The sequence below is a fragment of the Strongylocentrotus purpuratus genome, unplaced genomic scaffold (assembly GCF_000002235.5).
Source record: "Strongylocentrotus purpuratus isolate Spur 01 unplaced genomic scaffold, Spur_5.0 spur5_scaffold_17, whole genome shotgun sequence".
NCBI classification, from domain to species: Eukaryota; Metazoa; Echinodermata; class Echinoidea; order Camarodonta; family Strongylocentrotidae; genus Strongylocentrotus; species Strongylocentrotus purpuratus.
Genome location: NW_022145602.1, coordinates 365,412 through 509,590, shown reverse-complemented (window position 1 = coordinate 509,590; position 144,179 = coordinate 365,412). Strand labels below are relative to the sequence as shown.

At 37.9% G+C, this 144,179-nt stretch overlaps 6 protein-coding genes across 31 annotated transcripts; 4 read left to right on the top strand and 2 right to left on the bottom strand.

Annotated features, from left to right (window-relative positions):
* Positions 1-3,821: 3,821 nt before the first annotated feature.
* Positions 3,822-11,550, top strand: LOC105444708. Of its 2 annotated transcripts, none has more exons than XR_004064553.1 (2): positions 3,822-10,713; positions 11,413-11,550. XR_004064553.1 is itself a non-coding variant. In XM_030988398.1 (2 exons), exon 2 carries the CDS (start codon positions 4,854-4,856, stop codon positions 10,281-10,283), a length of 5,430 nt encoding a protein of 1,809 aa, XP_030844258.1. In that variant the 5' UTR covers positions 3,822-3,953; positions 4,653-4,853; the 3' UTR covers positions 10,284-11,550. The 2 variants fall into 2 exon arrangements, 1 of the variants encoding a protein (XP_030844258.1); XM_030988398.1 differs by having other exon boundaries at positions 3,822-3,953; positions 4,653-11,550.
* A 2,191-nt stretch (positions 11,551-13,741) lies between these two features.
* LOC105444709 lies at positions 13,742-18,728 on the bottom strand. The gene is made up of 3 exons (XM_011679320.2): positions 18,584-18,728; positions 15,481-15,554; positions 13,742-14,245 (listed from the first exon to the last, which is right to left on the bottom strand). The coding sequence occupies exons 2-3, from the start codon at positions 15,519-15,521 to the stop codon at positions 13,906-13,908; spliced, it is 381 nt and encodes a 126-aa protein (XP_011677622.1). The 5' UTR covers positions 15,522-15,554; positions 18,584-18,728; the 3' UTR covers positions 13,742-13,905.
* Positions 18,729-21,613: 2,885 nt separating this feature from the next.
* LOC581125 (trans-1,2-dihydrobenzene-1,2-diol dehydrogenase) lies at positions 21,614-25,218 on the top strand. Its single transcript, XM_030988088.1, has 5 exons — positions 21,614-22,021; positions 23,504-23,666; positions 24,051-24,093; positions 24,357-24,492; positions 25,094-25,218. The coding sequence occupies exons 1-5, from the start codon at positions 21,817-21,819 to the stop codon at positions 25,216-25,218; spliced, it is 672 nt and encodes a 223-aa protein (XP_030843948.1). The 5' UTR covers positions 21,614-21,816.
* Positions 25,219-32,006: 6,788 nt separating this feature from the next.
* LOC581189 (trans-1,2-dihydrobenzene-1,2-diol dehydrogenase) lies at positions 32,007-38,776 on the top strand. The gene is made up of 7 exons (XM_011679324.2): positions 32,007-33,252; positions 33,736-33,899; positions 34,771-34,906; positions 35,668-35,781; positions 36,832-36,956; positions 37,407-37,575; positions 38,388-38,776. Exons 1-7 carry the CDS (start codon positions 32,943-32,945, stop codon positions 38,498-38,500), a joined length of 1,131 nt encoding a protein of 376 aa, XP_011677626.2. The 5' UTR covers positions 32,007-32,942; the 3' UTR covers positions 38,501-38,776.
* Positions 38,777-40,761: 1,985 nt separating this feature from the next.
* Positions 40,762-49,847, top strand: LOC764064. The gene is made up of 2 exons (XM_001200252.4): positions 40,762-40,952; positions 47,863-49,847. Exon 2 carries the CDS (start codon positions 47,872-47,874, stop codon positions 49,774-49,776), a length of 1,905 nt encoding a protein of 634 aa, XP_001200252.2. The 5' UTR covers positions 40,762-40,952; positions 47,863-47,871; the 3' UTR covers positions 49,777-49,847.
* A 4,603-nt stretch (positions 49,848-54,450) lies between these two features.
* Positions 54,451-127,230, bottom strand: LOC576912 (CUGBP Elav-like family member 1). Of its 25 annotated transcripts, XM_030988375.1 has the most exons (21): positions 127,225-127,230; positions 120,732-120,735; positions 118,450-118,675; positions 117,909-117,991; positions 92,101-92,152; positions 91,526-91,558; positions 89,616-89,765; positions 88,415-88,494; positions 86,455-86,652; positions 85,576-85,620; positions 84,787-84,892; positions 83,240-83,431; positions 80,251-80,364; positions 77,149-77,205; positions 75,243-75,272; positions 73,472-73,534; positions 70,310-70,456; positions 65,541-65,639; positions 64,863-65,006; positions 64,140-64,269; positions 54,451-60,358 (listed from the first exon to the last, which is right to left on the bottom strand). In XM_030988375.1, exons 1-20 carry the CDS (start codon positions 127,227-127,229, stop codon positions 64,142-64,144), a joined length of 1,956 nt encoding a protein of 651 aa, XP_030844235.1. In that variant the 5' UTR covers position 127,230; the 3' UTR covers positions 54,451-60,358; positions 64,140-64,141. The 25 variants fall into 25 exon arrangements, with proteins under 25 accessions (XP_030844235.1, XP_030844238.1, XP_030844232.1 ...); XM_030988378.1 differs by lacking the exons at positions 120,732-120,735; positions 127,225-127,230 and adding an exon at positions 123,125-123,267 and having other exon boundaries at positions 83,240-83,404; XM_030988372.1 differs by lacking the exons at positions 120,732-120,735; positions 127,225-127,230 and adding an exon at positions 123,125-123,266.
* Positions 127,231-144,179: the final 16,949 nt, after the last annotated feature.

Sequence of the window (144,179 nt, the reverse complement as noted above, 5' to 3'; positions counted from 1 at the left end):
ACTTTGACCATTTTCTTTCGTAGATACTAAGATTCATGATATGATTCTGTATTTGTTTTAATCACTGGATAGGAAGCAAGTTTATCCTTACGTCTGAGCGTTTTTAAAGCGTTTCTTGGGATATTTTCTACACCATACCATTGCTTATTTTAGAAGTGACCTCCTCCCTGTTTCCTCCATCCGCACCAGGACTATAAACTCGCGTTATATTTCTGTCACAAAGATCTTTGCAGTCGATTATAAAATAAATAGGTGAAAAGAGGATTATTTTATTCCACAAAGTTGCCTTTATACGTATATTAAACAGCAAAAACAAAACTACGACACTGATAAGTTATTGCTGGTCATATGATTATAGATTGTGAAAGGACTGTTTCTAACAGTAACTGATTATGTAATATAAAAGAATAATTGAAAATGTTGGTATCATCAAAACGAAAAGAATTGACTCAATTTTCGGACAATTATATCCATTGCACACAGATAGATATAAGTATGGGTCTATGGACATTTGGGATGAAATTTGGGCCAATTTCCCCAACTATTTCTCATCATTTTTCGAGTATGAGGGCAGTCGAGGAGCAATCATTTTTAGGGGACATTTCTATTTGGGTTTTTTTTCTCTAAAAAATTACCTAGACCGATTGATAAAACTTACTAAATATTGTTCATCTTTACCAGAGTTCAACTTTCTCTTTATTTTGTTAAAAATTACTAATCTGATAGTGTATCTATTACAATATTGTCACGAAATTGGTTTCATTTCGTAGATAGCTATTTCGGCGTAGATGGCGTAATTCAAGTTAAATATACGACGCTATAGTCACGTGTCAATTTCAAGAATGTTTGATCGTGCATGTTTTCGACAGTTTTAGTCTAATTACTTTTCTACCATGAATAATTACTTGTTCTCTTTTGTTTAGTTTTATAAATTAAAACTAGTGCTTTCATTTGATATATGGTTTGTTTCAATCTGATATTGGAAAGTGAAGTTATATCAATGTTTATGTAAAGTTCTTGGAAACCTAACGAGAATAACAAATGTCTAAAAAATGTATATATAAATCAAGTGTCTCACCTTTCAAAGAGTTTCCTGACTAGGTCTACATAATTGCCGTCGCCCACTGGACACATTTACACTGCAAAGCAATCAGACTATGTTTGGATATTTGCCCAATAAAGTATTGCGTGCAACGAAATGATTGATATGATCGTTTGCATGTCTTTCCATGAGGAAGCCTAAGATTGATTTCTGATCTTAGGTGACGACCATGGTTAGGATCTAGGTTGTGCTTGTTGGGTCTTTTGCGTTCTAGCATTAGACAATACCAGGGGTTGCTCTTTCGTTGGTCCAGTGATCGTGGTCTGGAGTAGACGGATGGTAGGGACTACTGCGTAGCAGAGCCAGTGGCATGGTCGAGTAAGCTGACTGTACAAAGACAGACGGTCTGGTTGTTTGAAGGTGCATGCATGAAGCAAACTGGTGCGGCCAATTGAAGTTGCATGCACAAGCAGACTGGTATAGACGTCTGAAAGGTGCATGAAGCAAACTGGTGCGGCCAATTGGAGTTACATGCACAAGCAGGCTGGTATAGACGTTTGACAGGTGCAGAAGCGGAATGGTTTAGTCGGCTGGTGGTACACGACGGTACAACGGTTGGTAGTAGACGGTGGTGAAGTACAGACCTGTGACGGTCTGGTAGTGTCGACTGGACGGTGGTCAGAGAGGTGGTGTCAACGTCAACGGGGCAGTATATCTCTGCCAAACGGATCCACGGCGAAATTTATACCGGACTAGGAAAACCTGCCAGCAGGAGGCATCCTGACAAGATAAACTGCTGGGAAGAACATCGACAGGAACCGGTTTCGTTACAATATGTAGAGCATAATGGGTGAAAAACTGAATAGATCCGAATCAATACATATGAAGGTTAAGAAATAGGCAAATCAATAATTCAAAGAATATACGTTAAAGGTAATACAAAGTTTCGGGAAATTTTGAAAATTTGGCGGATAGTGATTCTTTACAATTTTGATATATTTGGATGCCCCTGTGGATGTATTATAAGCACTAGAAAATTTAGCCCCTAAAACACATTTTGATAAATTTCAAAACGAGTAGCCTACCTCATCAATGGCTAAACCCAACTTATTGTTCAACCTGGCCATCCCTTGTAACGGTTTCGTTACAATATGTAGAGCATAACGGGTGAAAAACTGAATAGATCCGAATCAATACATATGAAGGTTAAGAAATAGGCAAATCAATAATTCAAAGAATATACGTTAAAGGTAATACAAAGTTTCGGGAAATTTTGAAAATTTGGCGGATAGTGATTCTTTACAATTTTGATATATTTGGATGCCCCTGTGGATGTTTTAAAAGCACTAGAAACTTTAGCCCCTAAAACACATTTTGATAAATTTCAAATAGCGCCTATGGCCGTACAATGGTAGCTGTGACCATGAAATTCTCAGAATATGTAGTTGGGATATATAATTTCTAAACGGGAATAGCTAATTGGTCGATTTTAGTCAAGAAAAATTGTTTTATAGCTTAATTAATATCTTGACCTTGAGAGGGAGCTATACATCATAACGAGTTTATTATTTACAATTTTATAACTTTAGACTCGATTTCAACCGTGACAACGATCACTGCGGAATATCGCATATGCTTCCAATATGTTCATTTGAACCAAATTCATGACCCCATACCAAAACTTTGTATTAACTTTAAGATTGCTCTATATTCAGAACCAGTAACATAATGGCTCTGTTCTCCCTCGAGGTCTTAGACGTATAGGTCTACAATGTATATTGGTTGTTGGTTCACTAGAAGCAGTGGGTGCTGAAAACGTATTTAAGTTGAACGAAGACGTTTAGATTTCGAGCGATAAAAAAATCTAAATTTAAATTTCTACTCGTGAACATTATATTTTAGAGAGAATCAGATAAAACGAAACACATACGTTGTGCAAAACGAGTAGCCTACCTCATCAATGGCTAAACCCAACTTATTGTTCAACCTGGCCATCCCTTATCTGTCGATTTCTCTCTCTCTCTCTCTCTCTTTAATTCACTCATCCGCCTCTCCCTTCCTTCCCCCTTTCGTTCTCTAATGTGTTGTGTCCGCCCATGCCCCTCTCTCTTCCTCCTCCCCGCTCCATCTCTCCTTTTAAATCACTCATCGTCCACCCATCCCATCCTCTCTCTCTCTCTCTCTCTTATCTCTCTCTCTCTCTCTCTCTCGCCCTCTCTCCTTTTAAATCACTCGTCCACCCATGCCCCCTCTCCCTCTCTCCCTTTAAATCACTCATCGTCCACCCATCCTCTCTCTCTCTCTCTCTCTCTCTCTCCCTCTCTCCTTTTAAATCACTCGTCCACCCATGCCCCTCTCCCTCTCTCCTTTTCATCGTCCACCCATCCCATCCTCTCGATCTCTCTCTTCCTCCTCCTTCCCTTTCCCCTCTCTTTATTCGCTCGTCTACCCCTACCCCCTGTCTCTCTCCTTGAGTCAATCTCCGATCTTTTCCCCCTCTCTTTCTCTCTCTTTGCTAGAATCAAATGAATAGGATGATATTGTAAGGAGTATAATAATAATGATAATAATAATAATGAAATTAATAATAATAATAATAATAATAATAGCAATAATAATAATGATGATTCTATGACGACGACGACTACTACTACTACTATTACTACGTATAATACTAATAATAACGAAATACCGTCTCTAAGCACATAACAGTATTACCCCGGTCATTGGATTTATTCACGCACAATGTGCACCATCTCCACTCCCTTTGGGAGTGTAGCGGCGCGAAACTTGTATAGCGCCATCTGTGGCGTTAAGAAAATTTGTGCAACAGAAAGCCTAGTCAAAGGCATCAGACTTGATGTTTGTTACCATAGAATTCATGACTTTGCTCCGGATGAACAAATAGTTGGTAAGCTACGATACATGATTACTGTAGATAACTGATTTACTGTCAAATATATGAAACTAGTAGTTTCATATGATTGTTCATTTCCTGTGAATTATGTGCAAATAGTGAGTTGATTTTGGATGATTAACGCAACGTTATGTACAGAAGCCTATGTGTTGCTATGGGGCTATGAAACGCATTGCACCCAGGTATGTGTCGTGCATAAAGGGGTTTATTCATATAAACAAGCTCTAAGATGGTGCATGATTTAATTCGTATGATATGTTATAGTGACTTGCACAGCTTGTAAGAGTTAAAAGAGGTTAATTACCATTATAAGGAGTGTGTAGAACCGTTTCTGAGGGAATATTATTGATGTCAGTTGTATAGGGTCTGGAATCACATAGACTACTTTGTAATTGCTTAATTAAGGGGGCATTATGAAGCCGTATCTGTAGAACACCGTGCATTACAGGCACATTCTAAGCACAGGAATTTATGAAGATATATATATCAAGCAGAGACATAAATGAATACACTGTATAGCTGGATAGTTACATTCTTTTTGGAGTTTATTTCGTATATAAACATCACGTTTTACGTTTATATGTCAAGAGTATTTACAAGATTCACTGTAATGTAGACAGGGTTACATGCATTTAATTCTGTTTATATGATGCATATGTTTATAATGCTTTGTTACTTTGTTGTTGTTTACAGTGAACCGCTAATTGGATTGCTGATGATGATTCGCTAATTGGATTGCTGAAGATGATGATTCGCTAATTGGATTGCTGAATCGCTAAATGAAGATGACTTGTTACAAAAGAACCGAAATAAAGAGAAATAAGAACTCAACAAGTCGTTTGCAACGTTTCCTTTATTGGCGCGTTCACACAAAAGTTCACAACTTCGTTCTAGATGTCGGAGAAGGTCCAAGCAAGCAACCAGCATGAGGGGTCGGAAGCTGGAGAGCCAAAGAACGGCGTTGACGGGGATGCAACGGCAAGGAGTGAAACCAGAGCATCCAGGGACGCTGAAGTGAAATCGATGGCCTTCAGGGCGAGCATCTCCTCAAGCGTGAAGATGAGAGAAGCCGAGGTGAAGCGGCAGCTTGCTAGGATGAAGGTAGTACAGCTACAGAGAGAACATAAACTAAAACGAGAACAGTTTGAACTCAACGAAAAACTTGATAGACTCAAGATTGAAAATGAACTTGAGAACGCCGAAGCTGAAGCAAAATTGTGGCAAGAACATGAAACAAAGCCACAAGAACTGTTACAAATTCCAGAAGGTCAAACTCAGCAAAGAACTGCTGAATGGTGTACAGGGAATGTTGTACCGGTAGATATTTGTAATGAGAATCAGGATGTTACTTCCCAAAGAGTGTTGGGTGAACATACAATGCCAAATGCATATACATGTAATAAGAATGTAAATTCTGTAGAACATAATTTGTCTGAGATGATGATGGCAATGCACCTGCCCAAACCTGATATGACTTGTTTTTCCGGTAACCCTATTGATTATTGGAGCTTTTGTAATTGTTTTGATGTTAACATTGAGCACAAGGTGCAAGATAACAGGATGCGACTAACCTATTTAATACAATTTTGTACAGGCAAGGCAAGGGAGGCTATAGAGAATTGTATTTTGTTACATCCCGATACTGGATATTCAAGAGCTCGCAGCATCCTACAAGATCAATTCGGACAGAACTACATAGTAGCGAAGGCACACGTCGACAGGGTGATCTGCCGAGCCAACCTGCGCCCAAGTGACAGTCAGGCCTTATGGGATCTAGCCAGAGATATGAGGAGATGTCAAATGTCCACATCACAGATGGGTTATTCAGCGGACATGAGCTCAACGGACACACTGCTTAAGATACAGAGCCTTCTGCCTGTTCACCTACAAGCCAGGTGGGCATCTAAGGCTCACGTAGCCATGGAGCAGTCTGTAATTCCCAACTTTAGCCATATGACAGACTTTATCGAACAGGAGGCTAAGATAGCAAGCAACGTGTTCGGGAAGAATATCGGACAGTCATTCAAGTCAAGTTCAAGTGCAAAGCGACAGAAAGGGAGCGTGGGAGGCAGAGCTTCATCCTTCGCAATGGAAGGAGGAACTGACAGGCCTAATAACAGAAAGGAAGCATGTCCATGCTGCAAGAAGGAGCACCAGTTGGAAACCTGTTTCAAGCTAAGGGACTTGCCTCAGAAGGAGAGATTTATCTTCCTAAAGAAGAGTGGCATCTGTTTTAATTGCCTTAAGAAGGCACACCTAGCAAGGAACTGTCCCTCAGACTCGACCTGTAAGAAAGAAGGATGCAGTCTAAAATGGAAACACCACACATGGTTGCACTTTGAAAGGAAGGAAGGCCCCAACCAGAAGAACAATGAAGACAGCCCAAGTCAGCAGAACGGGGCCGGAGTGACAACTGGTGTGGAATGCCATACAATTAGAGGAAGAGCTGACGTACGCTTAAGAGTACTTCCTGTGAAGGTGCGTCATGGAGCCAAGGAGGTTACGACTTGGGCACTCCTTGATGAAGGAAGTGATACGTCCCTTTGTGAAAAGAGACTTGCAGAGGAACTGGGAATTGTCGGAGTCAACAAGGAATTCAGGTTGACTACAATCAATGGAGTGAACACTCCAAGGAAAGGAATGGAAGTTAGCATGACCATTCAAGGCTTGCAAGAAGACACTAAGATCGATGTGGACAGGATGTGGACTGTTGATGTTCTACCCATATCGTCCAGAAGTATACCATGTCAGGAAGATGTCGATAAGTGGCCTCATCTTCAGGGCATTCAACTAGTGACAGCAGGCCAAGCAAAGGTTCAGCTCCTGATAGGAGGCGACACCCCAGAAGCATTCTGGGTAGAGGAAGAAAGGAGGGGTCAAAAGAAAGATCCCTATGCGATCAGAACGCCTTTGGGATGGACGTTGATTGGACCTGCATCAAGCTCAAGTCACAGAAACTCGTACGGAATTCACCACATCTCAGCTGAGGAGCTTCATAATCAAGTGAAGCGGTTTTGGGAGATGGACTCTGGTCCAGGAGATGAAAGAGTTGGTGAATCAGTGGAAGATGTGAAGGCTAGAACCATCATGGAGAAAACTGTGAAGTATATAGATGGACACTATGAGATCGGTTTGCCATGGCGTCAGTGTCCACCAGTGTTACCCAACAACAGACAGCAAGCAGGTTCGAGACTGCAGAGCCTGAAGAAGCGGCTACAGAAGAATGGTTCCCTTCACCAGAAGTATTCCTCTGTAATGGGGGAATATATAAGAAAAGGATTTGCCTGCAAGGTTGGCGAAGGCAGAGAGCCAGTAGGGCGTGTGTGGTACCTGCCACACCACCCAGTAATTAATCCGCTGAAGCCAGATAAGCTACGGATAGTTTATGACTGTGCTGCTGAGTTTCAAGGGACTTCATTGAACAGCCAGTTACTCCAGGGTCCAGACTACACTAACAAGCTGGTTGGTGTACTGCTGCGTTTCCGGCAAGACAAGATAGCCCTCGCTAGTGACATCGAAGGAATGTTTCACCAAGTGAGAGTTTCACCACAGGATATCGATGCACTGAGGTTCCTATGGTGGGAGGAAGGAGACTTGGAGAAGCCCCCTGTAGAGTATCAGATGTTGGTGCACTTGTTTGGGGCAACATCGTCGCCAAGCTGTGCTGGCTTTGCGATTAACAAGACAGTGCAAGACAACAAGAGAGACTTTGATGAAGGAGTAGCTGAGACAGTGTTGGACAATTTCTATGTGGATGACTGTCTCAAGTCAGTTTCCACGAGAGAAGAGGCCAAGAAGCTCATCCCTCAGCTGAATGAGCTACTAAGAAGAGGTGGATTTAGACTAACCAAGTGGGTTAGTAACGACAAGGAAGTCCTGTCTACAGTAGAGACATCAGAAAGGGCAGCCTCTGTCGTTGATTTAGACTTAGACCACTTACCGATTGAGAGGACGCTTGGGATCATGTGGAACATGGAGACAGACACATTTAGCTTCAAGGTTAAACCCAAGGAAGTTCCAGCAACAAGAAGAGGGATCCTATCTTCAATGAGTTCCCTCTATGACCCGTTAGGATTCGTCGCTCCATTCATAGTAACTGCCAAGATACTTCTTCAAGATTTGTGTGCCCAAGGCAAAGGTTGGGATGAAGAAGTGGGCCAGGAGGAATTACAGCGATGGGAGAAGTGGTTGGCTGAAATTCCAGAATTAACATCCATCAACATTGAGCGCTGTTACAAGCCAACAGACTTTGAAGGTGTTACCAATGAGCTACACATATTTTGTGATGCTTCAGAGCGAGCCTACGCAGCATGTGCGTACTTGAGGATCGTGGGTAAGGAAGGACAGATTCACACTGCCTTTGTGATGGGAAAGACCAGACTCTGTCCATTAAAGAAGATGACCATACCGCGACTAGAGTTGTCAGCAGCAGTATTGGCTGTTCAACTGTACCAAATCATTCAGGAAGAACTCAGAATACCAATTGACCGTGTGACATACTGGACAGATTCAACATCGGTCCTGCTCTACATCAGCAATGAGAGTCGCAGGTTTCGTACCTTTGTGGCCAACAGGGTTGCGAAGATCCACAAGATCAGTGACAAACGACAGTGGAGACACGTCGACACCCTCAGGAACTCAGCAGATGATGGTTCACGGGGTATCCCTGCAAGAAGCCTGGATAGATGGCTTACAGGACCTGAGTTCTTGTTACAAGAAAAGGAAGTCTGGCCGGAAGATCCAGCAAGTTTGAAGAAGGAAGATGTACCAGAACTTGATCTTCAGAATGACAGTGAGGTGAAGAAAACTCATGTCTACGCTACCAGCTCACATGACGAGATAGATGATCTAATGACAAGGTACTCATCATGGGATCGTCTGAAGCGAGGAATTGCATGGCTACTACGGTACAAGCAATACTTGCGGTCCAAAGGAACGGGCAACTTGGCAGAAAGAGGAAGCTTGACAGTTCAGGAATTGAACAATGCAGAGGTCGAAGTGATCAAACACGTACAGAGACACTCATTTCCTGATGAGTACGTGAAGGGGATAGAGAAGAAAACCAGGAAACAAGGAAATCCCCTTGAGAAGCTGAATCCTGTCATGGTTGACGGACTGCTACGAGTAGGAGGGAGATTAAGCAAGGCTCCTATTCTGAATGACGAGAAACATCCAATGATTCTTCCCAACGATCACCACGTTACCAAGCTTCTAGTGGTTCATCATCATCAGAAGGTTGGACACTGTGGTATGGGTTCGACATGGACCTCTCTCAGAGAAAGATTTTGGATCAACAAGGGAGGTGCTACAGTCCGTCACACCATAGGTAACTGCTTCAAATGCAGGAAGCGTAATGCTTCAAGAGGCCAGCAATTCATGGCTGATTTGCCGGAAGAGAGAGTTACTCCGGGAGAACCACCTTTTACGAATACAGGGCTTGATTACTTTGGCCCATTCCCGACGAAGCATGGTCGCAGTACACAGAAGAGGTATGGATGTATCTTTACATGTTTATCTACCAGGGCAGTGCATCTTGAGATGGCTTATAGCTTGGAGACTGACTCATTCATACAAACACTGCGTCGCTTCATCAACCGTAGAGGTCAACCCAAGGCTATATTCAGTGACAATGGCACCAATTTCAAGGGGGGTCAGAAGGAGCTAAAGGATGCTCTTGCAGGGCTGAATTCCGAGAGAGTGAACCGATACCTCACACAGAAGGGCATTGCATGGCACTTCAACCCGCCAGGAGCAAGCCACATGGGAGGTGTATGGGAGAGGATCATACGGTCAGTGAGGAAAATCTTGACCAGTCTCCCACAGCAGACGCTTACAGACGAAGCGCTACTTACCCTCTTCACAGAAGTAGAGGCAATATTGAATGGAAGGCCTCTTACTCACCTGAGCATGGACTCCAGAGATGATGAGCCATTGACCCCGAATCATTTGTTGTTGCTTCGTAAGAACCCAAGTCTGCCACCAGGGATCTTTGTGAAAGAAGACTGCCATCTACGGAGACACTGGCGCCAAGTCCAGTACCTAGCAGGGCAGTTTTGGACCCGATGGGTCAAGGAATACTTACCCCTGTTGCAGCAACGTCAGAAATGGACTAGACCAAACAGAAACTTTGAAGTCGACGATCTGGTTCTAGTGGTCAACGAAAGTACCCCTCGTGGACAGTGGCCCATCGGAAGAGTGTTAACGACCTATCCAGACAAGCGTGGCCTTGTAAGACAAGTAGAGGTTCGAGTAGGGCCTCGATATTACAAGAGGCCAATTTCAAAGCTGTGCCTCTTGGAAGCCAATGTAGAGGCTTCTTCCTAAACACAACGAAGGTTGTTATATATGATGTGAAACATTTATATGTTATTGTTCAAAGAATTTCTAACATTACTAACTTGCATGTATGTCACAGTTTGAATTGTTTATGCAAACAGTTTTGACAAGATTTGTGAAAGTTAAATGGATGTTTGTTTTTGCTTTCAGATATTTTACAGGTATCGTCATTGCGTTAATGCATACCAAATGTTACTGTAATTCATTCATAGTTTAATGCATGCCGCTTTATGGTAATGTAGAAAATGATTTAAGGATAGGTAAATCATTTGGGGCCGGAATGTAGCGGCGCGAAACTTGTATAGCGCCATCTGTGGCGTTAAGAAAATTTGTGCAACAGAAAGCCTAGTCAAAGGCATCAGACTTGATGTTTGTTACCATAGAATTCATGACTTTGCTCCGGATGAACAAATAGTTGGTAAGCTACGATACATGATTACTGTAGATAACTGATTTACTGTCAAATATATGAAACTAGTAGTTTCATATGATTGTTCATTTCCTGTGAATTATGTGCAAATAGTGAGTTGATTTTGGATGATTAACGCAACGTTATGTACAGAAGCCTATGTGTTGCTATGGGGCTATGAAACGCATTGCACCCAGGTATGTGTCGTGCATAAAGGGGTTTATTCATATAAACAAGCTCTAAGATGGTGCATGATTTAATTCGTATGATATGTTATAGTGACTTGCACAGCTTGTAAGAGTTAAAAGAGGTTAATTACCATTATAAGGAGTGTGTAGAACCGTTTCTGAGGGAATATTATTGATGTCAGTTGTATAGGGTCTGGAATCACATAGACTACTTTGTAATTGCTTAATTAAGGGGGCATTATGAAGCCGTATCTGTAGAACACCGTGCATTACAGGCACATTCTAAGCACAGGAATTTATGAAGATATATATATCAAGCAGAGACATAAATGAATACACTGTATAGCTGGATAGTTACATTCTTTTTGGAGTTTATTTCGTATATAAACATCACGTTTTACGTTTATATGTCAAGAGTATTTACAAGATTCACTGTAATGTAGACAGGGTTACATGCATTTAATTCTGTTTATATGATGCATATGTTTATAATGCTTTGTTACTTTGTTGTTGTTTACAGTGAACCGCTAATTGGATTGCTGATGATGATTCGCTAATTGGATTGCTGAAGATGATGATTCGCTAATTGGATTGCTGAATCGCTAAATGAAGATGACTTGTTACAAAAGAACCGAAATAAAGAGAAATAAGAACTCAACAAGTCGTTTGCAACGTTTCCTTTATTGGCGCGTTCACAGGGAGTATTCCTACCATGTCACCGTGAGGGCAAATGGCCATTACTAACATAAATGCATTCGTCACTCTGCCAGGTCCCAATTTCTCTCCTGGGTATGGAGTGGCAAATGTAGTCAAGGATCATCAGTGGCATGTGACCACACCCTTCCAGAACCATCTATAGACAGAGTTTGGCCAACTTGGTTTCACTGGGTCACAACATGACGTATATTCTTTTGTTTTGTGCTTGCCCAACAAAGCAGTAGTCGCCATATTGTGTCCAACTCGAACCGGGTTGGCTAAACTCTGTGTATAGATGGCTCTGTACCCTACAAGCAAGGGAACACCCCCACCCATTGGCCCAGATCTTCTCGGTTTGGCTAAACTCTGTGTATAGATGGCGCTGTACCCTACAAGGGAACACCCCCACCAATGACCCAGATCTTCTCGTGGCCCCTCTATCTTTTTCAATACAAACATTTTTATTATTCTTTGATCTTCTCCGCGATCTGAAAAAATACAATTCAGAAATTTGTTTGGTGTTTTTTTCCTTTATATATACCATAGGCCCAATAATAATAATAATAATAATCTTTTAAAGTCTACTCCAAATTTTATTAAGTTATACCGAAAATGGAAATTCTTTTTGCCCAATTGATCGTGAGCCAGGCAGCCACTGAGCAGCGCCAGATCGACGTTGCTCTACATCAGGAGCATCATCATACCAATTTTGTTTTGTTTTTCTTCTCTAAAATGTATTAGTCATCATGCATGACAAAAGGAGTAACTGAAGACTACGATATCACTTCAACATGAACTTGGGTTGAACACAAGTATTGTATTTAAAATTAATGGAAGCAATTTAAGTTTCATTTAACAATAATATTGTGCAATCTAATTATGGAACAATGATGAAAGGGGAATATCTACTAGCCCTTATTATGTTCAACGTTCAACCAGGAGGATTCAGGAGCAAGGGCCTGCATCATTTCCCCATCCAAATAAAATCTGGCATAAAAATAGAGTTACGATGTGCTAATTATACATGTTTATTCTCTCCTAAGTTTGTTTGCTTGTCGGAGAATTTTGCTACTTGTCCCTCCCCTAGACAGTTCGGGGCTTTGTCTTTATGTAATTAAATAAGTCAAAGTTTCTTGAAGCTATAGTGCAAAAATTATAATCATGCAATCTTAAAATGCAAATAAGATCAATGATGTTAAACTATCTACAAAATAATGATGATTATAATAATATTAATAATTATAATAATAATAATAAGCAAATAATTACCGTTGGTGAAGGTGATGGGACAAACTATCACTTCCGAGGCGATCCGGAAGCTGAGGAAAGATACATTCTGATCGCCGAGGGAGTGATAGTTTGCCATCGCCTGAAACCAAAAGGTGATTATTTGCTTTATATTCCACATTGGAAACATTTCACTTCTTTCGTCAATTTAGAGCAACAAATCACCCATTTAGAGCTAGCAAACGGTGTACGATACGTACAGTGCATGTAGCACTTACGTACGTACGTATACGCATCGTATACAAGAAAGAGCGTTGTACTGTGTACGGGACGCGTTATTTTTTTCTGCGGCACAGGTTGGGGGTAAGGTGCGTGTTGAGCCTATGGGAAATTTTAGGGTTAGGGTTAGGGTTAGGGTTAAATCAAGACCCCTTTTTAAAAATAAAGCCCCAATCTGTGCCGCAGAAAAAAATAACGCGTACGGGACTGTGTAGAGAGTACTACCATCTACACAGTGCAACGAACTTTTCTTCTCCCATCAATGATGGGCGAACTATCTTTCATCACGTGATTTACTTTTGACCAATCGTAGCGCAAGATTCTTTCTATGTGGAATATAATAATAATTATACTCATACTAATGATGATGCTGATGATGATGATGATTATAATAACAACAAAAATAATAATATCAATGATAATAATAATAATAATAATAATAACGATAATAATAATTATGATTATGGTGGCTTCTTATAAATTAAGCGCTTAGGTCCGTCAAGCATGACGCTCATATTGGAGCTATAAATAATACAGTTGAAAAAACATGTACAACAGATACAACTGTGTGAAACAGAAAGCAGACAAAATCTATTAAATGAAAACAGCCATCTAACAGAGATAATTATACCTGGAGGAGAGATAACTTTTAAGATTAGGGTACAACGGGAAAATTGACATATAGGGTACACTATGCTAAATTTAATTGACTTAGCTAACATTACCGTTTGATTAACTCAGCTAAAGCCAAGGATGATCTATGTTACATCAAACATTCTAATCATCAAAATGAATAACTTCTAATCATCAATTAAAGCTTGGGTGCCACATAACCGGCTGCTCCAGCGGCTTGGAGCGTAGCGACCAAACCCCCTGCGGCCACACCTCCCCCACTGGCGACGGCAAATGACCCAGCAGTTATATCGGCCGTTGTGTAGCCGACAACATCCCACAGGACGTCTGACAGCAGATTGATTTCGGCAATGGCAGTTGACATCATTGCCTCGCCAAATAACACAGCGCCAAATAACACAGCAACAATACCGATCGGTGTATAGCCGATATGGACAAGCCCTGCAGGACCTCCTCCTACCGCGGCTGCTTGGGCTTCCCACAGGACGGTTGGCAACAGGTTCGCATTGGCGCTGCTCCTGAATGAGATTGATTCAGAGACAAGAAAGAAGTTAAGGCAATTAGAACATGATCATGGTATTGATAACAATGATTCAAATTAAAATTCAGTTTTATGGATTGATATCCAAACACACACATACATATTAGGATCATTCAACAAAGGAAAACGAAATCTAAGGTGACGTATTTACATTCTAACTGAAGGGTACATTTTCGGCACTGATAAGTGCCAGTTTTTTCTTTTGAAAAGAGTCACTTTGTCCCTATTAATTGACATTAATCGCATTGTCATCTACACAACTGTATCAGATTTTGAAATGGGCATCTATCAGAACTAAAAAAGGGGCAATTATTAGAGGGGTGAAGGGCACTTTTTATTACAAACAGAGAAAGAAGTTCAGATAAAAAAGCAGTACTTTACTTGTTACATAAATTATGAAAAAAAGACAGCTATCACAGGTAAAACAGTGCATCTATAGACACTAATTATAGGCACTTCTTTTGACAGTTATGTAAAAGGGAGCTTACCAGATTTGAAAGGGACACTGAGGAATGTAAATGTATGATACCAATGATGATGATGATTATGATGATGGTGATTATTATAATGACGATGATCATTATGATGAAGATGATTGCTATTTGATGATGAGGATGATACTACATGTATAATAGGGGTAAGAAGAAGCAGCAGGGAAATAAGAAAGGAGCTTAAGGTAGTTAACATCCTGCTCGGCTGGAGAAGGTTATGGAGAGAGGATTGAGATGGTTTGGACACCAAGTTTGATGAAGGAAACCAGCAGAGGACATTATGACCAGAGCAGTGGAAGGAATTAGCGGGGGCAAAGGAATGTCGAGATCTCGTTGGATGGATATTAAAAGAGATAATGAGGAAACTAAATGTGCCAGCCGTTCAAACAGGGAACAGAGCAGACTTGAGACGAAGGATTTGGGCAACCATGCACCCCGACAGATTCTGTCCGTTTTAATATATTTGTTATTCTTTAATCATTAATGTTCTCCTCCCATACATGCAGCCACCCCCGAAAACACACCCGTCGAGGGTGAGAATGAAAGGCAAGGACTGTGGTTTAGTGTTGGGGTGTGTTATTTTTTTCAGCAGATTGGGCGCGCGACACGGAAACAGTCCATGCAGGCAGTGGACTACCCTAGCTATTATAGTTCAGTAGTTGTATTAGAAGTAGAAGTATTAGTAGCAGTAGTATAAGAAGTATTAGTAGTATATACTTACAAGATAAGAAACACGAGAAACAGAGCAGCCAACTTCTTCATGATTATTGAGATGATGATCGCTTTCCAATGATACTGATAAGTGGTAAAAGAGAGATTTAAAAAAAAATACGAGAATGAAAAAAATGACGACGCCGATGATGATGGTGGTAGTGGTGATGATGGTGATGGAGATGATGATGGTGGTGATGGTGATAATGGTTTGTTTGTTTGATTTTATTTCTGCATTTTTCAACATAATAGAAAGTAATATACCAAACTAGGTGCAATATCATTAACAAATGATATATAATTATATCATAATATAACTTAATTAAATAATTATACCTTTAAAAAACACAGCTGACACATCATTTCAAAATGGAAAAACGCAAGAGACCACCATCTTTATAAGTTAGAGCTTTTTTTTTACGCCGGCCGGTAAATAAGAGGGGGGGGGGGGGGGAAGGGGTCAGAGCACATTTTTTTTTGGTCCAGTTTTTGAGGATTTTTTTTTTTTTGAGCTGGGGGGGGGGGGGGGTTACAAAAAAAAAGGTAAAATTTATGTTACTATCGTATTTTTTTTTTGTCCAGTTTTTGAGGAAGTTTTTTTTGTGCCGGCCGGTGAATAAGGGGGGGGGGGGGGGGGGGGAGGGGGGGGGGGGGTGGGATGGTAAGTGCACATTTTTTTTTTGTCCAGTTTTTGAGGAATTTTTTTTGAGCTGACTCAGCCGGCCGGTGAATAAGCGGGGGGGGGGGGGGGGGATGGTAAGTGCACATTTTTTTTTTGTCCAGTTTTTGAGGAATTTTTTTGAGCTGACTCAGCCGGCCGGTGAATAAGCGAGGGGGGGGGGGGGGGGGGGTATGGTAAGTGCACATTTTTTTTTGTCCAGTATTTGAGGAATTTTTTTTTGAGCTGACTCAGCCGGCCGGTGAATAAGCGGGGGGGGGGGTTAAAAAAAAGTAAAATATATGTTACCGTCTTATTTTTTTGTGTCTAGTTTTTGAGGATTTTTTTTTTTGCGCCGGCCGGTAATTTTTTCTTCTAGTTTTTGAGGAATTTTTTTTGGAGCTGACTCAGCCATCCGGTGAATAAGCGGGGGGGAGTATAATTATATTACGCGAGGCTACCGTACGCTCGACGTACAGTCGCCGTGGAACCACTCTACGGCATGGCTACGGCGTGTCTAATCGCTACGGGGAACCTAGAAATGAAAACAGTTATAACTCCATGTATTAATCCCACGTCGACCCATACGGCCTGTAAAGATACGGATACGCCCTAGGGTAACCCTGGGGCCACCTCAGATTGTCTGCGTCCGCCGCAAGTATCTCTCGATCAGGGCGCTTTAGTAACGAGACGGTACGCACAGGAGACGGTAACGCGAGCGAAAAAAACGAACTGCGCATGCGCGAATCTGAAATCTCTCCGTCCCGTCGATTTTCGGAACGGTACTCGGCCAACATAGCGTTCGTTCCCTAAACACGACGTAAGAGAGAGGAGCTGACAAATAATTGTTATCTAGATCTAACAATGCAGGGCACTACGATGACTACTGAAGATAAAAACAGGGAATCTACTAGTGATTCCAATGTCTGTTCGATTAGTAGCTTATTCTATACCCCAATCTACAATAAATTGATGGTTTGGCCGTTTAGGCCTACTTTGGGGGACCTTTTTCATCGTTATGCATGACGTGCCTGCACGCTGTGCACTACAGCCCACCGGCGTCCATTGCCCTTGCGCTCCGGCCAAGCCTCAAGGCCCTAGAGCACTAGCACCAAAAGGCAGCAGGCGTGCAGTTCAGCGCGAGAATTGGATACGGCTTTGCGTCCCCGTCGCCTTTAGCAGACAGCGAAAGCGCTTAAATATCACGACGGTAACAAGAGTGCGAGACCCGTCACAGTTGGTTAAACACTCCGTCTCCTGTGCGTACCGTCTCGTTACTAAAGATATCGGGGGCGTACGGCGCCGTATCCTACCACTCGTAACCAGTGGCGTACGCAGGATTTTTTCAAGGGGGGGGGGGGGGGGGGGGTTTAAAATCGGGTCCAAAATTTCGCAACGACTCAGGAAAATTTGAAAATCGCGACGGCCAAAAAGTCGCTCAGTCGGGGGGGGGGGGGGGGGTAAGCGGACACTTTTTTTTTTTTTTGCTCCCAAAAAAATCGCAACGACTCAGCCAGCCGAAAAGTCGCTGAGTGGGGGGGGGGGGGGGGGGGGGGGGGGGGGGGGGAGGGGGGGTAAGCGGACACTTTTTTTTTTTTTTGCTCCCAAAAAAATCGCAACGACTCAGCCAGCCGAAAAGTCGCTTAGTGGGGGGGGGGGGGGGGGGGGGGGTAAGAGGACACTTTTTTTTATATTTGGTCTCGAAATTTGAAAATTTGACATTTTGCTCCGTTGGGGGGGGGGGGGGGGGGTAAGGTCACCTTTCTTAGGTCAGCCATGGGGGTAATTTTTTTTTTTTTTTTTTTTTTTTTTAATTAATTTAAAAAAAAAAGGGGGGTTTAACCCCCCAAACACCCCCCCCCTGCGTACGCGCCTGCTCGTAACATACCCCTATTGGCGCCTTCTAATACTTACATAGAGCAAACTCAATGAAGCTTAATGATTTCCCCAAAAAAAAGCATTTAAGTGAATTAAAATAACAACTATGAAAAAGCATTCCAATAGCTATTGTTACTCGACGAGTTACCAGAGAATGCAAACGAACTAAATAGTGCAAACTCAATTCAGCTCAATCATTTGCACAAAAAAATTATAACCGTGTATTTGAACGTCAATCATGAAATGGCATTTAAAAGAAGTCAGTAAGTTACTCGATGTGGCGCTTAATCACACAAACATAGTTTACGGTTCACCTTCAAATATTAAATAGAGAAAGCCCAATGAAAATCAACATTTGTAAAAGAATAGCACTTCGGTGAATTAAAATAACAATTGAAAAATGACACTCTAATAAAAAATAGTTTTTTAATCATACGATTCACCTGCACATATTCAAATAGAGTGACCCCAATTGAGACTTCAATTTACAAGAAAAGAGCATATCAGTGCAACCGTGAAAATGAAGAGATATAATATCAATAATAATAGTATCAATACACAATCACTAACTAATTACCAAACAGGATATCCGCTCCTTGTTCAGTGCATACAATATGTGGCAGTGAATGTAGGCAGTGAGAGGGATTTAGTGTACCAGAGTTTGAAGTGACGTGTCAGTTGGGATTCCCCGCTAATGGGATTCCCCGCTAAACAGCGTTATGTGAAAGACACTCCATTCACCACGCCTTGTACGAGAGTGCATAATGTACTAGGTAGTACATATCAGGGCTTCTCAAACCTTTTCTTGACGATACGATGTGATTTCCATGAAAGCTAGAAGTTCCGAAACAATTGGCATATTTAGTCTACTTAATCAATAATTATTTCCATACATTAAGTTTGTTATATGATACATACGTGTCTTTACAGTTTACACGTATCTTAGTTTCAAGAGTTAAAGGTATTTTAAACTAGTTCTGGTCGTGCGATTGCATTATGAATAAACGTTGTGGAATCGATCAGAAAAGGTTGACCATCTAGCCTGTAAGTATTGGTGTGTACTGCAAGGTTCTAGAATCCCAAAATGATTAAAAATTTGGCCAAGTCATGGTAAAGTTACAAGCACTGTACACAGAAATATGTATATGGGACTACCCTATATCTATACAAATTTACAAAATTTACAAAATTTGTATCATCACGTATTAGTCAAAACATATTCTTTCACATGCTTGGTAATAAGACCTTCCATTTCATTTTTTGAGAGGGGGGCGTCTTTCCAAAACTGGTCTTTACCTTATATTAAGAGAGTCGAAAGTGTAAGTTCTGGTATGCATACAAGTGTATGACAAACCTACTGATTTATAGCAAACTGTTTTGCTTTGTTCTTTGTCATGCAAATAAGTGATATTCGCAACAATGTCACAAGCACACCTCCACGAAGTAGTGAAGACTGCCAGATAATCAATACTGTTCATGAATATGATTTGAATGGGTTTGAAATGTCAGCGAAGATGATATCAAACGCATTGTAATCCATGCTCAAAGATAGAGTATCCCATAAAGAATAAGTCCATGAAGTTTCATATTTATGTCTCAAAAGGTTTTTGAACTAATGAACTATTCACATATCTGAGAGGTGACAATTCTGCATTGTGTACAGTATAATATATGGGGTTCTATTCATGTTGACCCTTCGGAGTACCATTGGCGTTGTGGCGTGCGCCTGTAATCTAACAGTGGAAGTTACAAACTGATTCAGCCGAGGACGCAGGTTCGAAACTGAGTCACGTCTTTTGGATGGTGATGTTAAAGGTCGATCCCCAAACGTAAATAATCATATCTGATGGATACACGTCTGTAAAAACCCAATTACACACACACGGTCCCCTTTTGTCGAAATTAAATAAATTTGATATGAAAAGATAGGGGTCGAGTAATTCTTCCCCGGTCCTTTTAGGGGTTTGAAAATACAGAGCCTCCCGTGTGGTCCATATTGAGACACCTCGCGGTTCGGACTTTGAGGCCCGAATTCACAGAGGAGGTTTGTCGACAAACCTAGGTTTATGTGTGTCATATGACGCGTTTCGACGCTTTTTTACAAACCAAGTTGTGAATTCGGGCCGTACAGAACATAATAGGATCACATGTATGTGCTATGCACACTGGCATACTGATGGGACTTGGGGGGGGGGGGGAGTTGACCCCCCAAATCAAATTCAAACGTGGTTTATTTCTTATTCGATACCAGTGATTTGCAAATGTTGCTGAAATGGCATGGATTTTGCTTGTGGTTCCGGAGGCTCCGCCCCCTGGACCCCACCAGGGGCTGTAAGGCGGGCCCCTGGAATGCTCTTCTGACCGTAATTACATGCCTAAAACCCCTGAGCTTCCAGGGGGCTCTGCCCGCCGGACCCCACCAAGGGCCCTAAGGTGATCCCCACTTCAATTAAAAATAATAAGGTATCAAACTTAGCTCATCTGAGTGATCTGACCGTAGATAAAAATGCCTAAAAGCCTTGAGCTTTCGGGGGCTCCGCCCCCTGGACCCCACCAAGGGCCCTAGGGCGGCCCCTGACTGCTCATCTGAATGCCTAGAACCCCTGAGCTTCATGAGAGATCTTCCAGGGACCCGTTTCATAAAGCCTTTTTTTTCAATGACAAAATAATGACAAAAATCAGTGACAAATCTGCTGATAACCAATCAGAAGCAAGGATTTCAGTAGCTTATAACAACACATGTCATTTGTCTCTGATGAAAAATTCTGTGAAACGCCCCCCTGGTATAGGTTGTTGAGCAGTGTTGTAACGTGGGCTTAGTCACTATACTAGGTGGAGAGTGGCAAATGTAGATTTCTCGAACCGCGAACCATGCGATCCACAGTACGTCCTACGAAGCACCCATTGGACCACGACACTTCTATGTTCCTTGACCTAAGGTCATGATATGGTCAAGTTCAACAAAAATGGATGAACTCTTAAAGACCCTATCCGATGAAAATGGAACTTGATATAAATGGAAAACTAAATGAATGTAAAATACAAATATAAAGGAATACAAAGTGTTAACCCATTCATTATTACAAAAGCAAATTAAAACCTCGTTTTCCGAACCAAATTAAATTACGGGTCAACAGGGGGGCAAATTTGCCGAAGTTACAGTGACGACATAACATGTGGACCCGACCGGTTCACCTATATTAAAGCTGAGGTGATGAGCCGTGCTTAATTAATTTTAAGTCATTGTAATCAAGTCGAGAGCACGTTTTTAGGTCGACAACTTCCGATTGTCAAAGCTTTAGATTTTGAGTTTTCAGAGAGCTGGTACTCCTCTGGCAGACACTAAAATGGCATTTAATTGATATTATTGTAATCTATGGCTTTTAAGCTTTCCATTGATATATAATTCATCCATTTCATTGTTCAGTTCGGATATGGTCTTTAAGGCATACCTACACACAAAACGGAAATCTGGAGACAAGATTAGAAAGGGGCAAAGGCCATCTTTTATTATTCCCAATGTCAACAATATATTGTCACATGTTTGTGCACCCCAGGTCGATCCGCATGCATGCATTCTTTGTGCATATAATGGATATGAGAGATATACAACACTGAAACCAATAGGCCGACACCATATATTGTGATAGAAAATCATATTTGCTTGAAATGACAAAATAGGCTGAGTTAAGTTAAAGAGATCATCAAGGTAATCAATTTTGAGGAGTCGGAATCCAGAAAAGGATTCTGCACATAGCTTACATGACTTAAGTCAACTATTTTATCATCCTAACATTTACTATCTTCACAATGACCTCGCCGTTGCGATGGGGTATCTGCTCTGCTGGTATCATCTCGGCTGACTTCGTCTCTAGCTTACAAGGCCACTCGGACAACCATCTCGTTGTCGCCATCGCAGCTCGTTCATTGGAGAGAGCGCAGAAGTTTGCGACCAAATTTAAGATTCCCACCGCCTATGGTAGTTATGAAGAGCTAGCTCGGGATCCAAATGTAGGTGAGTAGAGAGCTACTTGTGTTTTCTCACAACCGTTATGAGTAGTGACGTATAGCTACAGGGGTATAAGGAGGGCATCCCCCCACCCTAACCCCAACCCCTAGCGAATGACGAAGGAAAGAAATAGAAAAAGGGGAGAGAAAAGAAAGTAGAGAAAGGAAAAGACAGAAGTTGCAAACGTTATGAGCAGTGACGTATAGCTACAGGGTAAAGGAGGACACCTGCCACCCCACCCCACCCCACACTAACCCCTATCGAATGATGAAGGAAAAAACGGGGAAAAGGGGAGAGAAAAAAGTGGAGAAAGGAAAAGACTGGATGGGAAGGATGAGAGAAGAAGACAATGGGACCCTTCCAGCATCCTCCCCATGCAGTTAGTGGCCTTGTTCAAATTTAATCTTCCGAGTAAGATCGCCCCCCCCCCCCTATAGATGATAGTGCCCTCTCCCACAGCGCCACTGCAGATGAATGATGGTATGTGTGGGCGTGTGTGTTAGAGGCAGATGATGAATGTGGGTGTGCTTGTGTGCGTGAGAGAGACACATAGTTTGATCCCCCCCCCCCCAACAACAAAAAACAAAAAAATGGTTTGAATTACTCTTTTAAGAATAGCTTCCGCTGTGGACTTCCACTTCAAGACGAAGATAAATCATCAGAGAGGGTATTTACAATCCTCTACGTGTCATGTAGAGACCACAGAGCAATCAAAGTGGGAATATAATTATCCGTCCTTTATTTCGCTTGTTTGCGTATATTTCTCATTATTATGAATTTTCATAGCTTTGGATTTGGAAAAACACAATATCGATGTTAAAGTCATTTAAGTTTCATTAATTCATGATAGCAAAAAAACACTTAAACATGTTGAAAGTGGCATCATGAAAGACACTTTTAAAGGTACTATGTCCCTTTTGCAGCCAACCTCAAATGCTGTAGAACTTTGCAGGAATTATGAATATGTCATGTATGTCCTATCTGTGAAATTCAAACGTAAGCAGTGTCCTCATATTCAAATTATGCAAGGAAAACCGTTTACTTGCTAGACTTCACTGTCAGACACTATTGAGTGACTGACTGGCTTTTTTTCTTCTTTGGTAATAACATACGTGAAAAGAGTTGTAAAGGGTACATGAGCATTAATTTTGTCTACATCAATAACCCACTTCTTGTGATGGCCAAGATTAAACTGATTGAATATTTGCGCAGCATAAAACGTATGACCATTCGGTACAATTTATTGTCTGAAAATCAAGACTATTACTTTTGGGCTCTATAGCCCTAAAGTCGATTTGACAACTAATAGTCGTTATTTTCCCACTTGAAGACATTTTCCAGCCCCACCTTTTTTAGGGAAGTTCTAAATTAGTATTATCTTTCAAATGCAGTTGGAATTTAACTTTTTCATTAGTTTGGCCTGCAAATGGGACATAGTACCTTTAAGGAAGTTTTAGAAAAAAACATACGGACATGTTCTTTTGGCAGACGTAGTCTACATCGGAGCCATTAACACGGAGCATGTTAGACTGAGCAAGCTGTTCCTCAACCACAAGAAAAACGTATTATGTGAAAAACCGCTGGCACTCACTCTACGAGAGGCTCGGGATGTCTTGAAGACGGCCGAGCAAAATGATGTGTTTTCATGGAAGTAAGGTTTTTCTTTAGTTTTCTTGGTTTATAAGACTTAAAAATTTTCCATTTTTATCGCTTCTTTGCAATTCTCTTTTTTCTTTTACAAGTAGTTTGTTTTCAGTCAATCCAACTTTATTTTCAAAGTAGTTTATTTTTGTACAAATAATTTTGAAATCCTTGTTTATATTTCGACACTAATAGCACTTACGTATATAAGAGCAGCATGGGGCTCAGTTGGAAAGTACCTCTCCTATCCACTAGAACATGAAAGGAAGCGCATGAAGAAACAAAATATTGTAAGGAGCAGAAAAACAAAGAGGGGAAGAAAATGAAAAAGAGGGAAAAGGGTATATTTTTGCTCGGTCACTTTGCTCTCACACATTTAATTATTATTGTAAAGACCGATGGCTTCCCCGCTAGAATTGCGAGATACAGCGGACCCAGTCAGGCCACTTTTCAAAATTGTTTTTCTTTTATCATAAGAATTGCTATAAAAAAATTAACACATATCAAACTCTGCTCTAAACATTTTCCTCGAGAAAACAGTAAAGGAAAAATGTGCCCATTGTTCTTGTTTAAAGTGCAGATTATGTTGAACATTGATAAAAGTTTGTGCAAAAGTTCGTTCTGAGTATGTACGCCATCTTTAAATTAATTCTCTCGTAGATTAAGCATATTTTTTATATATACATTGTATTGATTTTAGGGTATATGGACTCGATTCTTTCCGGTCTCGGCAAAGATCCGGGAACTTGTCTCATCCGGGCAACTTGGTGACGTCAAATCAGTGTTTGTCAATTTCGGACTTGATTTGAATAATGTCGAGAGATTATTCAAAAGAGGTGAGAACACAAATCATATGTTTGTAAAGTCTCTAGAATATAATTGCAACTTGATATCTCCTTATTAATCTCTATTACCTGGCCCTGTCTTATATAAATTAGTTGCGAATGATTTAAGTCTATCGCAACTTTGATAGTAATTTCCAAATCTGTACTGAAGAGATATATCATGTAAACGGGCGTTTTTTTTTTTTTTAAGTTTGTGATTGTTTAGGGAGCATACGCTCTATCTGGATCAATCATAACTCTTATTAATACGGTGCACTGATCAGCATATTATTATTGTATTCACTTATATGATAATAGGCTATGTAACGTTTAATTTTATTTACATTAGCGGATTATTATGTTATATTTTAATTGCCCTTATTTTATTTCTATTTCATTTTTTATTCTGGGGGTAATTTAGAGACTTGTCCTTGCGCATTGTGTAGTTTTGTAGTTATGCAGTATTTCTTGTCTTTTAAAATGAAAATCTACTTCATCATTATTGTTTTTATTTCATCTTGCCTCTTTTTCTAAAAAAAAATTAAAAAATACACGCTCAAAATTATGTATATACAAATGTGAACCTATGACGTCATAATGATTGTATTTATAGAGTTAGGAGGTGGCGCCCTTTACGACGTGGGAATCTACCCGATCCAGATAGCTACCATGGTCTTCGGTAGAGCACCCTCATCGACGAACACACACGGATTCCTCAATGCTGACGGTATGAAATAACAATTCAATTCAATTCAATTCAAGGTTTATTAAAAACATGTATCGCAGCTCGATGGCTGAATTGGTCATGTGTACAATTAAAAGACCCATTGCATATTTCAAACATAAAATACAGTTACAATATTGATTTGTCAATATTGAAATATATATAATTAATATGATAAGATTGCTTGGGTAGCAAAAACAATAAAACAGAATATAACATTAAGTCAGAAAAACGGAGAGAAGAAACATGAAGACAAGAAGTAAAAGAGGAAGATTATTATATGGATTTTATCTCATTATCAATTATGACCTACACAAAAAGAAGTGTATGATGACTGATCATTTAGAAATGTTATAGGCGTAGAGAGCACAGAGAAGAAATTTGGGGAACATGAAAACAAAATGAGACAAAGACGAAGAAAGTGAGACGAAAAAAGAGGTTCAGCAATAAGCATGGGTAAGAGAGAGAGAGGGGGTAAGAGAGAGATAGAGAGACAGAGACAGAGAGACAGAGTGAGAGCGAGGGAGCGAGAGAGAGAGATATAGAAAGAAAAAGAGAGAGAGGAGAGAGAGAGAGAGAGAGAGAGAGAGAGAGAGAGAGAGAGAGGGTGAAGTAGGAGGGGAAGGAAGTAAAGGGAGGGGGTGAAGAGAAATAGAGAAAGGGAGCAGGATTTCTGATTTTAGCGATAAGAATCAAAAAGAAACAAAAAGACACTAGTGAGTTGATATGAGGATAACTTGTGGGCATAGTGAGAAAAGAATGTATGAAAATATTGTAGGATGATGATATAATCAAATCAATAAATAGAGGATAAACAAGAAATTGGGATCAAGATTAATAAATTAGATAGTCACTGAAAACATAATTATGACAATTCAGCAAATGCATAACATTGGATGATTTAACTATACTTCGATATTTTTTTAGGAGTTGATGAGTCATATACGACTGTCATGAAGTTCCCTAACAACGCCATAGCAACGCTCTCAAGTAGTTTCAAAGTTCAGTATCCAAACGATGCCGTCATTATTGGAACAAAAGGGCATTTGCGGGTAAGAAATATTATTATTAATATACTTATAAATGCACGTGCCTGTTGAGAGCTAGAAGTGCCTTAACTATGTGTTAATAATGTAGTAATACAAATAATAAAGTAATAATAATAATAATATTAATATTAATAATGATAATGACAATAATGACAATTATAATGATAATGATAACAACAATAATGATGATAAGAAGAAGAAGAAGAAGAAGAAGAAGAAGAAGAAGAAGAAGAAGAAGAAGAAGAAGAAGAGGAAGAAGAAGAAGAAGAAGAAGAAGAAGAAGAAGAAGAAGAAGAAGAAGAAGAAGAAGATGAAGAAGAAGAAGAAGAAGAAGAAGAAGAAGAAGAAGAAGAAGAAGAAGAGGAGGAAGAAGAAGAAGAAGAAGAAGAAGAAGAAGAAGAAGAAGAAGAAGAAGAAGAAGAAGAAGAAGAAGAAGAAGAAGAAGAAGAAGAAGAAGAAGAAAAGAAAAAGATGATGATAATAATAAATAAACAACATTTTTACGATAAACGTCATATAAACTACAGTGAAACAAAAATGATATCATAATGCAGTACTTTATTGCGTCTTTAAAAATAATACTTAAAAATAATACTGTAAGTGATTTCGTTAGTTACTGGTAAGGCCCTTTTAAAGCCCGTCTGCACCAGCTTGGCCAGGGGATTAGACCTCCCTGCAAGGTCACTGACAGATGGTTATCTCATCAAATCAGCTTTCGATTAACATAAGAAAAAGGAGATCACGGGGGACCAACAGGCACCGATTATGCATTGTTTGTTATATAGAGGGCGCAAATAGCTACAAGTAGTGCAGTTGGGCTTTAAAGAACGAAGTACTATTATTTCTTGTTTCTCTTTCTGTTATTTCCCAGATACCTGCTCATTTCTGGGCTCCAACTGACCTGGTATGGACGTCACCTAGCGGCGACCCCATCGAGACCTTTCACTACCCTCTACCTAAACCATCGCAATCAGGGAAATATGCTCATGATGATCTGTCATGTGGTTTGCTATATGAAGCAGATGCTGTAAAACAAGCCATTCAAGAAGGTAAAACTATTTGGACAGGGGAGGATACAGAGGGAGAGGGGGTCGTGGTGGTTCAAGAGGGGCGTGCACCCTTTATTGTTATTATTATTATGTATTTGACCAATCGGAAAACATGCAATGAGTATAACAATCAGATAATATATAGACATTTCATAATACATGCAAACAGCTTTAGGAAAGTGGAGAGGAGAGAGAGATAGAAGGATACAATCTGCTGGTCAGGGGTGACAAAAGCAATTGAAATTGCTATTACTCGAAAGCATGTCACCCCCACAGTCTGCCTCCTGGAAAATTAAGAGTAAAGAACAGAATAAGAATTCACAATATGAGATAATAAATATATATCAGGATGAAAATAATTTGAACAATTACCATTATATCCTTGATTACTTTCATTACATTATTTTGTCATTACAGTGGCTTTACGTTCATTACATAAAACTAAAAAACTTCAGAGGGTAAAATCCATGGTATGCTCGTACAATATTTTATATGCTATATCTCTCTCTCTTTTTATCGTTTCGCTTCATTTTTTCTTAGACCCCTATTTTATTTTCGAGTTCATGAACTTTCCGTATAATGAACCTTGTTTCATTTTCGATTTTACAAACCCTATCTGATATTCGAAATGATTAAGTTTTCGGACCAAAGGCACCATCAGAACAATCCAAAATTCTCGGAAAGGGTGGGCACTGCACCCCTCCCCGCGATCCTCGCACGCACTTGAATGAATAGGGACTTGCACAACGACAACGTGGATTGCTACGATCGACGTCCTTTTAATGCACTGTCTTGAATGGACGTCACACGTATCAGTCCACGCAAATCTAAAAGTCCCTAATGTCAACAAAACTTCAACTTCTTTATTTGTTTTCATTTTAGGTAAGAAGGAGCATGCCCTCATGAGTTGGAAGGAGACAGAACTAATTGCTACATTGATGGAGAAAGCTCGTCGAGATCTCGGTGTTGTGTGGGTTCACGAAGGTCAATCAACGGTCATCGTTCTTGCATGACATTCATGTCAAAATCACGATCTTCTTATCTAAAACATCTATGAATTAAAGAAGGAACATTTAGATGGTTGGGAAAAGGAAAATTGGCTTTGAACTTTAGTCACGCCAAACCAACTTATATGACCAACCCCAATCAAACGGTCAAACCGACCTGTGGCCATAAGGGGTAGTTCGGTCTATAGAGTACCGAAGTGTGACGTCATAATTGCAAAGTTGTCAAGGTTGCTGGTTATGTGCAAACAATGGTGTGGTGATCACACCAGCCCCAAACATTAAATTTGCCCTGCTCCAGCTCGTTGCTTGAATAATTTCACCGTTATCCTCATGTGCATGCGATTGTGACGTTAGCACTTCGGTACCCTATTGTCTGGTATCGGCCTCGTCGCTATGACTTTAGGGTTTCATCATACAATAATTCGCTATGGTTAACTAATAATATTTATAATCATCTATTTTAATCTTTGAAAGATATGAATTGACTTGGAGAAGCCCTTCTTATTTCATATCGTAAAAACAACTCCAAGGGGGTGTTTCACATAGATCCTTAGTTGAACTTATCTCTAAGTTGGACTTAACAATAATTATGTAAAACCGTTAGCATCTGAGAAAACATTTTGTAAAAAAAAAATTTTAAGGCATAAAATGTTGATTCGAATCATTCATATTTTCTAGTATCAAGGAGATTTTATGTTCGTGATGTGGAATTTATAAAAAGTCAAAAATACTTGAATTTTCGCTTTTGAATATATTTTATTTTAAGGCTACAAATGGCTTTCCATAACTTTTAAGTCCAACTAAGAATTAAGTTCGATTTAGGATCTTTTTTAAACACGCCCCAATGAGTAGTCAATGAAAATTTATAAACGCTGTTTATTTGTTTAGAAAAGTGGATAGATTATACCGTAAAAATTACTGACGGAAAATATCCAGAAGTGAGATTGAACATGCTAATATTTTAGAACTCGATACAACTTTATTTAATGGTTCTTTGTTTTTTTATATAAGTGATGTGAGATTTTTTCTCACGGATTTCACGCTTTTTCTTTTTCAAAAATATTAAACAACATCTTATTTTGAAACGACAACCTGTTATGGCGTCTTGGATTTGCTCTTATACGACCAGAAATGAGACATTTTCTTGTTTATTGAAAAAAGTAGTCATGCCCTTTTAATCGTCTATACACTTGATAACTATTGAATTACATATGCATTTCTGCCATCAGTTTATGAGAAGATTCTCATACAGAATTTGTTTTCTTTCCGTGATAAGTGATATTTTCTTTCTTTTGTTATTGTACATTTTCATGTATTGCTCAGTTATTTTTTGATACTCTTGTTTTCCTGGAAATGAAATAAAATATAATAAATATATATTGTATATGTTTATCCATGTTCAGAAATTGCTCATGTACTGTGATGTCATTACATTGTCAATTTAAGGAGTATGGTTCAGTTGGGATTAACCTCCCTAAATTAATGTTGCATTATGTATAAGACATTATATAGAAAGTGTATTACAATATATTCTGTTGATATGGACGGCATGTCATTATCACTCGTGCATGGTTCTACCGACTCTACTGAAAAGAAGGAGTAAGAACAAGTAAATAACTGCATGTAAGACATATTCTTTATAGTAAGGGCAACTTTGAATTAGCAGATTTTAAAATTTAATGAAAGTTTAATGCCGTACTTTTCCAAGAGGTTTCTGAAATATGTAAGTTAAATTGATTCTTTTTAGGACATTGTTTGTTTATTTAATTGTATTTATGTTTGTATTGAGATAGAATGATATTGCATTCTTTGCCCACACAATTCAAATGATAGCCGCATTACACTCCCTCCATTTGATATTATTTGCATAACATTGACAGCGCGGAACGTGCATTCATAAATTCCCACGTGTAAAACACTTCTTCAACAAATAAGCCTCGAACAATTCATAATAAAAATGAAATGAGCTGGACATATACACCTAGGGCTAGGGAATATAGCGTATACTTTAGTGCCTTGGGTTCTGTGTTTTTTGTTTAAAGTCCTTACACAAAATCAACTAATGGCGGAATCACTTTAACGATGGTATGTTTGTCTAAGAGCTATTGACCCATACTCGTGCAGACTACCGATCAAAGTCCTGTTTTAATTGCTAAGATTGTTCAGATAGTCTCTTCAGTTAACTTCAGTCTATATAAAGAACACTCCCATTTCCATACCAGTCATATACCATTAAACAAACTAATAAAACGATCATTGACTCTTTGACAAATGCTATAGTAGCGTGCATGACTTGTGTAGGACTTTACAAAAAGTTAAAGCGAATTATTGCTTCCGATCGGGCCCTCGCCTCGCTTACTTTTTGTGATTTTATCTAATTATATATATTGTGCATCATCGAGCAAATCACACCATCTACTCCGACTTGGGATCCATGAACGATTAGATTCTGTTCATCAATAGTTTAGTTGTATAACCATTAAACATTTACATATACTTAAATATTCAACATTCAACATTCAATATTGAATATTCAAGCGCTGTTGTAAAAGAATATTTGGGAGGTTGCAGGGTGTGGGGAATATACTTGCATTCATTTTATATGTGCCTCGCTGAAATGCTTTTATAATCAAGAAATAACTGGGGCCACTTCCCAAACTCCTCTCTTCTGTACTCCTGGGGGAGTTTCACAAAGATCCTAAGTAGAGCTTAACTCTAAGTTGGACTTAAAAATTATGGAGAGCCATTTGCAGCCTTAAAATGAAATATATTCAAAAGCAGAAATTGAAGTATTTAAGACTTTTCTTAAAGTCCACATCAAGAACATAAAATCTCCTTGATAATAGAAAATATGAATGATTTTAATCAACATTTTATGCCTTTAAAAATAACTGTTAAAAAATATTTTCAAAGATGCTAACGACTTTCCATAATTGTTAAGCCCAACTTAGAGATAAGTTCAAATTAGGATCTTTGTGAAACACCCCCCTGGTCACAATCTGGTATCAATAATGTAATCTTTGACCACACTTTTAACCATGATAAATATCAATTATGCACATAAACACCCCTAACATTTTATGTCTGAATTCTATGTCATGAAATAGAAATTAAACCATTTTGTCAAAAGTTATAGTTCGCTTCTTTATTTTGTTGACTAAACAATTCAAGACATGTTAAAACCTCAAACATCCCTCAACATATTCAAGAGTAAATAATTATGTGTGTTTCAAATTTTAACTCATAAAAATATTACGAACCGAATGTTTTGATTATACATTTGAAAAATACAAATACTTGCTTAATATTATACATTTGTTGTGCTATTACCATTGTTCCATTTTACTTCAAATTATGATATATTAATCTTTCGAGGAGTATTTCAAAATGATTAATCGTTTTCTACTTTGTTTGATTGACTATTGTAACTGTATAGCTGGCAAACGAAGTGCATCTCGAAGTTTGTTTAAAGTTTGCATCATGATCACGAATAAGTCAACAAAGAATTAGGAATCAAGAATTTATTCTAATCAAGGAACACGAGAATGCCTTTTACCATGTTTATATAGTAGCATCATCAATCATGATCTTTAAGGGTAATGGATGATCCGTAAATAATGATGATTTGAAAATGCAACTACCACAACTTTCTGAAACCTTAATGTTCTCTTCTTATCGTATCACTCTGTTATTTCGAGCCTAGCTCTTCACTTTATAGGGCAGTTAACATCTTAAGAAGTATATGCCCACTCCCTTTCTAAGGCTTCGAGAGAGAGGAAAAATGGAACAGAGGTAATATTATGACCAATCGACTTAAAGATGTACTTTGTTAAATCAACACGTGTGTTCAGCTCAGGAAACGAATCCCCATTAACACACCATCTCTGCACAGAACGTGGATGGACGCAGCGCTATAAAGACGGTATTTATTGGCTCCAAGTTAGCTAGTGCACGGCCAGTGATTGCAGGAATAAAGTTTGATCTTTATTCATCGACAGAAAAGAAATTCAAGTCGTAAATCTCAATTAATTCTTAACTCAGATTTAGATCCTCTTAACATGCTAGCAAGGCAGAGATACAAACATAGTAGTTCAGTTTAGTGCTATGAGGACGGAAATTATTGGCTCAAAGTTCGTCGTTGCGCTAGTAGTAATTATAGGTACAAGCTTGCACCTTAGTTCATGAACATCGGATTGTGATACCCATCAGATGGCAACATTAGCTTAAAGTTCTACTTCTTGTTTCTAGAGGCTCCACTGACTTCAATCTTTGGAAGAGCACCACAGATGAAATACACCGATTTCCAAGGTGACATAATTTTATTGGAATTGATTTTTGGAATACTGCAAGAATGTCTTCGACTTATTTCGGATGATCTGACGGAGTAAACTTCCCATTTGGTTTATAGTTTACGAACGTTGTCTATAACATTTCCACTCAATAACGTCAATTTCTTTTTTAAAGACTTTTCTGAGGAACGCATTCAAAAGACACTTGCAGAAGTAAAAATGGACACTTACCAGAGCATACTGTTTTTGTGTTACTAATGTGCTAGCTGCAAGCTGATTTAATCACCGCTTAGCTAATTATTTTAAGGGAATATTAACTTGAACGGAGGAGAATCTCAGAAAACATGTCGGCATCGGATCTTGAAGCGAATCTCGATTTGGATGCTACCGATATTAACCCTGACGTAGATCTCAAAATAAAGAACATTGACTTGAGTGTTGTCTTGGAATCCCGAGCTCCGCTTAGATGGGGGATCTGTGCTACGGGCCTCATCGCACACGATTTCGTCGCCAGTCTCGTGGGCCATGAACACCAGCATGAAGTCGTCGCCGTGGCGTCTCGATCGCTGGATCGCGCGAGGAAATTCGCAGATGAATTCAAGATCGACACCGCCTATGGAAGCTACGAAGAGCTTGCGAAGGATCCTAAGATAGGTAAGAGTATGTTTCATGCAGACTAATACGTTGGCGACAACATAGGGCGGATCCAGAATTTTGTAAAAAGGAGGGCACATTACTATCTTTATGTCTTTGAAATAGGTATATTCCTTCAATGACCAGGAAAATAATTCAGGGAAATTATAGTACAATATTATGTAAAATATCAAGGTGAAAATTTCCGCTGAAATTGAATGCTCTTCATATGCCCCTATTTTGAAATATGACGAGAAAGGGCTGAAAACCAAACCTTCGTGCCAGATGTGTATGTTTCTACCAAAAATTAGTAATTAATTTCCAGAATTTCTATTTTCTTGGTTTTTTAAATCAAGGGGGAGGGACTTATATACTTACAACATGTAACTTGTAAAAAAAAAAACGCCAGTGTCTTTAAGTTCATAATAATTTCTCCCCCTTTCTCTCTCTCTCTCTCTCTCTCTCTTTCTTTCTTCTCCCTCCCTCCCCCTCTCTCTCTATCAGACATTGTCTACGTCGCCTCAATTAACACCCAACACCGCAAGCACTGTCTACTCTTCATAGAGCATAAGAAACACGTGTTATGTGAGAAGCCTATGGCACTAACAGTACGGGATGCACAAGAGATCCTCAGATCGGCAAAGCAACATGATGTCTTCTTTATGGAGGTATAGGCGTATTTTTTCCTACCATTTTTTCAAGTAATAACGATTTGAAATATCTACATGTTTAACACGCAATGGTATAAAGAAAACAGTTAAGAACTTAATATTATTTTGTTTATACTGTGTTTAAAGGGATTGGGTAACTTTGTCTCAGATTCTGAAACAAAATCCTGGATTTAGCTCATGCTGCAATGATAATTACAAACCTTTAGGTCAGTCAGGAACCCCATGACTTTTACAAGCCGATCGCCTGTGTGATTATCAAGATATTTATGATTGGAAATCGAAATCAAATTTTGCGGACACCTAAAGATAACACGTAGGGCCGTGCATCTCAGATTTATTATTGTTAACCCTACAAAGTTTACGAGTGAATTCTAGGGCAGAAAGTTAGTTAGAAAAGGCAAGGTCCTTAAAAAGAAGAAGTGAAGAAAATTGGAATATGAGCTTTTAGTGGTGAAAGAGCATGTCATTGTTGATAGGTGCTCTGGATTCGTCTTGTGGTGGTCTTTAAAACAAGGATTATGTGCTCAGTTTCAAAAGAGATCCAGTTGTGAAAGAGGGGGGGGGGGGGGTCAGACTGGGTGACACAAAATCACAGAGTCATATAGTTTCATTGATGACCTTCTTGTTTGACCTGGCTTGTTGTGCCCTGGCTACGCCTATATAACCCAAGAAACTGTTAACACCCTGGCTAAGAAGTACCTGAAACAAATTTGTGAAAATTCCACAAAAAACACAAGGATTTTTAATGCCTGATAAGAGAGGGCTAAAATAAGCCTAAATTACTTACGAATCAATTTTCTTTTCCTTTTTTTTATGATTATTATCATTATTATTATTATTATTATTTTTTTTTTTTCCGTTTTACCAGGGAATGTGGACAGCTTTCTTTCCAGCGTGCGAGAAGATCCGCGAAATCATCACATCCGGGCAACTTGGTGACGTCAGAGCTCTTCTGGCGAACTTCGGCCAGAATATTTCACACGTAGAACGCATCTCGAAGAAAGGTGAAAAATGATTATTGAAAAAATAGTCAGTAAATTAAATTAGTAAACCTAATAATTCTTCGCGATGTATGTATCGTAAATGAGAAGTTTAAATAGTTGGTAGGAGATGAAACTGCCGTTGATTCGATACCGATAGGCCTACAGCACTGATGTTCTTTTATCAAGGTATTTTTTCTACATTGTTACTCTTCACCCAGGTGATAAATGGATACCTGGAAGGATGCGAAAGTCATTGTAGATTGTTCAGCATTGCGAGCGTCTGTTAAATGGCGCCTGGCTCAAATGCTCCCCAGGGAGTGGAGAATTTGCATAGATTGTGTGCGGGCAAACCTGAATCCGATGACTAGGGTTATACATACAAACTCTGGATAAAAGCGTTTAGAGACACGATTCTTTTTTTTTTTTTAAGTCCTTAAACCCATTTTTACCCATTGCAAATCAGCGCGACCCGAAGGTTTATAGTTCTAATCAACGTCTTTAAAATACGTGCCTAAGTGCAATTTCAAATGTATTATTTCTCGTAATGCCTGTATCTTCAGAGCTATTAGGTTAATGGCTCTGAAATGGACTATCCAACCGTTTTATCATTCTACTATTGTTATATAAGACTTTGATTTTGTTATGTTGTGTTATTGTTTTTTATGATGATTTTCGGAAATAAAAAACAACAAATAAACATTAAAAAAAATCATTAACTTACTAAAGAAACAATGTTCATCAATATTGGTTCTGTTACCATGGTTACTGTCTTCTGCTCCTAGATCTCGGAGGAGGTGGTCTGTATGATCTCGGTGGATACCTGGTCTATTGGGCTATCATGGTGTTTGGTAGAGCTCCTGTATCATCATACACTCATGGATTCCTGAACACAGACGGTACGTACTGGTCGAAACCGGTTTTAACCACTTCCGTTGCTATTGATATTAAACTATTTAAACACAACAATTTAAACATACCTGCTATACTGGGCTATCATGGTGTTTGGATTCCTCAACCAAGGCGGTATGTACTGGCTGAAACCGGTTTCTACCACTCCAGTTGCTATTATTATTTAACTATAACTATTTAAACACAACACTTAGAATATACGTGGTCAATTGGGCTATCGTGGTGTTTGATAGAGCTCATGGATTCCTCAACCAAGGCGGTATGTACTGGTTGAAACCGGTTTCTACCACTCCAGTTGCTATTACTTTTTAACTATAACTATTTAAACACAACACTTAAAATATACCTGGTCAATTGGACTATCGTAGTGTTTGATAGAGCTTCTGTATCATCCTACACTCATGGATTCCTCAACAAAGGCGGTATGTACTGGTTGAAACCGGTTTCTACCACTCCAGTTGCTAATACTTTTTAACTATAACTATTTAAACACAACACTTAGAATATATGTGGTCAATTGGGCTATCGTGGTGTTTGATAGAGCTCATGGATTCCTCAACCAAGGCGGTATGTACTGGTTGAAACCGGTTTCTACCACTCCAGTTGCTATTACTTTTTAACTATAACTATTTAAACACAACACTTAAAATATACCTGGTCAATTGGACTATCGTGGTGTTTGATAGAGCTTCTGTATCATCCTACACTCATGGATTCCTCAACAAAGGCGGTATGTGCTGGTTGAAACCGGTTTCTACCACTCCAGTTGCTATTACTTTTTAACTTTCAAAATATAAATAAAACAATTTAAACAAAACACTTACAATGTATCATTTCCATTGAATCTTCACCCATATTAATTCAATTGATTTTGATTATATCAAAACCTTATAGTACTTTTAAGTACTACATAATAAACCATTCCCATTAACTTCTAGAAGTTTCTTTCAAAATATAATTGCATCGTCAGTGCTAAGTATTATCTCTAAAATTGAGTAAATGCCCATTCCCTTCATTCGATGTTATGTCTTTTTCAGGTGTGGATGAGACCTACACGACTACAATGCTGTACCTAGGTGGCGCTATAGCCACGCTCACGTGCAGCACCAAGGCGAACTATCAGAATGACGTCACAATAGTGGGCACAAAAGGACGAATCAGGGTAACTCACGTACAGACTTCTTCAAACATTGCGTTAAGTTCGCAAAGTTAGTGACCCCCCCCCCCCCCCCCCCCCCTCTCTCTCTCTCTATTCCTAAAATCAACTCTGCCAGCAAAGTTTAAAATTTTCATTGTCTAGCGACAAATCTCAGACATTTATGACCGCCCCCCTGCCTTTTTGAAATCGTTAGTTAGAAGCAAAGTAATGATAATGATATTGGTTAAATGAATTAAAAGAAAAGGACAATATCAATATCAAGTATCAAATATCAATATCAATACCCTATGCATTGCCTTTAGATATATCTTTCGGATTAGCTAATGCGTTTTTGTATTAACATTCAAGTATTAAAATGTTTTGAAAATTGAGCTATGTTAGTTTTTATTTTTAGATTAGCCTTTGCGATCCTTCAGCCACCCCAACCTAACATATCAAATTATGTCTTGACAGATTCCAAATAACTTGTGGCATCCATCTAGCTTTGAATGGATCAACGACGAAGAGGAGTCGACTTTCTTTGAGTTCACCTATCCCCTCTCCGATCAGTCGTATCAATTCGGCAAGGAATGGTCGGCGATGTTCTACGAGGCTGAGGCGGCCAGACAGGCAATAGCGAGAGGTTAGTCTGTTTATAAATATTTAGGAATATCTCTATTTTTGGGAGTCCTTTACTTATTGTCCTTAACTCACAAAATATTTCGGGGTATGACATTTTCTAAGGTGCCCTGCAATATAACAATTCTCTGACAGCAAGGAAGTAAGCAATAACAAAAAACTTAGGTATCTCTTTGGGGGGGGGGGGGTGAGGGGGCACGTTTTCATTTTCATATTGGATGTTAGAATGCAAGATGAGGTTTTGACCGTAGCGGTGGTGGTGGGGGTGGTGATGGTGGAGGGGGGGGGGGGGGAGGGGATGGGTACGTTGCTCCGTATGAACCGCTACTATCCTATCAGAACTTTGTAGAGTCTTCGTTGGTATATACAGGCAGGATTCTTTGGGAAAATATACGAGGGGCGGGGGCACAGTTATTTTTTCCATAATATATATGTTTGTAAAGCCCACTCGCCTAGCTCCATAACTCCCTTACCATTCATGAGGCAAACTAGATAGAATCCTCGTTATGGTGTATATACAGTTAACAAGTTAATTATTCATACTCCTCGTAAATTTGATGCTTTTTGTGTTTTTCGTAACTCGGGAAAGAAGATGGACTGGTTGAATTAGGGTCATTGTTGAATGTTGTGAGATCATTGAGATAATATAAGATTTAATGTGTCATTTTATTAAGAAACGTAAATAGGGAAAAATCCATTTACGGCATACCTTTAAAAAAATTAATGTAATGGGTATAAATAATTTAGTTCTTAACTGTATATACCGTAAATGCCATTTTTTATTTTAAGAAATCCATTTCTCCTCTGTTTGTCTAGGTATGAAGGAGCACCCCCTGATGAGTTGGAAATCTTCTCAGCTCATGGCTCGACTTCTAGAAGACGCGAGAAGAGATTTACGTGTGAAGTGGAACGATGAAGACCTTCCGTGAAACCTGGGCCACGCTATCGAGACTGTTTTTATACTACTTTTCTGGGCCTGGTCACACTCGCCATCAGTTTAGAAAGGAAGGATATAATACTTAATGTCGATCAGAGGTAGAACAGAAGCGAGTAAAACAAGTTTTGTGTCCAGCTTGTGACGCATTGTTATTCATTATTTGCACAAAAGCGAAGTTTCATTCGTAACATTACGGACTTTTAGATTTGCACGTCGACATAGTGGACTGCTACGTGTGACATCATTTTAAGGCAATGTGAAATCCTTTTAAAGCCCCACTGTCCTACTTGTAGCTACTTGCTCCCTCTATATAGAAAACTTCCCCAATCGGTGCCTGTTGGTCCCCCATGATCCTCTATTTCTTATGTTATTTCAGAGCTGAGTTGATGAGATAGCCACCTGTCAGTGACCTCGCTGTGTGGTCTAATCCCTCCTGTCGACGTGTGAATCTAAAAGTCCCTGTTGGCGCATTTGCACATGGGCTATATTGTCAATCATGAGACAATAATATTAGGGGTGGTATTTATTAAACTATTATATTTTCAGTACTTTGTAAATTGCATGGATTCAACTGATACAAGCTTTCAGGATGAGCTGTACGTATGACAAAATTATCTAATTGTACATATGCAAAGACCAGCAGTAATATTGATTACGAAATAACTTGATATTTTCAAACAAAATTGACGCAGAAGTTGTAGTCAATCAGGCAGGGCCTTAATGTAGTTATAAAGTTATTCTGAAATATATGGCGAACATTATGATTGAAAGGATTATCATTTCAGAAATATAAGTTCTACAGAAATTAAACATACACAAACGAAATATTGATTCATAATTTGAGGTTGTTTTGAACAGAGGAAAAAATATGGTAAATAATGTGAAGCATCTGACGACCGAGGGCGCTAGATTAGTATGGGAAGCAGAACTATCAATGCGCTGATGGCTGGATGGGGTGGATAGATTGGGAAGGGTGTGAGAGAGAGAGAGAGAGAGAGAGAGAGAGAGAGAGAGAGAGAGAAAGAGAGAGAGAGAGAGGGGTGGAGAGTGAGGGAAGGAGAAAGAGGGGAAGGGAGGGAGAGAGAAGGAGAGAGAGAGAAATAAAGCGAGAGAGAGAGAAAGAGAGAGATAGGGGATGGAGAGTGAGGGGAAGAAGAAAGAGGGGAAGGGAGATAGATAGATAGATAGAAAGAGAGAGAGAGAGAGAGAGGGGAGCGAGAGAGAGAAAGAGAGAGGGGGTGAGAAAAGAGAGAGAGAGAGATGTTTTTTTTTGGGGGGGGGGGTAGAGTGGGCGTCTGATGTGGAAGAAAGAGGGGCCCTTTTGTCCACATTATCTCTCGTCCTCCTGTCTTTTGATCCCTATTACTGCATCTACTGCCCTTTCATCTCAATATTCTCTGTTTTAATGCATGGTCCTTTCTTTTTAGTGCTACGATTTTTTTTTTAATTCGGTCTTGTTGAGTCTTACGGTACTTGGGCAGAGTTGGCTCGTCAGCGGTTATGACCCTGTTGGAAGTAAAGTCATGAACAATCATTTCTTCTTATTATTTTTCTTCTTCATAATCCTCTCCTTCTTCTTCTTTTTCTTCCTATTCGCCCGTTAAAGGCGAAGATTAGTGAAGACATAACCTCGATGCAATCAGATCAAAATGGATCTTGACTTGAGAAACAAAAAAGAAAAGTCAAAAGAGATTTAATTATTAGGTAGACCCAAAGCTGCCAAAACGTCCCCACCCCACACCGCCTTTAAAAAGAAAGAAAAAAAACCTTACAGGGCAGAAAAATAGACCACTGCCACACCTTCCGGTGCTACGACGATATACATAGATATATAAATGTTTCTTTTTTCAAAAGGGGAGAGGGTCGAATTATCACTGTGCTACTTTCACAATCTGCACGTATACCATTCATCTAGACCAAGATTTCGTCATCCCACTACCCCCTCTCATCGATTCTACCACCCCTTCTGACCTCAGGGTATTAAACAGGTCGTCCTTTCCTCCCATTCTTTAACCCCCCCCCCCCCCTTTCCACCACCACACCCACCTCCCTGCCCCCATTCACCCCTAAAAAAATCAATACATGGTGGCAGATCGCTGAACTGTGTGTGAAACGCAGGGGGCGGTCGTCGTTACCAAGCGTTGCTATGAACGAGTTTTAAAGCTGCTATTGAAGTGATTCAAAAGGTTGTTCACGCTTCAATACGATGAGAGATAATAGAATACGCGAGATAATGAATCCTCTCCACTCAAAGGATTACCACCCTCATGCCAGATATTTTTCAATAAAAACAAGATGGCAGATAACTGAATCCAAGTCTCTCGATTGAAGCGTTTTACGATTACTTTTGGTGGAGTTTAATCAAACGGCTCGACGGTAATGACTTTGGTTTAGCACTCTGGTGTAAAAAGACGATTCATAAAGCATAACTTCGCAAGAAACAGGTAATTATGAAATGTTTTTTCTGCTTTTGGTATTATTTGCATTAGATATTGGATAGGTTTCTATATGTGTTGTGCATTATGACGGTGATAACCACACTTTCAGAATTAGATGTGTGTTATGCCCGGTGTTTTGATTTATTGCACTGACATGTGTACCCAACCTCGCACGGAGATAATGAAACTGAGCTCTTGTGAGTACAGTATTAACTTCGATATTGGAATTTGAGCTCATAAGTCTATACTTACACCATTGATATGACGTTGTGTGCTTATTAACCAACTTGAATAGCGTACAAGACAGTGTGTTATGCTACATAATAATATTATGCATAGTCATAGGCCTATAGGGATTTTAAATTATATATTTAAGTTTAAATACGATATTCATTAAGCCTCGAAACATATTTCATATCGCATTAACTAGCCTATGTGCATCATCATGACTTCGTTTGTATTTGTGTGTTATCAAGATACGATACAATATCATGTCTAGCGCATAGATGGCCTAAGTTATACTTATTATCACGCGTTTGCTAATGGCTTCAATATGAGTGACCATCGCCCAACCTATTTTGGATGATAAATCAATAATAATGTTCGTCATTGCCATGGATACGGACTAATCAACAATAATTGTAATGATAAACCACATATCTATAGGAACGGGATAATGGGGTGCTGTGTAGAAGTAGCTGTATGGAAGGTTCTGAGATTTTTTGGAATGAAAATGCAACCCCAGTAGAGAAAAAAAATGCACCAAGGTGCCTGATCTTAACCCATACTGCAAATATTAACTGACGCTTCGGTGATTTAAAATGAAAGCCGCTGTTTGTGAAGTTTTGAGGAAAAACAAAAATGAGCTCTATTTAAAAGAGTTTCCTTTTTTTAAGAACATGAACTGCACTCAATACTAGTGTTTTCATACTCGTATCATATTTCATTGTGGGATCACAAAAATAATGTGTGCTTTCTGTTCGTAAATACACATTAAGTTTAATCAAACATGAACATTTTGCAAACATATTTGAACCTTGCCCCGTATAAGCCTCTTTTTTGGTTTAATACTAACTGCTGAATTTGACACCAGATACATGAGAAAGAATACTGCGGTATAAGGGACATTTGAAGATGAAATGAATTTCCTACCTTTCATTTACAATCAACACAATATAAGGGGGAGTATAGACTTATAGAATATAAGGACCGCATGAATTGCTTGATGACATTGTATGTGGTGTATTCCCTTTCCCTCTACTTTATATTTTAATATTCATCGATTTACCCGTAATTATCGTTGTTATTAGAACCATCCGGAACTATTATGAAGCGAAATAAGAAACATATAAATTAAAGTAAAGTGTAGAAAATGTACACATTAGTAACAGAAAGGGCAATTGATCTCTAAATGTTAAAAATAAGACAAAAAAGGAATTCGGAGAAAATTTGTTGTGAGTTAAAAAGAGTTTAACAAATGAGTTAACATTAGACCCTTATTGCTTTCACCAGTTTACATGTACAGTACTTTCATTTGAAAGAAATGATAAGATGAAGAAAGCTGTTTTGCACGCAAGTCTACCGTGACGGGTGCTACATCAGAATGGTTTCGCACGATCCTCTGAATGTCACACTGAGGTGAAGGTCACAACTTCTGACCTCCTGCTTTCCCTTCCCCGGCCGCTAGTATTGAACTTAACCGAATTGAGGCTAGTCTGTTTTGCAGACACCCTTCTTCTACAAGGACCACACTCTTTGTTTCCCTTGAAAATGGTTTCTCATTGAAACATGTACTAAAGGAACCTGCATACAAAGACCACTTTTTGTGTTTCCCTTGGGCGGTCGCTGTAGACAGGTTTGACTGTATAATGAAAGTATTATAGAAAGGGCGAGGCCAAAAACCGAGAACTAACTAGGAAGAGAACATAAAAATGAACCCTGTAACATACAAACCGATTTACTTTCAATCGTAAAAATCTATTATATATTTTGCTGTAAAAAATGTATCATACCATGCATGTATTGTATCTATCTGTAACATAATTAAACGCAAGTTGCTATTTTTGGTAAAGTAATGATTGATCGAAGGAGATACGATTAATGTGAAGGAGATAAATTGTAGGATTGATTTTAAGGAGAAACGATCGGGAGTAGAATAAAACTGCAAGAGTATACAATAGTTGCAAAGAACAGGGATATGTGAAAAATTTGTTGGAATTAAACCTCCGATAGAGAAGGAGATATAAATGGTGAGAAAGTAGTGGACAAAAAAGAAGAATCGGGCCTTTCGAATTTTTTGATAAAATCTGTATTCATAAAACAATCAATATACAGGTAATAAGCATGATCAAAACTGTGTGTGATTGTGATGCTAAGCAATAGAAATAATGATATCAAATTATTTTCGTGTCGATTCAAACAAAATATGTTCATAATCATTGAGGAAGAGTTGTATATAATAATTACGATAATCGTTCCAGCGAGTACTACACCACACCCTTATTACCTAGCTCATATTCCACATAATGTATAATACTGCATGGTACATGTGCAAGATTCGCTTCAACGAGAATATTTTAGCAACAAACTCAGATGCAGAGCTTATCGATTAGAGGTTCGTTAAAACTATCACGACGAAGAAAAGCCCTCCACCTCATCGAACGATGGTACATCTCTCAAAGCATAATAATTATATGCGAGAATATCTTTTAGATAGTTTAAAAGCAATAGCGAATTCATCGGAGAAAAACTGCAACTCTCTGGTTTGGTCACGTTTGAGTTATGAAATATTCAAGGTACATTATAGCTACTTAGTTCATATTTCAGAAAGGTAGTACGGGTTATATGTTTACGTGAATAGTATCATGATGTCATGTTGAACATGAATGTTGAAAAATGATTCGTCTCGCAGCTTGAGGTAAAGACAATATACAATATCGTTGTTTATTTGGATGAACTTACTTGAGAAGAAGGAAGCGAGGGAAGTACTATTTTGGAAACGTCGCGAGAGGAAAGAGAAAGGAAGGAGATGGGAGGGAGAAGGGGAAGGAATAAATTAAAGTAATTGAAACAGTAGTCGGGAGAGGCATTAAGATGAATAGATTATAGAGTTATATGTGTAAGCCCTAGACAACGATAACAAAGTGGAGAACATGGTGCGGGGGGGGGGGGGGTAGATGGTCAGGAAGGGGGTACAGGAGAGGGAAATTGTGAGTGCATGGGGTAGGAGGATGGAGAGAAATTTCAGAAAATGAGAAAACACGAGGCAGAGAGAGAGAGAGAGAGAGAGAGAGAGGGGGGGGGGGTAAGAGTGGGTGAAGAAAGGGAAATGTCGAATCAGAGGTAACTTTTCGATGAATATTAATTGAAATTTATCCGTTGAAGCTATACGTTCATCATGCTCATTATGGGAGGATGGATTAATGATAAAAAGGCAGAAAGTACATATTAAAACTGTAAAATGCATTCAATATAGGTGATACGTATAGAGAGAGAGTCCTCTGCTTGACATCATGCTTTGCGAAGAGAAGGCAATCGAACACCTTGACAATATCATATTTTTCGTTACTGCGGATGTATAAATCATTATTAATATCATTAAGTTGACGCACAGCTGCTAAACACTGTAGAACGCTTCCTGTTCCATAATCAGTATTGTAGTCTCTCTATCATCACTTTTCTAGTTATCCTAAAAATTGATGTCACCATTTCAAAAAAGGATTTACGACACTTACTCCTGCGTGTCAATCTCCTACACTAGCGGATTTCTATTTTTTTTAGATTCAACTCTATACAAAAAAACTATAACTAATTCTAAACCAAATTGAACCTGTAACCCAATAGGAAAAATACCCTAACCCACTGGGGCATCCAGACCTTTGCCTTAGGAGGGCAAAACATTTCAACTTAACTGATTCGTCATTAGTAAGGAGGGTTTCAATTACCGGGGGGGGCATCACCCACATTGACTTATTTTAGGAAGAAAAAGTAAGTCTTTTGATATTATATCTACACTTCATGCGTTTGTTGAGTTACAGTGATTCCTAGTTTTCTAATTACTAGTGAGATTTAATTTCGTTTTCTTGGTTGAAAATTTGTCAGTAGGGGCAAATCCCCCCCCCCCCCCCCCCCGCTCTGCCTCTCCTTTGCCCATCCTAAACCTTTGACGATATAAAGCCCGGAATAACTGTCTATGATGTAATTTCGTCGGTTCACCTTCACACACCTTCATTTAAATGTTTCTCTCTCATTTCTAATATTTCATCGCGCCATCGGTCATCTTTTATTAACAATTTATTAATGGCTGGGCCACAGAAAACAACGGAAACTATGATAGGATGTACACCTGCCTATTAAGGTTGTGCTATTGTGTGTTTCCATCGCTTGCCATCCGTCTATCTACCCCATATCGCTTGTAACAAAAGGAGTTGCAAATATGAAATCCAGGGAAAATGTATTCGACCTATTTCCAGGTCACCACGTTATACATCGTTTACTTGGAGACAGAAGGGCGTTAAAGCCCCTCTAAAGTGTTGGGAGCCCCAGAAATTTGATGGCAAAATTTAATTTACATTGTATCATAGTGTGAAAGAGGGTGTCATTTAACCCTTTTCTGCAAGGATTAAAAAAAAGGGTTTGAAAACGAATATTGATGAAGGAATACCAAATTTAGGTTTTTCTGCGTACAACAGAAAAACAAATGCACTAAACTGACAAGCCGTTTTAGTGGAAAATACGAGACAAAATTGAGCTTGAAATGGTTAATTTTGTTCTTGTAATAATTGTTGAAAGACTGGTTTGACATGACAGGGGGGCATTTTGTTTACAGATTTTTGTAAGCTATAAACAGCGTGGTCATGGGGTGTGGTACCCATCTCATTGTTTGTAACATCGCAAAGTGATTTTCTGTTTCAAAGGCATGACACAGTCTGAGAACAAGCTGGGTTCGATACAATTTCTGTATACCACGCAGACGATCAATGCGACGATCAATATCCGATACAGAAGGGGCATTATATCGGAATGAATCGCTCGATTAGCCTGAGGCGATAGATCCAAACATAGTCTACATACGAAACCCTGCTTTTGTTATTACTTTAAATCAAGATAAAATACAATACCATTATCGATTTACTTAAGAGGGGAACATAATAATTCAGTATGAATTGAAACGAAATTGATATAAAAAGCCCCATCTATGATGTCTCTTATCAAAGTGTTAAAATAAGCAGGTAGACTTTAATTTACTCTTCAAAGTTAGGACAAACATTCGAGTTTGAGAAAGAGAAGTCATTTCAAATCGAGAGCGTTGATAATTATAATGGCATACTTCTGCTGATGGAAATTATTGATCGACATTAGTCGATACAATGTCATTCTGAAGCAAATTAGTTTTTGGCATACCTTACTGGATGTTGATCAATTTCTTGATAAACTTTAAGAATATCATCGGGGGCTAGCATATCAGTTGAAAAAAGCAACTATTGAGAGTATCCCTATTTAGTATGTTGGCTTACAGTTGAGAATCCGGAATGGGGTGGAGCTGGCCCCCTCCCCCTCTCCCTTAAAAACGAAATATGAAGGGGAAAATACAATCCGCTATAATGGTTTTTAACATGTTATTTATCTAGAATACGGTCGGCTCTACTTACAAAAACACAACCCTAGGACTATTTCAATATCCTAGAGAAATTGTGTGTGTTTATATAATATAAAATAATAATTATATAGGTTATTTTAATGTTCACGCATTTCTAAAAGCGACGGACAAGGCCATTACAATTGTCTTAGGTTGATTTGTCGAAAGTAGTTGTACTCTCTAAATTTGAAAGTCTTATTTTTAAATCTTAAAGTCTTACTTTTAAATCTAACAGAGACTGATATTAGTGACGAACCCTTTGGGATTTAAAATAAGTCTAAGCTAAGACTTGAAATTTTAAGTCCCTGAAAAGGTTTAAAATTTAAGTCAATTGGATTTATATTTCAAGTCTTTTAATATTTATTTTAAACCTTTCTTGGATTCATTTCAAAAATAAATCTAAGCTAAGACTTAAAATTTTAAGTCCCTAAAAGATTTAAAGTTTAAGTCAATTGTATTTATATTTCAAGTCTTTTAGATTTACTGGTCTAGCTAAGCCATTAGAACCATTTGGTAAAACTTCCAACCAATTGAACGGCAACAACACTTCAATACTGGTACGTATGTATTATCAATGTAAAGGCATCGGTAATAAGTAGACTTATACATAATTTAATTAATCGAATTTTTTTTCATATACTTGTATTTTATTGAAATTATTTTAGTTCATAGTTAATGTTTCCCTTATTCATGTTTAATTAAATGGAATTCATACGAAGTAGCGAAATGTCCTAATAACTTGTAATTTATATTTGTAGTATTTTCGAAATGAATTGCATATACCTAAATCATCAGTAATTAAGAAATATGCTGTAAATTCAGAAAAATTGTTAAAAAAACATAGATCTGCACGCACCCCATATTCAATATGCAAATTAATTGGTGTCAGCTGGTTCAACTGGAAATATGCCAACAGTCAGTCATCAACAGGTGCAACTGGAAATATGCACATCTTATTGGCGAGAAGTTTAAGTCTTTCCAAGATTTATATCTAGAAGCTGGTTTCGATAAAACTTTTAGTCAAATTTCCAATTTATTAAGTCTTAAAGACTTGAAATATTTTAAGTCTCAAAATGGATTTAAAATTTAAGTCCTAGAAATTAAGAGAGTATACGTCACTTTTTGAAACGTGCGAACATTACGTCATCCGAACACATACGAAAAGGTTTTGAAATTGCCACTGAGTTGATTGGTACATGTAGTTTCGATCATGTTATTGATTAATTCCAAATTCCATTTAGACGTTTGAAACTTATATTTTGATGTGTTTGGTTACAGGTAGCAATCATGTTGCTGAACGAGGATGTGATGAAATCAGCGAGTGTTGGAAGCAAGAAAGGCTACTTCGCTACCTTCTTCATCCCGCCAGCAGAGGAGGATGAATGCGTCTTCCAAGACATCGTCAAGAACGAGAAGGAATGGCGTCCAGATACCTCCCTCAGTCACCACACAGCGACGTCATCATCGCGGTCGAACCGCGGCTCGAGGTCAGCGAGAGGACGGGCAGGTCAACGCGTGAGAGGAGGCTTGCGAGGTAAGAGTGCGACGAGGAGCATCGATTTGGAGCTCGATGACGCTGATCCTGAGAGAGATCGGAATCGAGTGAGTACGGCGAGGAGTTCGAAGTCGGTGTTGTCCTGGGGTGGTTACTCCGAATCAACACCACCGCCTCCACCCTCTAGATCAGCCATGAGGAATCCTACGGGTGATGGAAGACGTTCGATCAGTAGAGGTCAATCGACCAAGTTTGCCTTCGACCAGGGAAAAGCTTTCGCTACTCCTATAGAAAGGACAAAGAAGACTTGCGAAGTGATTCAAGATGCGAATCGCGGCAGTGGTGGCGATTCTAAAGAACGAACATGTAGACCGTACAGCAGCTACACGGTGTACCAGAAGCGAGAGAACATTGCCATAAGCCCCTATGGAGAGCCGAACTTAAAGGGAGCTGCAGGAAGGTACCGAGAGCAGTATCAAACCCTTACCAACTCGGTGCCACCGCCGAACGACACTTCAAAGGAATCCAGAGACTATGTCTTCAAGAAGTTCTTTGAGAACCTGACAGCGCGCTCCAGTCTTGCTTGCCGCTCTCCCATCGGAACACTGAAGAAGCCGCCTCCGAAGCCTGTCCGAAAGCCGAGTGCGAAGCTGAACTCAATGATTGATCATCTGCACAAACAGGCCAAAGCCAGGATGACAAGTGTCCAGAAAGATCTACCAAGTGATGGCAAATCGGAACGCAGAAATCATGGTGTCGAATACGTCATAGCGATGGAGTTGTCTCACAACCTTGAGAAGCATCGTATGAAGCGATCATACAGTTTCCCTAGCCTGCCAACTGTCGCGGTAGCCGCAAACACAACGATGCGGTTAGACGCACCGCGATTGAGAACTCAATCAGTAATCCACCTCACACCCGGTGAAACATCCATCCGAGGTGGAATCGAGACAAATGAGTTTGACTCAGAACGGAGCAAACGCGGACCAATCGCATGCATTGAGCGTAAACCGCGTGTGCGGTCACCACCGCTTTCTAAACTCTCACGTGACCGCTTCTTACCTGAGGCGATCAAACGTCGCGAGGCTGAACGTCAGGAGAGTCTTGCAGGGCTACGCATTACCGCTAACACGCCGGTCACGGATTGGAAGACGGAATCAGACCGGCGACCGAAGTCATCCTTGACGGCGACGACGAAGATGCAACTCGACTCTCTGGCGTCAAAATCGTTTGAAAACGTAAATGACATCGACGACGAGCGAGTGGACGACGTTGGAGATGAATTTGATGATGAAAACCTCGATGATGATGATTGCGCTGTCGAAGAATTGTATAATGATGACGAGCATGAGCAAGAGTCAGGTGACGAAAATACTCAGGAACCTTCCTTTGGAAGCGATGCTGATAACAATGTTGAGGAAGATAAAGATGAACATGCTGAAAGTGAAAATGACGCCCAAAACCCTACCAATAACGAATCCGAAGTAAACCCTTCACATTCCACTGATGTGGGTGAAAACCTCACCGAGGATAAAGAGGATCTGGGAATTGTCTCACAATCCCTTGAGACGGAACACCATTTGAATAACGTCACATCTGAAGTCACCAATGAAGAGGGAGAAGAAGATAAACTTGGAATTGCAAGAACCAGCAATGAACAGTTTCCAGTTAAAGAAGATGAAACTGATAATTCGTAGAAATTAATTACTATTTCTCTTTGGAATTGCACCTAAATCATTATCATTAAAGAGTTATCAGTGTCAGTCAATATCAAAATGATTATTATATCTTTTGATGAAATAGCATACCAATATGTCCACAAGCACTTATCCTATCGTTGACTAAAATTGGCAATTAAATAGTTAAGAAGGTAAATCGTTAAGAAGGTAAATCGTTGTATGAAATTTGTTAATCTTGATTTTGAATTGATTGATTTTTCTCATTATTGTTCTTATCATTCTCATTTCTCTCTCTTCCCCCTCTTTTTTCACTTTCTCCTTCCTCCTCCTTCTCCTCTGTCTCATCCTTTCTCTTCCTCTTTCTTCTTACTCTTATTTCTTTGTCTTCACCATCTTCTCTATTTATTGTACTCCAGACAATTCAATGTCACCAAGTGTGGGACGGGGTTCTTATTCGTCCTCTTTAACCTTACCAGTATTGTTTTCCCTTTCTATTACATTTCATTCATTTCTTATTAGCCCCGTTATGATGATTGAATCGATATAGGGACGAAGATATTTAGCTTCTGATTTGTTCTGACTGTTTAATATTTCCTATGAATATTTCATATTGGTGTCAATCCTTGATTGTGATCCTGTAAATGTTCTTGGATGATTATATCTATCAAGATATTTCCAGAGTTATCGGAGAAAAGTGCAATTTTAGGTGATATGAGCGATGTATATTTCTGAAGGAAAATCAGAAAGATAATAACTATGAATTAATTCTTATTGTAGAGTTTAAAGACCTGTCATAATCACTAGAATAATTAGTTCATGATAGGTTCCACAGGCATGTAACCATGGTGACGCGAATGACAATCAGAATAGGAGTTATGTTTGTAAAATTATTGTTTTTAACTCACTTCGCATTCCATATTGTAAATTTGTTTTCGTATCGATTCGTTAAAATAACTTTGTTTCTTTGATATGTAACGAAGTCTTGTAAATCTTTGTTTTATTATAATGAATTTCAAAAATAGATTACAGCACAGGGGAAAAGGAGAAGAAACTTTGATCACATAAAATTAGGACTAGGAATGGTGGATAAAAGAGAAAACCTTGCGTTGATAAGCCTACATTGATAGTACGGCAAAGATAGATTAAATTATGTAGGAGGTAGATTGGAAAGAAATGGAGAGAGAGAGAGAGAGAGAGAGATAGACCTAGAACGATATATAGAGAAAGAGAAAGAAAGGGACAGAGAGAAAGATTATATAGGGAAAGAGAGACAGATAGAGAGAGAGAGAGAGATAGACCTAGAGCGATATATAGAGAAAGAGAAAGAAAGGGAGAGAGAGAAAGATTATATAGGGAAAGAGAGACAGATAGAGAGAGAGAGAGAGACAGATAAATAGAGAAAAGGAAAGAGTTTTTTTAGGGGGGGGGGTTAAGACTGAATTGTCAAGGTAGAGGTAGATATTAGAAAGAAAAAAGGAAGAGAACGAAGGAGAAGGAAAGAAAATGGGGAAGATTATCATCATCACCACTACCATCATCATCATTATTACCACCATCACCATCTTCAGTATACCACAGCCATCATCATCACCACTACCATCACTCATCATCACCATCATCATCTTCAGTATACCACAGCCATCATCATTACCACTATCATCATCGTCATCTTCCTCCTCATCATCATCACCATTCTCATCAATAATATCACTTCTTCCAATCACACTGATGTTATCATCCCTGTGTTACCCCAATCCAACATCAGACTCAAGAGACGTGCTTTCCAACCATCTGAGTACATCGTAGAACACAATACACATTAGAAATAAGGTTTCGGGTGCAAAATTTTGCAGGTCATTATTTAATTTTTATTCATTTTTTTCTCTTCCTTTAATCATATCACAGCACAAATAAAAATTTCTCTGTGCCAATGTATAATCCACACACAGTTCTTCATCGGAGTATCAACCCATTTTGCTGCTACCCGCTGTCCATCTGGCAGTGTTACATGTAAATGACGGCCAGTAGCATTACCATCTGCTGGAGCTCAGCGAAAAACGGTCAATACACCAACATCCAAATTCTCCCTTTCCTCCTTGACAACAGAACACACCAATTATCTATTTTTCTTTAAAATCTCACAGAGTAACGAGGGTGGTTTGGACTCAAAAATATTCAATAAATTACAGATAAAAACAGTGAACTCCTATATCTACAAAAGAAAAACTGAAAAAGACTTCAGCTCCAGCACAAACATTCCAAAAAGAGTGAAACGTGACTATAATGCACTACAACGTTCACCTAGTACACTAAAGTATTATAAATAATAACCACGTAACATACGGCATCACAAAGTATCCATGGCAACATAGTTGGGTCTAAGTACGTGGTCCGGGGTTTGTAAACTATCTATGGCACATAGGGAGGAGAGGGTCGTTTACAATGGACGGTGCAACATTCAAGTTGATTATAAATAACATGGTTTTACCCGATACATATTCACATACATGGGACTATTGAGAAATCTATGCATCTCTTTGCATTGGGTTCTACAGCCTGTTAATCCTGATTAGCGCAGGCTATGACTGCTTATCTGTCAGTGAAAACAGGGTCACATTGGAGTACACAATTTGGGTTTAGACTACTAGGCAGGTTTACATGCACCATAAATAACATTTCTTCACTTTCAAATACATTAACTAACAGTAGTCCAAAATGCAGATTGATAACACTATGCAAGCATATAAAGTACATGTACATACACACTTTTATCTAAACAAGATATATCTTTCTTTTTCAGTACTGACAATTGACTTCTATACACCACCGAAGTAACTTTTGACGGACATTAAATGACGACCACCCAACGTTTTTTATTGCATTTCGTTTTTTCAAATAAAAATCTTTACAAAATAACATAATTCCAAACTTTCACAGCAGGAAAAGGGGTATATGGGACTGGGGACAAACATGAGACTGGGTTTTACTTTCAAATAAATAACTAAAAACTGCAAGAGGAAAGAGGTTACCATAGCTAGACACTTATGGTACTTTAAAAACGATAAAATGTACATGTTTAAAGTTTCCATTTAACTCAGCCATATAAAAGCTCTGAAGATCATCTTTAACATGTTAACATACAAACACTTCTTATTGACGATTAACGATTGCATATCATTTTTTAAGCAAAAATTTTGGCATTTTGGCGAAATTGAATACATGGCAAAATAGTATTTTACGTGACGATTAACAGGGTTATATCCTAACCTAATTTGGATTCATACCACAAAAAAGCCGACTTAGCTTTGTTAAAAAGAAAGGATTCCATTTATCCTACCCTAGCCTAATGGTCCTTATAGAGTTAGCCTTCTCTCAAGTAGTCCAATAGTTGACAGCTGCAGATTGCACTGTACTCAATGTGGAATCAAAATGCCACAAAATACACATAACGGCTGGCCTCGAGACTAGGCCTGATACCAGTATTACAGACTGTCCTATAGCATTGCATACCTTCACAATGATGATGTGTAATCATATTTCACATCAGCTAGCGTTACCTATAAGTATACACAGGACATACAGGCTCCGGTCAACAGATAACGGCAACTTGGCAACATTACACATACATGTATGGTTAAGGAACATTAACTGACAGGACACCCAAAGATTAATGGACCCTTAGCCCCGTAGAAAAAGTTTTTCAAACATACCAAAAGTTTGAAAAGAAAAGGAAAAAGCACAGGGTTCAAACTAAGATTTCAAAGGGTAAAAATACTAAATAATTGAATATCAGTAGATGCAATGGGAGAATGGATGCTTGTTAAATAACATTTTTTTTCTTCATTAAATTAGTTAATATCAGATGTTATCTCGAAGGGTAAGAGTACTTCGCATAATCTGTAAACAGATCCAGTAACATTTTCTATTCCTAGCATAGTAAATACATGATTGTGCTTGATATGACTGACTTACCCTAATGCTAACCCTATTCACATCAAATCAACTGTGAAACAATGGGGCTCTGGTCTGAATACCGTATATGTGGATTGTGGACTGCTCCTTGATCAGACCATCTGGAAACAGAGGTCACTCTTCTATTAGTTCCAATTCTGACAATTTCATGCTCTCTTTCTTTGGTCAACAATAATTCAGTTCTTCTCCTCATAATGCCCTAGTCCTCCAGGTCAAGAGTAGCATCATCCAGACCCTCTCTCTGCAGGAATAACTCGAGAGAGTTCACCTGTTTTCAGTGGTCACTTTGTTTTCTTTGAGTGGCCTTAGTAAACAGGTTTGATTGTACTACACTAGTTTCTCTAGATCCTCATATCTCCACATCTCCAAGGTCTTAGGAAGTTAACAAATGAATTGTCTTATCTGTCATAAGAGATACAACCCACAAGTAGATGTGTCATTTAAAAACAAAGAAATAAGATCATTATTTGCAGCTGGACCCTACTTTAATTTCAAGGGTAGAAATTAATAAACAAGGTTGAGACTGTACATGACATAAGAAAATCAGTGTTTGCAGCTTGAGATACCGGTAAGTAAGAAAGGACTTGCATCCTTTTAGCGTTAAAGAGAAAGAAAGTTACATAAAGGCAAGGTACATACATACATACATACAGACAAACATTGCAGCCAATCGCACACTCCATAGACATAGGGGAAACAAGAAAAGATACAAGGACACAGTTTTACATGACATAACTAAGCTAGCCTTTAATAATACCACAAAAACACAAACAAGGGTAGAACAAGAGAGCGATTCAACAACATTTCTCATTTTCTTTTCCAGATACAAAAAGCGGGGTAAAGAATGAACGATCGAAGCCGACAGAATAACGAACAGAGAAATAATAAGAGAAAAGAATTACATCTTTACAACATAGATCATAGTGGGGGGAACAGATACGAAATCCTGTTCTTTTTAAAGTATCATACTTACAAGGAGCTCAGATAATGGAACTATAATCTTTCTTAGTCAAAATCACATTTTAGACAAAATTCTGACTGCGTATGAAAAAGGAAAGTAATCTGATTGGAATATTTATGTTACTCAAACCAAGAAACAAACGGCTGTGATACAATCATGTTACTGTCAAATATTAACGACGGGAAAAGAGTTTACATTATATTACATGAAATATCGAACTACTTTGGATGGACATAGTTATCCTATTTCTCTTTTCTGGAATGGTTTTGGTATGTTCTTTTTTCTTCTCCTCTTTTGTAGAGCTATTCAACAAAGATTTTACGAAGACTGAATGACTTCATTTCACATGAAAACGTTTCATCAAAAACATAGCCTCCATACAGAAACTGAGTGATGCTTTAGGGCGACATGAGAAGCAATAATACTCCCCCCCCCCCCCCAAATCAACTTGGTTGGCAACTGATTTTCCTTCTAAAACAATTTTGAACAGATTGTGAGAAAATCTATCGCTGGTGCATTATCAATGATTTAATTTACACAGATGGAACTTCTATGAATCATTTTGAAGGGATTGATTTATTTATTTGCAAGGGCACAACAGTATTCTCCATTGATTCTCGATATAGAAGATAAATTTTGTTCCGATTCATTGCTTTCCTGAATTATCAACTAAATATAATGAACTAAAAGTAGCAAAAATAAAAGGAGTGAAAAAAGCAGGTTCTTTTTATAGAAGAAACAAACTTGGGGCGAAACATGCTTGTAAGAAGGATATTTCACTATATCACAGGCACCCAGTATAAGAGTGAATGTTAAACATAGGGGTAAGATCGGATCGGATGAGAAGAGAAAAACAAAAGAAGAACGAGGAAAGAAATTGCTTTCTGTCACAGCTAACATGTACAATCAAACATGATTAAAAAGAAATAACATGACAATCGTTTTCTTGCTTTCAAATCTACAACATGTACAATAAAACTTCAACAAACATTTCCCCTTTCTGCACCTCACACTTAATGATACAAGGGGGAGAACAAACTTAATTACAACAAGCTGAAGGAACAACATGGAAAATAAAACAACAACAAGTCATGACATAAAACCCTTAACCCAACAATACTTTTAAAATATGAATGAATACACAATTGATGAATGATGCAACATTAATGCACTAAGAATACTACAACTTTTATACAATGTACAACACACAAGTAAAACCAACAGGTCAACAACAGGTCATTTCTCGGGTCAAATAATCAAAGGTCAAATAACACCAACATAGAACGAAGTAAGGGTGGGCTACGGTTTAACATTAGCAAACGATTCAATGTTAAGTTTCACATTTATTCAACGACTTTCCTTTGAAAACAAGGAAAACGGGAAACAAAACAAACATACTTCCTGGGAGTCCAGGTTGAGCCAGCATTAGACAACGTGACACAACGTGACACAACGTGACACAACGCGTAACATGCTTTTTAACGGTAAAAATTGCACTTCATGGGCGTCTTGTTATAATCTTTCTCTGTCATCTCCATGGAGATTACATAATATGATATATTAGTCGATTAAAATCAAACATGTCTCAATTGCATAGGTTTCTTTTCCCCCTCTTTCATTGGCTACACAACAGTAATATCGTTTTAAAATACAAGATTGCCAATGAACTCAACTACCAACATCAAAATAAAATAAAAATGATTTTGGTTTCAATGATTCCAACACCACATCAAAAACATGTCAGTATCCATGGAAACGAAACTTGTTTGTGACAATTCTGCAGAGAACTATCATGAAAACTAGTTTGTAAAAGGTAGAAACAATGAAGATTCATTTTTTGTAGTTTCCTTTAATAATAAAAATAAAAGTAGGTATGCATTTTGGCTTTAAAATTTGGTTTAAAAAAAAACATTTTCTTTATATTTGCTGTTTGTCACCAAATCTGAATTGATCGAAATTTGTATCCTTGTCATCTGGACTACATTAGACCTGGAGTTCAAATTAAAATCTAATCACAAATTAAATCAAGGACATCACGTCATAAAACTTAACATCAATTGATGCTCATAGTACTTTATCTCTCCAGATCAAAATGATATCAAAGTCCATTTCGGAGTAATTAAATCCAAATCAATTTCTTAAGAACTTTCGATGAACCGACTGGTTTTTGGTTGAAGCAGGCAGTATCAGGGATACCAGTTGGTTTCAGCCGATGAGTCTGAAAAGCAACTGTCGTGTTCGACTCCCACAGAAGCCTAAAAAAGTCTGAGATGGGGAGGTATCGGCGTCTGAAAACTGGCATCCCTGGCAGTAAGTACAACAGTCTGATTTTGAACGCTATCAAATCCTCATTTGAATTCAATGCTGAATATTGTATGCATAATAATGTACCATTAATCTTTATAACACTTATACCACAAAAACATTAAACTAACAATCTCTTTAACAGTCACAGAATATAATTGAATACAGTGAAATCACATAATACTTCTTCTTTAAAGTTAGATTTATCTCAAAACATAGACTCTACACTTATATAGTCTTTTTTAATAAACAACAAATGTTTGCATCCTTTTTTGTCATAAAACTCTGTACACGAAACGATATGACAGCAAATAATCTACATTCACGCACAACAGATGGTTTACAACGTCTTTAAGAAACAAAGATATTATACTGGCATTCGTGTCCTGCTCATTCTACGAAAACAAAATGTGGATTTTGCTTTTCTTATGTCACTTAGCAGATAACTTTCAGGCAACTTTTTGATTGGATATATGACTTGAGTGACCTCCTGTCAACTAGTCCCATATGAAGCGTCATAGTTTCATTCTGAGACCTATTGCAATGCCCCAATCATGATTCCCATTGATATTGTCATGGGTACAAGACTTATATTCTATATGAAAATGGTACATTTTTGTCATTTTGGTATTATGAATGGTGGGGAATCATTTCATTACTGTCGGTGAATACATACTGCTTCTAATCTTAGATATGATAATAAATTCAAATCAAAATCTAACTGAATGCTTGTAAAAGTGCCCTCATTAAACAAGTGAGTTTGACTAACCTATTACTGTGTCTTCCTCTAAAAACCTGTCCTAATATTAAAAAAAGAGCGTAATTTGTCCAATTTTTATGAAAGTGAATGGTGCAAACTATACAACCCTGTATTATTGCAGTGATTCTCGGCTGTAATGCATTCATATATCCAATCATTATCTATTCTCTATTCTTGAATTAAAATTGGTGAGAAATTAAAAAATAAAAATCAGTTGATAAAATTCAAATCTTGTGCAAAGCACCAAAACACAATCATCAAAATCACACAAAAATTGAATTCTTTGAGCTATGAATCACTTATGAACTCCAGAGTGAATCTTGAATACATATAAATAGTACTTGCCTGGCAATAGATATTATCTTGGGTACAATTATGGCAGCAAATTGTTGACATTAGGAAAATAAAGAGCAAACAATATCTTTCCATCATTTACAATTTTCTGATTACAATTTATTGGCCGAATGATGGCAGCCTGTGTCCAAATTTTGTTTGATTAATATTCAAATAAAACAGTAGGATTTTTGCCTGGTTTGGATAAAACTATACCTTTTCTTGGTTAGATAACATGTTCTTTGTATTCGTTTACCCTCTTTAACAAAAATGTGAATCACATTACAAATACATATCATTTAGGATGAATCCTTCACAAATTCTAACACAGTAAGTTCACTCAATATGCAGAGGGGATGTGAAGATGACTGAAGAGCAATACATAAGGCCCAATAGCTAGTACATGATGGAGATAGCGCCCTCTCTTGTTGACGCATTTCTAATACAGTTTCTGGGTAAAATTTCATGGTGTTATAAACTGGAGAAAGCTATGAGTAGTATCCATTGTATGGAGAGGCAATATAGCTCTTACAACAGAGCACTATACAGTGCATTATAAATGACTCTTTTGTATATAATGCTTCAACACTCGGTATACCTGTCCTTAGGGGAGTATGTAAAGCTGTAGATCTTCAAGTATTTGTTAACAAGCACCCACTTGGTAATCTTGGTAAGATATACACAAAGATTGACCAAAATAGTGAATTTGAATTGTAATATCTCTTTTGGGGGTCATATGTGGTCAAGTGTGTTTATCCTTGACAATGGCTATGACAGGACTTTGGTCCCTGGTTTTGATCCACCAACCTGCAAGTATTGTGTTGCAGACTAAGGATAGTGAGAAGAAAAAAATGCTGAACAAATTACCATATATTTTCCTTACTACCCCATTCATTGAATAGTTGAGAAATTACTTCTTGATTCTCCATGGCAACGGTTTATTTGATTACTGGATCATGTAAACATCACCTTGGGGAATGCTACCATTATTAGGTACAGTCATCTACATTTACACTGCATATTGAGTAAAGTAACATTTAATGGGGGTAACATTACATAATATCTCTTGTTTATTCTGCAAATTTAACACGGCAACAATTAAACTAGAAATTCAACACACTGCAAATACCATACTACAAGATGTCTGGATTGAGGAAAGTATTAAAAAGAATAACAATAAATAATCTTTAAAAAATCACTGAAAAAAAAACCTACACACTTTATGGCAATAATCTTTTGAACACCAATAATAAAACACACACAAAAACGCACTTTATTCAAACACTCTGTGTACCTTCTAAAAGGAGATACACGCTTATTCTTTTTAAAACTTGAAACTGGTATAATTATAAATAAATAATGATTTAAAACATACAAGAACTTTCATCACTTTTGCACACCCTGTTTTCAACAAACTTAATATCAACGTAAATGAGACCGCATAGTTTTATCACGCTGGGGAAATTCACATCAAACGATTATGATAATCATGATAAAATTGCTATTTTTTCAAACATTCAACTCCAAAAAAAACACACAGGCTTGTTTTTGTTTCCGATTGGAAAATCATGTCACAAATATATGAATGAACTACGAGAAAATGACTCGTGTACCCCTTAAAGGGACACGCAAGGAAAATGAATATAGAAATCATAACATTCCATGCTTTTGCACATTAAACTTGTAAACAAACAATACTACTAAACTGATGGCATCAATGAGGTCCTATCCAGTTTCCACTGAAGGTACTGTAGTCTCAGATTCAGACCCAATAAAATCTAACACACACGCACAAGCAAAAGTTACGCAAAAATGGTCAACTACGATCATGAAAATACTACAGATGTCGGTTAATCACCCATCTAGCTAAAGCCTCCCTGATTTTCTTTGTAATGAAGCATGTCTGCTTTTCTCTCGTTACCAAACCTGGTTTTTAGCTTGATGATAGACGGATTAATACAACGATTGATTGACGTTATGAGACGTTAACATGTTAAGAAAGCATTTACTTTATATACGGTCCAATGTGATGGGGTAAAATTGACAATGCGCAAGGCATACACCACATTTGAAATTCCAAATGCATAATAGATGTATTGTTTCTTAGGTTTTTTGTCTGCTTAGGACAAGACGACTTTGTGACAGACAAACAGACGATAGTTCGTTGAACTAGTCACATGATAAAATAGCAAACCGGTATGGTTTCCAGGGGCAACGAGCAAACGTTTACAGGCAGACGTCACATGACTTGGACAGAAGTATCGAGCGTTCTGATTGGTGGAAAAATAAAAGAGAAAGAAAAAAACAGAGACGGAAGAGAAAGCGGGGTTAGACAGTGGTACATTAACGTAGCAAAAAGTAAACACAAAGCCAAGATTATTTGAATGTCTATGATGTCAGAGGTCATGAGAGATTATAGGGTGAGACCCAAATGAGAACAAAAATGACATTAAAAGCAGTGATTACAACTGAAACGGAATGAAAACATATCTAAGAATAAATATGTAATAAAGGAAAAAACAGTGGCTGGTATTGTGGTGTGGTCTGTCCCTTACATGCCTTTTTCGAGACATAAACAAAACAGGCTAGATGCAACATGTCTATTATCCTGTGTGAGGTTTTTTTTTTTTTAATATTCTACATTCTGTGGAAAAATGTTTGAACAATTTGCAGATGTACACAAATATATTAAAAATTGTAATATTAATAAGAAAATTACAACATTGATATGTTATGATCTACGGAGGTTTCAGTATGGACAGCAAGAGTCATGGAAAACAAATTAACACACATTGTGCCATCGCACATATTACAACAAGGAAATTATGTTTTATGGTCTCCCTATTAAACCCCCCTTCCCCCCCCCCCAAAAGACCCCCTCAAAAAATTTTCACAATTGAATATAAATCATGATATCATTGTTGAGCTGAAATTTGTTGGTTGGTTATTGTTGTCCACTTCATTTCCGTTGAGTATAATTCCATTGATAAAGTAAATGAAAGCCAACTACATAGCGCTAGATTTAACATAAATCAAAGTGGAAATTAATGTAAAGACGTCTACCCTCTGACTTCAACCTTTCACCACATGGAATATAATAAGCACATTTTGTGTTTAGACATGTAACACAAGAATAAAAATGACAAACATGGTATCTACGCCAGCCACAGCACACCAAAACGGACTAAAAGCAGATGATAAAAGCTACACGAAGACAAACAAATGATAGAAACAATATATATTGAGATTTAAAAACAACAACCTGACATAACATGGAGAGGAGGGGGGGGGGTGGGGATTGGACATCTGTATCCTTTACATGCCCTCTCCCATCTAAATTAACGTCACCCCTCCCCCCCCCCCCCACAAAAAAGGGGGGGGGGGAGGAGGGGGAAGGGAAGTACATGTATATAACGTCTGGTGCTTCATAATTCCTCATTCATAATCTGTTAGTTATATATTCCTTTTTCATTATTCATTAATAATTCAATCCTCATTCAGTAGGAAAAAAATTACCAGTTATCGTTTCTCTTCGTTAATTCAATAAATCAAATTAATTCCACATGAGCGCTATAGTAAATCGGTTCATTCACTCTGTTTCTGTTGTGGGACCAGGGTTAAAATCTATGCATTGTGTAAAATAGATATCTAACAGGATTTAAGTCTTGAAAATGCACTGAGCTACTAAAGGCCAGTTATTATCAGTAATAATGCCTCCAGCAGCACTTTCGGAGGGTGGAAGCATACAAATCTTTTGAATTGCATAGAAGATTGTGGAAGTTCTGTACAAGACAAAGATATTGATAATAAATAAGCTTTCCCATCTTGCTAATATAATAATAATATTAGTGGGTTCTTGTATAGCGCTCATTTCTGTCTGACTTAACAGAGAGGGGAACATAAAAGTACCCATAACACAGCAAAACAATTAAGACTTCACACACACTGACACAGACTTCAACATGTGGGGCAGGGAAGGGCTACTTTACATCATAAGACTTCAATCTTTCATGCAGATTTCATGTTTTTCAAATCTCAGACACGACACATCTAAAGCTTGACTGACATTTGGAACTAGTACTGTAGCTCTTCTCAATGAAGCATTAAATAATTTTAACCACTTCGAATATCTGAAACCAATCAGTGTGAAAATATGCCTAGATTTAATTTAATTAAACTCTTTGGCAATTCCAGTAATGTTCTAGAAAATATGGTAACCTTAAGCTGCAGAAAATGTACAAACTTCACCTACCTATAAGTAAACAATTATTCAAAATTTAAAGAATGTTGTACCAATAATATTTTTAAATAAAAACAACAACTTCAATTTATTGTTCTACCTATTTTTTTTTATAAATGAAAGCAACAAAGTATTTCTTTAGACAACTGACATGATACAGCATTCATTCATGAACATATCAACCAGATTCATACTTGCTTGTATCTATCTTATTTAAGAGAAACATATAAAATGTAAATAAATACACCAAACATAAAGCTCTTTGAAGACGAGTCTACAATAAGTTTAGGGAAATAACAGGTATCTTTCATTTTTCGGGGAGGAGGGGGAGGAGCAAATACTAAAACAGCAGGACAACTATTAAATACTTCACATTTCAATTTGTTTCCATGCCATTAAATGTATATCAATTGCTCACAGACCTAAATCAGTAGATTTTCACATTATTTGTGTTGTGTTTCTAAATGTATGCATTAACGTATTACAAGTGGATTGTATGTAATGAGTTCCAGTGATGATTGCTGGAACAAATACCGTCGGAGCAAACATCATCAGAGCTAATGACGTACTAGGGTTAGAAGTTAACGCACTACATAGATAGGAATCTTTCATGCCGTTTACACTCTTTCATGCTCTTTACACTCTGGTTTTGCGTATATCAAGCATCTCAAATAAGCAGGGATATGGTGCAAAAAGTTCAAGTAAACACCGATACTGTGATGCCGTAGTTACGTGTACAAATTCAAAACAATATATGTTGTCCTTAAAAAATAGTCTTACACATATTTGCAACATTGATGGAATTCATTTGCTAAATATAGGCACAGAGACTTACATTTTTCACTTTTCCCCAAACAGTGATTCTTATGAACTCCTCATGTTGTCCTTTTTCTTTAGTTAGAAAGTTTGTAGCATTAAATCAATCAAAATGTGCAATATCTGTGATTGGTTTCAAAGACATAATTCAAACCCATGCTATTGGTCAAGTGTAAGACTACTTTTTATGGAAACACAAACTAAAACTATGACTTAACTTTTTAAAGCAAAACACTGCACAAAATACTACACATAAAAATACTTTAAACAGCTAACAAAACAGTTACATTAGCTTTACTTTTCAATAAATTGGTACATCTCTACAAAGGTAGTAAAGAGATACAGATTTTCAAACTCTAGAATACTGGTGTGGTGTTTTCAAGGACCAATGCAAAACAACCAATCAGTGGGCAGCAAGGCCCCATTGCATCAAGACAACAGAGATGCCATCAAACTGAGCCTTTAGCTTCACCCAATCAGGATCAAGTATTCAGCTATGATGGATTTTGATTGGCTGATGCTGCAGGAAATCTGCATTCAATAACTTCATTCAATACACAAAGCATGAAGAACCTTCCCTGAGTCCTGCTTTGGTATTCCCTGATTGGTCTATTAGCAGAAGAGACTTGGGATCTGAATCGATCACAAGACTTTCAACCAATCGCAGTTACCATCACCTATTTATGCTAGGAGTTGCAATTAATTTGGACTGACTACGTTCCTCTATTAAAAGGACTTTGTCTCTTTCCATTTAGTAATTCTAACAAAATCTGTTTTAAAATACTGCAGGATATTCTCTCTCCTCTCACACAACTGATGATTCAACGTCTAGAAGCAAACATTCAAGAAGCTAACACTCAAGGTTAAAACTTCATTCTCTCTGTAAGATGCATGCAAGAGAAACAAAACTCATGTTCTTTTATTGGTTGTGAAACCAACCCATCTCCCCTCCACCCCTTCACCCTAGCCACCCAGTTTACATGTAAAGTACTCACCTTTAGTACGGTTTGTTTGCCTCTTTAGAGCGCTTGAGCTGGACTTTTAATCTCTTTGTGCCGACTGAGAAACCGTTCATGGCCTGGATGGCTGCCTGTGCTGACATGGGTTGATCATAACTCACAAAACCTGATAAAAAAGAGATTTAAAAAATATGATTTAAAAAAAATATATTTGAAGCTGAGCAATTGACAAGAACGTAGAAATAAGAGTACTCTATACACTCAAATGGTCTGGAGTAATTGATTAACAGTAAGTAAATTAACACTGATACGTGTACAACCATACAAATAGAGAAAGAGATATGTGGAGGGATGATGGGGGAGATTTTTTTGTGTGGGGGGGGGGGGGGGGGGGGGGGGCTGATAGCATCAAATATTGATATATGATCCTTTTTCTGAGTATGATGTTCTATGCACTTTTCTGCCTGTATTTGTTGTTTTGCTGCTATTTATAAAAATGAAGTTATAGAGAGAGAAAGAGAAGAGAGAGAGAGAGAGAAGAGAGAGAGAGAGAGAGAGATAGAGAGAAAGAAAGAGAAATAGATAGAGAGAAGAAAGAGAAAGAGATAGAGAGAGGAAAGAGAAAGAGATGAAGAGTGAAAGAGAAGAGAGAGAAGAGAGAGAGGAGAGAGAGGAGAGAGAGAGAGAGAGGAGAGAGAGGAGAGAGCGAAGAGAGAAAACAGACAGAGAGAGAAAGAGAGAGGGGCACAATATACTTACCGAAACATTTGCTGAGGTTAGTGTTTTTGTCGATGAAGACTTTTGCACTGAGGATTCCACCGTAGGGTGAGAACATAGAGATGAGATCAGTGTCCGTGTAATCTTGGGGTAGGTGGTATATAAACAGATTGGCGCCCTCTGGACCTACAAATAAAACACGTTTATACAGGGTTAAATGAAACGTCTAGAACCGATTCCACACTATATTATAATAATAATAGCTAGTTCTTATATAGCGCTTTTCAGATATATGTATATTATGACCCCGGTCATCGGATTCAGGCTTACCCGCACACAATGTATGCATTCTCCACTCCTTGGGGAGCATTCCAGCCATCCACAAGATAGGGCTGGAGTCAATGGATAATATGGACAACTATTTGTTACATCTAAATAAAATCATATCGAGCAGCTTAGTGTGACGTAAATCTCAGAATTTAAAACGGTAAACCTTAAAAATATCAACTTCATCAGATAGTAATCAAGAGGGAACTAGACATTCGCCACATAAATAGGTGTGTGGAATAAACTAAATCGAAATGCAGACAGCATTTTCTAGAATAGTAGTATACTTCATCACTGGAGGACTTGGTTAATTACCCCTCCCCCCTCAAATCATGTCAACAGCATCCCATACCCCACCCCCAATGAAATCATGATATCGGCCTCCTATATTACCTTTACCTTCTTTTTGCTTTTGGCCCGCTATTCCTGCCTGTTGCTGTTGCTGTTGTTGTTGGAAAGCGTTGATTGGACCAAAACCGTTGGGAAATTGCGCTGTAAAGGAGAGAATCGTTACATAACAAAGTTGACGTGAAACTCAACAAACCTTGCTCTTTCAAAAAGGTGTCATATTATTTTGAACTCTCCTAGGCCTTCTGGCACAAACATTAGGGACTTTTAGATTTGCACGTCGACATAGTGGACTGCTACATGTGACGTCCTTATAAGGCGCTGGCAGTGCCTTAAAAGGACATCACAGTGCCTTATAAGGACGCCACACGTAGCAGTCCACTATGTCGACACGCAAATCTAAAAGTCCCTAGTTGATTTTAAGCAAAACTCCCTGGACTTCCCCTGCAACTAGTTGCTTCTTATTGCTTTTCTTATATCCCATTTACTTTTCCTGATGCAATTTGTTTCAATTTGTTTCAAATTGTTATTACTGAAGGTAGAGATTTCTAGGCTCACAAAGGCAACCATTTAAATGAACCTTGTATGTTATATGTGATGACTACCTCTACCACTACATTAAATGTTATTTGCAGTTACAGTTGTATCATTGCTTAGTAATAACCCATTAAAATGCATACCACGTGTGTAAAATGATCCCTTCAACAACAAAATTCATCCCACCATTACCCCCTCATCTACAACCAAAAAAACTGCAGAATTTTCAAGGGGCCTAGGATCTTTTCAAGTTGTTGTTTATGTTTAAACAAATGTATAATGCATTTTATTATGATGAATGCAAGATGAATAGTCTAGTATGTTTCTTTGAATGTTGTTCTTTGACTGTTTTTGATGTCTATTCATTTTCAACTCAATGGACCATTTCAATAATCCAATTATGTCTTCTGTGAACCTCAATCTTGTTGTTATATCATTTTGACAACTAGGGTTTCCCCAATTAACACCAGCAAGGAGTCAGTCTTGCACTGCATGGTCCTTAATCCTACAAAGCTGCACTAGAGTACCGAAGTTTGACATCATACTGCCAAAGTTGTCGAGATTGCTGATTCTAAACAATTTTGTGCTAAACAATGGCTTGTTGATCGCACCAGTGCCATACACTGAGTTCCCCCTGCACCAGCCTGTTGCTTGAATGTTTTGCAAGAACCTCACGCGCAGGCTCTGTTGTTTGGAACCAGTAACCTAGATGACGAGCAGATATTACGTTAGCACTTCGGTTCTCTATAGCAGAAGTGTAATAATCCCTAAGCTACTGAGCTACAACTTTGGTGACATGTTTCATTTTGGATGTCAGCGGTGGGATACAATTCTATATTCTTATGAATATTATACATCTAACGAGCTGGTCAGATCTGGGGGGCGTTTCACAAAGATCCTAAGTTGAACTTAACTCTAAGTGTGACTTAAAAATTATGGAGAGCCATTTGTAGCCTTATATTAAATATATTCAAAAGCAAAAATTGAATTTTTTTTAGACTTTTGATAAATTCCACATCAAGAACATGAAAGAAAATAGAAAATATGAATGATTTGAATCAACATTTTATGCCTTTTCAAATAACTTTTCCAAAATATTTTCATAATATAATATTCATATTAAGCTTAATAAAATAGTTGCGAACAGCTTTCCATACTTTTTAAGTCCAACTTAGAGATAAGTTCAACTTAGAATCTTTGTGAAACACCCCCCTGAATGGTAAAAATAATGCTAAATCGTTCCAAAATTGCTCCAGTGTTGTTTTTGTTAAAAAAGCAATGGAAATCAATTCTGAGGTTCCATTTTGACAATTTATACTAGTGAGCATCCTTCAATGATTTCATAGTCTTATTTGAATCAATCAGAATTTTCCTTTAATTTTTTTTTACAGAGAGATCTCAATAATAATTGATGTGGCGTCAGTTCAAAAGAAGCTACGCAAGCAGTGTGCAACATCTTTAATTGGTCTTTTTTTAACATGAGGTGGGACCAGTTTTATCCCGAACATTACACTATATATATTATATGCATCTAGTTTTTATATAATTTATATCGTTCAAGACTGACCAGCCCTTGATCTATTCTCGCCCTACATGAATTCAACATGAAACAATTTAATTCATATCGAAATTCAATAGGGTGGTTTTACTATTACCCTTTCAAAGAAAGAAAACATATTTGTAATTTATTCAACATTATATTCATGAGAATGTGTAATATCCTGGCAATATTTTTCTGCTTTTGGGAGCATAAGACAGTTACGGGTGAAAATTACATCTTTTTCAAATAACTATGCTATCTATGTGGCGATTGTTCAGTAACCTATGCAAAACATACATTTAAAACTCCCCTCAGACTATTCTTAAGTATATGATAAAACAGGGGTCACACAAATTCATTTGAATATCCTTTCTAAGAGGCTTTCTAAGAGGCATTGGAAAATAGTATAGCCTTTTCATCAACAAAAGGAAAAATTATTTGTTTTCAGATCTCGTCTTGGGAAATATATATAATTTGACTGTTCCAAACAACAAAAGGCACAAAAATAGTTGTGGCATAGATGTGTACAACAGATTATGACAAGTACGTTACAGAGACAAAAATTGACATGGAAAAAACTAGTTTTATTTTGCTGCTGTGAGTATTGTGGTATTGACTTGACTGTGATTACATAACAAACCAAGGGATAAAACAGATATATATCTGCACAAATGACATAGAAATATACATTGGGTAATTAACAAGTAACAGATCGTTAGGGCCCGTCTAAGGGTTCACATTTAGGAAAGGCAATGCATTGGAACATTTAGTACAAAAGCTCTTGGAAACATCAAATATTGCAATATTATGTCATTTCTTGTCAATTGATTTTAATCAAGAGCAAATTTCATTCACAAAACATGTGTCAGAATTGATCAAACGAACTAGCGAGTGTTAATTGTAACAATGCAAAGGTTCATCAAAACCTTCTTTATTCTGGGTTTAATAAAAATCACAGCAAACAATGCATGGTGGTTTTGAAGATTAAACAAAATTTGAAAAAACATGGATGTGAAGAAGAACAAACCACAACAAGCTAATCAAACCGTATGAACAATAACAACCAACTATTGAATAGGGGGGTAATTTGGTTAGAGACGGGATGATATCAGTTAAACAAAACACCACAACACGACACCAAAGACTAAGCATGGGACCGATGGATAATTTTCACTCTGTTTGGAGGAAACTGAGAATCAGACAAATACTGGAAAAAGGCGTTTCAACTTTAACAGGATTAAAATGAGTGATTTCCATCAAATTCAGAGAGGGGGCAACAATATTCAGTATATATGAATTTGGCATTCCTGGGGAGGATTTTCATGCATCTAGATAATCTTTTCAGGGTATTTGTGGAGTGAGATATATAGGGAAGGAGGATTGTTTCCCTATGAATGTTCAACACATGATTATATACATGGACGACAAATGGAATCGTTTCAAGGAACATAGAAATGGGCGGAAAGAACATGGGATGGTTCTGAACAATATTTTGGGCTCACCTAAAACCAAAATGGGGGAAATAAATGCAGTTTTGTTTTTATTATTACAGAGACAAGGTCAAAGAGGAAGGGTTAGAAGAGGGGTTGAAGAAAGATAATGCCACAATTATTTCTTTTGATTTTAACTTTAAAATTTTAACTTGGTATTCCCATTTTGTTGCTAGGAAATCGCTCCTTTCAACACAAAAATCAAGGTGTTCCCTAATGTCTAGTAATTCAAGTTTTTGTTTGAAATATTTCTGGCATCCCCCACCTCTGAAAAAGTTTTTACACTGAATACAAAAGTATACAAAGTTAGTGTTACATTCAAAAACATCTTTGGTGCTCGTCAAACAGTGGTGATTGAAATAAAGTCTTGTGAAATCACACCAATCTTATTGCGCCCTTTTATCGCAGAAAGAAACACTTGAATAATAGAATTAGTACTTGTGTACATCTGTTTTGCATGGAGTTCAAATGAAAAGTCTGTATCGTTTCATATCTTTACAGGACTATAAAATTATCATTAAAACATTTGTAGGTGTGGTTTGTTTTCTGTGAATCTGTTTGATTTGAGGAATATGAAGAGGTCCATTGTAGTGTTTTTATGACAGTACTGCCGATATGAGACATTTTATGTTTTGTTGTAATGTGGTTTTTGGAAGGTACTCTCTATGAAATACCGTTTTTCACAGGCTTGAATAAACTGAAAAACTGAATATCAATTTTTTGTTTAAAGATATAAAAGACCTTGATTTCCTGTGTTTCAAAAACTATTGTTGTGTATTGAAAGTATAAAATATAATTGTTGTTTACAACTTTCTCTGTCAAGAAAAGAAAAACATCAATTTTGGATGATAATGCTGATATTGTATTGTCCCTTTTCTGATCATAATTTAACGGTATGAAGTAGGGGTGATATTGTGATGTATTGTATCTCTCATCTTTTCTCTCTATCAGTAAAGTTAAGTGGGATATGATTGTATTTTGTTTAATATTTTTCATTATGTTAAAAGGACTAACCTGTACATATTTACCAGGACACCTATATTTCAAATCCATATTCTTTTCTCAGAACTGAAAATTAGAGTATTATTGTAAAAAATAAAATAAAAAGGATAGACTATTGACTGATGTTGATATAAAACCTGTGTAACAGTTCAAATGCTGATCCCTAAGCTCTTTTATGAATTAAGAAGAAATAAATAAATATAATTAGATATTTTTGTTTGATTATTGAGAGACCATTAACCAACCTGTGTATTGCTGGATTCCAGAATATGCTTGCGTCAGGGCGGTTAGATCAATATTAGCTGTGGGGGCAGTTGTGGGCCCTGTGCCCGCCAAACCGGCCGCCGTGCCCAAACTACCGACCCCGGCTATACTGCTCGGCAGCCCAGTGCCTGATCAGGTCGGGTCAAAGTTCAGGTCACACCAAGGGTGAAAGTTGAAAGGTCACACATCATGGTGGTTTGGGAAAAAGACAGCAAATTTTGGGATGGTGTTTAGAGAAACTGCATGCATTTTTTCCACTTTCCATTCAATCTTTGTTTTCTTTCAAACATTCTTTTCTTCCAAGTCATAAATTGTGAGGATGAAATGAAGTTTCCAGCAAGTCAAAAATGAGAAAGATTCCATACAAAGTAAAGATTCCCAAATGATGCATGAGATAGGCAAGTATAATGCATAGAAAAACATGTGTGATTGTATCCCTTCAAAACTTCACATGAACACGGCAAAATTCCCATCGAGTGCAGATATTTGTTTGTCCGTTTGTCCGTTTGTTTGTTTGTTTGTTTGCAGTTTTGGAACATTGATTGTCGGTTTCTTAAAAGCAAAGAGCAGGGGCTTTCCCTAATATGAGGATGTTAATTTAGAGCAAAACGAACATGATCAAACTATAAAACACAAAAGAAATTTGAACGCAAGACAAGATTTTCTACAAAACATCGCTATCTAGAAAGCTAGGATGATATTCAAAAGCTGTGTGATGGTCGGTGAGTTTTAATAGGTGCTGTCAAAGAAATTTCTATCACACAAACTCAAAAACATGGTTGATTTACAACGATATATTAACAACCGACAAGACAACTTTAAAGAAAAGTATTCCATGACGTATTTGGAACACACAGAAAAAAATTAAAATAAAAGAAAGAAATGTGTGCAGGTGCACTTAATGAGACTGCCTACACAAAAATCGTATTGTCGCAACAAACAAACAGAAAACTTTGGACGTACGTAGTCAACTGAACAATTTTGGACAAACTTTTGTGCTAGAATTTGTTAATGAACAAGAAGTAACAAACAAACAGAAGATCTGAACTTTTTTCCATTTTTGTTCAAAACTATAAATTCATTCTGCGAACAAATTGTTGATGGACTTTTGTGTTTTTTGTAGAACCGTATGTACCCTCTTCATGATACAGTTTTAAAGGGATAAATCACGCAAAGGCTGAATATAAATAATTAAAAGAAAGTAACATAAGGGAAGGGAAGGGAAGGGAAGGGTGGTATGAAAAATAAAAAAGGGGAGGGGGGAGGGGGAGGGGTTGGTGCTTTGGTATCAATACATGGTATTCATTCATAGGTTCATTCAGGTTTGTAACATACAGGCAACTTCATTGAGGATAAGACAAAATGAAAGGGGTGGGGAATCAACATACTGTACATAGAAGTTTCAAATAGTGGTTAGGTTTACATCAAAACAATCTGGTTGAACGGTGGATGGGGAGATGAAGGAGATTCAATCACATAGACATGTACACGTTTATCAAACAAAGCAGAATACATGATTAGATGGTAAGAACAGGTGTCTTAAAGTGGACCCATTTGTTGAACGGATAACTGACTTTGAGAAACAAATATTCCCTTATTTTTCTCTTAAATATTTAACAAATTCAAAGTCAACATGAATGGGATTAATAAACAATGTATATTCGACATGTTACAAGAACATTAACCATAAAATATTGTAAACATTGGTATATAGAGAAGGGAGAGGTGCATAGGGTTTAGCATGGCACTAGGTAGATCAATATACCAAGCTGCAAAATGCACAGACTACATCTAGCAAAAAGAAAAGTTACAACAAATTTGGCAAAGATTAATTATCCTTTCTCTACTGCTGTAAGCTTAAACATGAAAGAGAAAATGTCCTTAGTTTAAAAGGGTATGACGTAACTTTGCTGTCTAATTTTGCTTGAAGATATTGTTTTGGAATTTGATGAAGGTTCCCTTCACTTTGACTGAACATCCCTATAGTACAGTAACCCTATCTATATTTAAGCCATACAAGCAGAGATGCAAGCTAAGACATTACTTTCTGAACAAGTTTTTTAAAGCAGATAAAAGATATCCCTGTTTCCATCTTACTTTCGTACAAAGCTGTAACTATCAATCAAATATGTGTTTCGTTGTAATAACCTCTAGAGCAATCTTACCATCGTTTTTATATAATCATAGGTCCTAAAACTATATATGTTAATTTCATTCTTTCTATAACAAGGCCTTTTCTGACTTTTAGTATGACCATTTCTTGAAATGTTTCTTCATTGACTCATTAATAAGATGCTTCCATACTGATACTAAACAAACCATAACTCTAGGAAATTCTTTGCAATTTCATTTTGCTACAATCTCCTCATGACAATCAAGTTAATGCCATCAAATAATTATTCACCTGAGAAAGATTTTTCTTGTCATGAACAAATGTTATTTAGATTTAAAAGAATAACGAATGTGTAGGGTTTAGAGCATTTCATCAAATAAAGTGTGCAAATTGTTCAGTCAAGCCATGAGGAATTTACAGTTTTATTATTATCTTATCTTTGTATGTGTTTGATTATAATTAAATGGAAGAAATGTTGGCTTGAGTCCCTAAAAACACAATAAAGCATCAGATGCTGGGTAGGTTATTATTAAAGTGCTGATGGAAAGATAAAGATTGGACAAACAGCTGAAGTTATTTTTGGAATAGAGCATATATATATATATATATATAAAGCTAAGAGTTAAAAGGGAATATCTCCTACGAGTAAACACGTATCTGGTTCTAACAAACAAAATCATGACATTAAAGTCATTAATCAAATACCAGAGTTTTGATACACTTTTCTTCTTTCCTTTCAACTCTTGTCAGTTGAATTTTTAATGATTTCATTATTTTTTTTGTTTTAATTGCAGGATTACTTCTCGGTAGAGCTAGCTATTCTTATGTTTTGCCGGACAAACAAACACCTCTACCAGCCTGAGACCAATGCAACCCAACCAGTGAATAGCAACACAATAAAAAATAAAACAATAAAACAAATAAACATAAAGGAAGAATTGCAGGCAGCGAAACAAAACAATAAAACAAAATGAAATCATTCCAGGTTTGTCAGGTTAGTGTTAGTTAAACGCAGGTTAACACCACATACCTGCTAGTCCTTGTAGTCCGGCTGTTAGTCCCGTCATACTCTGTGTCGTGTTAGTTCCTGCTCCTAATAGGGAGGGAGAGAACAGAGATAAAGATGCAGTTGAGTACCGGCTCCATAAAACTTTTCTTTTGGGGGAATTGTCAAGATATACATGTATTGTCTACTAGAACAGAGATGCCAACCTCTTGACACAAAAAAACAGACTGAGAATTCTAAAAAAAAAAAAAATCAGATTTAGGAGAGAAAAATCAGATTTCACGAAAACTCAACACTACCACTGGCCCGTCGGCCCCGGGCCAGTAAAATTTCAGAAAAATGTTTGCTCTTTCATTAAAATTTAATGAGTAAATTTAAAAGCAAAATTTTTGTTGGGGTTGCGGGGTTTACTTGTACATGTTTCTATGCGATCCCGCTGTTTTTATGGGGTTTTTATTGTTGGAAAAAAAAGATGAAAACTCGTATTTCACTCTTATTATCGTACCAAATACGATTTAATTGTACTGGTTGGCATCTCTGCTAGAAGCAGGAGGGGAGCAAACCTCGGTGTTACATGAAATGAATTGAGGCCATTTTGCCTCTCAATAGAGGATATAATCTGTTGAGAGCCAGAAGGGTGTTAACTCTGTGATAAAGTAAATGAGATTAAAGCTAATCTTGAGCTCTGGTATGGGAATCTTATTTTGAAAGAAAATTGCTATGATTTATTCTGGATTGTTTATCCTGCAGTAGATACATTAGGTTGAACAAGTGAAATAAAAACAAATGCACACAAACTTACTGGGCATCATCTTTGATAAAAAACACAACTCTTATTTGCACACAGTGACCTGTGAGGCCTACTTACTCAGATTTCCTCTTCTTTCTATGCTCATTACTCAGCTCCTATACATTTTCTACCAAAATAGTTTGGCATTTGTCATTTACTTGTAATCTTGATCATTCAGTGTAAGTTATGTTGGATTCTGTAAGAATTTAATTTGTATCATTACCAGAACTTAAGCTTAGATTTGTAACACCCTTCTGGCTCCAAACAGACAATACATAAGAAGAAATCCACAGCTGAGTGCCAGAATGGCTTTAGCTTCCATATACTATAACATGGAGTCAATAACCTTCTCACTTTAAAGATAAAGTTGAGTTCTGGTCATGCGATTGCATTGTGAAAGAAACGGTGTGGAATCAATCATAAAAGGTTGATCATCTAGCATATAAGTGTTGGTGTGTACTGCAAGGTTCTGGAATCATCAAAATGATAAGAAATTTGGCCAAGTCTTAGTAAAGTTACAAGCAATGTTCACAGAAAGATGTATATGGGACTACACGAACACGTGACGTAAAAATTGTCCTGATTTTTACGATGTTACATGCCATATTTTGAATATGAAAGCATTTGAAGAGCCATGCTTTCCATGGAACATGTTTTATCTGATGTTCTTCCACATTTGCATAATAACAATAATGATGCTCACAAATTATTTTTCACCTCTTCCCAGAACTCAACCTTCTCTTTAAACAATTTAAATGTTGATGCAGAAAGAGACTAGAAGCACGTCACACAAAGGGCAAATGCTTAAAATCTTTAACAAACCAACATAATATTGAACAAAACAAAATCATATACCAGTTTATTTCCTGAACATATAAATGTTCAAAACACTCTAAATAGAGAAATGAGGATCGAAAAGGAAAGCAGTCTTGATAGATAATAAAGAAAATACAAGCAGGATGATGAGCTTAATCATATAAGAATCAAAAGTTGAACTGGGAATACCTATTTTATCTGATGAGAAGAAAGGCATTGCTGTAAAAGGTATAAAAAGGGTAAAAGGGGGATAAAAAGGGTAAAAGGGTAAAGGAGGGTGCAAAGGTTTGATGGGCATATTATAACTGAAAGATTGTAGATGAGGATGAAAGATCAATGTGGATTATGTGAACAAAAACATCTACCTGGTAAGCGGGAAAATTACAATACAACAAAAGGTCCTGTGTGTTACTGTAAGGAATAATTTCAGAAAGCTCACAGAGAACGTTTTGCAACTTCTGATTTCTTGAAGATGGATATCTGCTACCCATAACCCACTTGATCAGAATATGCATTTTTATTTCAAAGAAATTATAGTTTTTAATGACACATTGATTATCAAAATTGGTTGTGATGGTGGTATAGAGGAAGAGGAAGGGGAAGGGTAAAGGAAGGGTGCAAAATGCATTTGTCAAATAATAATGAAAAGGTGCATCGAGATGTGCTGAAAACAAGATTACAGAAAGTTTATAACACAAATGGTAAAGAAGGCTATTATGTAGTACTGACCACTTAGAGTTACAAACTAAAATGGAGGGGGGGGGGGATGTAACAGAAAGGTCAGATGATGGAAACAGATGCTAGAAACATAATATGAACAAAACATCAACACATAGAAAAATTATGGAAAAAAGGGATAGGTAAAATGAATAGGTCTAATAAAAGAAGAAGAATTGAGTTGAGAGTAAAATAGGAAAAGAAGAAGATTTTTGTAACTGATTATCACAGGAGTGAATGAGAGATGACCAACAATGACACACGCATGCATGAGCTATTGCTGGAGATGGTCGTCATAACAGTGATGATGATGATGACAAATTTGATGAAGAAGATGATGAAGATGAAGATGATGAAGATGATGAAGATGAAGATGATGAAGATGATGAAGATGAAGATGATGAAGATGATGAAGATGAAGATGATGAAGATGATGAAGATGAAGATGATGAATTTGATGAAGATGGAGATGGTGGTAGTGGTGATGAAGATGGAGAAGGTGGTGGTGGTGTTGATTATGATGAAGATGATGCGAGTGATAATGAATTTGACAACGATGAAGTGGATGACGATGATGATGGTGATGATGATGATGGTGATGATGATGATGATGATGATGATGATGGTGGTGATGATGATGATGATGACGATAATGATGACGATGACACTAATAATCAACATCTGCATTACATGTTTAAAGGGAAGGGTTAAGAAAACGGATACAACACAAATTGAATTCTGAAGAAAGAAAAGAGACAACAAGAGAGAACAAGTATGAATAAAATCTTATCGGCAGATAAAATATAAGACAAAACAAACAACAAATATAAGACAGAATAAAAATTAAAAGAATAAAGTTTACAATCAATGTTTAACATTAAAGCCTGTAATCTACTTTTAAAAGTCAATGATTTTGTTTTAGGGTCGATCTTAAGTCAAGTTTAACAATGAAAGTTAAACCAAGTTTTGCCTTTTTAAAGTTTTTTTTTTACTAATGTGTTTATTTGTTTTTTGTTTGTTTGTTTGTTATCTTTGCGTTACATTATGCTACAAATGCTTTCGGAACTACGCTTTATACAAGGCCCAAGGGCTTTATTTATGTAGTTCCCCATTTCATTTCTAAATTAGTTTATGAATTATTTTGTATCTTATGTATCAATGTTATATTTAACCCAGAATGAAATAAATGAGAATTGAATTGAATTTGTTAAACATGAATTAGACCTACTCTCAGGTTCAATTGAGTTAGTAGACTACAAGCATTTACATGGTGTTAATCAGGAGCATAAATAAAAACATCAAACAACACTGACAAAATGCACAAAACAATGAAAGCACACACACACACAAACGACAAAGTAGTGATTTTGATTAAAACCTTTTGGTAATCCTCTGTATCCTCCTAGCGATGGGTTTGACCCCATTCCAGAATGACCTGTTTCCAAGTTTTGATTGCGTTTAGAGGTTTTTTGGTATTTTTGAGGTTGCCAGCGATAGAATTTAAGAGGGAAACAAGAACAAGGGGAAGAAAAACAAAAACAAAACATGATCAAATTGATGGAGAAATATATCCTAAGCAAGTACAAAAGACATAAATGAGAGGTTTTTAAGTAAATATATTTGTCAATGAGGCAATGTAAATTAGCAATGAAAGATTTAGGTATTAATATGCAAACCAAGATGCAATGATGCTTAGTAAATATACAGTCACATTTTGTCCCTTATGTATAATTATAAAATGACATTTTGAAGCAAGAATGATTTAGAAAAAAAAGAAGCATGAGTGCTTCTTGGCTGAAAATATAAATATAGAAAGATAGAGTTTAGTTTAAATCCTGCGGATCAAAATGTAATTAGATGATAATGTCAATCTGGTGTTAAGCATGGTTATAATGAAAAAGAATTTCTACAGGAGCCTAATGGAATTAAAATCTTAATTTGAGTGTTGCCTCTTTAACTTCTGTGTTCTACAGAGTTAGGGGGAAATAAGATTTACTTTTGAAAAAAATATGCCCATGTAGATTAATTCTTTTATGCATACACTAATGTGAGTCAGTGAGAGAAAAGTTCCCAAGTGCATGAACAAAATTTATCTGCAATTTATCTGAATTCCCATGTCATATCAACCTCAACTTGTTTATTTTATCTGGTTCTACATCAACTGTCAATACATTGTACAGATACCAAGTATACCTACTTCTCATGAAGTAGTAACAGAATTTCAACCCAAAATTGTTATTTTCATCAAGATTCTTCATTCAACCTAAACAATACAGTATGAAGAATCGATATTCTCCTGACTAAGAATCAATATTCTCCTGACTAAGAATTGATATTCTCCTGACTAAGAATCAATATTCTCCTGACTAAGAGTCAATATTCTCCTGACTAAGAATCGATATTCTCCTGACTAAGAATCGATATTCTCCTGACTAAGAATCGATATTCTCCTGACTAAGAATCAATATTCTCCTGACTAAGAATCAATATTCTCCTGACTAAGAATCGATATTCTCCTCTCTACAAATTAATTCTTTTCAATGATTTCTGAAACACGCATGGGGTTCAAACAACACAAAAATAATCTTGGCAAAGAAAGTTAAGTCAATGAGATAAGAAAGCAATTATATATTTGGTGGGTAGTGACTGGTATTCAGCTCCAGGTTTGTTTTCTACATGCTCACATGATCCTGTAAGGAAAGATTAATCATTAGTCCATGAAATACAACATGCAGTATAAACCATCCATATATGAGGGTAAACAGGTGCTCAATATATCATATAACACAGAATGCATGAACTAAATATATTGCAAGATTATATAATGAAGGATGCGACACATCACATGCAGTTTGGATGATGGAAGAGTATACATGAGAGGATGCGGAACTAGCATTGAAGCAAGGATGCAAAACCTGTTATGTGCAACATTATGTAATACCAATGATGAAAATGCGTATCGTTATGACAAATGTAGCAAGGTTCCCTGGATATAAGAGAGAGACTTTTGTTTGCTTTTTTTCTGGTTGAGCCAGATAGAAACATGGAGAAAGATTCAAGAACAAACAAGAAACTGATGAAGGAGAGACATCACAAACATGGTATAAGAAAAAGGCACATAACGTCCCTATTTTCACGAAGTGACGGTAGTGAATAAAAATCCCATTCACTTTGCGTTACGGTTTTCCTCACTACCGTCACTCCGTGAAAATAGGGATGATAATATCTCTCATATTTCAATCAATTTTATTACATTCTATTCAAATAAAATTCACTTGCAACGCATAATTGAATGCCATGATGAATTTGGAATTATGGTGATTGGAATTCTTTGAATTGCATTGTCATTTGTGTCCATGTCAAGAAAGTTTATGTTAATTGAAAAATAATTTGGTCTTATCGCCCAGGATATCCACCTCACTATCAATAGTGCTCTTTCTGTGGGCATTGCAACAGAGCAATGACTAACCAGAACCAGTTACTATTATTGCTTCTTCTTCACCATACTTTATCTAATTTTTAGTACTAATATTGTGTTATTAAAATGTTTTGGCTTTAAGATATATGGTCTTTGGGAAGAGGGTCAATATAACATTTGAAAATGTAAATATAGAACATAGATGAAAGAAATTTAGACATGCAACATATCCCGTGCAGAATACTGTTAGCTAAGTGAACATAAGGACTTAGAAAAACAATGGAAACATAGAAGAAAAACTGAACATGTATTTTTAAATCCTTTTGATAAGGAAAAATGATTAACTACTTCCAAATTTGACAAATTAATCAATTTTTCTTGTGCTTATTTGACAAGATTTAAAAGTGACACTCTACTGTCAGGTACTGTTTTTTTTTTTTAACACAAATTTTGCGTTTATTTTATTTCATCATTCTAATAAGCTGTTTGAATGTTTTGAAGGAGAAAGTCTTATCCCATATGAAGCATAACTCCCAGATACATAGAGAAGTTATGACAAACAATTATTACTCAAAAGAAAGCAAGGGAAAGAAAGAGATATTAAAAGCAGAGAACATTTGCCAGATGGAGTACAAAGAAGGAAGATGAAACAATAACAAACAGACAAACACAGATGCACAAGAACAGCAAACAAAACAAACAAATACACATAACAAAGAGAGAGAAAATAAAGACACCTCCACCCCCCCAAAAAATGGTACTGATGTACAAGAGTAGCAAACAAAACATAACAAACAAATTGAGTTTGGCTTATCAGCGAAAGTAAAAAGGCACAAACACGATACATAAAATTACTGACAATTACAATGTACAAGGACATACAACAAACAAACCTCACAAACCAAAGGAGAAAGAGAAGAGACAAAACACCTGTGTTTGTTTGTAGATTCTGCTTTAGGCCACTATGTAGGCCAGTATATATACATGCAACAATAAAACCATACAAACCATACAAACAAACAAACAAACAAAACAAAAGGAGAAAGAGAAAAGACAAGACACCTGTATTTGACTGTAGGTTCTGATGTAGGCCGCTATGTAGGCCAGTAAGCCCAGCAACCAGTGAATTGGTATTAGCAGCCGGTGTCATGGTAGAAGCTGTAGTAGCAGTCCCTCCTGTTTGGAAAACCAGAGAAATAACTAGACAACACACAACAACAACAACTACAATCAACAAAGCAATTGTGACATCATACTACACGATTGCGACATCATACTAAGCGATTGTGACATCATACTACGCGATTGTGACATCATACTACACAAGGAAGGATATGGTGATATAAGTGCTATCAAGGGATACTAGATTCATGAGTTTTGATTTGGGGAGCGAAGTTTAAAATTTCACAATTAATTTTTTATTCTAGCTACAGAATTATTTTAAAACTCTTTATCTGCTTTTGTTGGCAAATTGAACAAGTGTTGGGCTGCCATAGTTGACTTTTCTCACATATACAATGTGTATGTATAGGAAACTCCAATTTGTAGTGGATAACGAGTTAGAGAAACAGGTGGGTCGGGTGAAGGAAGGGTGCAGTACTGTGAAGTATAGTCTGGGGGTGGTTGTACATTCTACAAATCTGACAAAAACATGTACGAATGGAAAATAAATATTTGCTAATTCAAGTTTGGGTGTCTTTACAGGGGATAGCTAAGAATAATTGAAGTACAAACATGCATACCATACAAAAATGAAACAGTAACTATTTACAGTGAGCAATATATCAGGGATCACCACAAAAGCAACAATTGAATCTGATAAAATCTGCACATGTATAGGTTGTGCGCTCAACAAGAAATATGCACATTGGATGACATGGGCAATTTCAACAAATACTTCCTTGCAACTTGTGGGGATTTATGAACAGCATATGTCAATGAAAAATTGAACACACACAAAAATAATTAATACTTGAATTAAATACATTTAGGTACATGTACATTACACCTTCAACGGAACACAACCAATGTTTGGTCAGAACAAGATACAAAAACAGGTTATGGCTATTGCTTTATAATCAAAACAATTTTGGAGGCAGTTTATATTGCATTAGGCAGCTACCCCGGTACCCTTTCTGTACCCGACGACACTAATCATTCCTCCACCCTGGGACTATCTACCCCCCCCCCCCCCCCATCCCTGACAATAGTCCCTGAATATAATCCATCTATGGTTGTCCTCCCCACTTGGCATTCATTTACAAGTTAAAGGAATGCTGCAGTTAACTGCTGTAGTCAGTCAGGTCATACAGGAACGACCCCTAAAGAGTCATCCATGAAAACCGATGAAGGAACATATCAAAACTTCGCACAAAATGAACGATAGTCAACATACAGTGTGGTGAAGACGGGTAGTAAGCACACGCATGACTGACCGTGAATTGGCTGAGAGATTAACCATTAGCAATAAAATGTGAAGCACAATCATAAATAACAAGCTGTGTTTAGAGAGTTCATGGTTACCATGGGAACGGATCATGGATTAATGATGAAAAGGCCATGTTGCAATGGGAAAATTAGCTGCTTAAAGATGGAAGATGTCCAGTATGTTAGACGCAATGTTGAATGAGCATTCAAGCTGAGCCGTGGCAGTTCTTTCATTCAGTTTACCATGTCGAATGTGAAAGGGGCTTATGGTGACGTTAGAAAATGTCAAGAGCGACTCGCAGTGAGGGCTTGATGGTGAGGAATACAGGGTTAAGAATGGCTGCAGGCTGGATGGGTACCAAAGGGTAGGCAGCAGTGGAATGGAAAATGTTTTATGAAAATTAGCAGAATATTACAAGAGGTAGACTAAAAGACAGGTGGAAAAAAAGTGAGCAAAGAGAGAATGACTGAGAAACAGATGGATGGAGAAATTGAATGGAGATATTGAGAGAATAATGAGCAGAGGGGAGCAGAGTAAAAACAGAGAAAAAGATGCACACACACACACAACATAGAGTGACTGGGTGAACTATCAAAACTGTTAATTTGCAGCTGATGACAGATGTGGGAATGATGTTAATGGGTGTCAGCAAATGAGATTCTAATATGGAATTATCAAGGGCTGAGAGAGAGAGAGAGAGGGGGGGGGGTGACAGAGAGAAAGAGAAAGAGAGAGAGAGAAAGAGACAGAGAGACAGAGACAGAGAGAGAGAGAGAAAGAGAGAGATGAGATGAGAGAACATGGTGATGAGTGTAGACTCAAGGGGGGGGGGGGGTGGTGCCACACATACATGTAATGTAATAGGAAGTGTTGAAATATTGATGTCTGACGGGACTGGCTGACATATATGAATGAAGGTAATAGCTACACTGTCTCATTGACGAGTGTATCATTGCATGGTGATGATATCTGCATGCTACATATATCATTAGGAGGTCTATACTTGTTACAGGTGTAGAGTTGGCTCTTGGGGGGTCGAGGATGTATCACAGAAGCGATACATAGACCAATAGATGACTGAATAATTAACGAGTGAATGGATGAATGCATTATTAAATGAATGAATGAATGAATGAATGCACAAATGAATGAATTAGCGAATGTCTGACTGAATGTAAGAATGAGTGAATGGATGAATGCATAAACGAATGGATGAATGCATGAACGAATGTATGAATGCATGAATGGATGAATGCAAGAATGAATAAATATGAAGGATGAAAAGGAATGAAAAAAAAATGATGAACAGCTAGTCAAATGAATTATGATAGAAAGAATGAACATGAATAAAGAAGAAAAAAATGAAAGCTTGATTGACGAAGCTATGAAGAGTCCAAGAACAAGATATTTCATGACCATTTGACCATTTGACCATACCATTTGACCCTCAAGAAGGCCTGCCTGTAAAGATCAAATTTATTGTTTCCCCTAAAAGGATGCTCAGTGAAATGTTGTACACAAAACCAGTGTACAAAGAAAACCTGCCTATAGAGACCGCTTTCTGTGCCTCGTTTGGGAAGTCTTTCTATACAGGTGTATCATTCATATCATTCCTATACCAACCTGTTGATCCGGGTGTGACTCCCATAATGCTGTTTCCTTGTGCTGCTGCTAGTAATGCTTGGCTCTGAGCTAGAGCGTTCTGGCCTTGACCACCCGTACTGTTCTGCTGTTGGTTGACCGCTGATGCTAACGCCGCTAGCTGGGGCATCGTCAATGCTGTTTGACCTACAGGGGAAGATGAATATTCATGTCCTGGCATGAATATAAAACAGAAGAAATGGTGGTTGGTCACGAGAGAGGTGCAAAGGGTGGAAGGTTAAAGGTTGTGGGTGTAAAAGGTCAAAGGTTAAGGGGTCATAGATCAAAGGTCAGAGGTGTCAAGAGGGAAAGGTTTGGGTAGATATCAAAATGTCCTACTATGAAAATGAAAGAGAAGATATGCTGGCTGGTTGCAAGAGAGGTGCAATGGATGGAAGGTCAATGTGTCAAAGGTCACAGGTCAAAGAGGTCAGGGACAAGGGTTTGACCCACATGGAAAGATGAATGTCCTGTAATGAATATATGCACAAAAGAGATGGTGGTTGGTTGGTCACATTAGGTGCAGAGTTTGGAGTTCAGGAGTGTCAAAGGTCAGATGAGGTCAAAGGTCAGATGATGAGGTTAAAGGTCAGATGATGAGGTTAAAGGTCAGATGATGAGGTTAAAAGTCAGATGATTAGGAGGTCAAAGTTCAGATGATTACAAGGTCTAAGGTCCTACAAGGTCAATGGAGGAGGTAATGAAGAAGGTGGTCGCTCTAAAGTGAAGTGTGCTAGATGAAAGGTCAAAGGCTTCAGGATGAAGGTGTCGCAATTTTCAGGTAAATGAGCAAATATTGTATTTTTTAACTTGCTGGCTCAAGAGCTGTTAATACCTCACTGATTACAATATTGAAACTTTGAATGGTTAATCATTCCCAAATCGCTCCCACCTCGTCTATGTGTAAAAGGAACTGAAAATCGATTATCCTCCGCAACGATTTATCGACTTGTTGGAATCACCTAGTGGGCGAATCTCTTAGGACAGACCTCCTTGATAATATCCGTCAATCATTTTTTCCCTTTCGATCTGATGTCATTTTCCCAACTCATGTACGCAGATCCCATTGTGCTTGACTGACAGAATAGTTTTTTTTTATCATGCAGGTGTGACTACTTTCATCATTATCGTCACATTGTATATGCATACAGTTTATCACTATTGTTGAGATGTGTCCTGGGGTGTGTTTCACAAATATCCTAAGTCAAACTAAACTCTAAGTTGGACTTAAACATTACGGAGAGCCATTTTTAGCCTTCATATAAATATATTCAAAAAGCAAACATTGAAGTATTTTAGACTTTTCATAATTTCCACATCAAGAACATGAAATCTCCTTGATAATATCAAATATGAATGATTTGAATCAACATTTTATGCCTTTTAAAATAACTTTTACAAAATATTTTCGAAGATGCTAAAGGCTTTCCATAATTTTTAAGTCCAACTTAGAGATAAGTTGATCTTAGTCTTTGTGAAACACTCCCCCTGGCCCTTATTTCATCGTCCATCCATCCTGATGACCTTACCTGGTAGTTGTAGGTTAGCAAGGTTTGAGACGTTGCCCATCCCTCCTGTCCCTCCTCCACCACCTGCTGCTGCTGCTTGCTGGGCTAACTGCAAGAATGCATTCTGCTTTGAGGTTACAGGGATAGGACACAACAAAAGACAAAATGGGGGAGAGGAATAAAACCAAAATACTGGGGTGAACTTGTGACATTTTGATTCTGTTTTTTTGCCAACATGCTCACACAGAAATCATTCATGCACAGTCCTGCAGCATACGATAATCAATGTATTACCACCTTCCATTGGCCAATCGGGATTCAACTCATGATAGCTTGATCCCCATTGCCCAACAATTGGGAATTCCCCTAATCACAAGCAAATCAGGATGCAATGTTTGACAGGGCTCATTTTAGATTGGCTTATAACATAAATTTGAGATTACCATTTTACTCCTAAACTATTCATGACTCCCACATTAGTTGTTAAATTTCACAAACTGTTACAAATAATTTATCTCTGATTTCTCTCAAATCAAATGTTCAAGTTTTACAAATAAGTATAGGTTGTTGTTTAAAAATAAAGTATGGGTTGTAGTGGACATTCTTTATGTTCACAACATTGGGCTAAGCACTTTAAAAAAAGGGTGTCAATGTATAATCATTGGTTTGATCTTGATTTAAAAACTTGGAATAGTGTTTGATAAAGGTTTTTTCATTGCTCTAATCTCATCATACTAAAAACTTGGAAAAGTGTTTGATAAAAGGTTTAATCATTTTATTGATGTTAATGACATTGGGTTAAAAACTTACAGCTATCGTTTGTTCTTTCATCGCTTGGGCATTAACAACATCAGGCTAAAAATACAAAAAAGTTGATATATTAAAGGTACTATGTCCCATTTGCAGCCAACATCAAATTCTGTAGAACTTTGCAGGAATTATGAATATGTCATGTATGTCCCTATCTGTGAAATTTAAACGTTAGCAGTGTCCTAGTATTCAAATTATGCAAGGAAACCTATTTACTTTCTAGACTTCACAGTCAGACACTATTGATTGACTGAATGACTTTTGGTAATAACATAAAAAGGATACATGAGCATTTGTCTATATCAATAACTCACTTCTTGTAATGACCAAAAATAAACTGGTTGAATCTTTGCGCAGCATAAAGCGTACAACCATTCGGTACACAGGGTCTGAAAATCAGACTATTACTAAATGGATTGCAATCACTAAAGTTGTTTCGACAACTAATGATCGTTATTTTCCCACAACTAATGGTCGTTATTTTCCCACTAAAAGCCATTTTCAAACCCTTTTGGTTTGAGGGAAGTTCTAAATTATAATTGTCTTTCAAATGCCGTTGGAATTTAACCTTTTCATTTTTGGGGGCCTGCAAATGGGACATAGTACCTTTAACCCTAACACCACCATGCAACATACTAGTATAAACACATGTAAGTATGGGATGTCCCAGTTTGACTTTTGATTTTAACCTGATGACTACTGGATTCTCTAACTTCCATAGGCTTTACACATGGACTGCCATAGGCTTAATACATGGACTGCCATAGGCTTTACACATGGACTGCCATAGGCTTTACACATGGACTGCCATAGGCTTAATACATGGACTACTTGGTCCCAGCAGGCAATGGGTTAAGCAGCATCGGGGGAGAGACTTACAAATAAGTATGGGTTGTTGAGTCCTGAGCTCTGTTGCTGCGGTGGTTGGTTATTCATGCCGCCACCACCTCCTCCTCCTAAGCAAGCCATTTGTAATAGATTGTTGTAGCACATCTGTTGCGCCATTTGTTGTAGCTTCTTCTGTTCCTTCTCTTTCTGTGTGTCTGCAAACTTAACTACCAACTTTGATGTACAACCCTGCAAGAAACAAGGAGAGAAAGATGATGTCACAACAAAACTCAACACTCCTGATGACGGATAGTCAATCTGTTCGAATCGTACTTCTCTTTAGAACCATAAGCTCAAGAAAGATTACAACAATCCTTCTCAGGAATACCCACACTCAAAACACGCTCTTCATTGCTGTTTTTAAAAGAAGTTTCCTGTTACATAAATAAATGCACAAATCCACTCTACATATATTCAATGTATTTAAGAAATTGTTTTCAGTTAACCTTCAGAATTGTATCATTTTTTTTTACTTCCTATAACATCATCTGAAAGTCATTCTTGAGACCATATGAAGAAATACATAAATCAATTTAAAAATAATTTTTGAAAAGGTGAAAAACACATAATCGACGGTTGAGAAGATGACCTTTCACGAAGTGCTAAAATTAGCTTCAGATGAAAATGCATTGAATATAACTTTTATGTTCATTCTCCTTCTTCTTTCATCTATTGTGCTTAAAGTCTTTCGCACGAAAGGCCACAGGTTAAGAGGATAAAAAGGTGAGATGTTTGGAAGATGAAATAGAATAAATGAAGACGTCTGCACCATCCTCTGGCTTTTTAGTTGGAGGAAAGAGAAGAGAGGTTCACCGAATTGTGAAGTTCGGGATTGATCACAATGGATTACTGAAAGGTTAGTAATGGTTTTCAGCTGCTAAAATTTTCTTGGGTCTTAATGCGACCTTCAGACTATTGAAAGCAAAATCTAGGTGAATCAGAGGAATTGAGGAAAAAGAAAATGGTTTCAACTACTTTAAAGAGATTGGGTATCTTTGCCTCAGATTCTAAACAAAATCCTGGATTTACCTCATGCTGCAATCATAATTATAACCCTTTAGGTCAGTCAGGAATCCCATGACTTTTTCAAGCCTGTCTGATTATCAAGATATTTATGATTGGAATTAGAAATGTCAAAAACTGTTTGCCATACAGTTTTGAACAGTTTTTTTTTAAAAATTACACTACAGACTATTGGGGAAAATGAGTACCGTATGTTAAACCGGTCACTCAAAGATTTTTACTTTTTTTAAGCACTTCACGATAATTTTGAAGCACAATTTGTTTAGGGCTTCAATATTACACCATATCACAGACACTGATAACACGTAGAGCCATGCATCTCAGATTTGTAAAAATGGAAACATTGTTAAACAATGCCTTTAATAGAAGGTTTTACAAGCACTACGACACAATATATCAGCTGCCAGCAATAAGACGGTAACTATCATGGACAATACATAGCTCTTGAATCCTTCTTCAAGCAGCTGATGTCTGTCTTTGTAAGGAATATTTTCATAATCTATAATTTGATAATCATTTCATATGACCATGAGAAATTGAATTTCGCTATCTAGACTTGCTAATTCCCATCAAACAGTTGCATATGTGGGCTTGATACATGAACTCAATCTTACATTATAATTATGTAGTGGGGAAAGAGTTGGGGTGGAGAGTTTTTTGTTTTTTTTAGAGGGGTAAGGGCAGGGGCAGGGGGCTGGGGCAGGGGGCTGGGGAGAGTGGAGGGGATTAAGAAGTGAGGTGAGGGTTTCAGTAAGGATTTGGTAGGTTCACATTTTTGTGAGGGGTAGATGAAGGATCAACACACTTTTGATATGGGAGATTTGGGAGAGTTGGGAGCATTTAGGGAGGATGGGGTGGGGGGGGGGGGGGCACTTGCGTGAAAGTTTTTTTTTTTTTTTTTTTTTTTGGGGGGGGGGGGGGTACTTACATCCATTATCCTTGATTGGTGCATAGATCTTATGCAATTAAGGGCCATCTGTCTGGTGGCATATGTAACAAAGGCACATCCTGAAAATCAAAGGAAAATATAGAATGATAAGTCAGTATAAACTGAACTAAAGTCTGGTTATATCAACTGAAAAATTAGATCATTCACACCTGATTTTCTTGCATTCTGTGGTGACATTCTTCAACAATGCTCTCAAAATATTTTTAAACATATGTAACTAGAATATGTAACTGGGAAGCTGCCCCTCCTCATTTGTTAGCAGTAAATAAAAATTCACAACATTTCATACTGATGACTTTCCTCAAAGATTTTATCATCTTGGAATCACTCCGCCACCGATTTTCTGGGGACAGATCTCAACAACGTTATCGGAGCGGAAATAAATTTACTTCTTCAATGTGACGTCAGTTCAGAAGATAACACATGGTCAATCTTCGCTCTTACTCGATTCATAGAAACTAAGCGATAAAATCGTTTAGGTCTGACCACTCTCAGGATACGTTAACCTTGTGGTGTGACCTGCCTTACCACTAAAGGTTTGTTCAGATATGCCGTGGTAAACCGCCGCCAAAAAACAGGCAGTGTTTTTTTGTAACGTGTAAAGGGAATGGCAACTGCATGCAAAAAAGGTCTTGCACGTATTTGCTAAGCTCTGTGTTAGTAGATACAGAAATATGAAGCATATTACATTTTATATCATCACAAAAAAAATGCCCTTGTTTTGCTGCATCATATCTGAACAATCCTTAAAGGAAATCTTGAGCTCTAACATGGGCATTGTATGTTAAGAAAACATGGCTATAATTCATTATGGATTGTTAATCGTGCAATAGATTGATTGTTTGAACAAGTAAAATAAAAACGACGTCACAAAATTTGCTGGAAATCATCTTCAATAAAAACCGCAACTCTCATTTGCACATGGTTTTCCTTGATTTCCTTTTCTTTCTATGCTCATTAATCAACCCCTATACATTTTCTACCAAAAGCGCATGCAATTTGTTTGTAATCTTGAACATTCAGTGTAAGTTTTGTTGGATTCTGTGAGAATATATTTTCTATCATTACCAGAACCCAAGCTTATCTTTAACAATTTAAGTGATATTTTGCCATCAAATTTTTGACAAATTTGGGCTCCGAACATTTTAGAGGAGCTTTTAATATATTTGTGCATACATACCTTTGTGTCCTCCCATCTGATCTCGTAGTATGTGACATTCCTCGATGGAACCAAACGCTGAGAACATTATTCTGACGTCGCTCTCGTCACATTTCTTTGACAGCATACCCACAAACAGTTTCCTTTCTTCAACTGCAAGGGAATTAAGACCTGAGAATGTGAATGATCCCCACCCTCTATCGGGGGTTCTACAGCATATACAAGATTGAACACGCACAATCCACTGCATGTCAGCCAGTGACCTTACTTACACAATTCAAAACATTACTACACAATCACATTTCAAGAGAATTTCAAGTATGAAAAAGAAAGTATGAAAAAGAATATTTTAGACTTTTTCATTAAAATGAACAAATCAATGATACAACATAAGAGGTACTTTCCCTTTTTAATTTCTTATGAACCATCCATGGAATTTATGTAATTTCATAGCTTTTTATAGAATGACCGCAAAAAAAATGACCTTATCTACACTGTATATCAAATTTAAATTTTGAAAAGTTTCGTGGATGGCCGATAGGAAACCCAAATACTTGTTTATGTATCATATCATAAATTTGTAGATTTTTATTAAAATGTCTATTATCTTCTTTATTCAAATTGAAAATTCTCTGGAAATGTTATCACGTGATGCTTGGAATGGACCATTGCTCTACAGAATATATCACGTCTAGAGAATGTGAAAACTGAAATTACTTCTAAATTATTTCTAAAAAAATATATATATAGCTCAAAATAAAGAAACCGACAGCCCTTTTCCAGTTTTGATCATGAGTTAAAATTGATTAGTAACTATGAGGAGTGGTTCTGAACATGCTGGGACCAGAATGCCTGTAAGCAAACACTCAAGTCTAGACGTACAATTAATATCTGATTACGCCATATTTATCTTCATGACGCGGAAACCACCAGAAGGCATGTCCCGGTAGTAGTCACATTCTGACTCGGAGTAAGCCTTAAATGTATTTCTCAACATTTTTCAAACCCCTGTTCAGACTACACACATTCAATGTATAGCTACACAAAAAAATGTAAATCATTTGTTTCCAGTCTGAACATTGTACAATAAAACTTTGTAAAGCAATACATGTTTGAGCATCATTTCAGTGAAAACGTCATTGGGTTCTGTTCTTGTTTCAGCATTGAATCGTTTGAAATCGTATAACCGTGTGGACTGATACGTGCCCAGCAGTCATGTCAGTTGATCTCTTCAAAACTAGTATCTACATATGACAGTTGCTCGTTGGATGTTGTTATACAGTAAGTGCGCAGCTTTTGCTGTACAATAATTTCAAAAAATGTTTCTGTATGAGTTTCATATAGGTTTCCTCTCATCTGAACATGCCTCTCTCCCATTTCAGAATTGTATATAAGTCTTTCAAAATGTAAAGAAGTAGCAATATCAATATCACTTATTAGTTGAAACAAAGAAATTGGCTCTTTTGTTACAATTTATTTACTTGTCACACAAAAGAACATTTTGTGTGAAACTGGCAACATCTTAAGATTCTACTTTCCAAAATAAAACTGTACCATTATGTATTCACTGTATTCTTATTTTCTTTTTGAAAGTAGTCAGGCAGCCCAACTATATGAGACAGTACTGCATCATGTATTTCAAAGTTCATAGATGATATTAATATGTGTAATTCTGTGCTTTAAAATTGGAGACATCAATTCTGGAAACTTACTGATTAATTTCCCACATATATGTATGTTAAAAAGAACAAAAACTACAAAACAAAGATTTCTATAAGAATTTAACATACAGCCAAATTATTTCAATTTTATTCAACCAAAAGAGTCAAATAAAGGCAGTATATATTTGTTTAATATACTATATTTATATATTCACTGTTCATTGATTGGTTAAAAGATTTTGCTGTACAAATCAAAGAATTCAAACTTACCCATTCCTGAGAATCCTGTCGCCTTGTCGTTTCCTGCGACATGAGTACTGTGTTAATTTTTGCTAGCCGTAAATAGTAATTTAGTTGAGGTACGTAAATGGTACTTTTGGCAAAATAGTGTTTATTTTTTAACATGTGATACACTTTTAACCAATCAATGAACTAGAATATGTGAATGAGGTATATACTATAAATTCATTCATTCAACTAGATATTTAACTATCATCACAATCAAACTTCATGGTAACATAACTTTTTCTTTTAGTTTTCTTTCGCTTCTACACATGGTCTCCCCTAATGAAATTGCTTTGAATGGAGATGGTACACATTTTAGGTCTTTTAGGTCTTCATTTTGCGTCTTCATGTAATGTGCTATAGAAATTTATTATTACTCATCATTATTATCAAAACGTTACTAAATTTACACTTTAGTGTGAACACTACTTGAAATGGTCTAAACTGGGCCTAACCCAGGGCAGTGGAGATGGTGGACAGTTTAGGAACGTTTTAAGTAGCGTTGTAAGTAGCTTTGTTTGAACGTTGCTCCTATCCTATCTAGCCCCATCACCACTTACCATCGTGCCTACCTTCACAATCAGCTGGCTTCATCTGAATCGGATGTCTCATCTGTGATTGGAAAAGAGAGAGAGAGAGAGAGAGAGAGAGAGAGAGAGAGAGAGAGAGAGAGAGAAAAATAATGAAAATAAGATTAATACAAATATTTTGTACAGACTTAACAAGTGAATCTAAATATTCAAAGAAATTGTGCAGCAAAAATGCAATTTTGCAGTAGATTATTTTGATACACATCACACATAAAGTAAAGACAAAAATATCTTTTGAATCAGACTACTGTTTCCAATTAAGTATCTCAAGATCTCACAATACCTCACAAGACCTCACTCACAAGATAAAATCAGTCATTTTCACTTTACAATAAAAGCATCATCTTTGCACTCTACAGCATACCTCATATCATATTTCCTCCGGTTCGATACTGTACATCGTAATTTCCTATGAAGAAGGCTGGTAGTATCATTCATAACCAATCTACACCATCATCACAAATATGGTCATGAGCTTTCATCATCACGCACGCCATGTTTCTACTCATTCTCACGGGTTAATAAAACATGCCTGGTTATTACACACATGTTCTCTAGGTAATGGGGGTCAGGCGTTCTCACGCTGGTAGAAGCGTGATCGCAAGCGTGCCGTCTTATCGGTGGCAACGTGCCTCGTGCTGGAGTGTGTGGAATGTTAACAATCATACTCTGTAGCATCCCTCCACTCCTCTCGTATCCCAACTGAGCGCAGTGTGATCACGCACACTTCTTGATTCACCAGGTGGGAAGATGGAGATGAGATGGAGGATGGTAAGAAAGATGAGAAGAGAAAGGAGGGGGGGGGGGAGAAGTGATGTTTGGTTTGTGAAGAGACAAGAAGAAGATGAAGATGAAGATGAAGAGGAGAGAATGAAGAGGATGAGGGGTGAGGGTAAGGGCGAAGGGCGAAGTTTAGAGTGAGGGCGAGGATGAGGGGCGAGGATGAGGGGCGAGGATGAGGGGCGAGGATGAGGGGAGAGGATGAGGGGAGAGGATAGAGAGGATGAGGGGTGAGGGTAAGGGCGAAGGGCGAAGTTTAGAGTGAGGGCGAGGATGAGGGGAGAGGGGAGAGGATGAAGAGGATGGGGGGCAAGGGTGAGCAGGGTGTAGGAAAAGGAGGGGTTATGAGAGAAGGAGAGAAGGAGAGAAGGAGAGATAGGATGGGAGGGTAGGAGGAAAAGATTGGAGAGCTGGGTTGGTACATGTATGTGATGTAATTATGACAAGATGGAGATCAGGATGGAGATCAGGATGAGGAGCAGGGTGAGAAGGAGGGTGAGGAGGAGGGGGGGGGGGGGGGGCAGGGGATGAAAAATGGGGAAAGGAAAATCAGTGAATTCTTAGCAATGAGAAGAAAAAGATAAGAGATGTGAACACAGACAGAGGAGAGTAAAATACGATAGAATAGGGAAGATAGTGAGAAAATTAGATATAGGATTAAATATTAATACAGAGGAAAAGCAAAGAAATGAGAATATAAGGAACAGTAAATTAAGAGCAAGAGAGAGATTAGAGACATAGATAGAGGAAGCGAGAAAGTGCAAGATCATTATAGATTGACAGAGAAGAAGATATAGGTAAGGGTGAGGGTCTACTGGAGTCGAGATAGAGGTTAAGTTAGATGAACGTTTTGGGATATGTTTCCTGATTGCATCGTAGCGTATCATCACAACTCACGAGGGATTCTACATGCCAGGCTGTATTTGCCCGCTACAGATTGGAATGACGAGGGGAGGATCCAACCGACCAAACTCGCAACGCTCTGGCTCGCTGCCGTGCATTTTTTATACGATTGTTGACGGAAAGGGGAGTCCTCGTAATCTTATTGGGATGTTATTAGTGAGGAATGCCCTGAACTTCTCTAGCACACCAATCTTTTATTTATTTTCCCAATATGCAGGGAAATTAAGATTGAGCTAGGAGTGGTATATTGCACTCAGAGGTGAAAATATAAAGAAAATCATATAATGTGATTCAAAAGCTAGTAACTTGATAACCTATGGCTTAGAATTGTTTTAGAGGATATAATCTCGAAACTATTTGAGAGAATGTCATCTCAATATAAAAGTCATAACATAAGAGTGTACAATACTGTTTGGACGATATATAGCATATTATATTATCTTCTGATCCATAGCTTTACATTTACTGTTCATTTAAAATGTTAACACTTGTGATTCACACAAAGGAAAAACATAAAATTCAAGTAAAAGGATTTAAACTACCTTATGGATTAACACTTTTGCATTAAATCTTTGCATTAATCATGGGACTTTGAATGGGACGGAACTCTTTTATATCTCCTCATTTCCACAGCCTTTTCTGAACCAAGCTGCACTGATCACTTTTTGTCATTATTTTCTGTCAGAAAAAGATTTATAACTCAGAAGAGAGAATCCTTTTTTAGCTCGTCAGGAAGAGGGGTTCTATTTTTAGCGCATCATACTCCATCTCTAAGCAAGGGAACTCATAAAGGTTGCTCGGGATGAGAATAAAATATACTGCAAATTGAGCGAGTAGCAAAGAGTAGCAAGGGGTCTATATTTAGATGAGTGTACAGTATCGCTATCACGGATAGTCGCGGGGAGTATGTGTTTGGGGAAGTGTGTCTGGGGGAGGGGGGGGGGGGGGCTTTTGGAAGGCAAGGTATCTTGTAGCAAGGCTAATGGAATCTACAAGACACAGGGGAGGTAGGATGATAGGGAGGATGAGGAGAGGAGGGTTGTGACTAGGTTGTGACTGGAGTGAAGAATCAGGATAGAGAGAGAGGAAGGGAGAGGGATGGGGAGAGAGGGGGAGAGAGGGGGAGAGAGGGGGAGAGAGGGGGAGAGAGGGGGAGAGAGGGGGAGAGATGGGAGAGGGGGAGAGAGGGGGAGAGAGGGGAGAGAGGAGGGAGAGGGATGGGGAGGGATGGGGAGAGAGGGGGAGAGAGGGAGAGAGAGAGAGGAGGGAAAGGGAGAAAGGAGGGAGAGGGAGAGAGAGAGGAGGGAGAGAGAGAGAGAGAGAGAGGAGGGAGAGAGAGAGAGAGAGAGAGAGGGAGAGAGAGAGAGGGAGAGAGAGAGAGAGAGAGAGAGAGAGAAGGATAATAACCAATAAAAACAAGGGGGCATTCGTGAGAGGCAAAATGGGGAGAGAGATAGAAAGAGTAGTCGTTGCAATAAAAAGACAGTCAGCATCAAAAGTGCATAAGAGGGATATCAAAGTGTTAAGAAGGGGAATTCCCTAACAATTCCTGAGCTCAATGGTGGTTGGTTAGAATACCAAATGAGAGTCTTAAATGTCATCTGTTTAGAACTACACATCCATGGCTCACTGCAGATGATATATCATAATATTAAAAAAAGAGCAAGAGAAAAAAAATATGCACGTCAGTGAAAGCGTAGCAGGCGAGAGGCAGAACAAGGTTGAAAATAAGGAGGGCGAGCTGAAAGTCTACCAAAAGGATGTTAACTTGTTTTTACAGCCTTCTTACTCTCAACATCATACCCGGGGGATGTTTCATAAAGCTGTTCGTAGAGTTACGCATGACTTTCGAACGACTTGTATATGAAAAGCCAAATGGGATGCTCAATCATTCTTGATTATTATTTATTAAGTTGAACTGTGCAGATGTAGATTAACATTCTTATTATAACAAACATTATTAATGCAAAGTATATTTTTTACCATAATTTAATTGAGGTTATTGGAAATATCAGAAAAAACTTTGGGCATCCTCTCTGGCACTTCATATACAAGTCGTTCCTAAAGTCATGCGTAACTTTACAAACTCTTTATGAAACACCCCCCCCCCCCCCACCTCCGATTCTATAACATTACTGGCTTAACCTTTCATACTGGAGACCATATAGCAGAGACGAGGGTAAAATAAGAAATTGTGAAGTATGAAGTCATGAGATCTTTGCAGGGAAAAAAATACATGGGGGCTCAGGGCGAATTAGCCCTCAAAATGCCAAATAGAGCCCCCGAAAGGCATAAAAGAGCCCCCCCCCAAAAAAAAAAAAATTGCACAGAGTTGCAAAACAAAACAAAGAGTGTTATTTTTATGCAAGCAAGCTTGAAAAGTAGCCCCCCAAACTTTTAAAGTATTTTTTTCCCTGGATCTTTGGTAGATATGAACATAGTCACTTCTACAATACTTGAAATCTGGCTCTCTTTTCCTCTCCCTCTCCCACTCTCTCCCCTTCTCTCCCTCTTCCTCCCCTTCTCTCCCTCTTCCTCCCCTTCTCTGTCTCTCTCTCCCTCTTCCTCCTTCTCTCTCTCTCTTTCCCTCTTCCTCTCTCTCTCTCTCTCTCTCTCTCTCTCTCTCTCTCTCTCTCTCCCATCTCCCACTGCAAAACTGTCAGGTCTTGTTGCCATGAGGTTGCAATGAACAACTTCACCTTCTTAAGCCTCACAATGCTATACAAGTTCACATTGACCATACTGAGAATAATTCACATTCAACCTCAAATGTCCCCCTGGTTCCCAAAGACTTAAACAGATCTGAGATTAGACAAACAGCTTAAACTCTGTAACCTTCACGATATCTGCTACCCCGACTGACTTTCATCCAAAGACCAGATAAATCACTCACAAATTAGAAATCAAGGGGTTTAAAGGTCTGTAAACAAGCGGGAAAAATCTAATCGCCCGGGCCCATCTTCGCATCCTAAGCAGGGAAAGAGATAGCAAGTAAGATAACACTTGAGAGGCAGAAGGAGCTTCATCCTGTGTTAAGATGATATCAATTAACAGCCTTCTGACTCTGAGACGACAGCATCGTGTTGATGAATTCAACCTAGAAGCACTAAACCCTGGCCATGTAAAATTCAGACTAAAACCTCTTTCACACGACACAGCAACCGGCCCGAGAATCGCTGCGCCAAATAAAAAAGACGCAAGCACTGTTCGCTTCTTTAAACAAAAAGAGGAGTGAGTGCATGTAGGTTTCTATGTTGTGCACAGCTACCCTTTACCGAACACTTGGCATACGTTTGCACAAGAAATGGTCTTTATTTCGTCGCATTGGTTTTTTGAGGCGGTCAAACATTGTCAAGTGTGAACAAAGCTAAAACCTTGGCGATTTGAAATTCAGAGCAAGAATCAGATTTGTAAATCAGTGTAGATTGCGATCACTTGAGCAAGGGGTTTCTAAAAGATGCCGGCTATAAACCCAGCATGAATTATGGATGCTTGTGATAGAGATACCCCCACAACATGGCCTGGATCAAGTCTTGCTCTCCAGACCTTAGCCCGAGGCAATCGGATCTGATGACTTCCAAAGATAACACACCTCTTCATCAATCTATACCATTTCTATACCATTTCTATTGCTTTCGCATTAAATTAATTCATGGGCAATGCCACTCTTTCCTTACATTGAATGAAATATTAGAAATCCTACCATTTGTTCTGAGCTTTTATTGTAATCTTTATGATCACAATGCAGTTAATATACAGTCAATTATAAATCAGTACTCTAAAATTATGTAATCCATCAACATTTCACCTAATTTGGTTGTTGTTAACAGTTATTTTTTTTTGTAAACATATCTTCTTTAAACAAAATAAATATTTAATCTGGAATTGTAAAACAGGAAAACAAATGAAAAGTATAAAAGACCACTTACACAATAAAAGTCTCTATGCAACCTCTTCATTAATTTGTTAATTTCAATGCTCATTTTTTCTGTAATGTACGCTGTACTTCACTTTGCCATATATTTCTCATACAAACAGTGAATACACACTCCATAATTCTCCTGGTACCCTTGCATGTAACATTTAAATGCACTTGTATGAAGTGCTTATGATAATACTTGTAGAAATATGCAACCAGGCAAATTTCATGCCATGGTTTATTCTATATAAATAAAAAGGTATCATATTTATATTCCTTTATTTACAACAATCTGTTCTTGGATTCCTGTTCTAAAAGGTCCATTTGCTTTCAAAACAGTGAATATCTCTGAGTGTTGTTTCTTCTAAAATATGTATGGTCATATCATCAGAATTCCATTTTGCCAAGGGTATGTTTAATGGTGAGACTACTTTTCTAGGTATTGCCTATCAACTCCTGGCTCTCTCAGTCTTGACTAAACTGACCCCATCGCGCCCTTGCGTCTAATAATTCAATTACTTGAAAAAACACACATATAGCTAGGGGGACCCACTCCGCACACACGCCAGCCAGCCAGCCATCTCGTGGTGGTGGCCGGCGTGCTGGGCGTCGACCATCCTCATCCTGAAATGATCGGTTCGGAGCTAGAACGGTGTTAACTCATATCAATGCATGGAGTTAACGCCCCTCTGGCTCCGAACAGGTGGAATTGTTAGCCCCTCTTGGCTATATGCACTCTTAGATGAAGGCAGGGATGGGTTGGTTTAGCATGCAAGTAAATATACATCTAGTGCCCTTGTAGAATCAACGTATTGATCTGCACTAATATGATTTAAAGTGGGTGGGTGGGTGAGTCCAAGCAATTTTATCCCATACGTTACTGGCTACTGAAAGATTTCAGTATCAGATCAGTGTTAGTTAGGAGTCTTACTTGAGCTTACATCAGACTTAATATCAAGTAAAATGATAGCTTTAAAAATTAAAATAATTTTGTTATGATCACAATTCAATCATATTTGGTAACGTATTGGACACCAAAATGTCCAAAAACGTTGACTTGTTCCAAGGATCTAACTCTATGTAATCTAGACATATCTTTCTGTATGGAATACATGTTCGTTGTTGATATCATTCACATCAAATGACTAAGAATTCATCAATTTATTTTCCCTGAATTTGTTTTATTATGACGGTAAGGAGAATTAAAAGAGAAAATGATTTTGACATTAAATAGAAAAAGGGGAATGTAGTCTGCCATGGGTGTTATTGTATTGTATCATATTGTATTCATTCAATCAAAATAAAATCCTGCCTTCATCTAGAAGCTGCTTTTCATCAAGGCTGTAATGTAATGTGATAGCATGACTGCAGATAGAAGGATAAGTTCCACTTCAAAATATTCATGATGTATGCACGAAGAAGGAAAAGGAGCATTTCACAGTAGAAAATGATGATTAAATTACTTAAAGCAATATTTTATGTAAAGTCTTTAACTTTCATACATGTACCACCACTGAGGTACAACATCCCTCAGGTACAGTATGTGTTACTTTCATAGACTTCCGCCTTGGAGAAAATGAATATTAACCCTAAATATGCCTCATGAGTCTTCTCAACTTTGTCTCAGTTTTTGTTATAATGTAGAGAGAGGTATGAAATCATTGCAGCACGGCATCTGCAGGGTTAAATATTGTCCTACACTCCATACAGCCTTGTTCAGACAAGAAGCTGTAAACCACCTCAGAAGATACAGCCATTTCCAAATGAAAACTATTTTGCATATAATTACAGACAATAAGAGCTCTGTATACCATCTCAAAAAAAAAAATACAAGGATACTGCCACAGAAAAATAATACTCTGTAAGTACTTGAAAATAGGGGGTAAAAACTTAGCTTTATGTAACAAGGGCCACAAAGCATTCTCACTTGTCTGTGTGTGATATGATAAGAAGTAAGAAGCGCGCAAATCGTCATAACATCTTGTTCTGCTGTTCACACATTATTTTGTGTAATGGTTGACCATGTCATATATGAACAAGGCTGAAAGGCAGAGGGCAGGTGCAACCAGGTAGATGAATAATAGAGCAGTGTATCAATGCTGGGAATAGACCTGCTAATAATTCAGACAGCCGACGTCATCTGCCTATACATGGGACTAAAGGACAAATAGTGAGGCACATGGTGAGGTGAGGTTTCTCCTCTCATCGATCTCAAACACAAAACAAGTAAAGAAACAGGCAGCGTTCATTGAGCGGAGGAGCTGGATGGACTGGTGAGTTGGAGGATTTGGACAGAAAAAAAGAAAGAAGTGATGTACTTGAGAGTTCATCTCCTGGCCAAGAGTACCTGTAATAATGGTTTGTAGTTAAGCTTCTGCATTGGTTTGTATACTCTTGCAAAGTCATCATCAGGGATTAATTAAAAGAAAATCCATAGAATTATGGGTACAGACACACTGTATTGTTGTTCCAATCATTACCAGTAACCTTTGCTGAGGTAGAGAGAGATCTTTATATTAAAATTACAATTTCAGCTAATACCGTGCCATTACATCAAGTTTCAGAGTAACGATAAATCCAGAAGAAAAGGTTTTCCAATCACTAAATGAAATTCTCACTCACTGAACCATGCCCCATTGCTCATCAACCCTACCAGTGTAAACCACCATCAATTCTCTACACAAGGGACTACAGACACGTTTCATACACACAGTGTGCATGATCCTAGCCATCTCATGCGGATGTGAACTCATTATTTACAAGTCTTCTTCATAATGGGTGTGTTTGCACTCAGAAGAGACTGTACACAGTACTCCATTCTTAGCATTTAATCACTCACAAATGCCTTCAAAGTGTGAATGTGAACTTGTTATCTACCAGTCCTCTCAATACTGTGCGTGTTTGCACATGAAAGACTGCACTTCATTCTTCACATTCCGTCATGCCTTAACACGAGCAAAATTAGGATAATTTGACACCAATCTGTCTATGAAGTCCTTTATATTAACATGTATGTATGGCATTCTGTCATTCATCTAAACAAGCACACATACACTTATCCACACAAAAACCTTGTGTGGTCCCACACACTGCGATTCATGTGGAGGGTCATCAGTCTTATGCAGCATTTATAACACAGACAGGTTTGACAAAGGATTAGAAATGTAGAAGAGGATGACAGATGCAAGTGAATTATTTATCTCGCTTATTTGCGTCATTGACAGGTTTTTGGCAATCTATCTTCAACTGAGAGGAAAAGGGGGAAAGTACGCTGAGGCATTATCTATCGCAAAATCTTACGAATGAATGCAATTTTGATTCTTTAAATAATATTCTGCTTAAAAAAAACCACATCATATCCCAATTTTCAAACTGTTATAGATGTAAGATGATCCACAGAAGTTAATTTGACAAGTTTATCTCTCTGAAAAAAATGCATGTGGGAAACATGAGAGGGGCAGACCACTTTGATATAAGCTCTTAAGAAAGAAAGAAAAAATCTAACCGAGGTTTTGAAAAAATTAAAAGGCATTGTTTTAGCAATGATTACACTTTGAACATTCCTGAAGAAAGTCCAAAAGTAATAACTACAAAACATGTTCCATAAAAATCTCTGAATCTTGTGTGCTCAAGAGGAAATATTTTACTAAAATGACTACTTTCTATTCTTGGTCTTATCGGTTTCAAAGCTCATCCGTCTAATCCGTCACTTCTTTTATATCGATCAATGAGAAACTATAGTTCATGACCTTAATGAGGGACTTGAATTCAGTGCCCTTTGCTCAGAGGAAATGTATTTTATTCAACCTGAAATGAATAGCAATGCCTGGCTGTCTCATCGTGCATGAATCGTTAAGAGGACAATCGGAGGAGTCTTCGAAGAAATGAGCGCCTCTCTGAAACCCCTCCCCATGTGAATGCCAAATTAATGATTGCCTCCGAGGAAATGTTTCATTTGGACCAGTAAGGGAAACAACATCTTCCATAGCATCCGCTCTGGTTATTTGTCTGAGAGCTCTATTCATTTCCATCTCTGTTCCGTCCACTCTCCATCTCTCATCCATGGGGGGTGTTTCACAAAGATTCTAAATCAAACTTAACTTTAAGTTGGACTTGAAAAATATGGAGAGCCATTTGTAGCATTAAAATAAAATATATTCAAAAGCAAGAATTCAAGTATTTTAGACTTTTCATAAATTCCACATCAAGAACATGAAATCTCCAATGATAATAGAAAATATGAATGATTTGAATCAACATTTTATGCCTTTTAAAACCTTTTACAAAATATTTTCAAAGATGCTGACGGCTTTCCATAATGGTTAAGTCCAACTTAGAGAGAATTTCAACTTAGGATCTTTGTGAAACAACCCCCTGGTCTGTGATGTCATGCATGTCTCTCCGCCATGATGGAAAGAGGAGATTCTCTGGCAAGATTCAAAGGGGTTTCCGAGTTTCCTACTCATCACCAGATTTTGGTCAAAACTATATTTGATCACTTAATGAGAATCAATATCCTGAGCTACAGCTATATACAGAGATTCAATACTATGTTTCCCCAGCTATAGCTACAAATATATCATTTAAGGCTACCAATTTCTTTGCTACTGGCATCCATTTAACACCCAGGCGGAGAGAGGCAAATGTAGATTAATGTCTTGTCAAAGGTAATTGGTGGTTGCACCAAGGCTCGAACCCATGACTTTCGCATCTCACGCCAAGCATTCAAACCATTTGACCACAAGGCCTCTATCAAAAGGGTTAAAGCGCAAGTTCTCATGCCGGGAGGGGGGAGGGAGGGAGAAATTTCCTATTTTAAGCTCTGCAGTGCACTCAGCCTGGGGCTAATCAGAGTGAAAATGGCCGAGTAAAATATCCAGAAGTTAGATAGGCTTGGTAGCACAGGTAGTCAGGTGAGTGATACACATAGCCTCTCATCCAGTCTAAATTGCCAGGACTTTTAAAGCAAAAAAATTGAAACCTAGCACAGAGTGGAATATTGGGGACCTCATATTTTTTTTTTAATCAGTATATCTGCTCTGAAAAATGGTGGGATTTCCATGGGGGCCATTTTCATAGTTTCTCTCCTTTTTTGAAATTTGTTCGCACATCTGGACCTAAGTATTTGACCAATTATTCATCAATGCCTAAAAAGTTTCTTTAAAAAAAGATGAATGAATATAAAATTGATAAACTGTCAATCAGAGCGTGCCGATGATATTGACTACTGAGAGCCAAGCAAAAAAGAAAGTGAATTGTTTTAGACCAATCTGACTCTCATTATTGGCTGAAAGGTAGACTATTTATTTCTGTTAATTGGGAGCAATTTCCTGGCATCAAGCTGGTGTTAAATCGTCTCAAAAGAGTGCGTTGCCATGGGTGACGGACCAGTTCATCCAAACCCAGAACTCATAAAGCCTCTTAATTACTTGTGTGAGCATCTAGACTGAAATCCAATAACCGGACTAATTCCAGCTCCATCCCACTCACCAGCAGACCGGGATGCTATCCATGTAAAGAAACCTGCGCACAAATTCCCACCAATTTATCCCGCCTTCCAAGATACCTTCAGTATCCAAGGAAATATTACACGGGTATTTACCTTTCCAATTCTCCAGACACTGTCACATGACCCCCTTCATGATATAGACAATTCATCCTAAACATTACTGGTTGATGAGTTTTTCAGATTAAAAATATAAAGAAGCATCTTCTTCAAGTTCTTCATATCAATCATCTCAATACTACTACAAATCTAGGTTCGTGAAAATGCAGTAATTTGCAGCAAAATGTGAACAGAAGAAATAGAATAAGTTCGATTATGTATGATTTTGGAGCATGACTGAAACAATATCATATTTGCTATTTAACATTATATTTCTAATGCATGAAGTCAGGTTCTTGTTTTCATTTATGATTGAACTATTATATGTCGATGTACATCTAAAACCCAATTTCATGTTTTCTTGTATTTTACTGTATATACGACATTAGTCTATTTTTTTACAATAAAACTGAATTGAATTGAATTGACAATACAGGTATCATAATGGTCCTTTGAGAGCTAACACAGTCGGCAATAAGCTTTGAACGCACTACCCCTAATTCCAGAAATATATTTTACATTTGTCACTTACCGGTACATAGAGTTCTCAAATGTACACAGGTAATAGCTATTCCAGGTAGCCACTCAACAACAGCATTGCATGACTTAGCTCACTTGCACCGATGTTCAATTTGATCAATAATCCAAGCCATAGATTCATTTGCATGTGTATGTCTACACCTGTCTTTTTGTTTGTTTTCTCTTTTCCATTATACTAACATCATACATATTCTCCCTTTCACAGCATGTCTATGTTGTTCTTTTAATCAAAGTGCTGTCTCTCCTTTACCTATATATTTTAATTCTAACGAAATTGGTGTTCTATCACAAAACTACAAATTTTTTAAAATAGAAATTCCACATTTTTGCTACAAGCTCATTTATGATATGTACAATTGTTACATCCTGTACCCCCAATGTGCATATTTTTTAAATAATTTATTTGTGGAACATTTCAGGGGCAGCAGAAAAACTAGAATACACATATTTTACATTTTGACCTCTCTTTAAATACATCCAAATTGAACACATTTTTGGAAGATTAAGAGGTGAATTATAACCTGCCTGCACTATTTCTTTATCCTTTCATATCCAAACTTGACTGGTGTGCTTCAGCCAGGCAGGCAGGCACACACCTATGACGTGATACAGGTTTAATATGGTGATTATAATATCTCATTTCTAATCAGTATTTTTCTCGCCTCGCCTCGCCTACATGTGTAAGACAGACCTGTGAGAAAGATACCCCTGCTGGTCTATGCTTGATCACATTCTCATGAAGGAGCTGAGCTAGATCTGCCACGGTGGGCAAGGCGAAGCTTTTCTCACCCCCAGACCATATGGTGGAGATGTGGTGGAGATGAAGTGGGGGGGGGGGGGGGGGGGGGAGAGAGGGGAGGAGAAGGAGAGGAAGGGAGAGGAAGGAGAGAAGGGGGAGAAGAAGAGAAATGGGAGAGAAAGAGAGAGAAGAGAGAGAGAGAGAGAGAGAGAGAGAGAGAGAGAGAGAGAGAGAGAGAAGAGAGGAAGAAAGAGAGAGAAAAAGAGAGAAAGAGAGAGAAACAGAGAGAGAGAGAGAGAGAGAGAGAGAAGGGAGAGAGTGGAGAGGGGAGGGGGAGGAGGAGGGGAAGAAAGAGGATATGAAATAGGAGACGAAACATATTAAGGAGACAAGGCGATAAGGAGACAAGGCGATAAGAAGCAAACAGATCAATGCTGTAGTAGTATATGAAGAGAGAAGAGATGAATATAAGAGAAGAGATGAATATAAGATAAAAGGACAAAATGAGAAATGTGAAGAAAAAAATGAACTGAATTGCACGGGAAAGACAGAGACGGAGTTGGATAGCAATTGACTGAGGGAGACGGAGGGATAAGATATGAATATGAAAAGAGATATGATTAACAATATAGCTATGACATGGAGACAAGAATATAGAGAGCAGAATACCCCCAAGAAAAGAGGGCATCTCTGACAGAGAAGTCAGCCAGAACCTCAGGGGTAGCAGCATATGATGAAACCCCTCCAGCTAGCTGCTCACATCCACATGAATACTTTACCAAAGAGAGAGAGAGAGAGAGAGAGAGAGAGCTCATCATCATATTAAAGGTAGTAGGTGTGAGAAGATGACATCCTTCTCATTCTCCCTTCAATAACAATGCCTGAAGATAGGAATGAATCACTCCACAATAGAACAATTCTTCTTCTTCATATTCTCATCATGTTGAATTCAATTAGAAAGTATGAAGATATTGGCCTAAATAATAAGATTACAGGCTTCAGGAAAAACAGCATGTATATCCTCAGAAAAAGAAAGACAAGATACTAACAAAATATCCCTATTTCTTTGCTACTAAAAAGGAAATACAAGGAAATACAAGGAAAATGAAAACAAAGAAGACTAGCAAACAGATGAACTTTTTCTTCCAGGAACCTATATTATACAAGCCCTGCTTTTTAATAAGTTCCTCACATTCTACTTATCTATTATATGAATTGAGAATCATTGACATGTGCTCATTTATACTACAATTGTAATGTTTAATTTGTTATTTTATATGTATGTTTATATTTTTGTAAAATGTGGATCATTAAACTTGAAACTTGAAACTATCCTAAGATTCATATAAAAATCAGATCAAAGTTAAAATAGAATGATTTCAGATCAGAGGAGAAAAAACCTTCCTCTCCACAAAATATCAAGTAAATATTTATTCACCACTTAATATTACAACACTGTAAAATATGCAAGCACTCGAACTAAACAAACAAGGATATCTTCACTACAATAAACCATTCATAAAAATACAAAAGCGGCCAAGTTTATGACTGAAGAATAAACAGTTTCCAATGCTGTATCTAAAGGGCATGAAACATTACATGTCACTGTATGAATACTCTTTGTATTGAATTGATATGATTGATTTGATTGTATTTATTATTTACCAATGATTCAAACAGTTATTACAGGTTAAGCAAATATAAAATTCAGCTACATGAAAATTTATCCAGGCTTGTAATTACTTCTGCAGAAAAGGGAAAAGGAAAACCACACAACATGGCACAGTGGATAATGCACAGTGCATACAGTTGCGCCAGGATTCACAAGCAAAGGCCTGAGTCTCTGAAATGTTAATTGTTCACTGAGCAGGACAGTAAATGGGAGGTCTCAAGGGGTCTCTTCATTATCCTTCTTGCTTCTGACCCTTCACAGGAGTTGACCCCAAGACTTGACCCCTGACTCCCAACTTGACCTCTCACACACCATACAATAACCAAGGGCTTTCTTCATGCTACTGCAGGGACTCCCAAAGGTATAGTAAGATATTGGATCTCTCAGCGCTCTGCTAAACTGAATAGTTGTGATAGGTAGTAACCACACAGGCAGTGCAGAGACTTCAAATATCTTCCTCACAGAGCAAGAAAGGCATTGGCCACAGTTTTTTAAGATTTTTTTTTTTTTTTTGTGGGGAGGGGGGGGGGGGGGGGGGGGGGGAGCAGGGGAGGGTTCACCATATTTGAGCTAAATGTGCTTGGTTATGCAGAGATCAGTATTTGATTAATCCTCCTTTGTAAAGGAAGAATGATATAAAAATATTGGTGCAAATTACCAACTGAATAGGACTAAGTTGAGAAATAAGAAGATGTTTGCTTATTCCTAGCTAGGAGGGCATTAACTCTGTGGTAAATTATATGACTTAACTCCCTTTTGGCTCCAAACAAGACAGTTTTACATCTCTTCCAGATTTCTTGACGGATGACTTGGATGATACTAGATCTTCTTTGATTGATAGAATTGAATTAGAGAAAAGGTGTGCACAGGTGCAAACTGGTATCATGTTCTCAATATCGTCTCATCGCCTGACACCCCCCCCCCCCCCCACCCATTCTATCTCTCTCTCTTTCTCCTCTAATCTGTTCATTTCCTTGATCCTTTCTCTCTCGTTCCTATCATTCTTCTTCACGCCCTTCTTTTCTCTCCTCAAATTTTCTTCCTCCCCCCCCCCTCTCCCATCATCCATATCTCCATCTTTGCGTTCCTCTCTACATTTCTCTCCCCATCTCTTTCTGTTTTTAAACATATTCTTTCTCTCTGCATATCTGTCTAGTCACTGTATCCGTCCCCTCAACACCTCTCCACTCTTTCTCCCTTCCTCTCTTCATCTTTTTCCCTGTTTGAACACCTATCATAATATCTATATGATGTATTGTATCATCTAATGAGCACACACGTATCTATCCCCACACACCTAACAAGATTCACAAGAAGCTCTCCAAGCAAATCAAGTAGATTATAAACCAAGCACAGGAAATCCTCTAATCATTTCTCTCACTTGGATCAAATTATTTGACGAAGTTATTTGGGTCATACGAGAAGTTCAGCAAAATTGTGAGAGGAATGGAAACGGTGAGAAATGTTGAAGTGGCATATTACAAGTCTTGCAAGCTAAAACACTATTTTCTTATTGAAGTTAATACACAACTTCATTTATCTTTAATTCTATCTCCTTACTAGTTTTTTAAAGATCCCCGACCTCCTGTCCAATACTTTGCCCTCTCCTCTTCTTATATCTGCCCCCTCACATACTTGTTTCCTGCTCATTTCCCTTTCTTCCTCATACCTGACATCTCTTCTTCCACTATCCTCTCTTCTCCCTTCTTTTCTCCTTCCTCTTACCCTTACCCCTCCCACGTATCACTACCATCCCCATTTCCCCTCCTCTTACCCCTCTTCCTTTCCCTTCCCCCTTCACAGCTCCCCTTACCCCTCCATCTCACACCTCCCCTTACCTCTCCCAGATTCGCCCCTGTATTTCTCTTTATCCATCCTCCACTCTCCAATCTCCCAGTCACCATACCTACATTGAAGAGTAGTGCAAGCACAGACTTTAATACCACACTCAATTCCATAACACCTTGAGCTGACCCTAGCTCTGTCTGTCTCTGGCTATGTCAGGAGCAACTAAAGTACAGAGCCTATGGGGTGCAGTAGACCGTACAGTCTACATAGTCTCAAAGCTCAGACACTTTGACACGCACAGCAACTCAATAGTTTGTGTCTACAAACCAATGTCAAAGATAGGAGGAGGAGGAGGAGGAGGAGGAGGAGGAGGAGGAGGAGGAGGAGGAGGAGGAGGAGGAGGAGGAGGAGGATGAGGAGGAGGAGGAGGAGAAGGATGAGGAGGAGAAGGATGAGGAGGAGGAGGAGGAGGAGGAGGAGGAGGAGGAAAGAGGATAGATATAGACCTAGATACCAGGTTCGCATCTGAGATGCGGGTGAATTCCAGGAGATGATAAGACCTGAGAATCTGGGATGAGACCCACAGACAAGATGAAAGAAGAAATTGGAGTCGGAACGCATCCAACCGACAAAAGATCCCGGAAAGGAATTTGCACTTTTCGAAAATGCAATTAGGCAGAGCTGGAGACTTACTGTCAGCCCCAGCAAGCAAATTTGTATCATGGAAGAAACGAATGTTTAACAAGCCGGCGTAAAGGCTTCATGTTATTCACTCGGAGAGGGGTCAGATTTAGGGTCAAACTTAATGGGGCATTAGGGGTCTATCCAATTAAAAGAGATGGAGCCATGTAAAGCACATACCAAAGGTATATTTATTGAGATATCTTAGGAGATAAGAGACTTGTCTCATAAAGGTTGAAGGCACATGAGGAGGATTAACAATAAGTGATGATGTTAGGTCAGGACATGGACTAGTGGTACAGGGTACCTCATAAAAAGAGTCTCACATGCGCTCCCTAATACTCAATGAGTAATGAAGTGCAAAAAAGAAATCGTAACAAAAAATAAAATGTTTTAATATGTGCAATGCTTTATAAATGCATGCAATTGACTGGTAACAATTTAGAACTGTTGAAAAAAAGTAATACCCTATAACTCGATGAATATGTCGCTGGTCTGGTTTGATGTATAGTCCCTATGGTGTAAGTTAAACAAGAACGACTGGTAGCACTATTAGGACTGTCTGAATCCTCAAATATTACTTCCACATTGCCACGACATTGCATCATAACCTATTGGACAATTTTTTTGATGGAACACCCTGTACAGTGTAATGGTTGATTTATTTGTTATGAATTGTATTATTAGCAACCTAGTTCCAACTAAGGCACTAATAGACGTTGATTATCTAAATACATGTATGTCACTCAACGTTACTCTCTTGCAAACCTACTACGTTTAATAAGTTCAATCCTGTAATGGATGAATAGACATTGAGATAAAAGTAACACTAACAGAAGAAGAGATATTATATTTTAAACACAAATTAAGCAATAATCCGGGTGCATGTTGGTAAACTTCCTCCAAAGATTTGTTTACAATATCTTTTATAATTCATAAGCTACAAACATACTGACCATTAGTAACTGAGAAACTCCTAATACATGCTCAGAAGTCTCTTTTTCATACAAAGTAAATGGACCCTGTGGAGCTTTTGCTGTAATTCCCCTTCAACAGGGGCTCTATTTGGATTTGATAGACTAAACGTTAATTTACTTTCCATCAATTTTTACCTATCATAAGGGAGGTTTTTTTTACAGCTCTTTTCAAGCTTTCCATAGCTGTTTCACTCACTGCTCCCACAGACCTATCTTTAACACAGAAAGGAGAAAAGTAGAATTTGACTCTGAAAATATTCAACCGAAGACCCGATACTCAGCATGAATTCCTGTTGTCCCAAACTATATTTATCTGTTGTCTGACATGAGTTCAATAAATGTCACAGCGAAGTCGGGTTCAAATGCAATACCACAACTGACCCTTTGACCTTTGACCTTAACCCAGCATGTGAAAAAGTTTTGGCACAGTTCACTTCACAGCAGTCAGATTTATGCTCCATCAAATGGCCTCACATCAAGGCTCTCAAGATTTATCATTGTATCAGCATTTCTTAAAGCCCGTGCAAAACCATAAAGAGAAATCTATTATTCAATTGGGTTGATGGAACTGCGAAGAAATAAAAATCTAAAGAGAAGCGTTGTGCTATCTCTGTATAAGATTAAAAGACAAAAATAGACTTGCGTTTATTAAATATAAATATTTAATTGTCCTTGAACCAGACTATATATCATACATACGGCTTCTCTATGAAAAGGCATGTTAGACACAGCAGGTGCATTTCTTGTTCCTCAGAATAGACGATGGGTTAATGAGAAGGTCTTTATACCGCTGATATTAAATAATGAAAAGGTCACATGTGCTGAGGATTAAGCCCTGTTACTGCTCTAATTGCATTTTACACTTTTAACTATGAACAAGACCGGGTGAAATTAACTCATCTCTAGAGAGCCAGAAGGGTGTTAACTCTTAACACCTTGGATAGTTAACACCTTAGATATGCAGTTAACACCCTTCTGCTTCCCAGCAGATAAACACACTGCAGATGAATGGATCATTGAGAATGAGAGGGAAGTATATTAGTATAATCACTATTAGTGAGAGACTGCAGAATGCAATCCACCTTCAACAGTGCAATTTTGTCTAATGGGCAATTTTATGACTTGTTTTCCGTCACATTGCAAATATAATATTATTCATTAATATCTGTTATTCTGCACCACTATTTACTCTCATATTATTCTGCTCATTTAAATGAACTAACATTTCATGAATTCTTAGAGCGAGTTCATTACAAATAAACATGAAATAAATTAAGGAACCTGGAAGAATGAACTCTGTTCTTGGCTGAAGGGGATCAAGCGATAGATGGAGCAAGAAGTGCTTAGTCACCTAGATTCCAGGATGTTGTGAGGGGGAAGGTCCCAGGCCTAGGTCACCTCCCGAGAGGGGCGGACCTAGACAGGTCTCAGACTTCCAAGGAAGTGATGAATTTCCTTGATAACCATCTTACATGATTCCTCACTAGGGCCCTCTCCATCAAACGTCACAACACTACACTTACAATCTACTTGACCTGCTCAACAAGCTAGACAGGACATGTTCACATTCACAAGATTAATCTTAATGGCCTACGTTCACAAAGGAGGCATATACAATGGTCTAAACCAAGCTTTATCAAGATCCAAACCATGTTGTTAATATCTGAAGTGGACTAAAATAAGTGTCTTTAAGTGCTGATTCATTTGACCAAAGGCTATGGACACACTATGCTAAGAGGTTTAAACCATAGTTTAACTTTAAAACAAATCTTCAAGTTTATACCATAGTATAAATTAAAGTTGAATGTTGAAGGCTGTCGTTTAAGATAGATGTCATCTACTAATTCCAACCAATGACTACAATCATACAAGACTTGAGTTCAGGAAATTGGACCAATCATCTTAAAAAAACCTTGTCCTCTCTGAAGAATCATAAGAATTGCAGCTCCTATAACCACAAATAATCTTTACAATGTGATAGATTTCAGATATAACCAATACAGGTTTTAACTACTCAGATTGGACAGTTATTTTTAAAGCAACCTTTCCACCTCTAAGTACATCTTCACTAAACTCTTGTTACAGAAATACTTTGTCCCAGCACTTAATATTCAAGTGGCCCTCTCTATCAATGTTTCCCCCGTATGCAAGGGAAGACCAGAGAGAAAGAGGGGATGGTGGGTGGGTGGGTGGGTGGGGGAGAGAGAGAGAGAGAGAGAGAGAGAGAGGGGGGGGAGTGGGGGGTAGAGAGAGGGGGGAGTGGGGGGTAGAGAGAGGGGGGTGGAGAGGGGGTAGAGTGTGAGAGAGAAAGAGAGAGAGAGAGAGAGAGAAGGGGGTAGAGAGAGAGAGAGAGAGAAGGGGGTAGAGAGAGAGAGAGAGAGAGCACAAATTGCTTCCGATTCTAACCTTTCAACAGCTCATTTCCAGGTTCACGTCCCAGGAGTACAAACAAAAATTGAGCAGATCAGCAAGCGAATAATCATGCAAACTCTGTGACTTTACAATCGAACTACCAGCAAAATGAAGAATGGGGAGCTTGGACTCAAATCTATGATATTCTACGCATCACTTCACTTTGTTTGGTTCATAGACTGTTATTGAAAACTGCTGAAATATGTATTCCAATCTTCTTTCAAGGTTACTGTTTATATACATCACATCCTGTCACAAATATTTCACTGTTAAAAACAGCCCCCAAAATGTGTGCTAATCAGCAATTGATATTTTGAAATATCATAGATACAAAATCATTCTAATTTCTGTTGATAAGCCTGCTTTATTCTCTCAAACATTTACATTAATTTCTGGTGAATATTCAACGACGGACGCCCTACATTGAAGTGCTTGGAATCAGAGGTAAACTAGGCAGACTTAATTTTTATGATAAATCTTAAAAACATGTTTGACGATACTTTCTCAGAGTATGCTTCACATACCGGTATTACCATTGTTTCAATCCCCTCGTATAAAAACAAAAATGTATAACTCCATTAGTTTCCATAACCCTCACAGGACGAGCTGCGATTTCCTTCCCATCAATAGAAAATCATTCAACTTAATTTGCATCTAAACAGAAAGAAAAATAGAAAGAAAAACATACCAAAAACAGAGAGGGTAAAGACAGAGAAAGGGGTCCGTCTGATAATCCAGGTAACAAAGTTGGTCTAGGTGGGCCATTGAAAATAAACATGGCAGGCACAATGACAAAGCTCTACCAAGGTTTACTCAGCAAACATCAAGGCATGAGTACAACACCTAGAATATTTTTGTAAAGAAAAAGCCAGACGAAAATGTTTTGTGTTTGGGCTCTCTGTTTGAAGAGTAAGCGCAGCTCTATTCTTCTCAGATTTTAGGGTTTAATCTGCCAGGGTGGGGGAGGAAGGAGGCTTTTGAATCTTTATTTTTAAAGTTCAAAGCACCTGCTTAACCCTTTAGTCCTCGATGTACATCATTTTGTGGCAAGGGGGGGGGGGGTGACCCCCTCTTAATGTTGTATGATCAGAAATCCCTTGTAGTTTTGCTTATTTTTTGTGGGATGGAGAGGGCTTCTCCTGAAGCCTTCCTTGATTTAAAATATTGAAAGCAGCGACCAAAACTCGCCTTCTCACAGGGTCTGGTACATGTATATTGATTTCCCCATCTCCCAATAAAATGTTGAAACTGTGGGCATTCTGAGTTATGCATCAGACCCCTCTAAATGTTGAGCCCCCCTCCCCCGCCCTTCTCACAGCCCATTATTCTTTATTCATTTCCATCTACATGCTGTGGTTGCTGTCAACAATAAATATACTAATATCAATCTAAAATCAGATCAAAAGGGATTAAGCCATCATATCAGGGAACACTTGTGAACACCCCCCAAATCTACATCTCATTACATGTAGATGACGTCCAATTCAAATTCATATCAAGAATAACACCGTCCATGCACTCCTCTTTTATTTGTTTGAAACTGGTATATTTCTATTCATAACATACACGAGCACGGAACACAAACACAAATAATTCCTCGCATGGTTTCGTCCCATTTCCATAACAACCAGAGCAAATCATGCCCAATTTCCAGACTCTTCAATTTATTCATAGAATTCCGCAGATCATGAGCCTCTAGACAATATATAACTTGATTTACTTTCCACTCTGCTTCTGCTGATTTCCTTTACTTCATTTTGGTCATTAAGACACAGAAGGAGTTTGTTTTCCATTATCAAAATGAATTTCGTACCATTTATGCTATATTTTCTTCATTTATGCCATATTTTCATCACGCATTTCAATTTTTTTGTTATGACCCGAGGACATGACCCATTTGGTGCAGACATACGTCACGTGTCACGAGGAGGTTTGGATGAAGAAAGAAAGATGTATGATGATGGACCTGCACAGATAGAATCTAACAGAGGAAGAACTTAAAGAGAAAGTTGCCTCAATTTTTTAGGTTCTGCAGCTTCTATGGCAGAAATTCATATTGATGCAATATTTTGAAGTACTTTGTATCTAGCAGAAAGACACAATATTGATTCATATTATTATTAATAGTCATCCAAAATAATGAGGATCCATCTAGATTCCTGACTAACATATTGCTAACAATTAAAGAATAAAGGAGTCAATAGTAATACCCCTTCACCTCACCCCCCCCCCACCCCACCCCTCCCATCTGTAGTAATATTTAGATAACCTCCATCTTTTTTGCGATACATTTCTTCTACAGTAATCTTTATCCTTTTGACAAGCATCAAAAGTCATTTCCTAATCTTGCAAAACTAATAAGTCTTTATTTCTTCACCTTGAGTTCCCCTCTCCCAAATCCTTCCTTATTGATCCGGATAAACCATAAAGCCAATTTCATAGCGATGTTTTCCTGAATTCATTCATGTGCCGCACCTGTAACCTATTGTAACTTTGTTCCTCTTTCCTTTTCTTCCAAATCAGAAAGATCTTCATTTGTTCCCTTTTCATTCGATCGCATTCATTCATAACATCCATGACTCATCAATGTTGGCCTCGTCAAACCCAACTTCAAAGCTTTTCTCTTTTATAATTCAAGTGAATAAAGAGGCTCACATGTATTTAATCCAGAAAACTTGTACAGAAATTGAACATTCAAGTCTAATGCTGCACTGTTCAAACAACCATAGAAATTTGTTTTTTTCGAGGTGTGCATTTCACTATTGAGAATGCACGGTGGTGGGTTTGAATAGAGGGCCTAGGGTGCATTAAATTGGTTTGGTTATGCTCCGATTGTAAGCAAACTTTGTGGGAAGAGTTCTATTTGCATTCTGGAACCAGAGAAGTTTGAGAACAAGTGTATGTTTGATTGTACCACAAACAATGTAACCAAGCAGGTATGAAAATACAAGTAAAACATGGCCACAAGTTTTTCTGTGTTGTTAAAATGATTTTGTTTTTCATGCATGCGGGACTAGAATACCAAACATGAGCAACAACCAATAGTCATGCAACGTCCTATTATTCCTGTGTGTTAGCTGACTTGTTTTTGAAAAAATTGTATCAATCATAATAAATGACCTTTTCCAACTGAAATTTGATAAAGGTTTTAAATGCAAAATAGGCATGATGTGCACTAGAATACATTTGAACAATTCAAATCTTGCTGCGATCCCCCCCCCCCTCCCCCCAATAAAAGGTGATACTATAAATTAGACTGAAATGTACTTTATTCCTGCTTCACATTTTCATACAAAGGAACGAGGGCCTTTACTTGATACAATTTTTTTCTCTATTTATCAGAATTCTTCCTCCTTTCCACTTATGATTCAACTAAACTAGCACATCATGGTAACAACTCACTGGCAGACTAAAATCACACAAACAACTCTCATTTCCAATATCACAACAGGGCAGGTTCATACTGAAGATTCCTTGACAAGTGTGTCTTAGAGATAGACAAAGCCAACAGTCATTATACCTCAGTATCACTGGCAAACCCGATTCAAAACCAACTCCAAATTGACTCCAAACCGATTAATTTTGAGCCTATGGGGGTGATGTAGATGCTTGTAAATAATTGGTCTGTAATTGGTCTGGTTTTTATTTGCTGGTGTGGCTGAGGCATCACATGTCAGAGGAATATTGAATAAGAGGCAGGTTCTGACTTCCACATGGAACAGTTTTGCAATATTGTATTTGAAAATCTCACAAACCTATTCAAAGGATAATTACCCAAGTGCCTCTTGGAAATGTTCTTTACTTTGTATTTAATAATAATAATAATAATAGTGGCTACTTGTATAGCACACAGGTCCACCTTTCGGTGCTCATGGCGCTTATTTGTACGGTAGATTCATTCTCAGGAACAATAGGGATTTTCCAGGTGACCATTTTTCAAGAACATTTAGACTTACAAGATTACGTTTCTGAAGCTCTAAGGATCTGTAATGTGAACGAAGCTACTTACAAGCTAAATCAGGAAAACAACTCTCGCTCTAAATATCACAATCAGAGATAAAGTACACCAGTTGACTCTCACTCGGCCATTTCTAGCAGATTCCCTGGATTGAATCTGACACAGTAATTTAACAAGACAAATTACGTCCGCTAGATTCTTGCTTGCTTTCTGCTGCCGACGGGAGATGATTGCTGTCCACTTATCAGACTCAATGATGGACAAACGAAGAATCAGCCAAGAAACTCTTATAGACAGAAACTGTTATTTAGTGTATATCCTTAGATCGGAAGGAATGGGAAGCGTATGTCTTGAAGTTGATACTTTTAATACTAAACAGGACTAGTCAAATCACAACTATTGATACGCCAGGTTTCTTAGTTATTTCAAGGCCTTTATAACCGATGAAAACATTGAGTGTCTTTTCAACAAATTTACAACCCACATCTCCATACATCCTTGCAGTTAAATGATGCATATGAAATTTACTGAATTCTGTGACTTTACTTGATATTCATATACCGGTAATAAATCATTCAGAGAAGGGAGAGAAACAGAGTACAAGAGAAGAGGAGGAAGAGTAAAAGGTAGAAAGAGGGAGAGAGAGAGAGGGGAGAGAGATAATGTAGAGAGAGAGAGAGAGAGAGAGAGAGAAAGAGAATGAGAAGGAAAAGGCAATATAAATGAGGCAGATGACATATAGATAGAAAGTGATTGATCTTTTATTTACTCAGACCAACTCTAGAAGGTCCATACCTAGACCAAAGCAAACTTCACTTTCCCTCTCCCTCATCTCAAAGACCAGAAATAGCGAGCCAGAATTCCTCTATAGTCTCTGTCTACGTATCTTCTTATCAAACACATACCTCACTTCTCCTATCTCTACTATACACGCTTCTCAGCTATGGTCAAGAAATGAAATTTGTCCGCCATGTTTGATCAGCAAACAATCGGCTCTAGTCGCGGGCTCCTCGCGCCATAGAGCTTGTGCCATCGATGAAGCGAGGGAAAGCTGCTGAACCAACAATGTTTCATTTCAGCGAAGAAGATCCGGAGTCCCTGAGCTTTCTGACTGCATAGGGCTAAAGCATACAGCTGTGTCGAGAATTGTCTTATGAAGATGATTAATTCCCAGTGGTGCCTTGATGGGTATCCATTTGGTGTTTCGTTTTCTTCCTTCGTGCTAAAGCAAACTTTGTCTTGATGGACGGTTGAAACCGTCTAAGCAAAGAGACACACTGATCTCTTGGGCCATAGCTTCAAGCCTTCATACAATGTACTCATCTAGTAATCATATTAACGATGTCCATTCATAAATCAAAAACCAAACCACTCTCAATTAACGCCAGGGACTTGCACCAAACACAGAACACCAATTGACCATGTTAAATCTTTTGTTTCAAATATCTAGAGAGCTCTTGTGGTGTCATAACACAATAGCTTTGTGTTTAATAATCACTCTTTGGTGTTACATACCACAGAAAACCTTTATATCTCTCAACAACACAACATATCAGAAGAAATAAACACTAGCACCTGACACACAATCTCTGCTAAAACACAACCAGCATCATCACTCTTCTATTTTTAAACACCAGACAATAACACCTAACACCAAATCTGAATTCATAAATGGATATGGAAGGTATGCATTCAAGCTCTTTACACCTTACATTAACACCAAACATCATAAATGGATATGGAAGGTGTGTATTCAAGCTCTTTACACCTAACACTGAAGACTAAAATGGTATGGTGTACTTACCCCTGGTAAAACTTTTCTGTTGTGAAGTTCTTTCTGTGCTTTATCTGCTACGACACCAGAATAGAATGTGACAAATGCGCAACCTGGGTGTAGAAGAGAACAAACACATTAACACCAGAGTTCAAAGAACAGTCAAGTGCAATGTGAATGCAATACAGTTATAGAACGTGCTGATCCAAAAATATCACTCAGATCATCCCTCAATACTGTTTCCCCGTTTCCATTTCTCTTTGGATTATTTTTATTCAGACAATGGTGTTTTTAGCAAAGCAGTGGTGAGCCACAGAGAAAAGCAATGACAATATATTCTTGTTCAACAGATTGACATTGATTCTTAATAAAAATCATAATTTTCAGGAGTTATTCCAACCCCAAAACACTTATAGGTTGAACAGGATTTTGAAATCAATTTCTGACTGGGGTAATAATATGATTGCAGGGCCCTCAGGGAGAACAGTATGAATACTGATGAGGCTACCCTGGGTAAACAACACATATATTGTTATTATAATTATTATTATTTCTGCCATATTTCTCTCACCTTTACTTTCTCCTGTCTTCTTATCTCTGAGCACGTTGAGTTCATATACAGGACCAAACTCTGAGAACATCTCCCTCAGTTTATCTTCTTCGTATGCCTTGGGGATCTGACCAACGAACATCTTGAGCGAGTCTGGATCTGGTTGAGCGGTCTGGGGCGGGGGTACGCCCGAAATCTCGCCGGTATTCATCATCATCGGGGAATCGGGGTTTCCTGTTAAAGGTCTCTGTAAGATAAAAAAATAAAGAGATAAAAGTTAATGGTGATGACGACAATCACAATTTTGATATAAAGAAATAAGAAAGAACTTTAATTTTGCTTAAGACGATAACGATGGAGACATAAATAGTTTACAATCTTACCAATATAGCAAAAACAATCAACCCAAGAAAATGATCAATTTATGCATGGTACAGCCCCCCCCCCCTTTTGTTGTTGTTGTTGGAGTAGACACATTTCGCAATGCTATGTAGGAATGAAATATGTTCGTTACATCTCACCCCCTTGCAAAAATGCTCTGCAGTCCCTGCTTAGGGTATGTTTCTGTTTGAATGAGATGAAGGGGTATGACGTAATATGCAGGAACAACTAACCACATATTCACACGAGAGAATAAACCACATTTCCACATAGTACACTATGCCTTGCATATACATGTAGATGCATTCATCACATCTGCTATGCATGTGTATGAATTTATTTTAAACCCATCTGTTTCTTCCACACATACTCAGCATGGTTCATATTGATTAATATTCATAACATATGGCAAAGTCTAGGACCTGTTCACACGGATCATACTTGGATTAGAAAAGCTGATAGTTATGGAGTAGTATAAATGCAACTTCTAGTCTACCAATGAAGACACATCTACTTTTTTCTATCAACATGAAAAGAGCTAATGGTTATATCCCCCCCCCCCTCCCCCACCAGTTTCAAGTACAGGCGAATAAACATGAGGGGGGGGGGGATAGAGAAAGTATGCTACACAAATATTCACCAATGCAAAATGGCATGACTACAACTGACAGTCACAAAATCAATATTTCTCTTTTTTTATAAATATTTTGAAATGTCTTGTTGAATTTGAAGAAATCTATCAAAGAGTAACCGGTAAAGGGATGTATAAGAATGAACAGTACATCTGAAGAGGTTTATCTGGTGCTCATATTATGGCTAAGATTGAATTACAGGATAGACATATGTCTTGCACAGAGGGTCAGACGAATATTGCCTCATTACTGTCTCCAAATTGTTCTGCGTGATTCCAGGGAAATACAGCACATGTGATTTCCCAGCCAACACAACCAACACTCGTAGCGATGTACCTCAGTGCGTACTTTGTGCAATCTGGGTTTCCCATCCATACACCTACACAAATGTCAATAATTGCTCAAGAAGATCTCGAGATGTCTAGAGGGTTCCTAGATGAGCAAATCCAAGATGAGCTTCTACAAGATGCAAGGAATTTAAATGAGCTGTACTTTCATCTTTGTATGAGAACAATGAGGGCCTGATTCTATCAAAACAGTTTTTTGATTTATGAGAAAAACTTAATCTTGATAACTTTAAGAAACAAAGCATTTTTATCTCTGTGTTTAATATGAATAGTCTACGCTCATGTATTAGGAGCTACCTGTATTTCAACTTTCAAGGAGTGACTTCATGGTAAGGTAACGGTAAAGCCCAATAAATGTTACTCACAAGCCTAAATATATAGCTTTCATCAAATGAACTTTAATTCCACAATTGAAAGTGACCTAGTTTCTTTCTTCTTATCACCTTCCTGTTTTGCCATTTCCAATACTACCAAAATGAATTTTAGAAAGCTTTCAAACATTTCATAAATGAGCAAAATAGATTACACACTAAAAATCATGAAAAATATAAATACTTTTGGATAGCCTAAATAAAAGCTAGTACTAGTAATCATTATATCATTGCTCAGTGAAATGTACCTGTCTATGGTACACACCGTTAGGAGTCCGTTTCTGAGAGCCGGAGACTATCAAGCTATATTGGCAATTACTTGGGATATTTGGAGCAAGAGCTTAATGTAACTTTATTGCAATTTCCTTGAAGTGCGCATCAAGTGAAGGCCTAAAGAGAACCCTTTAAGACTAAGAGGATAAAATTGAAATGTTGAGATTGAAGAGAGAGAGAGAGGGGGGGGGGGGGGGGGACAAGAGATTGTGATGGTTCCATGAAGAGGATTGATGGAGGAAGAGGGTCCAGCCATGGAGTTGCATGCGGTATCACCAGACAGGTATCACCATGGCGACATTACTAAACAGCCAATTAATTAAAGGATTCCATGGAAGTTACCATTCATGGCAAAGTTACCATCAAAGATAAGTTTTATGTAACAGGCACCCTGGGCCTATATTCATAAGACATGGTTGTGAACTAACTGTATGTAATATTAATTGACAACTTACAATAGTAAGGTTTTATGAATATGGGCCTAGATTTCCTAAAATCTATAGACCTTGCAACACTGTTCCCTAGATTCAAATGATGAAATTCTGCAATATTATTACCTGTGAAATCTTTATGACATGACTCTATCAAATATAAGCGTAAAGTGTACAGGTGAGGAGAGACTTTTCTTTTTCTAATCGCAGTTGGAAGGTATGAAATGACATGACCTGATTAGCAGCATCAAATATGAAAAATATCCTATTGTGATCATTGTCTGCTGGCAGCCTTGGGCCAACACAAAGTGTTACCTGTGGGACTGAGCCGACATAAAAAGCTACCTGCGGGACTGAACGAGCCCATCACTCATCACTATTACTAAAATGGTCTTTGGATTTATTGTAAACAAAGACCAGGCCATGAGATTTACTAAGAGTTCTAGACTTGTGGCTGATATTTTCTGATGAGGGAGAAATAGATGCAAGATATGGATACAGAGTTAAAAGGCAACTCGATATGAGCATGTTGCAGTGACGGGCTATACGTCAGACACTTATTATGCTAATAATATTATATTCTCCAACAGCACATATCATATTATGTTATAACAATTCTTCGCATTTCTAAAAGACTTTGGATATCATCAATTATCACCGTAAATCACCAAAAAGTGACACAGAAAATAAATATATAAATCTTGCAGGCAGGCATGTAGTAATTAAAAACAAAACTGACATAATGGTATTTGCCTTTACTTGCTCTTTAGAAGAAAAATAAATCTGAGATAAACACCAAACCCTGATTGAATCCTTGAATGGATGCAAAATCTTTGAATCAATGCAAAACCCTGGTGACCTACATCAGAATAGATACTGTCTGTAATCTATCCCCTTCCCTTTTACCACAGAGAGAGAGAGAGACAGAGAGAGAGAGAGACAGAGAGAGAGAGAGAGACAGAGAGTGAGAAAGAGACAGATAGAGAGAGAAAGAGAGACAGAGAGAGAGAGAAAGAGAGAGAGAGAAAGAGAGACAGAGAGAGGGGGGTAAGGGGGGGCGGGGATGCTCGGGTTCTTCCCAAGGAAGTGTACAGTCTGAGCCTACAGACGGTGCTATGTATACTGAGCCATTGGGCCTACCTACGTAATCCCACGTAATGAAATCAGGATAGAGCGTGCTATAGGAGGAGAGAAGCGAGGCCAGAGCATGGCGGAGAGAAACCCTGACATTTAGATAGATATTCCCAACGCTGACAGATAGAGAGTCAACACCACTACCCAATACAATAGCTTTAATATTGATCATACCTAGCTGCTTTTCTTATGAATTCTGTATAAGTATTCACTGCCTTTGTATTAATTAATTATTTAATAATCAGTGCTACTCAATGTCTGTGTTACAAATCACTAGGCGGTGTTACACAGAAAAATCCCTTAAAAAATCCCTTGAAAAATCCTTTCGAAGGAGAATTTTCTTGCTTCGATAGAGGATTTTTAATAGGATGATTGATGACAGACAGCAATTAAGAGGATAACTAAAATCCAGATTTTTGGCCTCTGTGTGACACCACCTACTAGGTCTACATGTTTGAGGGCTATTCAGTTATGTACAACCTTACAAGTAAATGTCTAGACCTGACCTGTGCATACATCCATGGAAGTTGAAACTGATACATCTCGGTAAGATTGTTTGTTGAGAGGAAGAAAGGCATTAACTTGTATCCTTTAATACACACTTAATGCCCTCCTGGCTCTTAACAGAGGATGTTTTTTGTTACCTATTTTGTTAGAAAAATGTTGGATGAATAATTACAACATGTGTAAGCAGATAATTTCAGAGTATCTGAAGCATAACTCTGCCAAAATTTCTAAAAATTAATAAATTTAAAATCTTTGGAAAAATTTGAAAATGCATCTCATTGAATTACAGAATGTACAGAGAGAGTACAGTTGCTGCTATGTTCATTCTGAATGATGTTTATGAGCTTACATTAGCATAACTTCAGATGCCGCACGTATGTGTATTTGCCTGCACTGCATATGTGCATGTACATTGTCTGTTCGGAACCAGAAGGGCATTACCTCATATAGTTTAACACACAGTTCAACATTCTCCTGAGTGTGTACAGACGATATCCTACCATAACAATCCTTCCATTAAAGATGAGCACTCAAATCGTCTACCACTGGAAGACGAATGGTAAACCAGTTCTTCAACCTTCAAACGACATCTTAAGTAGATCTCAAATGACTTTACCTACCATGATCAAGAGAGCCATGTTCCCTCTACGTTCCCTTATAGCTCGCCCTATTTCTATCCTCGGCTCTTAGAAATATCGTCAAAACGAATGATCATACGTCTGCTAAGATGTATGCTAAATGCATTAGCTCCACATCTATCTACAGCTAGTAGTTTAGGTGGTAACTTTGACTGTGAAAAACCTCTTTCTCTTTCCATCTCTCCCTCTCTCTCTCTCTCTCTCTCTCTCTCTCTTTCTCTCTCTCTTGCTTGAATTTATTCACTGGAATGTAGATTAGAACCCTCCTATGTACCTTTGCATAATATACACACAATAACAATAGCAGATATGGACGCCTGAGTGCTGTGGTAGTATAGCGCAGGTATGCTGAGCATCTCAGGAATGCATCGTTGATTAGCTTCACTCTTTTTACCCCTCATCTTGCATTCCGGCTAAAGGTGCATTTCTGGGCCAGAATCTGTCAGTTAGTAACCCCATGTGCATCAGAATGAGGTCTTATCATCAGAAACATGTGCAAGGATGTTTCATGTTAACCCTCTTCCTACATTGTATGTGTGAAGTAGGCTTTAAAGTGTGCTAACCCGTTACCTAGAGGAACCAGTGGATCATGTATTAAGCCTATGGAAATCAGAGATTGTAGTTGTCAATGGGTTAAATTTACTTCAAATTTTCCATATCATCTCTTGCCATAACTGGTCCTTTACCATGGAGGATAAACATTAGAAAGAAAGAAAAAAAAAAAGGAAAGATTTAAAAAACAAGCTGGAACCTTTTGTCCATTTGTAGCCAGAAGGGCAGTAACTCATATAAACACAGGGTTAACGACCTTGTAGCACTAAACAGATGATTACATCTCTTAGGGCGCGTTCATGCTTGATTTTGACGGCCAGAATCAGGCATCTGTTACGCGTTCAGTTTAAAACACGATTGCGTTCATGCTCACTTTTGTAGAATCACCGAAAAACGGCGATCATGATCGCCGATCGTAAACTCACAAAAAGATGCGTTTACAATTTGTAAACGCGTTTAAATGGGGTCAACGCACTGACCTCTAGTGGGTCTACGTAGCATGCGCACACAGGTTTGCGAATCCAGCTGAAGGCCACCCAAGGAGAATTGCCTGGAGAAGTGAGCATGAACAGTGCACCGTGGAACTGCGATTACGATGAGCGTTTACGATGAGCGTTACAAATCGCTCATTCTGCCTTCAAAATCAAGCATGAACGCGCCCTTAGAAGCAATACTGGTGTTAACTCCATCTAAAGGTAGATGAGTCAATGCCCTTCTAGCTCCAAGCACATAATCTTAACATGATTGTGTTTGATGAATAAAGGGTTCATAAAACCCATTTAAAAGCAGCTGGTCCAAATAATTGAATTTTACACCATCAATAGAAATGTGTCTATGGCCATGCGGATGTGAAATGTATCACATTTGTCTAGAAAATAGTTGTGAAAATACACACAGTCACAGACAATGACATGTTGAATCTCAAGATTTAAGCTTCCCCTAAAAGGCTGATATTTCCTACTCTTGTTCATCCACAGATGAAAATTATTTTATGAATAAGAATAGTAAATTTTATGATTCATTTTTAAAATTATAATTCACTCAAATTGTGAATGGTCATTACAATATCTAATGATTAAAACGTAAAATATTCAATGAGTAACTTCCATACAAAGTTTGTGTGAGCCTAACAATCAGTACAATATTCTATGATTAAATATTCTGTATAATATCTTATGAGTAAATATTTGGTTTGTATGTCCGACAAAAGCAAATATAAGCCTGCCATACATATGCCAATATATTACATCAATTAATAAACAGAACAAATAAATTATATAAGCAGATGAACAAAAATTGCTACCTAGTTATCAAAAATGTATAACCCTTGCAAAATCAAATAAAGATCTTAGACAATATTGTAATGTGAAGAAAAGGGAGAAAAAAATCGCTATGGAAATGAGGGGAGTATATCAGATTAAAAATCAAGAATTTTCCATCAGAATTTAGTATTCCAATCAATGCTTGAGGGTAATAACAGGTCCAATCTTTTTTTTACTCTTTTTTCATCATTTCTAATAAGACCTATATTTCTACGACGGTTTCCTGCCCTCCAGTAGCGCTGATAATGATTGCAGAGAATAAATATCACAGCTCCATGTATTATGTATAATTGACTGATGCACTGGGGAAAGAGAAATGATGGCGGTATCACCTCGCGATCTTCGTTCTGACCTTCCTAGTGCAGAGGACCTACGTCAATTCCCTTTTGTGTTGATGTCCGTCGATGCCGCCGCGATCGAGAGGACACAAAATTGCAGATGAAATTATTTTGTTGCTTCATTATCTTTTTTATGTGATGTAAATCACGCATAATGACTTGATTATGATCTGGTGACGTAGGATCAATGCTCCTTTACATGTGTGAGATTTTGTTCCTCCTTCAAATGAAAGATAAGGGCGTCTAATGATACCAACTGTTACCCAGATAGATAGAAGGCAAACAAACAGATTGAGAACAAAAAAATTAACTCTTGTCTGCCGACAGAATTAATTTTTGAGATGTAACACAGATAGTTCACTAATATTATTCGAAAGTTGATAAGAATCAACGGAACACTGATTTTTTTTTCTCTCCAATTTTCTCCTTAAGTTATCTCTTTTCCCCTTCCTTTCAATTGTTTGTCTTTTCTTGTTTCTCTCTCTCTGTCTATGCAAGTCTTTCTTCCTCTCGAATACTCATTACAGTGTCACCTCCCTCTCTCCACTTTTAATTTCCCTCATATTTTCCTAGCTTTCATAAAAGGAAAATTTAAAAAATATCAAACAGAGGTAAACGAATTAAGATCTCACAAAGAGAGAATTCTGCTGAACCTCATCTATGAATGAAAACATTATTGTACAGCATAAGGAAGCAAGTTATGCAGTGTATCAGTAAGTTGGCCTACTTGTATGTAGGAAATGAGAACAAATTGCTAAAAAACCGACCAGTTATCATTTGTGCCAGCAAAATTTTTGGTGCTCTTTGGGAACTCTGAGAAAAAAATATGTATTGTATAACTTGACGATTCTAATACACAAGATATTGACTCATTGCTGAAGTCAAAATGTTTTTTAAAAAAAGGGGGAAAAAAGAAGTTAAAACTTGTATGCATTTATTGCAGCCAACGCAAGCCTGAGTGAAGGAACATTTGATAAGGGGGAAAGGGTGGAGACGAGAGAAAACAGCCCAAGATAGAGAGAACGTGAGAGCATGCACAACAATAGGAATCTGTATTTGCTATGCTTTTAGTTCCGCTCATAGGGACTCTTGTGATCGACACAATCTATTGTCGTGAACTTCCCTCGGACATATTACCCTGGATATGCTTTTTATGATTCAAAATAATAAAAAAATAATCCATTGGGGAATGTTTCTATGCTTCATCTTTTATGAATAGAAATATTCTCCTTTGGAAAGGTCCCTACAGAAATTGCCTCATACATGTATATATCGGGGTTGGAGGGGGGGGGGGGGATACATCAAGTGCTGCAAAAATTAGTGAGAGAAAAGATTTATGAATATAGGAATGCACTTTAGGTACCCTCCCTTGGCTATATACAGGTACCCTTGTTACCCTTGTGTAATTCTAATATGAATTAAAGAAAAGGTTGAGTTCTGGGGAGAGGTTGAAAATAATTTGTGAGCATGTCATTGTTATCACGCTAGTGTGGAAGAACATCTGAGACAAAATGTTCTCTGAAATACCTTCATATTCTAAATATGACATGCAAGAGCGTAAAAATGTGGGCCTCATTTTTATGACAGTGACAGTAGAAGCAAGGTTGACAAAAATATGAAAAATTATCTAGCCTCAAATAATTTGTCAGTTCATTGTATGGTTCACAAAGATTTTTTGCCAACATTTCCATGAAACCTGATCGTACTTCATGTATAGGGCTACAACTTGCCTACAGCTCTCTCAAGAAATGGTTCAGAAGTCGATACTTAATGAATGGTACCAATTCTGATCACACAAAATGCTTGTTGCTTTTGAATTAACTATATTTAATATCAATAAGATAAGCATCTGGTCGGAAGAAAACAACACTTCATGTTTCACTGAAATCATTCATATAATGACAATGATTCAGAAACAGGATTATACAGTCAAACCTGTCTATAGCGATTGCCCAAGGGAAACACAAATAGTCTTTGTAGACAGGTGGCCATTAAAGCAGGTTTGACTATACAAGACCATTTGGATTAAGGCAAAATGCCAATGCACAACTGAGCTATTCATTGGAAGTGAACCACTTTAGTATTCATCTGTCAAATGTCAACTCCACTTCTCTTTCCAGGTCTCTATTCAATCCACCATTCATTACCCTCACACCGAACCAAGGCGTCTATTGTGCTTTCCAGTCGGTCCATTCTTCACCTCCACCATTTTCACACGCGAGATAATGTTTACGAAACCGCATGAATAGTGCGAATGATCGTATTTCGCAGGTTTTTATGTCTGCCACGAGGTTAGAAAAACACTCTTAGAGACTCAAACACCCAGCTTTTCAGCAATTATGGATATATTCTGAGAACCTTGCCTTTTATTATACACGTGAGAAATGAAGTCTGGTTGAGTTTGCTGCTATTGAGTTAGATGGCAAGAATACATTCTGACTGCAAGTATCGGGAACCAAAATTAGAAAGATTATTTGCATTCAAGTTTACACATTCTCCCACAATAACAGTCACAATAGGATTGTTTAGTGTACGGTGGGTTTGACAAAAAAATAGTAAAGCTCTTAAATGCATGGGCAACTGTGGCTCAATACTACAAATTCTATTTTTCATCTCTCACCTCAACTATGAATAAAAAATACCCTCAGAATAAGCAGTATTGTCAAATTCTCTAAATTGTGAAGAAAAAAGGGTCCTCTCTCACTCTTCCGCAGGGGATTAAAGAATTCCTTTGAGCAGAGAAACGCAACTGCTGGTATACAATGTAAGAATTCAATCAATTGATGTGAATCGATGTGTTCTAATGCTTCTATTATCATAGCCATGTATACATGAATAGTCTATTCTTCAATAAGGGCCTACCCAGGATGTATTTGGGTTCAAGCTGTACAAAGGCTATTCTGCCTGTCTATTTGACCAAAGGCAATTGTGGGGTGCGGAAAAAATATAATAAATACAACTGCATAACTTTATGGAATATCGGTTGAAGGTATGGCATATGAAATCATGTATCGGCCAACTGGTAATCTTTAGATACTATACATAAAGACATAGTTTGTAACTTAAAGTCTGTTCTAAATATGAGTGAATCAATTACAGAACTATGCTTTCAAAATTACAGGAATATTTGATGGTGTTACCCTTGCTCAGAGACATTGCAATTCCACAACTCAATAATGTCCTGAGGTGGCCAATCTTGTGCAAAGAAAAATTGAAAATTGTTATACAGTACGATAAATTATCCCTTTAAATATATCGCAGGGGGAAAATATTGACTGTATGACATCTACATTCCTGTCTCTACTGCTTGAATGTGAGGGCAAATAGACCTTTGTACATTCGTTTTTCAAACGAGATCGGACTAAGCAAAAAGTGGCATCAATTGCAGTGATCCATTTGTAAACAACGCATCATCTCCTATTCTTCTTTGTTAACATGCATGATAATATGTAGAAGTTCAAGCAAAATGAGTGTATTGCATGAATAGAATTTGATCTCCAGAATTTGTCACAAACATCATCCATCATGAGTTGAATGGTGTTAACTCTATATGAAATATATATGCAGAGATCATCTGTTCAGAGCGATAAGGGCGTTAACTCTGTATTAGATTAATGACTTAATGCTCTATTTGCTCCAAAGAGGTATTATGTTGATAGACTGATCTCTATGTGAGAGATGAGTGCAAGAAGGGCGTTAAAATCTCTGTAAAATTATATTAATTAATGCCCTTCTGACTCCAAACAGATAAGATACATCAGTCTGAACAGCTACACATTCATGTTGGAACCACATACAATCTGTACGATACGAAGCATGTAACAGCCTGAAATCAGGCACCACCCCAGGCACTAGACTCACAATTAGATTCTAGGTGTATAAATTAACACATTATCTACTTAAATTCTGGTTAGGCTTGAATACAGAAACCATCCGACCTCTAGTAAACGACTGGATGGATGGATGGTTAAAGGCCTTTCTGATCGAGTATAGAATCTAGGTGTATGAGTTGACCCATTGACTAGCTATGACTACTGCATTCTTTCTTTCATATGAGCTTTAAACTTAAAGGGGAAGTCCACCCTGATACCAAGTTGATAATAATAGAATAAGACAAATGAGAAGTACAGGTCAGTGAAAGTTTAAGCAAAATCAGATTAAAAATAAGGAAGTTATGATAATTTAAAGTTGAGATCAATCAAACAAAAATTGGCAACTCTGTGACGTATCTTGCCATGTCAGGGTGGACTTCCCCTTTAATATAGGAGTCAAACGGTTACCGCAGGTTAACATCCTTCTTGCTCTCAACAGGTAAGAAGAAGAAAGGCATAACTCACAATCGTGCTTTGCATTGCTCCTGCTTGTACAGACAAAACAATTTGAATCAAACTATCCCGCTGACCGACTGCTGTACGGTGTTCAAGGAGTGTGTATTTCAGATTGTGAAATGTACACAGTGAAATCTGGTCAAGATGATATCACTTCATCCATGCGCTTTGGTCCTCTCCAACATCTCACCTCTTAACCATGCACGCATCACCTTACATGGGACTAGCCCAAGATCACGCTATCACATACAATCTCTTTCAATGGTTATCAATATTACCTGGTGGATTGCGAAGGCACTACAGAGATTATGGATACATCAACCGAACAATGCTGTAGAGGGTTGGAAGGAGAGAGGTGGAGGTGGAGGTACGGGAGCCTGATCAAGTTAATTAATCCTGTGAGTGGGGAGAACGATATCCAGCTGCACGCAACGACAACAAGCGTCATCCGCAGTGTACCAGTCGGCAGCGGGGGAGCCCTTCGATGGTTTGTTTGACACGAGCGATCGCAGAGCGTAAAAACATTCCTACACATGTGGTGACCCTACTGGATTGGTATGGGGTATGGAGGGAGACTGAGAGGGAGAGAGAGGAGAGAGAGAGAGGAGTGTGCTGGCTGGCTGGATGGTGCACAGCGGTGAGCCAACCTATGACTAGATGGATGGATGGCTGGCTACCAGAGAGTAAGCAACGGAGACGGAGAATGAGGGCGAGACGGAGATGGGGTGGCATGGGGTAGATGAGGACAGAGATGGAGGAGACAGGGAGGGAGAGAGAAAGAGGGGGCTGGGGAAGGAAGGAGAGAGAGAGAGAGAGAGAGAGAGGGAGAGAGAAAGAAGGAAGGAGGGAGAGACAAAAAGAGAGAGAGAGAGAGAGAGAAAGAAGGAGGGAGAGACAAAAAGAGAGAGAGAGAGGGGGGTTGGGAAGAGAGAGAGATAGAGAGAGAGAAAGAAGGAAGGAGGGAGAGACAAAAAGAGAGAGAGAGGGGTTGGGGTTGGGAAGAGAGAGAGAGAAACAGAGACAGAGAGAGAGAGAGAGAGAAACAGAGACAGAGAGAGAGAGAGAGAGAAACAGAGACAGAGAGAGAGAGAGAGAGGGAGAGAGAGGAGGTGGAGAAAAAAGTGAGGGGAGGGAAGGAGGTGATGAAGAAAGGGGAGGAAAGAGAGAGAGAGAGAGGGGGGGGGGGGAGGTGCGAGGGAGTTAATTGAGAAAGGGAGGGACAGACATTGTGTGTCATAAGTGAGATTGGCTCATTATGGCAGAGAAAGAGATGTGGAAGAGATCACTAGAAAATAATGAGATATTAAAGAGGTGTAGAAAGGAAGAAAAAAATTAGAACATGACACGATACTGAAAAAAAAATACAGAAAAGAAAAAGAAGGAAAAGTAAAAGAAGCAAAATGGTCATGATGAAAGAAATGAAATTGGAACAAAAGGAAAAAAGATGGATATTTAGGACTTGATCGGGGAAGCGATGACATTCAAAGTGACAAGCCTTCGAGCCCTGCACGAGAGCAAGCAAGAGCGCATGCATGAAACATACATGCATATAGACACATAGGGGGCAAGAGCAGAGATGTACATCACACATGTAGAACAGATCGGAGATGACAATTTGCTAGAAAAGGAGATACACGACTTTGCTTCAGCTTAACTGTTCTCTGGGAGCACGTCTCTCTGCACTTTTGAACAAATCAAGGGTTAAATTTGATATCTCGAGAACAAACTCAGCAGCGCCCAACAGACAAAGGTCTACATTCGTGTAGTAGGGAGACAGGAATGAAAATCAGTTACCCGAAGATGAGAATCACTGTGAATTCGTTCAGATTCCTTGAAAGCAAAAAAAATCTAAAAAATGTGTTTGGGATTTTGAAGTCTTTAAAGACTATAAGATGATTGAGATTCAAAATTTCTTGATAATTAAATGGAAAAAATGGGAAAAGAATCCTTACAAAGATAAAACCAGCATTTGCATAAGTTATATAGATGTTGAATTAATTTTCTTCTTGTTTGACCAGGAGGATGAAAAGTTAACCCTTCACTATTTTTTTGTCATTTGGGGGTTGGCAATCAACGATATGACTTCTATAACTGTAAATTACTTATCAATATTTACTTCACTGTGTAAAATATTGTGAGTACACTATACAAAAAAATTGGACTACCAAACACATTCATGTACCTTTTAAAACATTATCAAAGTCTGCTAAATTCTTTCTGCTTACTTGCATCAAGGATGATATTAAGAGTCACTTAATTAAAGAGCTAGGATATATATATCAATTCTATTCCTTATTAAAAGCTTGATTAGCCCAAGGCTTAGAGGCAACCTTCTTAGAAGATCAACTTGTCTTCAGAGGCTTCTCCTGACATTTTAAAACAAAGAAAGGAAACCATAAAATGATATCAAACACCTCTCTAGATCTTTCATATTCCTTATGATAGGAGTAGTTCATATCCATCCAGATTACGAGGGTAATTAGTCTAAAGTCACTTCAGTTGACAAACAGGATGGACAAGGAGGAGGAGGAGGAGGAGGAGGAGGAGGAGGAGGAGGTACTTCATATACGGTGGAACATCACTCTAAAGCTTTAACATAACATATTTAACACAAACATAGACAGAAGTACAGCGTAAGACTGAAGAGAGAAAAAATTGAACAGAGAGAAAAGAAAGAGGAACATTATTGATATTAAAAATGATTCTGATGATTCCCTAAAATGTTTTTTTTCAATGAGAGGGCAGGGAGGGTACATGTTCATGGCTAAAACAGAAGAATAAAACAAATAACATCCTAGCAAATTCATATACATTATACTGAAAGTAAATCAATACTTCAATCCCTCTTTAAACAGACTGACAGCGTGTGAACATTGAGTCAAAGCATGAGATAGAAACACCCTTACTCTCTTCATAAGCTAGCCAGGTGAGATGGCTGGTAGGGCTTGTCAAACATCTCTTATAAAGATGACTTCACACCCAACAAATCGTGTATGAAAGAAAAAGCCTTGCAACCCTCACTCACATACATGACTAAACCAAACCAATAAAGGTCCTAGAAAGTCCTTAAAGAGAAAGAGAAAAAGAAAAAATCTACATTGGTTTCCTTTTGCTTTGAAAGTTAAAGAAGGTATCAGACAGCAGTCATTGAATCTTTGCACTAACACCATCGATTTATGTTGAGCAAAGAGTTTTATAGAGTTTGAAGAAATTATGAAGGTTGGTAGCAATCTCTACTTTAGGTCCAGATCTACTTCTAGGGATTATAATGAACTTTGTATCAACATTACTAATACAGGGCTTGAAACTACCAGGCACCAGGGACAAATCTAAATCTGGACCCCAAAAATTTTGGAAAATCTTACATGGAGCTTGTGCTTAAAAATTCAATCCCGAACCCCTTTGAAAAAAATTAGAGTGGAGCCATGTTGTGTACTGCATTTATTTAAAATGTTAAGGGCTACCTCTCTCTTCAAAAACCTTTGGAAATGTTTAACATCGAGGACGTGTGAAGGCAACTATTGTATGAAACTCCAGCTTCGTGGTAAATCTCTTTTAGACCATGCAGCGATTGCTCTAACACAGGGTATACCCCAGCATGAGCTCATACAAATAAATGACGATATAAAGAGAAACTTTTGAATAGTTTGCTCCTAGAATAACACCGTACTCCTGCAGAGAGAGAGGGCTGTTATCCAGAGTTTATTCTTTCTTGCGTCTGTCTCGGTCTCATGGTTTTGCTAAAAGCAAAGCTTGTCCCACGGACTGCATGACTCAATGTTATCAGTACAATGCAGAACCAATGAGGTGAGAAAGATAACTACATGAATTATCACACATGGGGCAAGGTTATTTGTACTCTCCTGGAACTGTTGACAAAATTAAATCATTGATTCCAATAAATAAATAAAACTCAACCATTTTGACTTATAAAGCAAAAGCCAATAACCAAAAAACAAAAATCTGAAGTCGAAACCATGTAAAGTTTCTATGAGTCAGTAACCTGATTAAATTCAAACCAATGCACATTTTTCAAAAAAGTTTTACCAAAACTTTGCAATGAAACATTCCTCTAAAACTGCATTTCAACTGTAGTGTAATCTAACATTTCTCTCCTTAGAGACAACTGTAAAAAAATATATATATTACCAATGATTAACAAAAAGGGATATAGAAAAGCATAACGGCATAAAAATTCCAGGAATTGTGTAAGTTTTTTTTGTGAAGAATAATTGGCTCATTGGATTTTACAAAATCAGAAGGTTAAAGGTAAAGACCAGTTATGGTCATGCGATTGCATCGTGAAAGAAACGTTGTGGAATCGATCAGAAAAGGTTGATCATCTAGCATCTAGCATCTGCAAGGTTCTGGAATCATCAAAATGATAAGAAATTTGGTCCATTCTTCGTAAAGTTACAAGCACTATACACAGAAAGATGTATATGGGACTACCCTATATCTCTCACAGACCATGAGAGAAACAAATTTACCAAATATATGAATTAGTAGGCGGTTTCCCGGCAAATTTTTTATCTCATGTATTAGTCAAAACATATTCTTTCACATGATTTGTAATGAGAGCTTCCATTTCATTTTTTTGAAATTGGGGCGTTTCCAATACTGGTCTTTACCTTTAACTGGTATTTGAAGTAGCCAATATAAATAGCGGCAGTGTCTCAACTTTGAAGTGAATTTCATTTTGAGCTTCTTATACGATGGTAAGAGGATGAGATACACACATGCTTCTGTGCAGAGTCTGGAAACACAGATGTAAAACGCATGTGTTGTATGAATCAAGGCACGCACAACATTAAAATACTCAGACAAGGTTTTATTACACATTCACCAAAATGAGACAGCCATAGGCTTCAGTATGAAGCAGGAGATGTGAGCTTCATTATGCGTACTTTCTACTTTTGTTTTTAATGATAGAAAACTAGCACACTAAAAGTTTAAACGGTTGTATGGAAATAATTTAAACTAAATTCTAAGGGTAATTTACATTTACAGCATCAAGGAAGAGGAACACATTCTAATAGCCAAAAGAAGTTACGGCATCAGAGGAAATATTTTGTTCAAACTTTCAAATTATAAATTTCAAATTTAGAAGAATGAAAGACAATAAAAAGCCTAATATGGATATATTAATCTTTTAAAAATTGATTAAAAATTGATTAAAAAAAGAGGGTTAAGGCTGGCTCTTAGCACCAAAAGTAAAATGAAACGTAGCACAATGTGAGTTTTATGTGACTCTGCCAATCTCTTCCTTTCTACTTCTACTGAGAATGATATCGTGCACAGCGTATTAACATTCGGAATGCATTCGGTACGCACGCATTTGAAATGTACATCCTCTGGCATTCTATTAGTTCTGTCAGCTATGTCTGGCTTTTGGCGAAGCATACCTCTGATTCGTTGGTAAACCATGAGCTCACATTCTGACCTTCCTATCAACTTTCTTAGAATTCACGGTTCCAGACTCCCTGCTCTCAAGGGGGATAGGGGCTTCCCCCCTCACCTCCTTTACCCCCCTCTACTATCCCCCTCTGTATAAGGCAAATTTCTATGTTCAACCAAGAATGAAGTACTAATAATTATTTTGAATGTACAATAAGGGATAGCAGAGAGAACAGTTATTCTACGTCTTACAAACTCAGTTCAATATTAAATATACCTGAACATGAGGATTGGGGAAGAGGAGGGGGGGGGGGGAAAGAAGGGGGGGGGGGCATTCTATCAGGATGCCAGATGAGTTCTTTACTCCAGTCTCCTACACAAACATCCCTCGTTAAAGGTACATGGCAAGATATTTGAACAGCTACTATGAGGGCTACAGCTAGAGAATCTAAAGACCATAGCTAGATAGGCTCTAAACTCAATCATTTTATATCGAGGGAGACAGAGATAGCTACAGATATGGAATATTATGACAGGAAAAGGGTTATGGCAAGGTTTGCCCTGTTACGAGCTACACTTTGATTTATTTGTTTAGATTCCATTACACACAAAAGTATTTATGAAGGCTATTTACTTGTACATCGGAGCAATATCTTCTTATACCAGCACCATCTAACAGACAAGTTGATGTTAAAACTGAAACCGCAGCTCCAGCAACAAATTGAAGAGCGATTATCACTGATAGACAAGATAATTGTTTCGCTTCAAATAGGTGCACCTAAGCTCTGAGGCGCAATAAAAAAAAAAGAGAATTTTCAATTACCCTACACGAGCGGCCCTTGGTGGGACTATGAGTGAAAATGGATTATTATACATGCTGCTAAATGGGGCTTGAAATGAGTTTGCTGGTAGCTGAAACAAACAAGCAGGGAAAGTAATTTGTAGCAGTTTAGGACTCATTACCTCTTTCCCAGAGGCATAATAGACCACAATATGGTGACAGAGAATAGTCAACACAGTTATGATTTTACAGGCATTGTATGCATTTTGAATAAAAACCAGTAAAATAAAATAATCATGTTGGTGGAAAATGACTTGTTTAAAGGGCTACTGTTTGAGGGCAGAAGGTGCCTTGCCACTGATATTAAACTGGTTTGTTTTTCTTTAAGGAAAAAAAAGAAGAAAAAACTACAATCACAAACATGATAAGATTTCCGATGAATTAAATAAAAGCTTCATAAAAACATAATTTTATGAATAATAAAAGCATTGAGCACAGAAAATCTTGCTAAAATCAAAAAATGAATTTTCTTCAGCCCTCATTATATCCCCTCCATTTTGTACCTACAGACAAACTCAGAGCCCCTCCCTAGCCCCTTCAGTCTTCAAAATAACTGACAGAGAGAGAATTTGTACCGATACTTAATGACTACTCTGCTCAAGGTTAGATGCAGGCTGTAATTAAACAGCCCGACCAACAAACACACAGACGCAGAAAAATTAGTATTGATCGTCAGTTTTATGTCAATAAAAGTCAGCTTGGGCTAGCTCACAGATGATTGCCATGCATCATATAGACCAGGCTACAGTCCCAATGCAGGAGGGGGAGAGATAGCATTTCTAATTAGCTGATATGTTAATGAGCTGGAAGATTGATTGCAGTTGTCTAGTACATGTAATAGACAATTTGCATGAGAATGTATGTACATTCAATTTATATACAGAATAATATGCTTTCATATAATGTAGATGCATAGAAAAGAAAAGTCCAATTTCATGCATCATTACATTATACATACTGATCAAAAAGGTAGCATGAATTAACCCTAATTTTTGTTCTTAAAAATCATAGTAGAACTAAATTGATTGCATAATGTTTTTTGTTTTAATTCCAATATATTTAATCATGATAACAAGAATCAGATTAATACAAAATATGTTTTACATCATGGTCCTGACAAATATGAACATTAGTATTCAGGGCATTACCAAACAGAATAACTAATCAATATTTTGGAAATGTAATGTGAATTTTCACACCATGTCTCATTTGACATTTTATGTGTTACAGAATCTTTTATTTATTCAGGTGTTCTACCTCACAAATATTTTGATTATGAAACTGATCACGATCTTGATCACGATCTTGCGCAAAATATTTCGTGATATAGATGTCAGCAGTCTGCCATTTTGCTGGTAAAAGTTTCACATGCCTTCACAAATGCTGATGTAATTTGTGCGAAGTGCTTGCAAACTAATGGGATAATATGCATGTTGATCAAATTGATCTACTGTAATTGCTGAACTTGGCTCAAAATAGAAACCTGAAAACCTAGCAAATCAATATCATCTAGCTATTCCAGGCAGGCAAGCTATTATTCCTTTTTAATAGTGGCACACCCCCACCTTTCACATTTTGCAAGCATATGAAGCAAACAATAATTTATTTTTTCTAATTTCTTAACTCAATCATACTTATTCATATTACTATTATTTAACTCCATTTCCATTCACTAAAGATATTTTCTTTATGATCACTTAGAGTCCTAATACACCTGTTCCTTGGAAAGCTAAAGGTCAGTATGAAATAATATCTCTTGGTTAAAATCAAACTGTGATTATTGACTTCATTAGAAGAAAATGAAGAAGAAAATCGTCTAAATGTCAGAGTTGGAGTATTTCATCACATGAGGGCATCTATGCAAATGAGCGATCCTCCTCCTCCTCCTTTAAGAGGATGAATGATAATGACCCTTGCTTGGGCCAGACATTACCATGGCAACACAAAATGTCATCTTTTGATAGTCTTGAGTAGGCAGACTTTGTGGAACCCGCACTTATGGTTGAACCGAAGATCAATTATAAACATCACAGAGAAGAGCATTACAATGCTAACTAAAAATCTGTTGATTGTGTGTGCCTTGAGTACTCTATGGGTAGATGTGTTTTAAATACAAATAATACAAATAACCTCTATATTATTATTACTACTATTAAAAGAAGAAACAAAGACAAATGTTGCCAAAATTCTAAACATTTGTCCAAATGTAACCTTCATAACTATCTCCTAGTGAGTTTGGATATGAAGACTATGGCATGCAGAGATGAAGTGGAGGAGGGATGGAGTGGAAGAGGGATCGAGTAGAAGAGGGATGGGGGAGGAGGGAGAGATATGGATTGTTTGACAACCTTGTCATACTGTAATTTATCGAAGACGCTACCTGGGTCACTTCTCATCAAGTAGGGCAAACATCGATAAGATAGGAAAGAGAAAGAGAGGGCGGTAATAGATGACGATAGACAGAAATAGATATAAAGAGAGATACAGAGAGAGAGAGAGAGAGAGAGAGAGAGAGAGAGGCAAACATCGATAAGATAGGAAAGAGAAAGAGAGGGCGGTAATAGATGACGACAGACAGAAATAGATATAAAGAGAGATACAGAGAGAGAGAGAGAGAGAGAGAGAGAGAGGCAAACATCCATAAGATAGGAAAGAGAAAGAGAGGGCGGTAATAGATCGACAGAAATAGATATAAAGAGAGATACAGAAAAGACATTTAGAGAAGTGGGAAGAGTGGGTATTCTCTACATGAATGTGTCTGATGAGGTTCAGAAGGGTTCCAGCTCTAAGTAATGTCCTAAAAGGTAACGCCCTTCTGGCTTTCAGCGGATATATCTCTGAAGAAGAAGAAGAAGAGAGGAGAGGAGAGAGAGAGAGAGAGATAGAGAGAGAGAGAGGAAGAGAGGAAGAGAGAGGAAGAGAGAGAGAGAGAGAGGGGGAGGGAGGGAGAGAGAGAGAGAGAGGGGGGAGAGGGAGAGAGAGAGAGGGAGAGAGAGCTATATGCATAAAGAGGGATTATCTGTTGAGAGACAGAGAAGAGTTTTAACACATATTAGCTCATACGCTCTAACATAGAGTTAACACCTTTCTGGCTCTCACCAGTCCACACAGAGATCAGACTTCAAAGTAATATGTGTGTGAGTAATACATCCCTAGGTAGGAGAAGGCAGCAATCTATAAATACATATGTACCTATTGTATGTTTGGAGCCAGATGGGCATTAACTCAAATACTTCTACATAGATTAACACCCTTCTGGCTCTCAGTAGACTATATCATTAAGAATCAATGCCCTTTAGACTCTAAAAATATAAAATTGAAAAACAAAATCATGAAGAAAAGACAAACTATAATCTAAAACCAAACCTACGAGGCATACCTTCAAGCAGATAATCCTGATCTTTAGTAGATATGGACACATATCTGTAGCATGTCAAGTCTAGACTTACACCTAGTTCCATATATTACATTCATTGAAGAAAACTGTATTCTTAGAGAAAATTGCCTTTGTGGATGGCAAAAGCCAACAAAATGCACAATGTTTCATAATCGTCATGTCTAGTACTTCCTACATGTATGTTTAAGTGTATTTCTAGTTATAAGGGCATTTCTAGCTCTAGCTGTAGTCCCTTTCATGTGACTTTGCTCTTATAATGTTCTTCCCCACATAAATAAAGTGACTGAGAAAGCCCCCACATTATTTCCCCCCTCACTAGAACTCAACATTTTCTTTACCATAGTTTATTTGAGCAGACTGAGACGGAGACGCACGCTGCTTTTAGCTTTTAGCTTTTCCATACGTTGTCTGTGTCATTACCGACTACATTATGTTTCTAGAGCACAGCTAATGACTTCTACATCTCCACATCAGGCATATCTTAGCCTTGACTTGTTCACATCTGCACTTCAGCCACAGTTATCCCCAGATTATTTATGTAATGTGAATGTTTCCAATGACATCTACATACATTGTAGCAGGCATATCTTAGGCTCGACTTGTTCACATTCATACTTCAGCCATCAAAAGCTGTGGATTATGTTTGCAATGTGAATCTTCCAATGAATTCACATTCACAAATAATCCTTTGATAGAAAAGATGAATTTACAAAGTGTGAACCGTAACATAATATGCAATGATTGCTTTACAGAGCGAAACAGCCTTCATCGTAATTACAAAAAAGATGACATTCTGAGACTGGTATTTGCTTTCCTTACAGGGAAAGCTGTTTAATAAGAATGAGCAAAGACAGACCTAATTTAATCAACCTTTTTAAGGTATATTTTAGACTTCTGAGAGGCGAAGGGCTGTACCTCAAATACATCCGCAAAACGCCCTTCTGGCTCTCAACAGACTAAATATCTATGGTGTCTATTCACCTGTAAGATACTCCTGAGAAGGATTAAACCACACAGTCTGGAAACAAGGCTCAATCAACGAATGTATAAAGCAGGCTTGCCAGTTTGATTGCCAATAGGGGCATGATAGTTGATGATTTAATATCAGCAAAAAATCTTCATAATCAGATGCATGTGTCGTGCAATAATCTGAAAAAGTACAATTAAAATATACCATAGTCCGACCTATTAAAGATTGTGTAATTATCTTGAAGGCGAGTAATTATAATCACTGGGTCATTAGCATAGAAGCTTGTTATAAATAAGTTAGCCAGACAGACGACAGACAATCATACATGGAGGCTAGAGAGACAGAGGTGGGAGCAGAGAAAGGGAAGAGAGTGGGGGAGGGAGAAAGAGAGAGAGTGGGGGGAGGGAGAGAGAGAGAGCGGGGGGAGGGGGGGGGGGAGAGAGAGAGCAGGGGGAGGGAGGGGAGGGAGAGAGAGAGCGGGAGGAGAGAGAGGAGAGAGAGGGGGAGGAGAGAGAGAGAGAGAGAGAGAGAGAGAGAGAGAGGGGCAGAGAGAGAGAGAGAGGGAGGGGAGGGGGGAGAAGAGAGACACAGAGACACAGAGACAAAATAGATCTATAAAGAGACACACTCACAGACAAAAACAACTTCAGAAAGACTGACAGACAGATAGACAAAGTGCAAACAAGAGAGAGAGAGACAAAGTAAGAAATTACACATGTCAATGCATGAGCTCACATCTCTACATGCATCTATCCATCCATGCTCTTAATTTCCTCCAATTACAACAGAGCGTAAGAGATACACCATTGACACTGCATCTGCCCGTACTCACGTAATACAATCTACTCCTATACCGTATACACTGTATGGGTTGAGCTCTAGACACACGCTTTCAATGTGCCCGAAGGGACAGTTGGGACGATTATTTCTGCCCTATTTTCTACAACTTTTTCATCTCCTGTCATTGAAATTGAAGCTTTTTTTCTCCATAAATTGTTATTGGGTTCTGGGGCTTGTTAGAATAACCGCCTCAAATTTGAAAACACATTTCATTAAGTATAAAATGCTTTCATCACTCAAGGATGATATTATTGGTTAGGCAAAAGCAATTCGTCTGGACTCTCTAAATTGTTAACACATTAATAAGAAACATATTTTAAATATGGCTCATTTGATGCTAATCATAAAAAAGATTGTGGGATATATTACATGACTTTAGACAGTGTTTCCTGCACTACAATCTTCAATTCCGTGTCTGTGACAACAAAACTTAGCTACCATATGCATATGAAACATGAAATGATCATATCATGTCGTTATCTAGCTACAGAGAGGGTGACGGGCATCCGTGTATCAAATTTTATTTTAACAATAACTTGTCACCGTTAGCTCGGACCCTGCCTTTCTTCCTACGACAGGCAACCTACATTCCATGGCGTATCTCATTACAGCGGTCCATGTAATAAAACAGGCTTACATCATAATGCTACCTCCGATATTACTACCAAATCCCTCGCTCTCCATCACTCTTTAACATCCACTACACACCGTGTTTGCAATTTTCCGCCTGGCTGAATCCTTACGGATTATTCTCTCAGCTTCTCGTCCATTTTACCCGGCGCCTCGAGTCTCTACCAAGTTACCGGCGGCAACGAGAGTCGATGAAGAAAGTGAAGTACCTTCTTGTTGCGGCTTGTTATTTTGAGCTGCAAGTGTAAGCTCTGCTGGTTATCAATTAAACTATCCTTGGCTGCTTGATATACCTCATAATAATTTTCAATTTTCCATCAGCATTAGAATTTATGGCAGTACTAGTAGTGATTATTTTTCTAATAGGCTTATGTAAGTATAAAGCAACCAAGGGACCAACTGCTTTAAGTCCTCTTGGTAGTGAGGATAAATGCCTTACCAAAGAGAAGAAGCGCATTGATTTGGTTTCGAACCCAGGACCTCCCCGTTACGAGACCAACACTCTACCACTGACCCATCGTGCCTCCTTGTGCATTAACATAGTTACATGTTTTATTTTTGTTTGTTCTTTAAAATTACGGCATATCTATGATAACAATGCTTCACAAAGTTCATAGAGATAAGCATTGTCATTTTAATTGATATCTGACAAAATAGAAGGAGGAGAAGGAGGAAGAGGAGGAGGATGAGGACGAGAGGTGAGGTGAAGGAGGAGAGGAGAGGAGAGGAGAGGAGAAGTAGAAGAAGAACATAACAATGTATGTAAGGAGTGGATATCATCTCGTCTTGAACAAACATGAACTTGTCAAAACCAATTACACAGAGTGCAGTGTTACCAGTAGGAGGTCCTCATAGTTTGACGGTAACAAGAGAGGACAGGTTAAATATGAGAGGGGGTGACAAGACGTCAGAGAGAGAGGGGGAGGCGGGGATAGGAGGTGTTCTTATGATTTGACGATAAGGGGAGGGGACAGGGTAAATATAAGAGGGGGAGGTGAGATGTCAGAGAGAGAGAAGAGAGAGAGAGAGAAGTGAGAGGGGGAGGCGGGGATAGGAGGTGTTCTTATGATTTGACGATAAGGGGAGGGGACATGGTAAATATGAGAGGGGGAGGTGAGATGTCAGAGAGAGAGAGGGGGAGGCAGGGATGGGAGGGATGCAGTGGCATCAAGAAAAGTAGAATGACAAAGATGAAGAGAAAGAGAAGAATGGGGGAGAGATGAAGTTGTATAAAAATATTCTTAAAAATTTATTGGAAGAGATTGAAGGGTGAGAAAAGAAGGAGAGTGGAAAAGAAAAAATAGACGGACAATAGATCGGGAGGAAGCAAAGAGAAAGAGGAGCAAAACAAATAGAAAAGGATTTCTAAATAGTCACAGATATTGTCTATAAATGTAATAACATTTTATTCTCTAAACAACTTTCTGTCAGTTCTTTGTTCCAGAGCAGATGCTATAAAAAGCTATGGAGTCATGAGCCCTTCATCAGTACACAGCTGCGTTTGTTAGTTTCTATTCAATTACTCATTAATTTCCCATTAGATTAAGATGTACTGGAACCAATTCTTCAATTCCTTCTTACAACATTACAGCTAATTACAGACCAAAACTTGATAACAGTCTGCCTTGGTGATCTTCAGGGTCAGAGGTTATGAAAACAATCTTTGATATTGAGAGAAAGATTAATCATTAAATACATTCCAAAGTACCTGCTTGACTTTATTAACTTGGCTGTAATAGAACTCATAATCATGTTATACAAACAAACATTATTTTGAAGTCAAAGTTATAGATACACAAGGACAAAGCGATCATCAGGGCCAAATACAAACTAATAAGATTATGTTTGAAAATGGGTGGTTCCTCATTTGTTTCTGATTCTGTGCCCAAAATTAGCAGTGTCTCATACATGGGACTTCATCATGGTATAATATGCTATATTTCCTGTACACCCACAATTCAAACAGGCATCAAAATTAGAATTCAACTTGGAGTGAGGTTGATGCCAGCCCTGAAAAATATAATGTAGATGTATTTATAGAGCAGATCCCATGTAGAAGTGTGTGCTTGCATCATAAAATACATTATTATCACTTTACAGCCACACTTTATAGCTCCGTAATAGGGACATTCCATTCTCAATTTCTACAATTTTGATGGAAAACGGTTGTTCCATGATTCTGAGTAGTTCCAACTCTGAGAAATATACAAAGGCCAAGCGAAATGTAGATTACTCCCTGATGTGTTGGCTTAATACAACAGTAGGGAGATGATAGAAAGTCATGTTTGTTTTGAGTTGGACTGCTCATCTTCAGAATAGAGGCTTTTGGTTAGATATTAATAGCCAGAGATAGAGTAGAAGAATATTTGATCTTGCCGGTAGCTATTATTAAAGAGAAAACTTGGGATATCTATTCCCTGAG

Coding starts and splice junctions, on each gene's coding strand:
- LOC105444709 (XM_011679320.2), bottom strand. CDS start 15,521: ATGAAGAAGTTGGCTGCTCTGTTTCTCGTGTTTCTTATCTT. Junction 14,246..15,480: donor TTTCTCGTGTTTCTTATCTT/GTAAGTATATAC, acceptor AATCTCATTCAG/GAGCAGCGCCAATGCGAACC.
- LOC581125 (XM_030988088.1), top strand. CDS start 21,817: ATGACCTCGCCGTTGCGATGGGGTATCTGCTCTGCTGGTATCATCTCG. Junction 23,667..24,050: donor AATGATGTGTTTTCATGGAA/GTAAGGTTTTTC, acceptor ATTATTGTAAAG/ACCGATGGCTTCCCCGCTAG. Junction 24,094..24,356: donor TGCGAGATACAGCGGACCCA/GTCAGGCCACTT, acceptor TATTGATTTTAG/GGTATATGGACTCGATTCTT.
- LOC764064 (XM_001200252.4), top strand. CDS start 47,872: ATGTTGCTGAACGAGGATGTGATGAAATCAGCGAGTGTTGGAAGCAAG.
- LOC576912 (XM_030988372.1), bottom strand. Junction 75,273..77,148: donor ATACAGAGGATTACCAAAAG/GTTTTAATCAAA, acceptor TACCTTTTACAG/CAATGCCTTTCTTCTCATCA. Junction 65,640..70,309: donor TGGAATCCAGCAATACACAG/GTTGGTTAATGG, acceptor TCTCCTTTACAG/CGCAATTTCCCAACGGTTTT.
- LOC105444708 (XM_030988398.1), top strand. CDS start 4,854: ATGTCGGAGAAGGTCCAAGCAAGCAACCAGCATGAGGGGTCGGAAGCT.
- LOC581189 (XM_011679324.2), top strand. CDS start 32,943: ATGTCGGCATCGGATCTTGAAGCGAATCTCGATTTGGATGCTACCGAT. Junction 34,907..35,667: donor AGAACGCATCTCGAAGAAAG/GTGAAAAATGAT, acceptor TTCTGCTCCTAG/ATCTCGGAGGAGGTGGTCTG. Junction 35,782..36,831: donor TGGATTCCTGAACACAGACG/GTACGTACTGGT, acceptor TGTCTTTTTCAG/GTGTGGATGAGACCTACACG.